At 50.9% G+C, this 132,403-nt stretch overlaps 2 protein-coding genes across 5 annotated transcripts; one reads left to right on the top strand and one right to left on the bottom strand.

Moving 5' to 3' along the window:
• Positions 1–21,908: 21,908 nt before the first annotated feature.
• ATP2C2 (ATPase secretory pathway Ca2+ transporting 2) lies at positions 21,909–83,055 on the top strand. 2 transcript variants are annotated; one of them, XM_045818962.1, is made up of 27 exons: positions 21,910–22,129; positions 38,235–38,345; positions 40,290–40,406; positions 42,904–42,993; positions 44,533–44,568; positions 44,673–44,734; positions 48,249–48,357; positions 56,536–56,685; positions 56,773–56,841; positions 57,181–57,256; positions 58,594–58,660; positions 65,801–65,925; positions 66,072–66,169; positions 67,017–67,118; positions 68,469–68,558; positions 70,652–70,753; positions 72,169–72,325; positions 73,611–73,781; positions 75,109–75,206; positions 75,304–75,354; positions 76,408–76,574; positions 77,785–77,853; positions 77,953–78,069; positions 79,442–79,589; positions 80,903–81,001; positions 81,158–81,299; positions 82,691–83,055. In XM_045818962.1, exons 1-27 carry the CDS (start codon positions 22,031–22,033, stop codon positions 82,807–82,809), a joined length of 2,841 nt encoding a protein of 946 aa, XP_045674918.1. In that variant the 5' UTR covers positions 21,910–22,030; the 3' UTR covers positions 82,810–83,055. The 2 variants fall into 2 exon arrangements, 1 of the variants encoding a protein (XP_045674918.1); XR_006783407.1 differs by lacking the exon at positions 82,691–83,055 and having other exon boundaries at positions 21,909–22,129; positions 80,853–81,001; positions 81,158–81,298.
• Positions 83,056–90,157: 7,102 nt separating this feature from the next.
• MEAK7 (MTOR associated protein, eak-7 homolog) lies at positions 90,158–110,737 on the bottom strand. Of its 3 annotated transcripts, none has more exons than XM_045818992.1 (9): positions 110,623–110,737; positions 106,807–106,840; positions 102,981–103,155; positions 101,068–101,298; positions 100,584–100,728; positions 97,738–98,163; positions 94,094–94,212; positions 92,386–92,565; positions 90,158–91,849 (listed from the first exon to the last, which is right to left on the bottom strand). In XM_045818992.1, the coding sequence occupies exons 3-9, from the start codon at positions 103,128–103,130 to the stop codon at positions 91,736–91,738; spliced, it is 1,365 nt and encodes a 454-aa protein (XP_045674948.1). In that variant the 5' UTR covers positions 103,131–103,155; positions 106,807–106,840; positions 110,623–110,737; the 3' UTR covers positions 90,158–91,735. The 3 variants fall into 3 exon arrangements, with proteins under 3 accessions (XP_045674948.1, XP_045674949.1, XP_045674950.1); XM_045818993.1 differs by lacking the exon at positions 110,623–110,737 and adding an exon at positions 107,730–107,757; XM_045818994.1 differs by lacking the exon at positions 106,807–106,840 and having other exon boundaries at positions 110,623–110,712.
• Between the last annotated feature and the right edge of the window lie 21,666 nt (positions 110,738–132,403).

Here is a 132,403-nt window from a genome sequence, read left to right as displayed (position 1 = left end):
TACATGGTTAACACTTATGTTAACAGCCTGTCCAAACCAGCCTGAAAGAGGTTTTTAATAAGTTTGAATGGAAAGATGAGAGCACTGTATCACTTAATCGGCAGTGCTTTTGCCTTCTGCTTACATACAAAGTTATGCCTGGATTGGGACATGTGCCGCCTGCCCTCTGTCCGAGGCATGGAGAGGAGCGGCCCAGAGCGGGGCCCTGCCTGCAATGCACTCACATTCCAGTGGGGGTTTGAACCAGGGCCTGCGGACTCCAGTGGGCTCTGCCCCTGCAGGGATGGGCCTGGGAGCCCCCTTCCTGGTGGAGCCTCTGCCCTGCCCTGACTGCTTGCCCTCTTGTTGTGTCCCTGCCCCGGGTCCCCAGTGTGCAGACGGGCCACACAGTTGAGCAGGTGGTCTCAGGCAGTGAGGTAAGGGCACAGGGCCCGTCTTGGAAGTGGTTGTGTTCCTAGCTTTGAGCCTAGAGCAGGGCCACAGCCCTTCCTTGGATCTGACTGGTTTGGAAACCAGTAATGGTGCTTCTCACCTGAGCTGTGGTCTCAGCAGGGGTGCAGCAGTCCAGGGAAGGGATGAGAGAGCACTGGGCTTGGAGCTGGGTGTCAGCAATGGCCTTGGTGTCCACCACGACAGAATGGGGAATAGCACCCGCCATGCTTTCCACAGGACCAAGTGAGACGAGAGTGTGAAAACAGCAGACACTCGGGAAAGCCTGCCCAGGCTCTTCCGGGTTGAGAGGCCAGCCTGGGACTGAAGGGGCGTGGGGGCTGTGCATCCACTCTGCGGGTGGTGGTGACAGATCCCAGGTCCATCCTGCTGGACAAATAGGGCTGCATGGAAGGGCAGGGCGAAGGACCGGCCAGGGGCGTCCCTTTGGGGCTGGGCTGATGGAGTTCAAGTCCTGGCTCTGACCCTTGCCAGTGTGTGACCTTGCCCAGGTGATTCAGTGTGCCTCAGTTTCCCCATCTGTAAAAGGGGGTGATGATACTGCCGGGCTGCTATGAAGAATAAAACTGTTAAAGTATGCACAGTTCTCAGAATAGCACCTGGCTCATAGCACAGATTGTACAGCCACTGACTGCCATTGTTCTGGTTGCTGTTATTACCTCCAAGGGTGAAGTGACTGACGGGGAAGACAGGGCCTCGGGCACAGTGAGAACTGGACTGGAGTCTCGCAGTCTCCCCATCTTTTCTGGACAGAGTGACTGCCTCCTTGTGACATGAAACGTGTCTCTGGCAGCTCAGACTCTCTACTCTGCACACCCACTCCCGAACAGGACTGGAAGGAAAACTGTTCTCTGCCCCTCTGCCGCTCTGGGGAAGGCACCCGGATCTGGGCCCCTCGGCTGAGGCCGAGCAAAGGGAGAGGAAGGAAGTGGCAGCTCCCCTATCAGCAGCAGCAATGAGCTGGGGTAGGGATGGGGGTGGTGCCGGGGGCGGAGGTGGGCCAGGAAGATGCACGCATGGGGGTGGGCAGACAGTCCACACCAGAGACCTCATTTCATAAAGGAGGACAGCAGGAGCCCAGAACATGTTGTGACTTACCCAAGGTCACGCACAGCTGGATAGCAAGAGGTGGACGGCTGGTTGTTGCGGGAACTCCTTCTGTTCCGAGCAGTCACCCTGCATTATTTCACTGCTCCTTGAAGCAACTCTGACACCGCAGCCAGGGCCTCCCAAGCACAGGCAGGCGCCCTGTAAGCCCTTTGCAGAAACAAACAGCCCCTCTGAGTTCCGCGAAACCCACGAGGAAGACACGATCAACACCCCCTCACAGACGAGGGGCCCAGAGCACAGGGAAATCAAGTCTCTGGGCCAGGGTCACCCAGCTAGTGCATGGCTGAGTGAAGAGACAGACCTCAGTAACCCAGTTCCAGTGTCCGCAGGAGGTAGGACCTTTTCTTTTTTTAAAATCAAGAAAAAGCGTCTAATTTGTATAGTTCTATGAACACTTAAAGGTATGGTTTGAATTTTTGATGAAATGTTGACTTCTTTGCAGCATTCTTTTATTGGCAGCATTCAGAGTAGAGAGATATCACACCTATGAGTCCCCTGGGAGGCACAACTGCAGGGACCCCTTTGGGAAAGGCTGCAGGAAGGAAAGAACACTTTTGTTTTGGGGGGAGGGGTTGGCCATTAATTGTCAAAGTCAGATTATATCTCATACTAAGGTCATCTGCCTGTTTCTTTTCTTTTTAAAAAATGATTTTTATTTTTTTTAAAGATTTTATTTATTTATTTTTAGAGAGAGGGGAAGGGAGGGAGAAAGAGAGGGAGAAAAGCATCAATGTGTGGTTGCCTCTCACAAGCCCCCTACTGGGGACCTGGCCCATAACCCAGACATGTGTCCTGGCTGGGAATCGAACCAGCAACCCTTTGCTTTGCAGTCTGGCACTCCATCCACTGAACTACACCAACCAGGGTTCTTTTCTTTTTTAAAAATAATTTTTAAAAAACATTTTATTTGAAACAATGGCACATTCACGCGACATGCAAGGAAATGAGCAGGGCGGCCCACCTCCCCTCGGCAACACCTTACATAACTACAGCGCCCTGTCCCAACCAGGAAGCTGGCGCTGGGGCCCTCACAGAGCGTATTCAGTTTCCTCCAGTTCCACAGAAGCAGCCGAGGTGGATGAAGAAGTTAGCCCACGGCCCCCAGCTTGGATAAGTCTGAGGACAGTGTCGCAGCTGGGTAGGGTGGCCGGCGGGGAGAGAGATGCGACCCTCTTGACAAGGCCTCAGAGCAAGGCCTTGGGCAGGGGCACCAGAAAGCCTGGGGACAGTGCACACGCCTGAGGGCTGCTCCAGCCGTGCCTGCTGGGGACAGAGGGCTTCTCCGAGGCCACCAAAAAAGTGACTACACCCTGGGGACCCTTGGCTAAAGCCAGGGGCCTCACCCACGGAAGCAGCTTTTCTGTAAGAATGAACTTAATTACATAGCCTCTCTGTTCCTTGGGTCATGGGCCCCAGTTAAGGCCTTTCCTGGGGCCATTTTCCATCTGAGCTGCCAGGAATAACTAACTGCATGGCCTCAAGTCTTTTTCTAGAACATTCACACACAGGTCAGCCAGGTAGTCTAAAGGTAAAGTAGGTGGGGCTCTTCCAGATGATGAAAGGGCAGGATAAACCTTATCTTATAACCCCAGGGAAAGTCTCCTGCTTCCACCTGGGAGCAGGTGAACAGGCCCCGGGTCGGGAAAGTGAGAGGTGCCCGGCCCCCAAACAGACTTCTCCCGGCAGGCCCCTGTCCGCCTGAAATCCCAGCATTAGAGTGTCATCTGTGGTTGGTAGTGTGGAGGCGTGCTCCACGGAGGATTCCTCTCCCCTGGGGGAGGCTGCTGTCCTCTAAACCACTAGAGGCAAAGGCACCGGTTGTCTGGACGAGAGACACGCAGGTGTGCAGGTTATCACAGGCACCCTGGGGAGTGCCGGGACAAAGCCACACTTGGGCCCTGGGCACCTAGTCAGGGCGAGAAGTCAGAGGGCTTCTCAGGGAGGGGCTGTCTAGCTAAGTTTCTGAGTGTGAGTTCCCTGGTGGCTGCCGTACAAATGACCAGGACCTGGGTGGCTCCACACAACAGGAAATTATTCTCTACAGCTCTGGAGGCCAGAGGTCCAAAATCAACTGTCCGCCGGGACGGTTCCTTCTGGGGGCTCTGAGACAGAATCTGGTCCTTGCCTCTGTCCCGGCGCCTGGCGGCTGCCAGCGGTCCAGGACATTGGTTTGTAGATGCATCACTCCCCTCTCTGCCTCCATCTCCCCACGGGCTTTCTCTCTGTTTCTCCTTTTCTCTATTCCATTTCCCCCCGGCTCTGTTCTTTGATAAGGATACTTGTCACTGGATTTGTGGCCCACCCTAAGTCCAGGATGATCTCATCTCAAGATCCTTCACTTAGATACACTGGCAACGATCCTATTTCCAAATAAGTCCCATTCACAGGTTCTGGGACTCTGAGGGTTAGGACATAGACGTATTTTTTGAGAGACATAATTCAATCCACAGCAGGGAGCCAGTTAGCTCAGTCAGGTGGTGTAAGAAGAGGAAAGGCATCCAGAGAGAGGGAACAGTATGTGCAAAGGCACAGACCAGAAGAGTTCAAGGACCTACATCCAAGCAGTTGAGTATGGCTGGAGAAAGGGGCCACTCTGAGAGTGGGAGGATACGGGGTAGGAAGTTAAGCAGGTACCAGACAACTCACATCTTGAGATTGAACTTGACCCTGAATTTGATATGAAAGCACTGAGGAGTTTACCATGGGTTATTATTATCTGAATCTCCCCACAGCCCTGAGAGGCCAGCATTGTGATCCCACTTACAGATGTAGGCACTGAGGTTGAGAAAGATAAAGTTATTTGCCTGAGAGAAGACCATTAGGAAAACGGCAGTGGCAGGATTTGAACTCAGGCCACTTTGACCCTCTTAGTGGAAAGATGAATGCAGCAGGGTTTTGTGTGTCTGTGGAAGGTAGGGAATGGGCTATCAAGGAAGGAGGAAGGGAACTTTAGTGGAATCTCGCTGGGACCAGGTGCCAGCTCACTGCCCCATTGGAGTAGGGCTCTCTAAAGCTGTGCCTGGTCCTCTGAGACCCACCTCCTCGGCCACAAGTGATTGGTCTGGGAACAGGACACCTGACTCAAGCTAAGCCAATCAGACTTCCCCTACCCCCTCAAGAACACGTTCCTGAGTCTTTCTGATGAGAGAAGATAATGTGGCAGGTGACTAGGAACTTGGCTCAGTCAGGAGTGAGAGCTCCTTGAAGTCCCAGCTCTGACTCTTCTCTCAAATATGTGGGTTTAGGGAACTTCTCGACCCTCAATGCTTCACCTTCCTTCTCTGGAAGTTGGAATGATAAAAATAGCACTTTCCTCCATGGCTACTGTGGAATTGCATGAAATCCTGGTAGTGGACCTTTTGCTAAAGGCCTGGCACACAGCAGGAAAAGGCTGGACAACACTAGTGGGCTCTGCCGGTTGGATGGACAGAGACAATGGACTCAAACGGTATGGCGGTCACCTCCTGCGGTGTATCTGAAGAAAAGGAAGAAGAGGAACAAAGAGCCAGAGAGAGGGAGAGAGAGGCCACTGGGGTTCTTGGCAGCCTTCCAGGACTAATCTTATCTAATTGTAAGAGACTTGGCTGCCCTCCTTATACTGAAGTTCAAGGAAACACCTTCTTAGTCCCCAGTCGCCAGCCACCCCTGACTTGGGCTTAGGCAAACACAAATGAGTTTCTGTTAACTGTAATCCAAACCAAGCCAAAACGCCAACCCTAACACCTAGATTGGGACAGTTAGGCGATCACCTTTGGTCTGGATGCCAGGGTTCCTGCTCCAGGCTTGGTTACCACGTAAAGAGACACTCAGCAGGGCTGAGCCGCAGTGTGGGGCAGCCACCGGAGACCCTAGGCAGCCGTGCTGCCCATGACCGCCCAGAGGCCTCCCGTTCAGGGACACACGTTCGACCTGTCTGCTCCACATTCCATACCCAGTCCTCCTGCTCCCAGACAGGCAGGCTCCTGGCTAGTTCCCCACTCAACCCAAGAACTTACTGAAGGGGCACCTTGAAATGAGCAAGTCCCCTGCCCATTGAGCACTGCCCTGGACAGGCCTGGGCTGCAGAGAGCGGAGTAAGTGGGGGCAATTCTAATGTCATGGGCCGTGTGCCAAGGTGAGTGCTAATGGAAAGATGCCATCATCTGCTTGATAGCAGAAAGAATGAAGGTTCCAATGTTGCAAATTTCTGGTTCAAGTTCACATAGTTACTAGGTGAGAAAGGCAGAGCTTTTCTATCTACACAGAATCACAAGGTTTATTATTAACACTTTCAAATATAAACAAGGCACAGGAAGCGGTATAACCTTTTTGGACTCATTAGCCAGCAACCATTGTTTCATTTATACCCTCAAGTTTTTGCAAGAGGTGAGGCTGGAGTATTTTAGAGTAAATCCCAGACATTGCACACATCACCTGTGATTGCTTCAGAATGCATCTCTAACAGATGAGGACTTATTTTTTAAGGTAATTATCGCAGGACCGCCTGGATGAGAATAACTGTGCTGGAACTGCCGCACTGCGTGTCCTGGGAGGGAGCTGACAGCCCAGTCCTGTTACTCCACGGTGGGCAAGTTCACTGCAGCAACGGTTCCCACGGACCAGCAGCTGCAGGATCACTGTTAACTCACTAGAAATGCAGATTTTCACCCCGGCTGGTGTGCCTCAGTGGACTGAGTGCCAGCTTGCGAACCAGAAGGTCGCTTGTCCAGTTCCCTGTCCAGGCACATGCCTGGGTTGCAGGCCAGGTCCCCCGCTGGCGGCGTGCAGAAGGCAACCGAATGATGTTTCTCTCCCTCTCTTTCTCTTTCCCTTCCCCTCTCTCTAAAAGCGAATAAATAAAATCTTTTAAAAGAAGAAATGCTGATTCTTAGGCCACCCCAACTGTACTGAGCCAGAAACCCTGGGGTTGGGCCCAGCAATCTGTGTTTTAACACACCCTCCTGGGAATTCTGATGCTAGCTGAAGCTTGAGAACCACGACTGTTCTAGAGAAAGACGGTGTAGGAGGAGATTCCATCCTTACACTAAGTCACTTTATTCAGGTTCTGAGGACGGTCTGAGGTGGTATTGCACTGTCTTCTGGCTGGAAGCACTACGTCTGGAGCCTCACAGTCAGTTGGTAGGAACTGGCTCCTTTCCTCACTTCCTAGGTGACCCTGAACCAAGGTCTCCTCACCCATGAAATGTGCAGGTGATAGCGCCTGCCTCCTAAGCTGGCCTTATGGTGGGAACTGGTTAAAGTATACAGAGCACGTCGAATGCTTCCTGGTACACAGCTGGTGTTATGGAAGACCAGCTGTTCTTACCAAAACAGGCATGCAGGACCAAGGTAGTTGGCTTAACCCATATGCCATCGTAGGACACCTGGGATTAAGCTCCCAGGATGTCACCAGGGGCCTGATTCTGATGGGTGGGTCTCCTGACAGAGAGTGGGAAGTTGATTTGGGGGATGCTGGAAAGAGCAGGGAATCCCCTTGGTCTTGACCACCCTGGTCAAGCCCCCAGACCAGGTGGGGAGGCTGCAAGGCAGTGACCTGGTAGGAGATGACGAAGGAGGAGCTTGGGGTCACCCAGGGCTCCCCAGTCCCAGAGCGGCATTTGAGCTGCAAAAGCTGTGTTGTGATGCCCCTGGGAGCCTTGAGAAAGTTCTCGTCCCCTGGGGCTCAGGGGGAGAACAATGGGAATGTCGGGGTGGTGGTGAGGCGTGGGGGGCGCTGGACATTGGAAAGCCAGGAGGCTGGGGCTGGGTTCTGATCTAACACTGCTGTGACACTGGCCTCAGGTTTGCTTGTCTCCAAGGCTCGGAAACTTGAGAACACGAAAAATCTAATAGGGTGATGGAGATCTTGCTTCAGTTGGCTCCGCTCATGTAAGAGAAGCATCATAGGACTTACAGCTCCGAGAGGGCAGAGATGCCGGTCAGAAAGCAGATCGGGAGCAAGCTGGGAAGTGGGATGCCCACCACCCACAGGCAGAGATTGTAGTGGCCATGGCGTGAACGCACCACGAATTCCACTTTTAAAATACACGTGTTTGTCAGCTAGCCCTGCCCCCTGAAAAGCCCTGGAAAAACAGGTCACCTCTGGAGGCCTAACACACAGGCATGGCCTTCAGATGCCATTTCCCTGTTTAAAAAGTTTTTAAAGCAGGGATCCTTGGGAAAATAGCTGATTCCAGGGTTGGAAATGTGCACGGTGAGGCTGGAATGCTTTGTTTTCCCAAATGGCAAGGGCACCGTCCAAGGAGGGGGCCCAGGGTTATATCAGAGGACTCAGAAGCAGCTGGAGAGAACTCCCTTGGCCAAAGGTGTGACCTTGGAGCCTCGGTGAGGATAGCATGTAGTAAGGTGAAACCCACCTATGTCTAAACTCATGAGTTCACGAAAAATGTTTTTTAAAGTAATGGGCCTGTTTCAGAGAATAATAAGGAACCAATTTGTTATCTTAAAACTGGTGAATGGAAGGATCAAGCAGTGACTTCACCTTTCCTGTACTAACTGGAAACAAACTGTAGATGGAGAAAAGCACCTCTGTGTGAAAGTGCTCCGAGTAATAAGTGAAAAGGAAATGACAGAATTAGAACATCGCAGTTTTGCCACCCCAGTGAATCGGGGGCTCTGGACACCGAGCATCAGCAAACTCCAACACCACAGGAAGAGACCTGCAGACACTAGAACCCTTCCTCCGGAAGGACACAGGGGCGGGAAGAGGGGGCCTGAGCCCCACCCAGCCTCCGCCCCGCTGCCAGGAAGTTCCGAGGACAGAGGAACGTGCAGCACTGCACCTGGAGCCTACAATCCGCACAATCCAGGCCTGGGGGGTGGTGCAGGTCAAAGGGCCTGGGCGTCTCAATAGAGAACCTGTAAGGGCGGGAAGAGATGGATGGAGTGATCGGCAACACAATGGCCCCAAACCAACCATGTCCTAATTCCGGGAACCTGTCAAAACGTGACCTGATAGGGAAAAAGGGGCTTTGTAGATCTGACTGAGATAAGGATCTCGAGATATGACTGAGATAAGGATCTCGAGGTGGATTACCCAGGTGGGTCCAATGATATCACAAGGTCTTTATAAGAGGGAGACAGGTGGGTTGAAGGCAGGTGGGTTTTGAAGATAGAGGAAGAGTCACACCCAAGGAATTTAGGTGGCTTCTGAAAGGTGGAAAAGATAAGAGAACGGCTTCTCCCTTAGAGGCTCTGGAGGAAATGCAGTCCTGCCGATACTCCGACTTCAGTGAGACTGGGCCAGACCTCCGACCTCCAGGAGTGTAAGAAAATCAATGTGTGCTGTTTTAAGCCAGGAAATGTGTGATCATCTGTTACAGCAGCCCCAGGAAAATAATACAGATGGGAACCCTGGGAGTTAGAGAAGTTTAAAGGACAAGACCCAACTCGAGTGGTGTATAAGGAGGTGATGAACACAGGAACATACGAGTCAGGAGAATGGGTACGTTTGGAGGGAGGGTGAGTGGCGGAGCTCCAGGGGGAGGGGACTGAGTGTCACTTTTTGTGCCGGCTGGTGGTTCCCATGGGGTTTGCAGCTGATAATAATTTATTAAGCTGTACTTTGTTTTGTGTGGTTGTCTGAGACTGATCTATTTTACATCTAGCAAGGTAAAAATAATAACAATTGCAAGGACAGTTTCGTGGGGTAGAACAGGGCGTCATTCTTCACAGCTGTAGAAGATGGAATATTTTTCTCCTGATTTTGCTGAGGTTTGTTTCACCGGCAGCACAGCACATGGCACCGAGAGAAGAGAAAGACAGGTCTCCAGTGCTCCTAACTTATATAATGCCAAGGGATGGGCAGAGCAGACTTCCAACAAATGGGACATGGATGTGAAAGCATTTTGCATTGTACATAAACCTTGGTGTGTAAGTAGTCAGTGTCCCGGCCCCTGACCTCAGCATTCTCCTCTCCTGCAAAAAAGTTGCTTCCTGAGAACAGCTGGACCCCCTGCTAGGGAACCTTGCTGGTTTTAGGAGCATGCTCAGCCCCCCACGGGGTGGACCGGAAGCAGAAGTGCTGCAGAGCCCATGCCCCAGGACCAGCCGTCGCCCTGGGAGGGATGGAGGTCAGTGGGCCTGTTTCCTCTAAGTCCCCAGCAACACTGAGTCTGGTGCCCATCCTGGTACCAGGTTTGGTGGTCCTTTATGGGTTCCCTCCCTTCCCAGCTTCAGTTTCCAACTCCCGCTGCCAGTGTCTCCTGTAGTCACCATAAAAACCGCTTGCATTCAAATCTTTTTCTCAGGGTTTGCTTCTGGGGGACCCCAAAGCAAGAAGGTGAGAAAAGGGTGATGGGGTGGGAGGCAAGGGTTAATCTCCACACCTGTTGTAGGGAAGCCCTGTGGTCGTTTACCTGGCAGCTTCTGCCACCGTCATCGCCCCACCCCCAGCTCCCCACATAATCTCCGCACATAAAAGGCACCGCTAACTGTTGGATGGATACTCAGGTGGAGGGGACCAGTGTCCCACCTCCTGTTAAGGCAGCTGAGAAGGACAGATTTTCTCCCTCCCTCCCCTAGCTTAGTCCTGGTGAACCTGAAATCCTTCCACTAAATCCCCCCCACCTTTTTTTTTTTTTTGCTTAAAATAACCAGAGGCAGTTTCTGCTGCTGGCAGCTCCGTGATTTCTAACTGATACAGCCAGGGAAAGCTCAGCAGTGACTGAAAGCTAAACACAACACTGAGATTTCTAAAAGCTAAGACAAAAAGTTTAAGACGAAGATAAAAAAAGCTTTCTTTTTATTTTTTAAAATGTATCGTATCCCATCATGCTGGGCGGGCCCTGAAAAATAAATAGAATTATGTGTTTTAATGAAAACAAATGTATGGAACACTTTAAATGAGCAAAATAGAGACCAGGACAATAATAACCTTGGGAAGAGGGGATTCTCAGAGTGAAGGGGTGTGGCTGGGCATTCAGATCAAGGTCACAAGCGGCTGTTGAACGGCAGCTTTAGCCTCACCTCATTTCAACTCACTCCAGTCTGTGCCGACAGCCCCGATGGTGGCCATTCCTTTCCTTCTGCTCTCACTTGTAAGAAATGAGGCTCAGAAAGCAGGGAGATTTGTGGAGGACTCCCGGAAGTCAGTGGTAGAGTGAGAATTGGCCCAGGGTGGATTTTTCCCCAGTCTCCGGCCGCGTTCTCTCCCCTGCCTGACTTGGCCCAAAGACCCTGGAGTGTGGGAGCTCCAGGCTCTGATGAACAGCGCTTGGGTGTGGGGCCCCGAGTGTGGGACCAAAGGCCCCCTCCCCCGGCAGGGCTCAGCAATTTCCACTCCCGCTGGCAGCACCACTGCCAGTCCATCTGACGGCTTTGTTGGGGTTCCAAAAGGGCCCCCGTCCTCCGCCAGAAGCGTCTGCAGGTGTGCGATTGGTGTCCCCAGACCTCTCCCTGACCTGCCTACCCAGTAGCCTTGCTGCATTCTCTCCGGGGCTTTCCCGGGGCTAGGTCATGCTCACATAGCCTTCATGACCACCTGCGAGGTGTGTGTAATGGTTCCTCTTTTAGAGAGATAAGAGAGGCCCAGGCTGAGAGTGAAATGCGTCGTTCAAGGTCCCAAAGAAGCAGAGACGCTGTCAAACTGGAGCCTGGGTGCGGCCCCCAAATAAGGGTGGCCTACGGGACACCTGTGGGCGTTTCCCCCAGAGCCCAGACAACAGCACGCTTGCTCTGCTTTCACAGTAGTCCCCCTTTCAGCCCCAACCAGGGCCTCGGATGTGGCGCAGCTGCCCCACTCTGAGATGATGCGCCCCCAGTCCTCCACCCTGGGGTGCTGCTCAGGTCCAGGGTGTGTCAGCTCCCGGCTCAGTGACACGTGCTCCTTGTGCTCTCCCAGTCCTGCCACAGAGACGTGGGGCCGCACGCCACGTGTTTGCTCCTTCCCCACTGGACCCAGAGTTCTTACAGGACAGGGAACGTGTCTAAGTGCTTTCCCTCTCAACATCTAGCACAGTGCAGGCACACAGTAGGTCCTCAACACTGGATTATTGAATTGGTGAATAATCAAATGAATGGGGTGGAGTCTGTCTTCTGAGGAGGGGCCTGAGAATCCCACTGGTGGTCGCGGCCTCCGAGCCTGGCTGCAGGGGGTGGTCACAACGGGCTGTGTGAATGAACGGGTCCCTCCGCAGAGGCCGTGCAGCACGGTGGGTGGGCGAGCAGGTTCTGGAATCTGACTCCAGGGACCTAGCTGCTGGCTTTCCCTGTTCTCTTGCTGTGTGACTGTGGCCAAGTTACTCAACCACTTGGTGCCCCCAGTCCAGTGCCAGATTGGGTTCCCCAGAAGCAGTCCTTGAGATAAGACTGAAGGGCAGGTGGCTTGTCAAGGACGTCCTTCTAGCAGCAACTGGTAAGGCAGTAAAGGGAACAGGAAAGGCAGGGTGTGGCTTCAGGCCAGGCCCCAGGCGCAGCCTGGCCAGCAGGGAGCCCTGGAGGGTGAGCTTGACCTGGGTTGTCCAGGGACTGGGCTTCTGCCTTGGGCTCAACAGTCACGGTCAAGGGAAGTCCTGGGGGTAAGAACATTCCAGGCATTTTGGTCTCAGGCACTGCCAGGTCTGGCCTCCAAAGATCCACAGGTGCTGGATTTTAGAAGGAAGAGCCCCCAAGGGGATCTGGGAGAAGGATCGCATCATCCAGTACGTTTCCTTTTTTGTGAAACGGGGTGGGGACGCTGACAGCAAATAGGGTATGTTTATGAGGCTTAAGTGAGGGCAGAAATGGGAGCGTAGCGCCTGCCACCAAGCCAGTAGCATTGTGACGAGTATTGTCCCCACCCTCCCGCAGCAACCTATCTCCTCTCCACAGGCTCTCAATAAATGTTTGCTGAGTGAATAACCCTGCGTTCCTACCGGTTGAACTGGGCTCACAGTTACTGCCCAAACTGGTTATCTGAAATCTCTTTGTATCCAGGCTACTTGGTACAAATGATAGCAAGACCCACAGAAGGAGGAAGCTACTGCAGGTGCAGCTGCCGCATCTGTCCTGCCCCCTGCGAGCATCTGTCTTCCCGGAGGGGCAGCTGGGCTCCAAGATGGCCGCTGTCCCTGGTCTCATTTCCCTTCAGTTTTGCTGTGGCCAAGGTACTCGGTTGCCTCTGGCTATGGCTCTCTTGTGTGTTTATCAATTTGGTACCTACTATGTGCCAGGCACTGTTCTAGGTGTTGGGAACAAAGCAGGAGAGATGCAGACACATTCTCTGCTTGCCTTCATGGGGTGACAGTCCAGTGGCGGGGGCATCCTGATGGCACCCTTTCACCGAACCATGATGTCAGTGAATAAAAGCCATGGAGAAAACCACGTCAGGATGGGGGCATGTAAGGTGACAGAAGAACACTTTTTTTTTTTACTTTTTAAATTTTTAATTTTGAAATGATTACAAATGCACAGAAAGCAACAAAGGTTGTACAGAGGAGCCCCATGTACCCCCTCACTCAGGTGCCCCAGTGGTCACGTCTCACATTCCTACGGCGCCTTACCGAAGCCAGGGAAATCGACAGGCCGCCACGCCGTGCGTGGTGTCTGTCCATTCGGTCTCTTGCATAGGTTCACGTGAGCACCACCTCAGCCAAGACACAGAACCGTTCCACCACCACCTGGATGCTCTCACTACCTTCGCAGTCACACGTGTCCCCCACACCATCCCTGTCCCCGGCCACCCCATCTGTTCCCCTCTCTGCCATTCTGTCACGTCAAGGATGCTATACCGTGGAATCACGCGATGTGGGACCTTTGCAGGTTTGCACACAGTCTTCACCAGGTTCTCAAAGTCCGAGCACAGGGCACACTCTCGCTCCTCCCCTCCCTTCTTTACCCCTTGAGATTTTAGAATCTACTTTCAAAAAGGGGCGTTCCCTTACATAACTAGAGTACAGCGGTCAAAATCAGAAATTCACATTAATACAGGGGTGGACAAAAGTAGGTTTACAGCAGCGAGTATGCACAAGAGTTTATTCTTGTGTTATTTATTAATCATTGTATTATTTTCCATATGAACAACTGTAAGCCTGCATTGCCCAGCCCTGTATAATACCGCTATCTAGGGACCTTACTCAGATTCCCCAATTGTGCCACTAATGTCCTTTATAGCAAAAGATAAAGATATTTTTTCTGGGTCCAGGATTTGCACCAGGATCGCAAGTTGCATTTAATTCTTATGACTCTTTAGTCTCTTTTCACCTGGAACATTCGCTGGCCTGCCCTTGATTTTCCTGAGGTTGACATTTTTGAAGTGCGCAAGCCGTTCATTTCCTAGGAGGCCCCGCCGGTGGGCATGGTGCTTCCTCCTGATGAAATGCATTGAGTGCTTTGCCAGGAACACCCCCGAAATGATGTGTTCTCCTCGGTGCATCGTGTCCGGAGCCCCCCCGAGGCCACTCGCAGCACCGCTGGTCGTGGAGCACTGTCCCCTTGGTGGACACGGGGTCTGCGGGGAAAGCAACTGTTTCCCCTTGTAATTGATAAGTGTCTTGTGGGACATACATTAACACTGTGTTCATATCTTCTTTCTCATTGAACTTTCATCTGCTTTGTTAAAAAATGTAACAGAATTTTTTATTAAAGCAAAATTTACTCTCAGAAAAGTACACCGAGTACCAGTTCCACTCGATGAGCTATTACAAAGTGAACACCCGAAGGGCAGCACGAGGATGCGCTAGAGTCAGGGTGCGGGGAAGGCTGCCCTCGGGGGGCGGGCACATGAGTCTAGGCCTGAAAGGACGGAGGGGGGCACAGTTGGGCCCTGTGAGTTGCTGTGGGGAGAACAGTCCGGTGGAGGGACCCGTGAAGTTCAAAGGCCAGGAGGCTGGACCAAGATAAGTTGTTTGACAAACAGCCAGGAGGCGGGGCTGGGGCAGAAGGAGTGGGGCTGACAGATGGGCCTGACAGATGGGACCAGATAGCCCGGTACCCTGTGGGCCAGTGGGGGGAGTCTGGTCTCACTGCTCCGGCTCCCAGAACCCAGGGTGAGATCCCAGGACACGGATGTAGCAGAGGGGACAGTGAGACAGGGAAAATAAAGGGGGCGTTCTCCCAAAAAGCACACCTGTGGGCCCCTGGACCCTGCTCCTTTGGGAGGGTCCCGGGACAGAGTGTAGACTGTGCCGCAGGCTGCTGACTCTGTATCTCTGGCCCAGGGTGCCAAAATAAAGTCCTTCGAACAAAAAGCCGCAGTTAGCAGCCTTCTCTTCGAGGTGAGTGTGGACAGGTGAGTTCATCAGCATCTGCTATGGGAGGCCACACAGGGCTCTGAGCTGCTTCTGTGTTCACTTCCGAAAGGTCTCACAGAGGGTTGACGGCAGGGGGAGCCAGGAGGGTTCGGGGAGACCACCGCCTCTCTGCCTCCTTGTTTGAAGGGATTCCAAGCCCCTTCAGAATTCTCAGCCCCAGGGAAGTGGGGCTATGGTAGGCCTCGCCAAACCCAGGAAAAGAAAGTCTGAGCTGACCTCACCGAGAACTAACCCCCTTAGGCACAGCCGGACATGGGACACTCTGGGCTCTAGCAACTATCGAAGATAATAATTGGGACCTTTGAACTCTAATGATATTAAAAATCGTACATTTAACTTCTGATTAGACTTCCTGGTGTAGCTAAAATACTAACTCATTCATCTTCTGTTCAGCAAATACATATCCAGTGCCTCCTTTAAAATGTATCTCTGTTGAAATCAAATTCACCATTTTGAGCATTTTGAAATGTGCAATTCAGTGGGTTTTAATATATTCACAAGCACCTGCAACCATTCCCCTAGTTCCAGAACACCGCCATCACTCCAAAAAGAAACTCCATACCTCCAAATGCCCCCTCCCCCAGGTCCTGGCAACCACTGGGCTGCTTTCTGTCTTCATAGCTGTGTCTAGTCGGGACATTTCATATGAATGGAATCATACCCAATGTGGCCTTTTGTGTCTAGTTTCCTTAATGAGCACGATGCTGGCAAGGTTCACCCATGTGGTAGCATGAATGGCACTTCACTTTTTATGGCTGAGTAATATTCCACTGTGCAAATGAATGGTGTCCTATTTATCTGTTCACTGCTGATAGACATTTGAGCTGTTTGTCCTCAGCACCCTCCTTTAAACTGGTAAATGTAATGCAGTGCCACGACTTGGTGGAAACTGCAGGGATGGTAGGGATCTCTTTGCAGGACATCTTACTTGGTCCAAGGACCAGGGGGAATCTCTCAAGAGAAGGGATAATTCAGATACAACCTGAAGGGTGAACAGGAGTTATCAGGGAGTGTTTGAGAGAGAGGGCCCAGGGGGAGCAAGGCAGGCAGAGAAGACAGCTCAAGAGAAGGGGAAGGGGAAGGGGAGGGGGAAGGGGAAAGAGCTTGCCCCTGAGGCCTTTGGGAGGCGAAGGGGTTTGGTATGACTTGAGTGAGGAGGTGAGGAGAGAGGCAGGGGCCAGGGCTCGGGGGTTCTGCTGCGGTGTACAAGAGTCTGGGCTTGAACCTGCGGAGAAGGGAGTAGCGGGGGCGGGGGGTGACATGAATAGTCGTGAGTCTTGAAACTATATTGGGACTGAGGGATTTTCCAGGAACTTTCAGGACACTCAGTGCTGAAGGTGGGGCCATTCTAGCCAAGGCCAATGGTTGGTCACCTCCCAGTGACCGCGGGGAGCACAGACTAGAGAGCTGAAATATGGGAAGCCTAGGGCCTCCTTGCTTGGGACTGGAAACCTCTTGACCCTGGGTAACAGGTCTGGGTGCTGCTGAATTTTTCAGTGGAGTAGATTTTGAAAGGGAGTCACATTTCCAGCTATAAGACAGTCTGGAAAAAGGCAAAACGATAGTGAGGGTGAAAGGACTAGTAGTTGCCAGGGGTTCAGCATGATGGCGAGACGAAGCGGGTTTTTAGGGCAGTGAAACTTCTGTGTGACAAGGTAATAGTGGATTCTCGGCATCAGGCATGTGCGAATTCGCATGTAAATTACGGACTTTACACATGCAGCTCTTCTCCTTCAGCCATACCACCACCTTCTAGAAAGTCCCACAAATTCCCCCCACCCAAAGTCATTGCTTCCTCTTCTGGAAACTTCTGGTAACATAGATCCATTTATGTACCAGGTCAAAACAACTGTTCGTAGCTACTTAAAGTGTGGTAAGGAGAAGGATTCCCGGGCCCGGTCTGGCCAACGGGGAAATGTTACCCCTGAGTAAACGGTGATGTCTGCCACGGCTGTAAGTTAAGGAAGTGGTGGCATCTGTGCTAGGGATTTACCTCTTGGGACTTTGCATGCCCCAAGGCACGTTCATTTGGCACCTGGTGTCACCCTCCCCAGGGCTGGGCCCCGTCTCTCCTGGGGGCACTAGGCCTCTCAGCAGCCCAGAAATGCCCTCAGCTGTAGGAAGTGCTCAGCCGGTGACTCCCCATCATGTCACACAGGACTACGGCAGAAGTGACAGACAGTATGACGTGAATAGTGCCTGGAACAGGCTGTGAGTGTGTGTGTGTGTGTGTGTGGTCATCGAGTAGGTGAAGATGTGTGAGCTGTCGCACAGAAATGGGTCTCACTGTGGTGGTGCAAATTTAGCTCTGTCTTGGCTCTTTCCCTTCTCTCTGCTTGGAATGCCGACCCCTCAGATATCCACAAGGGTCACTTCTCATCTCATTCAGGTCTCTGCTCAAATGTCCCCTCTCCTGACTGCTCCAGCTACAGGAGCCCCACCGACTGTCCAGTCCCTATCTCCTTCACCTGTCCTCAGAACATTGCTCACTCTGCTGGTGGCCTGGGGCTGCGGCAATGGTGGCTACACACTGGTTGGCCTAAATCAGTCCTCTCAGCTCTGGAGGCCAAGCATATGCAGTCAGGACATCGGCAGGGCCACGCTCCCTCTGGAGACTCCACGGGAGGATCCTCCCTACCTCTCCCAGCTCCTGGCGGCCTCAGGTGGCCCCTGGCTTGTGGCCTCGTCACTCCAACCTCTGCCTTTGTCTTCACATGGCCTTCCCCTATGTGTCTCTCTCATCCTCTGTCTCTTGTAAGGACACCAGTCATTGGATTTAGGGCCCACCCGTGAATCTAAGATGATCATCTCAAGATCCTTAGCTATATCTTCAAACATTATTTTTCTGAATAAGCTTACATCTCCAGTTTCTGGGGACGGAACATGAGCACGTGTTTGGCAGGGGTGGGGAGCATTACTCAACCCACTGTCTGGCACTGCATTACACATCGACTTGTTCGCAGCCTGTGGCGCCCACTAGGAGATAAGCGACAAGAGTGAAGAACAGAGTCTGTTGTGTTCAGGGGTCTATCTCCATCACCATGCAGCAGGTGCTTAAAAATATTTGCTGAATGAATGCAAGCAGCTTACCCCCCTAAACTGCAATTTTTCATCTATAAAACAATTATATTATTGCACAGTCATTAAAAAACAAACAGAATTGAGGATTTATGTAGAGCCATAACTTCTCACTAAGTTCTAAAATTAAAAATATGTATGTGTGTGAAATATGCCTTTTGTATACTATACCCCCTCTTAAAGAATGCCTTCAAATGCCAGCCTTACAATTTGTGAGTGAGGTTTATTACCAAATCAATTTCAGGTGCCTTGGGATTGCACTGAAGCTCCAGACAGCGTGTATTGCTGGGAGGTAATTTATGGGAAGTGAAATAATACCACTCTCCCATAGAGAGTGACTGGGAGCTGGAGAGCATGAACTCATTGCTCAAGGTGGCCAGAGTGGAGATTCAAGAACTGCTGGATGCTTTTGGCCGAGTCCCACCCTTGCTTCTCGGTGCCAGCGAACATGTCACCATCACTCTGAGCTGCCAACTGCAGAAAGTTTCCCAGCAAACTGCCTTGTCTGCATTGATTCTTTCATCATAGACTCTAGAATTCAGCAGGTTGAAGGCAGGAAAAAAATTCTCAAAGGAAAAAAACCCTTGAAACCAGTTGTAATGACCATAGGTTTCAACCACAGAAAGAGGCTAAGGAAGGATGTTGACAACAAATATGAACAGCAGGGTGTAATTCTAGGGGGAGAGTGGAGAGCACACAGCGAAAAGACTTAAAAAATAATACTATGGGTGGTTGGAGTAAATTACGAAGAATAGAAAAGGAAGCACAAGTTATAAAAACAAAGAAGAAAACCATAAACAAAACTCCTTTACATCTGTAAGAGGAAATCAAAAGAGACGCTGTAAATATTTGCCTCCATTTCTGAAGTGTTTTCAGATCACCCCTGGTAAAACTTTCAATGGGATGCGTATTCTGAACTCAAAGTAAAAGATGACAGTAAATAAATAATGTCAAATATCTCAAAAAGCACGGAAATAAAACGTGAATGAGGATGATAGAATTCAGTCTCATGATCATAACCATACAATGTAGACACAATATATTTCCCTCTTGTAAGCTAATAATCTCAAATTAAATAAAAACACATTTCAAGGATCAGCTGTTTATGAGAGAGACATGTTCAATAAATGTTTTTGTCTACTATGCCAGACACTGGTGGACCCCATGATGAAGAGTTCCTGCTCTCACAGAGCTTACAGTCTGGTGGAAAATGAAAAAAGGCAGCCAAAAATAAGAGCAAGTATAGCTCACACAGATCTAAGACATGGGGATGAAACAGTGGCAATATCAACTCTACAAAGTAGAATTTAAGGAATGTGTTTTAATGAGATGCAGATGTCATTGAACAGCTACAAAAGTTATAACAAACAAGTAAATCATATGCACTAACCAACGAAGAAGCATAATACAAAAAGAAAACATTCAGGCGTACGAAGAAGAAATGGACAGAAAAGCAATTAGACTGGGAAGTGTTAACCTCTTCATTATCTTCCTGTGTCACATCAGGAGACAAAAATAAAGACATAAACAATACAACTGAAAAGAATGAATAGCTACAGAACTAATTTACAAAACAGAGTACAGTTTATCAATACCCTTATGAAGAATATACTGACTTTTCTAATGCCATTGAAATATTTACAAAAAATTGCATACAAACCAGACACAAAGTCTCAATAAATTAAGACAATTTAGTAGACATGGGTTCAGGCTACATTTTCTGATCACAATGCAACAAAAACAAAAATTAAAGAAACTGAAGCCTGAAGGTACCCATCCACCTGCTTCCCGGTCACACAGCTTATCTCCTTAACTGCTTTCTCTGTGGTTTATTCCCTTCTTTTTTCATCCCATCGGGTCCAGGTGTTTCACGACGTTCGCTACACAGAGGCCAGAATACCTTGGGCATTCTCAAACCTGATCCTTGAATTCCAGCCTTGACCTCTCTGAGCTGGAACAGAGGCCATGGTGATCAGATCCAGGAGGCCGGGCTTTCAAGAGAAAGGCATTGACCAACACATCACTCCCTGTGTGTGTTGCACCACCTGAAGAATGACACCCTTGGGAAAGCATGAAGTTCTACACCAACGAGGCATGTTTTCCTTCCCTGGATCAAACGCTATCTTAAAATAACAGAATCCAGTTGGAAAGAACTTGAGATACAGCTGAATCAAATTATCATGACTTCTTTTATATTAATAATGGAATTTCCCAAGGACCTACTAATGTCAGGTGCTGCTAGCTACTCTGCCTATGCAAACATTAGCTCAGACCCGTATGCAACGGGTCAGTGAGGTTGCACCTGCCATCTCCCCTTCGCTCCTGCAGACCTCTCTCCACTCCCCTCTCTTCTTCTCTGAGTTTTGGATCCAGGAGGCTGCATTCATGGCTGCCTTTCAGAGCCATTTCCCTCTCCTAAATTCCCAGCTCCACACAGCAACCTCCTCCAACTAACTGCTTTCTCCTCTCGCTTTCCAGGCCTTGGGTGGTAGCATTTTTTAACTGTGCCTAATCTTGGGAAATTGCACAATCCCTCTGGTTTCTCTATGCCCTGCCCACACCTTTGTAAATAGTCTGTTTATCACACCCTCCCCAAATCACTCAGTTTGAGGATGCCATCTGGTTTCTCCTGGAATCGTGACTAGGTAAGTAACTGTCATCCCCATTTTGTGGATGAGTAAACTGAGGAGGAGAGAGGTGAAGAAAGTTGCCCAAGGTCACATGTCTGAAAGGGACAAGCCTGAGGTTCAAGTGTGAACTGACACACACCAGAGTTTTGTTTTCTCTGTTATTCTTGGGCCTTTGTTGGAATTCGTAGAGCTGGACAGCTTTTGTTTCTGTAAAGAGGCAGGCTAAACAAGAAGGGCCACCAGAATTTCCCCTTAGGTTGAATGGGGCTGAAGTGGCCACTCCTTGCAGTTGAGGTAGGTGGCAAGTATTTGCTGGAAAGGGGCAGCACAGTTTAATGGACAGATACACATGCCATGTCCTATGGTGAGTCCTTAAGTCACCCCACTTTATAGATGAGAAAAGCCACCTTGCCCAAAGCCACCTCCCTACTAGGTGGTGGATATTGTTATGGATCCCACTCCCATGTGAAGCCAAAGCCCTTACCCTTTGCAATACATCCCCTTGGAGGCTGGACGCCATCTACACTACACATCCGCTCACAGACTGTGGGAGGCGTTTGAGCCCAGCAGCTCCCCTGAGGTGGCGATGACACCATGAGTCACATGTGCCAAGCCCTGCTGGTGCCCTGGGCCCTTCCAATGCAACACTCCATTAAGTCTTCCCCATTTTACCATGAAGGCGGCACTGTCATGGTGACCCTTTTACAGATGAGTAGACTAAGGCTCTGACAATTTAGGAAAACTGCTCGAGGTCCCACAATTGGCAACTGCAGAAACCCATCCTGCAGATGAGAATAAAGGGCTCAAAGATCACCCAAGACTACACAGAGCACAAAGGCTGCGGGAGGAGGCCCTCAAACTCCCTTCCCATCCCTGGGTTTCACTCCAGAGGCACTCCCATCCCTCCACCCCTGGTCAGGTCAGGTCTTGGCCTTATTTCATTACAGACCAGGGAGCCGAAGCTCAGAGAGGACAAGGCCGCAGCAGCGGTAGGAGTCCAACTCGGGTCCTGTCCGCAGTGCTCCCAGCAGCTTGAGGTTAACCACTTGGCTCCCCAGAATTTCTTGGGCGCTTGTTCAAGTCCTGCTTTCCGGCCTGCTCCAGACCCAAGGACTTAGGGCAGGGAAGTGCCCGGGAATCTGCATTTTAAACAAACGTTTGCTCGTCCTCCCCACCCTCCATTGCCCCTCCAGGAGATTCTCTTGATCTGGCAAGTTGGGGAAACAGCCCTAGTTCTGAGGCGCCGCTGCAGCTCCCCGGGTCTCCGTGGGTCATTGCTGTCCTGAGAGCCCTCTGCGAACTAGCCGGGCGGGGCAGAACCAGGTGCGCTGAGCTCCGCCTGGTGCGTGGCCCCGCCCCGGGGCGGGGCCTCACCTGCAGCGAGCAGGTAGGCGGCTCCTTGGTAACCTGGACCTGGCCCAGGAGTCTTGGGAGCGCGCAGTGAGGCCGGGCCTCGCCTGGGATCGGGACACTCACGCAGGGGCGGTCGCCGGCGGGATCGGAGGCTGGGCGAGGGGCCTCCGTCCGCTCACCATGGTTGAGACACGCTTCTCCAAGTTCCTGCAGAAACTCGGCTTCTCAGGCGCGGGCCATCAGTACGAGCCGCTGGAGCGGGGCGAGTTGGAAACCTTGGTGAGTCTGGCCCACCGGGCGCAGGAAGTGGGACCTGACCTTCCACCCTACCGCACCCCACCCCAAAATCCCGTCGGTGCGCAGCGGATGGCTCTCCTCCAACCCGCCCTCCTCCCCCGATCCCAGAGAGAGAAGCTGTCTTCATAGCAACTCCAGCTCCCTCGCGTTTCTGCTCTGGGCCAGGCACCCTAGCCACTTAGCCCTCTGCCTCCAGCCCATTTTGTGGATGCAAGATTGAGGGCGAGGCCCTGGCCCGAGTCTCTCAGTTGGTTAGAGCGTCATTCTGATATGCCAGCATGGCAGGTCCGATCTCCAGTCAGGGCATATACCAAAGGAAGCAACTAATGAGTGCACAAACAAGTGAAACAGCAAAATCGATGTCTCTTTCTCTCTCTGAAATCAATGAAAATAAATAGATAAAATAAAAATATATTAAAAGAAACGGAGGGCAAGACATGTTAAATACGGCTCTCAAAGTGTACACAGCTAGAAAACGACCCTAGGCTTCTCCAACTTCGAATTGAAATTCTTGGGTCTCCAACACCTAGGCTGCTATACGAATTTCCAAAGCTACTTGAAATGGGGTGGGGGGAAGTCGTGTAAAAAACAACAGCAACAGAAAACTGTAGGGCGCATGTTTTACCAATAGTAGCAATAATGGTGACAAGCAAGGTGACAGGAGCCAGGCCTCTCCGCTTCCTTCTTCTGTCTCCAGCGTCCTTTTTAAAAACCACTGGGATTTGTATGTTGACTTCGCAACCTCCAGGTGACCCTCTAGGATAAACCAACAGGCGTCTCCGGGAGGGGAGTTTTTAACCAGCTGACAAACTGTGACAAAGCTGTCCCCCCAAAAGCCCTTCCACTTGGAGAAGCCAGTGGTGACTGGGGACCCTACAACTTTCTCCTCAGCTTGTCCGCAGAACTTGCAGCATGACCCGAGAGTGGAGGGCACTGAATTTCTGCAAACGCATCTCTGGGACGTTGCAGTGTCTCTGTTTTCAGCTTAATGAGTCCTTCAAAAATAAAATTCCTCTGCGGGTGCTCGAAAGAATACAGCGCTGCCTTTTGAATGATGAAGGGGAAACACAAAGTTAAATTTACTTTTTAAAAAAAAGCCTCACAAGAGGATATATTTATTGATTTTAGAGACAGAGGAAGGGAGGTGGTGGCGGGGGTGGGGAGGAGAGCAAACAGAAACGGAGAAAAACTGATCGTAAGTGCCCCGACCGGGGATGGAACCTGCAACCTGCTGGTGCATGGGGCGATGTTCCAACCAAGTGAGCCACCCAGCCAGGGCTAAACTTACTTTGTTAACGAAAAAGATCAGCTGGAAAGACTTGATTTCAACTATTTAATTTTCCTCTCAAAGAATGACAATAGTCAAACACTGTGATTGTCAGATTCCTAAATATCTGTGCACTTCATCATGTGAATTCTGGCGCTCGGGCGATAGCCCCCAGGATCGTGTACCTAGCAGTCCTCAAAGCTCGATTTTTCTGAAACGATGTGTGGGTGAAACATGGATCGGGTATAGTTTCATTATTTTACCAAAATCTGTTTCTCCGCTTATATACAGTACAATGTGTTTTGTTAAAAGAGTTTGAAGTTAGTTTGCCAACATGGTTGCCTTTTTAAACTTTTAAAATATTTTACGTATTTTAGTTTTAGACAGAGGGGTAGAGAGGGAGAAAGAGAGGAAGAGAAGCATCAATGTGTGGTTGCCTCTCGCGCGCCCCCTTCTGGGGACCTGGCTTACAACCCAGGCATGTGCTCTGACTGGGAATCACACCTGTGACCCTATAGTTCTCAGGCCAGTGCTCAATCCACTGAGTCACACTAGCCAGGGCTTTTTGTGGTTGTTGTTGTTGCCTTTTCTACATTCTTTTTCTATATATTTTTATTTTCATTTTCTGATTTTTGCATTGAGCTGGGTATTTTTCAAACCCTCCTGATGTGTACTTGGTTACAACCAGATTTTATGAGACGTCCAGGTGCCCCCAGGTATCATCCAGTTGTGCCAGGTATGAAATAACACGAACAGAGATGCTGGGGTGGGTTTGAGCTCTGCACCAAAGTGAAGTTCATTTCCCCAAAGTTTTTAGAGGGGCCCTCAAGGCTGGGGCAGGTCTTGACCTGTCTGTAGGTGTGGAGGAGCAGGGGCTTACCCACCCAGTTGTGGACCTGCGTTCTCACCTGCACCCTAAACAGGTGTGATGATAACTTGGCAGTGTGGCATGATGGGCATACCGATGACCCAGGCAACCAGGCATACTGATGACCGCTGAGGCAGGCTGAGAAACAAAGTGTCCTGTCTCTAAAGGTGGCCTTGTGCAAACCCAGGAAATTGCAATAAAGGTAAATGGGGGGTGTAATGAGGGAGGGAGGCTGGCTGGGTGAGGCGACCTGTTTACTGCCAGCTCAGCGCACAGCCTGAGCCCCTCCCTTGCTCTCACACTTACACCCTCCAGTCTGCACCTTTTGCCTCTGATGAAAATTTGAAAAAGGAGCAAAATCTGCTACAGTGGTTGTTTCCACAGCAGTCCTAACCCTTCTATGGGCACATGCTGTGTGTGGCGTCCTGGGCAATCGCCGAGTCTCCTGAGCACTTTGCTAGTCGCCCCGTTTTCATTGTTGTTATTATCGAGAATCTGCTTGTCTCCTCCTGGGTCTCTTCAGTTCGAGAGCAGTGTTACCGTCTAAGACCCAGGGGTCTGGGTCTCGGGTGTGGTGGAGAACACAGAGCAGAGTGACCGAGCGGGGACAGGTGGCTGAGATGGGGACTAGGGTGGAGCCAGAGGTAGAAGCGCAGGAAGTAAGCATGGTTCTCGTTACTCCAAAGATACCTCATTCTGGCTGCATTTCTGGTGGATTCAAAAGAGAAAAATCCCCCTGAATTGCTGGGGAAAAGGGTTCTCCTTGCTGACCTGATTGTTGGGTTAGGAGAAGGTTGGACCAGAAATTCCTGCTTGCAGGATGACTCTGGGGAAGTTATCTCTGACCCTCAGGGCTCCCGTCTCTTAACCAAGACTGCGAGGCTCCACCCTGCACTATCATCCTTGGGCTGGAGCAGGTGAAGCCTGGGTCTCAGCAGACGTGGGTAATGGAAGGGGGAAGGGTCGGCTTGCAGGCTCGCTCCTGTGGTTGTTTTTGCAGGTCTCTGACCCTGGCTATGTGGTCCTCCCCACAGGGCTGCCTCAAGGATGCTTCCCCAAGGATGGGTGGTCTACCTAGCCTGCTCCCAAGGGGCAGGAGTTACAAGGGTGTATATGGGGAGGCAGGGATGATTGGGGGCTGTCTTCAAGGCTGCCTACCACATAGTAGGAACAAATAGTTTCGTAAACGAGCTCATTCACATAAAAACCAGAACACATCTCACACATAGACTGCTTCAGAGTTACCTATGTTTGCTAGTGTTTTTTATCAGTCTTGAGTTCTAGTCTTTATTTACACTTTTTGATTAGATTTTGATAATGCTTGTGCTGAGAACATGTACAGGTACATGTACAGGTACATGTACAAAATGTACATGTACAGGTACATGTACAAAATGGCATTTCAATATCCCAAGAAATTGTTTGCTGGTTTAGTTTAGAACAAGCAGCCTCCTACTTGAGCACGGCTGCCAGCTGAGCAACCTCTGAAAGGCCGTCTGTGGCTAACTGTAGAACTGGCTGGTTCACTTGGAGATAAGGCAAGCGCTGGGCTTTGAGGAAAGAATATTTCTTCAGTTGCTCTTGATTACCATACTTGGTGCTCATCGGCTGTGGCAATGACTGTGTACAAAGACTGGATTCACGTGAAGTCCTGCCGGCAACGCCATGGTACCTCTCAACGGTTCGTCATTTTAGAGTTGACTCACGGACGCCTCAGCCACATGTTGCGTGACGGCTCCTTCGTTCTTCTCCCTGAGCCACTGAGAAGCTCTCATCCCTTCAGTGTGCCTGAGACTGTTGTCGCCAATGCACCGTGACTGTCCCTCCCTCTGTATGCCCCTCCCCCAAACACCAGCATATCCACCTTGAGCAACAGTCTTACCCTCATTGAATCATGCTCGTATTAGTTTTTTTTTTAATCTCCCACCTTTTGTGAACCAGGAACTACACATAATTTTTTTCCTTCCCTTTCTTTTTCCTTTTCTAAAGTTGTCATAATTGTTTTTCATAAACCACAAGAAAACTTGGTACAATGTGAAACTCCTTCACTCCCCCACGTTGCTCCCACTTTCCTTCTTGGTCTGCGTGTGGAGAGGGGTAGGTACTGTTTGCATCTAATCAGTTGGAAGTAATCAGATTACTGTTTGCACCAGCTCTCCTGGCCCCTATTCTGTGCAGGTCTAGGAAGGTGGTGGTTAAGAGCATTAGAGCCTGTGATCCAGGTTACCTGGGTGCAGCTTCTGGCCCCGCCACTCGCCAGCAGTGAGACCTGGAGCAAATCACTCAGTTTGCCAAGCCTCTGTTTTTCTCTCTGTGCACGTCAGAGATCTGCGGTGGGGTGGGGTAGTGGCAGAAAGCATTTTGGGCAGCACCTGATCGCAGTAATTATCATTCACATCCAACCCTGTATGTTTTTAAAAACATACATGGAGTCATTTCTACCGTATGAACAAGTCAGGAGTGCAGTGTTCTTGCTGTGAAGGCATTTTTACTTAACCCACGCTTATTGATGGGCATCTAGATGGTTTCCTGTCTTAATGATCAGAACGTCGTTTCAATGAACGTCTGTGGGGGCACCATGTTATTCTGAATCCTTACAAACATCCCTACAGAAATCTGGGGCTTAGAGAGCGCAGGACCTTGTCCAGGGTCGTACTGCTCCGCTGTCCCAGGAACTGGGACCCAGGGCTGCCTGAATTCTGTGCTGGAGTTTTCTCCACTCCTACCCGCCAGGTTCTTTTCTTGTATGAAGTTGCTGTCCTCCCCGCTGTAATTAACAAGCGTTCACGGAGACACAGCTGGGGCTGTGTCAGTAGCCTGTCGCTCAGGCCACTTTCACTCTTTAGTTTTGGCATCCGTTGAGGCACCTTGCCTGAGCTGGTGACTTCCTTTGATGATGGTGTTCCAATCCCATCATCCCTCCCTCATTTTCACCTGGTGTTCTGGTGTAAGGAAGAGCTACCCCTTTCTTCTACTGATTTGGTCTTTTACTTACTCATTTTCATATCATTGTGAAGTCATGGATTCCTAGTTTATTAAACACATGGAAATTTGTTCCTGTCTTTGATTTTGATGCTCAGATCGTCCCAGATTTGGCCAGCAGGAGCCCCTTCATGGTGACGTCTGTGAATTCCGGACATTTTTTCATCATTCTTTGAGCCTCTCCCTACTGTCTGGCGTAATAAGAAATCTCAGGCTCATTTGGTACCTGCCCTGGTTCAGCCATCTCTCCCAGGATTCCGGGCTCTTTTTACGGCAAGAATGGCACAGAGAACCATATCTGGTGTGAGGTGTGCTCACGCTATTGGGGTGTTGTGGCTTCTGGGCCCTCTCAGAGGAGGTGCACATGTGCAGGTGGGTGTGTAAAACCCTAGATCCCAGTGCAATAAACTCCACAAAGCCAGTGCCAGTTCTTTCTGTATTTATAACTCCTTTTACCACCAGTGAGAAGGGCAGTTCCCATGTCCCTCAGCATATTTACTTATTGCACAGTCTTCCTGTACTAAACCCGTCTCCTCACCTTGCCAGCCACCTGTTGGCTCGAGGCTGAACCGGCCACCACCTAGCTCGGCCACCTCCATGCTTGGCCCCTGATGGCACTGGCCACCTGTGAACAAGATTCGAACTCTGGATGTCTCATTTTGTTCTGTCCTAGTTCTTGCTGCCTGGGGGCGCACTGCCATCACACACACACACACACACACACACACACACACACATCACAAACAGTACCTAGATGTAATGTCAAGAACGGGGAAACACCTCTGAAACCCATCTCGACCTGAGGCTGGGATTGAAGAAGCACTGCCTGCCTCAGCAGTCCTCGGTATGGGGCTCCTTGTCCCCATTTTACAGAGGAGAAAGCTGAGACTCAGGGCAATCAGGTGACTTGCCGAGGATCACAGAGCCAGTGGCCAGGATAACTAGAATCAGAGCCCCAGTTGGTGAGATGAGGGCCCAGCAATACTCCCTCCTCCACATCTGCTAACTTTAAACGGTGCTGGGCAGGCCTTTGAGTTTGTTTGTGAGGCTCTTGCCCCAGGACCTGAGCCCCTGTTTTCTGTGGTCCACGGCGCCCAGAGCGGCCTCCTCTTGGCTCCTCTGGGCACAGCCTTTGCCCACACTGTGGCCCGCCTGGGGCTCTTCCTCTCTCCACCTTCCTGAGTTGACACCTGTTCATCTGCTCTTTCATTTCCTGAGCATCCCTATTACTAGGAAGCCCCTTCCTCTCCTGCGCCGGCTCTGCCCCCAGGCTTTGTCAACCCTGGTTTTTCCCTCTTTGCATCATCGATTCTTACTGTGGCTTGAGATTCAAAAAGGTACAAAAGGGGGTCCAGTCCGAGTCTCTCATTGTCTGTGTCTTCCAGGCACCGTTTGAGATGTGCCTTATACACAAGCAACTACAGATTCTTCTCCTTTTTGTTTTACATAAGGCTAATGCGTTACAATATTGTGTGCTTTTTTTCCTTCCCAATCTATTGCTAGTGGTATCACCCCTTGGGGGGTAGCAGTGATTGGCAGTGTCTACTAATACTAGAGGAGTGTGTGCCCGTGACCCAGCAGTTCCACTGCCGGGTATGTGCCCAGGAGAGCTGCGGCTGTGTCTGCTCAAAGACTGCTCATAGCAGTGCCGTGTCTAACAGGCCAGACCAGACAGGTCCTAAGTGCCCAACCACATGCAAATCATTAAATAGATTATGGGATACCCACGCTCTGGAACAGGTGAAATACCACACAGCAACAGAAGAGAATGGGTTACAGTTATGGAACCAGGTTTATGGAACAACACAGACAAATCTTGCTAAAATAACATTGAATAAAAGAAGCCAGACATAAGAATACATGAGTATGGTTTCATGTAGATGGAGTTCCAAAATAGGCAGAGCAAACCCATGTTGCTAGAAGTCCAAATGTGGGTCAGCTTTCGCAGGGTGTCAGCCGGGACAGGGCACGAGGGGAACTGCCGGGAGCAGAAGAGATTCAGTGCTGAGGGTCCCGGCCGGCGGGGCTCCTCGGGTGTGCGCATGTGCAGAAAGGCACCCAGGCTGGCGCACACGACTGTATGTAGGTTATACTTCAGTATATGTTTAATGTTTTCCACATAGGAAGGTTATCATAAAAAACTGTCATGATGTTATTTTTAAATATTTTTATGTATTTATTTTTTTAGAGAGAATGGAAGGAAAGGAGAAAGAAAGGGAGAGAAACACGAATGTGTAGTTGTCCCTCATGCACCCCCTACTGGGGACCTGGCCTGCAACCCAGGCATGGGCCCTAGGCTGGGAATCAAACTGGTGCCTCTTTGGTTTGCAGGCCAGCATTCAATCCACTGAGCCACACCAGCCAGGGCCACGATATTATTTTTTTAAAAGATAGGAATTATTTTCATGGCCCTTGACACCTGCTGCACGGTGGAGCCAGGCTCCGTCAGTGGGGCTGCTTGGTGCCTTGTAGCTATCTGTCTGCTCCCCGAAGCCCTGTGTACTGTGTCCAGAAGGCTCAACTTCTGGAGAAGCTGAAGGTATGTGTAGAAGGGTATTTTCCTAGAAAGAGTGAGAGCGATTTGGAGCCCAGGCGGATGCCGTGAAATGCACTGATTTGTCTTTGGGTCCGTCCTGTTCTGGCCTTCGAGGAATTAGACAGCTGCCAGGGAGATGGGCGCCACTGTATGTGATTCCAGTGCCCCGAACCCTCTGGTGTCAGAGGTCTCGTTCCAGGCTGGTTTCTGTTCTAAATGCTCGCCACATTCTTTTTTTCTCTGGACGTGGAATCTAGATCTTTGCTTTTGAAACCAGATCTGTATTCTTGAGTCTGGAGCCCTGTTTTACTTAGCAAGTCGCTCTCTGGAGCCAGCCGCAGGGTAAGCGTTGTTCGCCCTGACCAGGCGAGGGTGTGCGAGCGGGAGGGAGTGCAGATGGCACGGCACCATCTGCCTTCTCCCCTGTGAACCTTCCCCACCAGGCGAGCTTGGTCTGGGCTTGCTTCTAAGTCCTCCTCAGGTGCCGATCTTTTCTGGACTCGGTGCCCAGCTCTTCGATTCTAAACCGAATCTGGATTCCAGGCTCTTCAGTGTCCATTTCTAGAGCAAGCTTTTGCTTGATAGTGTAACCTAAGGTTTTTGATTGAATACTTTGATGAGGATTTTCAATTGATCTTATTTGAATTCAGTGCAGCTTCATCTGCGATTCACTGTGTTTATAGAGTTGCCTTGAGCTGCGTCGGAAGGGAGAAGTCTCAGCCTTCGACCAGCTCATGAGGGCATTTCAGTGGCAGCATAACACTGCATGTTATGGTGGCACCGCAATTCATTCAGTCCGTTCTTTACTAGTGGGCGTGTGGGATGTTTCCAATATTTGGTTGTTAGAGACAATATTGCACTGACTGAAGGGTTACCATCCTGCAGCAAGGGTCTGTGAAAAAGAAACTACTAGAACTGGTCCATTTGCAACTTCGCTGCTGCCAAGTTGCCCTCCGTTGGGACTTGTCCCGACTACCCCCCCACACACCACACCAGACGAGAGACGAGAGGCTCTGTCCCCCACCGCCTCTCCCTAGCACCTCAAGTTACTGACTGCTTGAACCTCACCTATCAGAGACGTGAAGGGTGGTATACTGGAGTCTTTTAAACCTGAGCCTCTGATTTTAAGTGAATTTGATGATCTTTTCATGTTTTAGTTACTCATCATTTCCTTTCTGTGAACTCTGAGCTTCTATCTTTTGCCCACACCCTACAACCATGAGCTGGTCGTCTTTTCCCGGCTGCGTCGGTGAGCGCTCTTTGCTTGGGAAGGGTCTTCTTTGTCAGTGCCATGGATTTCTCCCACCGCATTTGTATCTGCAGGCTGAGCACGCAGGGCTTTTCACAGAAGATGATCCCATCTTTGTGGAGTGAATTTGTCAGTCTTTTCCTCCATGGCATCTGGTTTTGTCTTGAGCTCATAATAAAGTCCGTTCTCACCTCGAGATTTTTTGTTAATAGAGTCCATGGTTTATTCTGGTACTTCTATGGTTTCTTTTTTTCTACTAGTCCTAATTATTCTTTTCAATAAACTTGTTTATATAATTTCTCAATTTAGGGCAGGGACTATGTCTGCTTTCCCAAGGCAGCAGGCATACAGCAGTTTCTCGCACACGGTAAGGAGTGGGTGATGGAGGAGGGAGTGAGTGAGTGAGAGGAGACTGAGCCTGGGCCCGGGCCAGCTGTACTGGCCACAGCACCAGGCAGCTGCTCAGCCACCACCGAGAGAACTGTGTAGCAGGAAGCTCAGTGGGTTAGAGCGTCATCTGGTTACGCCAAGGTTGTGGGTTTGATCCCTGGTCAGGCCACATACCAGAAATCAACCACATGTACAAGAACAAGAAACAACCAGTGGATGCATAAATAAGTGGAACAACCAATCAATGTTTCTCTTTCTCTCTAAAATCAATAAATAACAATTTTAAAAAAGCAGCAGCACATGCTTGTAGCCCGAGGCTTCTAGCTGCAGCCCCTTCAGGCTGTCTGCACAGTGTCCCTGCCACTCGCCGCTCCCTCTAGTCCTGTGTGGCTCCTGACGCAGGCCACTGAGCCCTTCCAGGCAGCTCAGAGCTTGCCTCATCTTCCCTCCCTTCCACAAACATATTCAAGCACCTTCTATTTGCCAAGCACTGTGCTGGTCACTCGGGTGTAAGTGGGGTAAGACCAGCTACTTCCTGCTGAGGATGATGGTCCAGCGCTGGAGGTCCAGCAGGGCAGCAGTGAGCTGGGCAGAGGGGGGACTGGGGGTTTGGGAGCTCAGACAGTGGGGTTCCCTCCCGGGGCTTACGGTGATGGTGTGTGGGTTTCCTTGGGCTGCTGTAACAAATAGCCAGACGGGGCACATAAAACTGTACACACTCTTCCACAGGTCTCAGCGGGCTAAAATCAAGGTGTCAGGGGGAACGGCATTCCTTCTGGACCCTCGAGGGGCAAGTCTGCTTCTTTGCCTTTTTTTTCCAGTTTCTGAAGGCCCCCTGCATCCCTCAGCTTATGGCCCCTTCCTTCGTCTTCAAAGCCAGTATCCATATCCCTCCAGCTTCTACTTCTGTTGATACATGCCTGTCTCTGACCCTCCCTCGCCCTCCTATAAATAAGGACCCTTGTAACACTGGCCCACTAGAACATCTAGAATCATCTCCCCATCACAAAATCAGCAATGAAATCACATATTCAAAGTCCCTTTGCCATGTAAGGACGTGGTTGTCATTTGGGAGCATTAGTCAGGTCCAGCTTACCTCTGACTCCCACCATCCTCGCCCTCTGCTCTGCTTTGAAGACCCAGAAATATTTTCCTGTTTCCTTCCATCTGTACAACACATAAAACACACAAAGAAGTTTTCTCGTGTTTTCTTTGGGCAGTGGCAGAGGTGCTGGCTGGGGAGCCAGCTAGGGCTCTGGCTGCGAGAACCTCCGGGGGCTGTTAGGAATCCTGGTGGCTGGGCCCCACTCCTCCGCTGGCCTGGGGCCAGGCCATGGCAGGTGCATTTTTACAAGGTCCCAGGGGTTCTCCAACTTTGGAGTCCCTGCTGTTATAACCCCCACTTTCAGGAAGGGGGATCCGAGGCAGCCAAGGTGAGATTTTGGACAAACACACTGAAGAAGTAAACATTTGTATCAGTCGTTAAACATGGAAGTAATCACTGTTGTCTAACTCAGTCAGTATTTGAAATGAACCGAATCTCTGAGCCGGATGGAAGGACAGAGAAAGCTCAGCTGTGGCTCAGGGCGGCTGGTCCACCCCCAGCTGCCACCTGCTCCGTCCTCAGCCAGCTCCTCCCTCTGCGGGGCCACATTTGCCCTGTGCAGTTCCCTCCGCAGCCTCTGCTAGGTTAAACATTGGCACTGAGCTGCCTTTACTCGGTGAAAACACTCCAGGACGTCCTTGTTCCACATTATTTCCTTGGGGCTCAGGAAGGCCCCGTTCACCGTCGCCTGCCCTGGGACGCTGGCCTGGGTCTGTCAGCCGGGGGCCAACTGCACTTTGGGGGCTACAAAGCAGGTATGAAAGGGCACATACCGTGCGATTCCATTTGTGTGAAGCCATGAAGAGTAGGGAAAGCCGTGGAGACAGACAGCAGATTGGTGGTTGCCAGGAGCTGGGGGGAGGGAACGGGGAGTAACTGATAACGGGGCGGGGTCTCCTCTGGGGTGACGGAAATGTCTTAGACCTACACAGAGGTGGTGGCTGGGCAGCAGGGTGAATGTGCACAATGTCACTCACTGAACTCTGTAACATGGTTAATTTTATGTTTGTGGATCTCACCTCAACAACAACAAAAAGAACTGTAGAAAAGGAGACACAAAGGAGAAGGGAGGAGAGGGCTCAACACTGAACTGAGCTTGACAGGGAGTGAGAGTCAGGGGTGCCGCTGAGGGCGCCTGGCCTCCGCCCGGATGCGCCTCTCTCATTACCGACGGAACATGCTGTGACTCAAACCAGACAGGCGTCTCCAAACTGTATGCTCTCAAGGGAGAGAGAGGGCCACACCTGAGCATCCTGAGCAGGTCACCCACCTGCCGGTAGGGGACAGAGGCCACGTGCTCAGTTCCAGGTCCAAAAGCTCTGCTTTCTGAGAATAACAGCCTTGCAGTGAGACAGAGTGGGCCCTCACTGGTGGGGTTTTGGGTCCCGGGCCACGTCCCAGAAGCCTGGAACACAGGAGGGACCTGGGAGGCCCCGGGAAGTGGGTCGAGAGGTGGAGGGGAGGGGAGAAATTGAAGACGCGCGTGCAGACCACTTGTTCCTGATTGTGACCGCGACGTGGGAGAGGAGTGAGCATGGCCACCCCCAGTGTGTAGCCCATACGGGGATTCTGGCTGGGGTGGGAAGCCTAAAGCAGTGCTGACACGCTCGTGGGGGGAGATCGGAGACCGAGGAGAAGGTCGGCCACTGGAGCTGGGGTGGGCGGAGGTCCGAGACCTCCAGGTAGTTCAAGGTGGTGGAGAGAGTTCCTATCCGTGACCTGAAAATGGCTTAACTTCTTATTTTATTGAGGTGCAATTCACATAACATGAAATAAATCATTTTAAAGTGAACCACTCAATAACATGTAGGGCATTCACAACGCTGTGCGACCACTGCTTCTGTGGAATCCCCAAGAGAGGGCTCCAGACGTTCTGGTCACCCCAAAGGGGAGCTCACACCCATGAGCAGTCACTCCTCATGCCTCCTCCCCCGGGCACGGGGGCTGGGACTTCAGGGTCTATGCTTGGAGAGGACACAGGTCAGTTCATAACATGGTGTGGATCAGCACTGCGTTCCGGTTGGGGCTGGATGATATTCCGTTGCATGGATAGAGCTCATTTTATTCCTCCACGGTTCGTTGTTGGACATGTGAGCTGCTGAGCATGGTGCTGCTGTGAACGCCCACGAACACGTATTCACTTGAGTCCCCGTTTTCGGTTCTCTTGGTCACACACCTTCGGGGTGCAGGTGCCTTCCCGCTGGGGCCTCAGACTCTGCCCCCAAGGGAGGAGTGCCCTCAGCCAGGCCGCCCCCACCCCAGGCTGCCTGTCCCTGCCCCTCCCTGCCAGCCACACAGACTTTCAGCCCCTTGGCTGGCTCCCGGCATGGGACAGCCCTGTGCCTCCTGGAGCCACGGGCTCCTGAGGCAGGGTGGGAACTCTGACTAGTCTGGACCCCCATGCTGTCAGGGGGGTGGGTTCTTCAGTATTTTTGTTGTTGTGGACCTGGATTTTTTCACTGTGGTAAAATATATATAACATTTACTGTCTTAACGATTTTTAAATGTACGGTCCAGCAGCATTAAGTACATTTACGTTGCTCTGTAACCGTCACCACCATCCGTATCCAGAACTTTTTCATCGTCCCTAACTGAAACTCTGTCCCCATTAAATATTAACTCCCCGCCTCCCCCGGCAGCCACCTCCTACTCTCTGTCTCTGTGAGTTTGCTCCTTCTAGGTAACCTCATCAGGCAGAGTCACACAGCACTTGTCCTTTTCGTGACCGGCTTGTTTCGCTCAAACACTGCCCTTGTCGTAGCGTGTCCCAAATTTCCTTCCTTTTCACGGCTGAATACTGTTCCCATGTATGAAGAGACCACCTTTTAAAAAAAATTTATCTGTTGATGGACCTTATTAAAAAAGTAAAAATACAGAGAAATTATTTGAGGTTAGTGTCAAATGCCAATCAAGGGAGATTTAAAAAAATAGGGTTCACGATTTTCCTTCCTACAGTTATGGCATTTATTAAAAGCACATAGATTCAACTTTCTATGCACCTTTTAGAGCCCCTCGTGGACTCCTTGACTGCTCAAAGAACCTGAGTCCCCAGCAAGACCAGGACACAGAGAGAAGCCATCTCCACCGGGGCTGGGGCCACCACACCCCCTGGGTCCCTCTTGTTCTTTAGGTTGCTGGCTCTTTGTGGAATATTTACTGGATGCACAGAGGGTAGAGCAGGTTGACTAATCTGGTCTGGGAGGATGTCAAGATAGACTCATCCATCTGTTTCAAAAATGGAGTTTCTTACCTTTGGTATACGGACACTTTTGTTCCAGACCATTCCTTGTGGTGGGGCTGTCCTGCGTCCTGTAGGGTGCTTGGAAGCATGTCTGCCCCTCCCCACCAGAAGCCAGTAGCACCCTCACCTCCTGGTTATGATAATCAAATGTCTCCAGATGTTGTCAAAGTTTCCTGGGGGCAAACTTGCTCCCGGCTGAGAACTCCTGCTTGAGAGTATGGTGTGGCAGCCAGGGCAGTGTGCATGGGATTCTTTCAGGGCCACTGGAGGGGCCCATTTCTGGGGGCACACAGGACTCCTCCAATAGACAGCACTGTGTCTCGTGGGCCTGTGAAGTGGGCTTCTCGCTAGGCTGCCCCAAACGAGACCAGGATTCTGTAAAGGAGGGCGTAGCAGGTGGCCTTGAGGTGGGGTCTGCTGAAGCCGTAGGGAGGACTGTTGGGTTTTCTCCTGAGAGCAACTGGAATCTCTCCAGGTGTTTCAAGCATGGTGTGTGTTTGTGTGTGTATGAGAGAGAGCGAGAGAGAGCTGGGGGTGGGAGAGAGGACTGGGTTTACATTTGTCAGGGGCACTTGGGATGCTGTACAAAAAGTGAATCAGGTGTGGTCAAGTCTGGAAAGAAATGGCAAGACCCAGACCAGCCACGGGGCAGGTCCTAAAACCCCAGAACCCCTCCATCTGTGGTGTGAGCAAGAACCGAGCACTTTATCTGGTATGGCAGAACCAGTTCTTGGGAACAAAGGAAGCATTCTGTGTCATGTTGTGAAACATGGTTTCTTAAAGGTAAATCTTGTGTAGTGACTGTAACCGTGACTCAAGGAAAGCTCACAATGGTGGAGGAGCTGGTGAGAGACCTGAGTAATCACTGCTGTGTTTCCTGGTCGGAGGCGTAAGTGAGGAGCACACCCAGGACAGGTGTGGGTAGCAGGGCTTCTCTAAGCCAGGCACGCATTCGGGAGATCCCCTGTGTGTATGTGTGTGTGTGTGTGTGTGTGTGTGTGTGTGTGGTAGGTAGTGGGGGTGGGAGTGTGCTCTGGCAAGAAGAGGAATTTGCCACCCGTGCTCTAGCTGAAAGAAGAGGGAAGAGATTAGCCAATGTCTTTCTCCCCTTCCTCCTTCCCAGAGCCCAGCAACCTGGTGGAAAGAGAAAAGATGATTATCATGTCCTGGGTATAGGGATACTCAGAATAATTTGGCAAAAACACTTCATGTTTTCATGATTCTGAGGTCTCCTGTGTGTTATACCCTCCCATGCCCTCCAGGTATTTCATATGGCTTCTTCCCAAGCCTGCCAGAAACCCAGAGCTCACCTGGGTTCCTCCCTTTCCTTGGGTTATTCCAAACTCATAGAACAGGCTGTGATACCATCAGTCACCATCAGGGGGCACTCTCTACAATATGCTGCATGCTTGATTGAGAATCCCAGAAATTCAAGGTTCAGGGTCCTAAATAAGTAAATTGCTGCCCTGCTCTGTCCACTTTGTAAGTTCCAATTCTGTTAAATAAGGTTACTTTAAAAACAGGTCCATCAGTATTAGCCAACAACTGGAAACAACCCAAATGTCCAGCATCTGCTGGGCATATGTCCCAAGGTGCCCAGTGAATGCTTGTAACCTCGAATAGTACTGAATCCTATATGTACTACATTTTTCTCTGTACATACATACTTTTTCATTTAAAGGATGCACTTTGTGATTTTTTTTGGCATATCTGAATCACCATCATCACTACTCTGGTGCTTTAGGGCCATTGTTAAGCAAAATACAGGTTACTTGAATGCGAGCTCTGTGATGAATGGACATCAGTCAGATCACCAAGGCGACAAAAGGGGCTAAGGCGTGGGGAGTGTGTGTGGCGCCGGTACAGCGGACAAAGGGACGGTTCTCGTCCAAGGAGGGATGGAGCGGGCCGGCGTGAGAGTTCAACACACCACTCAGGACAGCAAGCAATTTAAAACTCATAAATTGCCTATTTCTGGACTTTCGTATTTAATATTTTTGGACCATGGTCGACTGGGCAACTGAAGCCATGGACACACACAACCAGGGGTAAGGGGGGTGCTCTGCTTACTCAATGGAATGCAGTGCAACCGTGAAAGTAGCAAACCATGGCCGCATGACTTGCACCAACAGCGCTGAGTGAGAGGAACCAGTTGTGAGACAGTGTGTATTACATGTGACCACTTGGATAAAGTTCAAACCCCGGCCTAAGTAACCTAGGACAGATTATGGTGGCCATTCCCCTTCCGGTGGTTTGGTGGCATGCAGGAGCTTCCGGGGGCCGGTAATGTCTGTGCTCTTGTTTTGGAGGCTGGTTATGTGGATCAGTTTGAGAGAATTCGATCTATATGTTTAAGCTGTGCCCACTTTCTGTGTGTACATTATACTTTAAAGAGACACATCAGTACCAAATCTCAACTTGCTTGACAGCCGCCCTGCTTTTTTCACAGTTTGATGAACAATGTGAGTTGAAAGCCATCGAAAAGGAGAAGACAGTGGTAGCTCTGCCACCCAAGGAAGCAAGTAAATGCCAGAGAGAGGATTTGGCCGAAGCGTTTCACGTAAGAATTGAATTTGCATTTGATGCCAGTTGTGGGAAAGTTTTTAGTTGAAGCAGAAAGAAAAACTATGTCCTGAGCACTGCTTTAGAATTCTGTGCTATCATACATTTTCATTATCATCGTTTAAACAATGTATCATTCTATGGAAGTTGAACCATTCTGATTTCCCATGTGGAATATTACCAACCTTGATGTCAGCAGTGCTAACTCTCACCAGGCCCTTACCAGAGAACAGGCGGCCCCCAAATACTGGATTCCGTGTTTCTCTTGATCAGAGACACAGAGAAGCCGTAACCCACACAGTTACACAGTAGTACAGCTGGAGGGGAATCCAAAGCTCGAACCCCGAACCACCTCCTATTCACGCCCTTCATCATTTATCATCCATGGAGCTGCCAGTCACAGAAACCAAATTCTCACAAGTTTCTCAAGGGAATTTGAATTCCCGGCCAGTCAAAACAAAACAAAATTTTAAAAAATACACAAAACAGAAAAGAACACCTCTACTCCATGAAGCTTTGCTCTAAGGCTCAAAGATGTTGCATATTTTATGTGTTTAATTTTCTTTACCTAGGAAACTGAGCAAACATACTGTTGCATTTGTGTGTTCACTCATAACTGACCACACTCGGGGAAAGCAAATACAAATTTACTCATAAAAGGACACATGTCTCCTTTCAAGGAAGTTCGGTGTCAGTGTGCATGCCCACTTTTCCTTGAAAAGAACTCAGAAGTCTGTTTAAATTCAAATCCTGCTTGTTAGTACTTGTCAGTACTTGAAGGAAATATTTTTTCCTTGCCTAGACATTTTACCCTGCCTAGAAAATGAGCTTGAATTTCTTTCTCTATTGAAAGGAATCTGGAAATCCATGCAGCTTCCCTGTCACCTCGACCACCTGGTAGGCCTGTCTTACCGACTTCAGAAACAAGGATACCTTTGCAGCAACCAGAACAGCAAAGTTTCCGTCCGTAATTACTGACTCAAATGAGCTATTTTAATGTCATTTTGTATGAAGAGCTTGAGATCATGTCTGGCACAATGTGTGCCTGATACAATAATTTTAGCAAGTATCGTTTCTAGGGACAGGCTTTTTTTTCTGTTGCTTTTTAAATTTTATTTTTAACTGTGGTAAAATGCACAGCACAAAATGTACCATCATAGGATGTACCATCAGAGGCATTAGCAAGTGTACAGTTCAGTAGTGATTAGTCCTACGAGTAGTGAATTCATGCTACAGTACAACCATCTCCAGAACTCTCTTCGTCTTGCAAAACTCTACACCGTTGAACAGCAACTCCTCTCGGCCCCTGGCACCAGCCCCTCCACCTCTATGAATCTGACTACTCTAGATGCTTCAGCTAAGTGAAGTCATGCATTATTTGTCTTTTTGTGATTGGCTTGTTCTCTCATGGATGAGCCCCTGGTCTGCTTCCACCTTTTGGCTACTGACAGCGATGCCACGAGTAATGTCTGCAAGTCTCTCTTCCAGACCCACTTCCGGTTCCTTTGGTACACCCACACCCGGAAGTGGATTACTGGTCCTTGTGTTTCATTATTTTGAGGAAACTCTATACCATTTTTCTGACAGTGGCTATGCTAGTCTATATGCCCAAGGCCTGTTTTTTTATTTTTTCAAGAACATATGCTTCGGTATTTTCGTGCAACAAGTGCACTTGTTGAAATTTAGGCCTGGGGTGGTTTCTTCTGGGTAATTGTAGGGTAAGAGTGCAATCTAACTGAAAAAGAATGGGGCTGTGCCTTTTCTTTCTCTCTCTGCTCCTGTTTGCTTGGGGCCTTTAAACAAGTCCCCTGTTCCTTGTGGACAGCCCGTTTTCCTTGTCCGATAGGCAAGTGGCTGGCCTCCGGAGTGGGGATTCTGTGATTTGGGCTCCTTGGTGTTTACTGGCCCGCCGGTGACCTTGTGCTCGGCCCTCTCCCTCCAGGTGGACTTGGAGAATGGGCTGTCTGAGTTCTCGGTCACGCAGCGCAGGCTGGTCCACGGCTGGAACGAGTTTGTCGCCGATAACACTGAACCCATGTGGAAGAAATACCTGGATCAGGTAGGACCTGAGGCATCATTCCCCACAGGTGTAACTGGGGAGGGTGGGGCAGCCTTTCATTCTGTACATATTGACTGAGGGTGTCCTCGGGCCTGTGCCAGGGTGTAGGGCAGCTTTCCCAAAAGGATAAAAACAGCTCCCCCCACTCAGGCCGCCCTTAGCCAGCAGGGGGGATGGCCAGGAGCACATCACCAACTCCCCAGGCAGCCATGGTCAGGTATTCCCGACCATGTATTTGTTACATTCATAGAAGGCTTTTTACCTGCTAGGTACCGTGCTAAGTAAGTAAATATTAACTTTATCTTCCTCCTAATCCCCATTTTGGGATGAGATGGGTGAATACAAGGAAATTGAAATATTTCTCCAGGCATGTGGGTTGCCAGATTTAGCAAATAGAGAGACACAGAACATCCTGTTAAATGTGAATTTCAGACAGATAAACAAAAAAAACCCCAATCTTTTAGTATACGTAGGTTCCAAATGTCGCGTGGGACCTACTTAGACCACACAAAAAAGGTTTCTTGTTTATTTGAAATTCAAATTGAAGTGGGCGGCCTGTTGTTTGTCTGGCAACTGGAGCCCAGAGTCACACAGCGGTAAGTGGTGACGCTGGGCCCTGAAGCCTGGCCCCCGGCTGCAGGGTCCCCGTGCCCTTGTGAACCTGCTGTTGGTGCAGGTGGGGTGCTGAAGGGAGGGCACATACATCAAATGCCTGGAACCAATGGGAAGATGAAAGAAAAATTTAAAATGCATGTGTCTGCAAGTTCCAGTGTAGAAGTTATCACATCATCCACCAATACCAGTTCAGAAAGCCCCAGGTAGGAGGTAGAATTTCCCAGATACCTGAAGGCATTCATATTGACTTGGTTCCCACCACCCCCACATTCTGCACCCCTTCTCCCATGGCTGCTCCCTGGCTCTCCAGTCTCTTGTGGCCCCTTCCACCCCCATCCCCCATCCAGGCTTCATGAGGCTGCCTTCTATTGGCTCAGCATTTAAAGCTTTCTTGACTGGTTGGTTCAGGGACCAATCACAGTGCTCCTTGGAGCACCCTCAGCCTTCTCTCTCCTCCAGGTCCCACCCTGCTCATTGGTTGGTTCTCAATGCACTGGGGATGTCATCCATTGATGCATGTTGGCAGCAAATCTTCCGGGTGTTCAGGCGGCTCTGGCTAGCCCAGAAACCTCCTGGAACCCCAGTGTTGGAAGGAGGCAGGGGAGGTTCCTGAAAGTGGAGCCCGGGGAAGGAAGCTGTGGGGAACAGTTTCCTCCTCCAGCTGGGCTTCCTTGGGTCTGCCCTGCCTGCCCCTTCCACTAGGACCCACTCCCCCAGTTCCCCAGCCATCCCCCTTCCTGCCTCTGCCTGGTCAGCACCTCACACCAAAGGCTTTCCTCCAGCCTCTAGCCAGGGCCTTTCCAGAAATAAAATCTCTTCACCATCCAGGAGTGGGGAACGTATTTATTCCATCTGCAGGAATCCTTGCAGAATCACCGCCCACCCATCCCCTTGCTGAGTACAGAAAGTCTATCTGCACTCACTTATTCTTTACTTTTGCTGAGCACCTGCCACGTGCCAGGCATGGTGCTTCTCCTGTCTGTCTCCTCCAGTGACGGGGAACTCACCACTTCACAAGGCATCCCTACTTCTCCAGCTCAGAAGACTCACCATTAGGAATTCAGCATCAGCAGGACCAAGACACGTTGCCCTGGAATCATGAGGCAAAGGCCTATTAGCATCAGGACATTGGGGTTCAGATCCCACTTTGCAGCTTTGTGATTTTGAGCAAGTTATTGAACTTCCTTGAGCCCCAGTTTTCCCTATGTAGAACATGGGATGAATAAACAGTGTTCTGAACTGTACAGAAGATGGAGAAAGCTTAGCACACGATAAGTTGCTGACTAAAGGTTGCCCGCGGCTGCCCGGATTGGAGTGTAGCAGTGGGAGCACGGGTTTGGGAGTCAGTCTGGTCTGCATGAGTCCTTGGACATTTAGTTGCTTTCAGAGCCTCGGGTTGCTCACTTAACCAACAGGAATAATAACATATACATGTGCCCAATAAATATTTCTGGTTTTTATTATTACTGTTTCTCCAGCATATCACCAGTTCCCCTGCACAGCAAGTTTTGAACAACCCTCTTGCTGCCTGTCCCCCTGTAGGTGTGGGCTCCGAAGGGGGCCCACACTCCAGGAAGAGTCTGATTATCCCTGGCCAGAGCAGCACTGTGGCACGTGGTGTGCTCTCCCCATTGGTACCATCTCCTGTTTGCTGTGTGGCCCCCAGGAAACCAATGTCAATGAAAAGGCTGTGGGGCACTTCAGGCAGAGGAGAACCATTAGACGGTGATGGTCTTTCTCCCCCAGCCCTTGGGTCGCTAGTTATTGGCTTGGAAGCCTGGCCGTGAGGAACTGCGTCGCACACTCTGCTGCACTGTAAGAAGCCCAGGCTGCTTTGTGCGAGAACCGACAAGAACCCACCCTTCCTGCTTTCCTTTTTCAGTTTAAGAACCCGCTGATCCTGCTGCTTCTGGCCTCTGCCTTGGTGAGCATCCTCACGAAGAAGTATGAGGACGCCGTCAGCATTGCTGTGGTAAGTGTGCCACCCCGGGAGCAGCACCCGGGGCCCAGACCCAGCCACCCAGGGGCTTGCTGGGTGTTTGCTTATTTATTATGCAAGGAAAAAAGAGTTTGGCTATAGAGAAAAAAAGTGGAACATGCAGCAGAAAGAAAGGAAAGCGAATCCACGTCCTTCTCTGCCCCTATATTGAGGTGTCCTGGTTTGTTTGGCCATCGAGCTCTGGTGGATCCCCAGGTGCCTCCTATTCTTTGCTGTTGGGAACACAGTTGCAGTAAATTCCTCTCCCATGTCCGAGATGGAATTGCTCAATCCTGGCTGTGCATGCGGTACAAAGAGTAATTGTTCGGCCCTGGCTGGTGCAGCTCAGTAGATTGAGTGCCAGCCTGGGAACCAAAGGGTCACTGGCCTGACTCCCAGTCAGGGCACATGCCTGGGTTGTGGGCCAGGTCCCCGGTAGGGGGTGTGCAAGAGGCAACCACACACTGATGTTTGTAAATAAAAATAAAAATACAAACAAAAAGAGTAATTGTTTATAGTCCATTACTTAGTGAGAACCGCTGAGCACCTTTCTAAACAACATTTTTTTAAGCCCTGACTATTGTGGCTTAGTGGGTTGGACATCATCCCACAAAGCAAATAAAGGTCCCCGTTTTGATTCCTGGTCAGGGCACATACCTGGGTTGCAGGTCAAGTCTCCCGATGGAGGTGTGCGAGAGGCAACCGATTGGTGTTTTGCACATTGGTGTTTCTCTCCCTCTCTTTCTCCCTCCCTTCCCCTTTCTCTAAAAGTAAATAAATAAAATCTTAAAAAATTTTTCAACCTAAGTGGAAAAAATCTCATAATAAAAAAATCAACCATTTTAAACTGACCGATTCAGTGGCAGTTACACACTCACAGTGTTGTGCAACCACCACCTCCGTTTGGGTCTAAAATACTTCGCCCCGAAAGGAAACCCAGGCCCGTCAAACAGTTGCTCCCCATTTCCCCTCCTTGGCCCCTGGCAGCCACCAGTCTCTTTCTGTCCCTGTGGGTTCACCGATTGTGGATATTTTCTATAAATAGAATCACACAATATGTGACCTTTTATGCGTGGCTTCTCCCGAACACTTTTTGATATGTATCCTCCTGTCTGTCAATCACTCTTTCAAAATACAAAAACGGACTCATTCCACATGGTGAAATTTGCTGCCTCTGTTGAAAAGGCTGAACTTAGATCCACATCTTCTGATGTGGAAGGATGTTTTCAATATGTCAAGTGAAAAGGCAGTTTATAAAAAGAATGTCTGTACCATAGAATCCTGTGTTATGAATGTGTCTAGGCAGAAAAATCTGGGGGGGTACCCCAAAATGTGAACCTCTGGCAGAGGGACTTGGGGTGATTTTCCTGCCCTTTTTTTGGCTTATCCCTTTTCTAAGTTTCTGCACAGTACACTTATTTTGCAAGAAAAAAGGATATTTATTTGGAAAGACAATGACCTCCCCTCACCTCCCAAGGAATCAGCTGCTGGCTGAGCAGCTGGGTGGTGACGCCCCTCCCCTTTGCTCCGTAGGCCGTGCTGATTGTGGTCACTGTCGCCTTCATCCAGGTGTGTATTTGTTTCCTGTGGTCTGGGTTGGGGTGACCCGGGTGTGATGGGAGCTCTGTGGAATGCCCCCCTTTGAACCGAGTGTTTGATGTGCTTCCCGCCAGGAGTACAGGTCGGAGAAATCTCTGGAAGAGCTGACCAAGCTGGTTCCTCCCGAATGTAACTGGTAAGTCAGAGACCACCCCCTCCTGGGACTTCTTGGTTCATCAGAGAAGCCAGTGGGCTGGCGGCAAGTTTGGCAAAATCCATGTCCCTTGTAGTGCGATATAGGAGAACCGTGTCGTACTGGGGCTCTGGCCTGGTCTCTGTCCTGCCAGTGGGTCGCTTGCCTCCTTGGGCATGTCATTCCACCTCTCTGGGCCTCCATTCTGTCATTAGCATCTAATCAGGGCGCCTAGCCTGGGGTTCACAGATGATGGAAATGGCTCTGGGAGGAGGGTGGCCCATGAAACCTGTCATACACTGTGCAAAATGGTGCGCATTTTTCCAGTGGAGTGCATTCAGAAGTTTCACTGGATTCTCAAAGGCTGGGCTCAGATGAGGCCGAGATGCGGGGCTTTGAGAAGCCGAGGCATCAGGACGTTGGCTGAAGGGTGGGACGACCTGAGTGTGAACTCCAGGCATTTGCTCTGCAGCCCACCGACCTCTTTCCTGCCGGAGCATTTCCAGTTTGCAGCATCACACAGCCCTCGCCAAAGATGTTTAAGAAGGAAAAAGACAAGACAAAAAGTTTCTGTCCGTACCTCATGGGCATTTCAGTTTGGCAGTACTGTGCAGTAGAAGTTCCTGGAATGTTCTATAATCTGCACTGTCCAGCACAGCATCACTGGTCACATGTGGTTCCTGAGGATTTCAAATGTAGCCAGGGCAACTGAGGAATTGAGTCCTTCATTTTGTTGAATTTTAATTTAAAAAAGCCACGAGGGACCCTGGCTGGTGTGGCTCAGTGGTTGAGTGCCGGCCTGCGAACCAAGGGATCGCTGGTTCAATTTCCAGGCAAGGCACGTGCCTGGGTTGTGGGCCAGGTCTCCAGTGGGGGGCACACAAGAGGCAACCACACATTGATGTTTCTCTTCCTCTTCCTCCTTTCCCTTGTCTAAAAAATAAGTAAATAAAGTCTTAGGAAATAAAACAGCCACAAGGGGCTAGCAGCTGCCCTGTGGCACAGCTCAGGCTCGGAGCGTCCGCAAGGACTGCCGCCCTCGGTGGGGGAGACAGCAGACAGGGAAGGGGGCGTGCTGTACGCCTGGCTTTTTTTAAATTTAGTTTGTAGTATGCCATCAATCCATGCATTTATTCTTCTTATAAAATGAAATTATTTCAGAGAAGGCCAAAATTTCCCCCCCGTCTCTACTGGGATGGTTGAGGCCATTTCCAGGTCATGTGTCCTTCCCAGATGTGCATTGCTGCTCACAAGTATCACATGACCGGAAGTATTTTGGAAGGACTTAAACACACAGTAACTATTTCCTGAAGGACAATTCTTGGGAAAGAACCTTAGCATATATTTGGGTATATATGGTAGCATTGAGCCACAGGGCTGGCGGATAGAAAGGTCTAGTAATATAGACTCCTGCCTCTCAAGGAATCAGCAGGGGGGCATCTGTGTATCATAAGCAGAAAATAAGGAATAATGACATGGAGACAAAAAGAGGATAATGTGGAGGCACAAGAGAGGGTCATTGGGGGAGTAAAAATGCCTGGGCTTAATAACCGGAGGAGCGAGGCCATCAGAAATCCAGGTGTGTGAGGTGAGACACATGAGCAAAGGGAAGCATAAATGATTGATGTGGTTTGATGATTCAGTCTTAGGTTTAAATATCAAGTCTTGGCCTTTTAGGTGATTGGATACATTATTGATGCCCTCAGAAGTCTTACTTCTAAAAGACATTTTGTTTTCAAAAACAGCGGTGGCAGGCAGCCTGGCAGAGTTGAAAGAGCATGGCAGATACACAGGCTCGCCCTCTGAGTCTCCAAGGGCCGTTTCCCAAATCAGGAGAAACTCCTGCTATGCAGACCTTTCCTATGTTACCTCCGTCCTTTGTGCAGTCATTAAGTATTAATTGAGCACCTACTGTGTGCTGGAAGAAATAAAGCTGTGGTTATATCTGTGAACAAAATTTTGGAATGCAGCAGGTACATTCAAGACAAAAAGACCCCCCAAAACCCAAAGCCACATAAAAATTAAAACAAACAAAACAGAAAAACCCCACAGAGATGCAATAGTGACTGGTGGAGGGGTGGATATAATTTTAAATAACTGATCTGACATATGAGGAAAAGCTGACATTGAAGTCAAGGTGTGAAAAAAAGAAGGAGCTAGCCATGGGAAGAGCTGAGGGAAGAGCCGACATGTATCTGATAGGTGCTCTTGGCCTCAAGGAACAGAAAACTCAGCTGCACAAACCACGAGGAAATTGTGTTGTCTCATGGCAAGGGATCTGTGGGGTGGCAGTGGGGTTAATTAATTCAAGATGGTACCCAGGACCTGGGTCTTTTATTCCTTTAATCTGCCGTTCTCAGCTGGTTGACCATGTTCTCCGGCTCCCCTCATGGTCCCAAGTTGGCTGCCACAGCTCCAGGCATCACAGCCAGACATGAAATGTCAAACAGCAAGAAGAGGTTCTGTAGATGTGTATGTGTTTGTATTTACAGAGTGAGGAAACCTTTTTCATGAGCCCCATCAAATGTCCACTCATGTCTCATTTGGCCAATGTTACAGAACATGCCTGAGCCTAAGCCAATCATGAACAGGGGGGTGGGATCACTCCAATGATCTCAACCAGTCAGGACCCATCCCTAGAGTTGTGGGGGAGAGGGTAGGTACTTGAACAAGAGTGAATTCTGTGATCCAGGAGAAGGGAAATGTACACTCCAGCAGTTAAGGTCACCAAAAATCCTTGAGACTAGAGAGAGCTGGGTGTGTTCAAGGACTAACTGGTGTGATGAGGGAGCGGCAGGGGATGAGGAAGTGGCAGGTCCAGGTAGAGAGGGCCTTAGCAAGGCTTTTGGGTTTGATTCCATGGGCGTCGGAAAGACATGGGAGGACTTGAAGCACGAGGGAGTTCGGATCTGATTCCTGTGTTTGAAGAGCTCTCTGTCTGCTGTGCACAGGATGAATTGAAGGAGGCCGGGGGAGGCAGGAGGCCAGCAGGGAGGCAGCTGCAGCATCTGGGAGGAGGGCGGTGTGTGGTGGGATTCCAGCTGGAACCTGTGCAGAGAAGCACACCCGTTGTCCAGAGGTGGGTGGCCATGAGGAGTGGCTGTGGCCCTGTGGGATGGTGGTCCCAGGCTGCTCCTGGCTCTGACGAGGCTCTGACCAAAGTGGTGTCTCCTCCAAGGGTACAAGCTACTGCTCCACTAAGGAAGCTTTAGAACCACTGACTAAGACCTACGGAAGCTTCTGGAGGCCACGTGGCCCAGCCTTGTTTCCAGGCAGGGTGCACAGGGAAAGCCCCACTTTTCTGAGGACGACCAGGGCCTCCCAGAAACCACATATTTCCTCCCCCAGATTTTTTAGGGTGCATGAATTTAAAAAATAATACCACCACAAAGGCATAAAGGTGTGCCCATAACTGAAAGAGAAAGCGTGTTTCTATAATCTTTGCTCGAATTTATCCAAGTGCATAAAAGCGGGATGCCCACATGGGTGATCTTGCTGTTTACCATCCTCAATGCAGCGTAAGAGAAGGGAAGCTGCAGCATCTGCTCGCGCGAGACCTGGTTCCTGGAGACATCGTGCGTCTCTCGATCGGAGACCGGATCCCGGCGGACATTCGTCTCACTGAGGTGAGAGGTCCCAGCCCGAGGTCGGTGGGATATGCAGGCACTCAGCATATCGGAGGCAGGCCTTCTCTCTCACACACATGCATGCATGCTCACACACACATATGCAACAAACAAGGCAGGGAGGCAGCAAACAAGCTCATTTCAAACACAAGACTCTTTGAATTGTATTTCACAAATTAACTCTTCTCATTTTAAGTATAAGTCTAACTGATTTTGGTTGCGTGGCTTTCTAGTTTGCAGCGGACTGCAGCAGCAGGCTGAACCAGGGTGGGGTTGAGGAATGAGGCAAGCATTCCCTCTAGAACAGCCGCGCTCAGGTCAGAAAGAAGTGGTAACAGATTGCTTAGGGAGGAGAAGGGAACCAGAACCAGCGAAGACGTAAAAAAGTATCACAAGCTTTCACAGTTGCTCAGTTTGGGGACATGGGGAGTGGGGCAAGCTGTGTCCCTGCCCACAGCTTTGTGGGTGCCAGGGTGCCACAGCCTCACAGAACAAGCCCTGAGGCCCTCTGAGGTAGCCCTGGGTTCTCAAGAAAAGGTTAATCAGGTTCAGAGCGATAATCTATTCTATGATTCCCTTCCACCAATGCTTAGGAATTACTCAAAGCTTTCAGCGATGAAGGATTAGGCACAGGTTATCTGCCTGATTTATTTATTTAGTCAGGAATTGTAGGATGAATAGCATGCTGTTGGAAGGGCGGCTGGAGGCCAGGAGGATGGAGAGAGGTGAAGAGGCAGGAGCCAACCCCCGGGGCCCTGTGTTTGCAGCGTCCTGGCCAGTCTTTGAGGTTGAGACAGGGGCCAAATGGCCCCTCAGGCTTTCCCAGCCCTCTGCCCCAACTTTCAGACCAGGGAGGGGGCGCATTCTCTCTCAGGCACATGCTGGTGCCCTGTCCTGCATTGGAATGGATTCCTCACCTTCTACTTGCCCACACCCCCTACCCCCATGCCAGCATTCAGCGTCCAGGTCTGGGACTCTTGGATCCCATTAGAGAAACCACTGTCCCCAGGAAGACTGGGGAAGCCAATCTGACATGGTCCACTTCTCCACCAAGAGAGGACTCTGCCTCCCAATGTGGGGACTCCAGGGTTGCTGGGTCCTGATGCTGGGCAGCCCAGCTGAGAAGGAAGATACCGGCTACAGGTGCTGTGAAGAGACAGTGCTCCTCAGTGGTTAGTGCCCTGGGGCTGGGTGTTAGCCTGGGTTTGAAACTGACACCTATTATTCACAAGCTGTGTGACCTGCAGCAAGGCACTTAACTTCTCTGTGCCTCGGTTTCCTCATCTGTAAAATGAGGTGAGGGTGTTAATACCCAAAAGGTGGATGTAAGGATTAAATGACTTCATAGATGATGCAAGGTGCTCAGAATGGTGCACATGCTGGAAGTCAGAGGGCCCCGGGTTTCAATCCCCACCCAGCACCGCTCAGTGTGTGATTTCTTTTTTCTTTTAGAGAGGGGAAGGGAGGGAGAAAGAGAGGGAAAAAAACATCAGTGTGTGGTTGCCTCTCATGTGCCCCCTACTGGGGACCTGGACCACAACCCAGGCATGTGCCCTGACTGGGAATCGAACTGGCAACCCTTTGGTTTGCAGTCCAGTGCTCAATCCACTGAACGACAGCAGCCGGGGCCAGTGTGTGATTTTGAGGGAGGGATTGGCCTCTCTGAGCCTTGGATTCCCCTTCAGTCAAAGCGGATAAAGCCCATCCTCACCCTGCAGGGCTGTGGTGAGGATGGAACAAGCCCAGACCTGCAGCATGCTCGGCGTAGTGCCTGGCGTGGGGCGGCGTCCCCGAGTGTTAGCTCCCCACTTCTTTGTTGTTGCCGGTTTCTACAGCAGTTCTTCGAAACAAGTTTTTAAACCCCAAATAACTTCTTTACAGCTTGACTGGTTTCCTTCCTGCCCTGCTTATATAATTAAATTGTACCTGGTTGTTGATGCCACAAGGGTTTAATCCATGCCACCAGCTGCGAACACTACAGATTTCCTTTTTGGTATTTTGCAATTCCACTGAACAATCAACAGCTTTGTATATTCACAGTGGAATATTTTTATCAGCTCTTAAGCTCTGAGATCTAGAGAGCTTACGTACATTTTGAAGCCACTTAGGGCCAGGAAATAGGTTCAAGAAAGCTCTTGAAATGGAAAACCCAGACATCAGCCCTTTTGGCCCAGTGCGTGGGGCTCACAGGACAACGCTTCTCTTCCCGCAGTTAGAGCAAAGGCTGAGGCCTCTGTGAGGGGCTGGCCTGGGGCGGCCCGCAGAGCAGGCCGCTGCTCTTTCTTTTGACCTACCATTTCTGAATGAAAAGGGCGTTGAATGGAATCTGTCAGGACTCCAAGTGCTGCCTTGTCTCAGACGTAGGAGCTCCTGCCAGGGTGAGCAGATGGGAAGAGCTTTGGTCTGCGCCTGAGCAGGAAGGAATGGGAGCTCCAGAGCCCTCAGCCCAGAGCTCCTGATCCCTGTCTTGAGGCTGAGCGCCCTCCTTGGTGGCCACTGGTATTGCGTGAGCCTCGGCAAATATTTCCTGGGCACCTGCTATGTGCCAGCATCTGTGCTGAGTGCTGAGGAGACAGTGGAGAAAATAGACCTGATCCCTGTGCTCGTGGGCTTATAGTCCAGCCTGACACACAGACCACATCTACTGTGACAGGTAACTCAATGACTGCTGGGGGAACTTGGGGAAGAAGTACAACAAATTCTGGAGTTCCTGAGCAGGACAGATTTACTTGGCCTGATGCAGTCACAGAGGGCTTCCTGGAGGCAGTACATTTCGAGCTGACCTAGAATGGACACAAATCAGCTATTTTAGGCAAAGGAGGCCCACGCTGCATGCCTAGCTCTGACCTGGAAGACAGACACATTGCTGCTTTCACCTGCCTGTGGTGCATGTCCATGCGGGAGGCCACCATGCACGCAGGAGAGCCATTTCTGTCATTTGAAATCCACTCCCCATCATCATGACGTAGCCCTTCTCATTTCCGAGGCCTTGGCTCACTGCCTTCTCCCTGACCCGTGCCGGGCCTTCCCTGACCTCTCTCCTGAGGGGCCTTCCCCGTGCCTGCCTATCCCAGTGTTCATTCCAATGTCCATTGGCTTCTACGTCTATGGCCAGCCCCTCCCCCACCCCACCTCCTCTGCTGGAGTATAAGCCCCATGAGGGTAGCAGCAAGTCTGTCTGTCCAGTTCGCCGCTGGATCCCAGGCTCATAGCAGGACAGGGATGGACAGACATCCCACCTGCGTCCCAGTGTGTCCACACCCACACCCACCTCCCCCACACGCATTCTCTCCTCTTCCCAACTCCCGTCTCCATTTTCCGCCTCTCCGGCGAGCGGTCTTGAGGGAAGTCTCCTTGTCTCATCTCTCTCTTCCGTTCCTCCTTTTAAGAAAAAGAGACTTTGATTTTCAGAATGGTTTTAGACTTACAGAAAAATTAAGAGAAGATTCCCATATTCTCCCACACTCAGCTCCCTCTATCGTTAATGTCTTATATTAGTATGGTGCATTTCTTATAGTTAATGAGCCAATAATGATGCATTAATATCATCAACAATGATTATTGTTAATCATTAATATGGTTATTTTATTAAACATTGATACTATAGTATTTAATATAATTATGTTATGACATAATATATTTATGACATATATAAATATATGTAAGGCTCATACTTTTTTCCAGACTGCTGCAGTTTTCTCCTAAAGTCCTTCTCTGTCCCGGGGCCTCACCTTCCTTTTGCTCCTCCTATCCCCCTAGGTGCCTGTGGCAGCGTCTCAGACATTCCTTGTGTGGATGACCTTGACAGTTTTGACAAGTGCTGGTCAGGTTATTTGTAGAATGTCCCAAAACTGCGCTTTCTCTGACTTTTTTCCACGATTAGACTGGAGTTCTGGGGTTTGGGGAAGAAGACCATAGAGGTCAAATGTCCTTCTCATCACCCCACGTCAAGGGTGCATGCTGTCACTGCGGCTTGTCACTGCTGATGCTGACCTTGACCACCTGGCTGAGGGGAGTTTCCTCATGTTTTTACCATGTTGCCAATTGCTAGCAGCTCTTTCCATGAAAGGTTCTCACACTCCGGCAACAGGTGCTGTCACTCCAGCCGAGTGTCCGCCCACGTCATCTGTTCAGCACAGCCATCCCAGGAGCCTCTCCTTGGGCTCCGTGTTCACTGGGCCTCTCACCGCCCTGGAGCCTGCAGTGGCTCTCTGCTCTGCATGCATCAAGACCAAACTCCACCAATGACCACTCACAACCTGGCCCGGACCCCATCCCCGTCCCAGACTGCACGTAAGAGAATGGAGAAGGCACCAGGACCCATCTCTGACACATCCTAGCCTTTGGGCCATGGAGCTTCTTAAGCTGTCCGAGCCTCAGTGTTCTCACCTGTAAAGTGGGGATCAGAGCAGTCTTTCCCATGGGACAATTGTGAGTGTTTCGTGAGAGAATGCAAATGCTCAGTGAATGTTAACTATTGTAGGTCATCAGCAGTATTGTTTCTTCTCTGAGTTTCTACTGTGCTCTAATTTAGCGCCATCCTATTTAGCGCTGAATCACCCTCCATTTGCTTTACCTGCAAGGGTCTTTTTCTCCAAAGGTCTTGAAGCACAGTCTGACTTAAAATTCTCTGGGCATGGAACAGGCATCCACTGGCATCTTGCCGAATTGACCAGTTAAGACACTGGGCAAGCCAGTCACATTTTAATTAGTCTTTCTTTAATAGCAAAAACAAAATTAAACTGAGTTTTGTCTGTGGGGTTCTTGGTGTGCTTGCAGGGGTGAGCGCCGGAACAAGAGCGGTCTTGGCGACCTTGCAGCCCTGTGTCTCTCACCCCTTGCTCCAGAAGATATTTTAGGACCTGCAGCCCCCACTTGGGGAGTCACAACACTTATTTACATACTATAGGCTCTGAGAAGTCCCGTGGTAAAGAAAACCAGTTCACTGGATTCAACCCCACATTACCCAAACTTTTTTCACCATGGAACCCTTTCTCCATAGGGCACCAATTAACTTTTTGCAAATGAGGGCCCCACAAAATGCAATTGGAAAATGATTATAACTCCCCACCCATCCATTTTATAAACAGAAAAATTAAAGTTTTCCAAATCATTGTCACAAGGGCAAATATGATTTTTTTTTAAAGAAAAGAACTCTTAAGAAGTCTCTAACCCTACTGGGTCCACTGGGAAACCAGAATGGAGATGTCAGAGGCTCTCGGATGCAGTCAGAGCATTCAGATAGTCTTGTCCAAGTGTGAAACCTGGAATTAAAAAAAAAAACAGCAAATAAATCTGAGGCGGAGTCAAGGCTCATGACTTGCCCAGAGGGTTGAGGTGTCTACTCAGCTTTGACCTGTTAGACGCTTGCCAGTCCTAAGTGGGCTTTCATGAACTGTAATAGGGATCACACATGCGTATTTTAAACGTGTCCTGCACAACAGATGCGGCCATAAACCTTGGTGACCTCTGCCTTCTTCCACACGTCTCGCCCCGGTTGGAGCCAGTTCTCCTCTTGTTCTCTCCTTCCGGCTCTTCCCTTCACGGAACCTTCCTCTGCCTCACTCGGGATATACTCCTCCGGCTGCGGGCTTCCCCTCCCAGTGCAGCCGCCCTACCTTTTCTATATCCGACCTCGTTTGTACACCTCACACACACCCCTGCCTTCCCTGCTCAAGACTCTTCATGGCTCCTCATTACTTACCAAGCAATATCCAAATTTCTTAATCAATGCCAAATGCAGTTGGGCTCCAACCTCACCTTTCACAAGGGCTCTGCTCCAGTTGAGCTGGTCCCCACACGTAGCCAAACTTCTGCCATGATTGAGTCCTATTTTCCATTCGGTGCCCCGTGAGGGGAGGGGCCGCTCTGTCCCCTGAAGTGGCTTCAGCACCCGGGACAGCGCCCGACTCTGCCCTCCCCCAAGAACCTGAACCCCAAAGAGGGCAAACTGGTCCCAGTGCTCAGGACTCCTGGCTTCTGTCCTTTTAGTGTTGGTGGGGTGCTAGGAGAAGTCTTTTCTTGTCTCCCACATCTCTCAGTTGCTTTGATCCAGCGCGTTATTACCATGTTCTCCCACCATCAGTTGTCCAAATTGCCTTCTTTCCCCTCCCTAGAGGGCCTGCCGGATTCACTCACAAACACCAGCTCATACTTCAAGGCCTGTTTCTAGTCCCAGATCCTCCGGGACACACTCCTTCTCTCCCAGCTCATCCTCCCAGCGTCGGCCACCCCGCCCTCCCGTTCCCCGCTCCCAAACCTTCTGCTGCAGATTAGATCGGTTAGAATATCAGACTGTTCTAACTACAGCTCTCACACTCAGTCAAGGGAGGGGTCCGTTCCCAGTGTCACCTTATTTTTATTACAGTTACTTAAATGTAAACAAGCATATTCCATGTACTTCACACTTACGTACAACTGTAGACCTAGCCAAATTTTCAAGTCAAGTACAACTTCTTCAAGTTATTGTCACTTCCCATTAGACAGTGTTTTCCAAAAATGAGATCTCTGCTTGCCATTGGGATGTGGTGCCGGTTTCACTGCCCAGGGTCTCTGGGTGCACAGCCGGTGGTGCTGGGTGCCCCAGTTCTCCCGTTTTCTTTCATTGTGGGCTAGGAGCTGCCCAAGAAGTTGTTTGGCGTTCCCTTCATATTCTGGAGATTCAAAACCACACATGCAAACTGTAGATCAGCCTGTACTTGGGTTTGACTGGTAACAGGTTAAGGTGAGCATGTATATTGGTTTCAACTGGCAGGGAATTGAGTCCTCTCTCATGTAGTGAGAGTCCAGAAGTGGAGTGTCCAGGGCCCATGTGGTGGCTCCCCTGTGCAACGAAGGACCTGGGCGTCTCCCAGCCCCCACTCTGCCTTCCCTGGGTGTGGTCATCCCCTTAACACGGGCAAGATGGCTTCTGGAACTCCAGCCACAATGACAACGGCTAGGCAGGGGGAGCGAAGCTCGGCCACCTTCAAAGATCTCCCCCAGGACTATGGCGGCTTCTCCTTACGTCTTGCTGTCTCATTGTAGCAACTCTGTGAGCTGCAAGGGAGGCTGGTAAATAGGATTGTGTGGTGGGGCCATCACGACTCCCAGTGCCATGGGGGTTGTGTTAGGGAGGAATGGGGAGATGGGCATTACACAGACAAGTGGTGGCCCCTGTCCTCTTAGGGACCAAGATCCCATGGCAGTGAGCATAGTTTTTAAAGATTGTTATTGAATTTTTGAAATTGGAATCATAGACCACTCCCAGGCTCCTAACTGAGAAGCGCTGATCTAACAGTTCTCTTGTGAGTGTGCGGGAAGGTGGCTTGTCTCTCTAGGTTGGTCTTACATGTTCAGATAACAGGGTCCCGAGGACTCGGGCCCACCGAGACCTCTTATGTCCTCCATGGTATCTGGTGCTGTTCTGGGCCCAGGACACTCAGCTCTGCAGCGACACCCACTGGCCTGTGGTCAGCTTGGAAGATGGTTAAGAGTGTAGCTTTTGGAACCAGAGCTTTGGTTCAACCTCTGTTCTGCCACTAAGTAGCTCTGTACCCTTAAGCAAGTTACTCACTGTGCCTCAGTTTCCCCATATGTAAAATGGGAGAAAACAATAGCATCTTTCATGGTGGGGGTGAGGATTTAGAGATGAGATCTGTGACATGCTCCGCACAGGGCTTGGTACATAGTAGGGATTATAGAAACATTAGCACCTTCCTCCTCCTTTTCTGAAGAATGTGTGTGTGTGTATCTATGTCTATGTTTCTGGTGTTAATGTAACCTTAGACTGTCACTCAATAGCATGACTCAGCAATGCTCAAACCACAAAGATTATATGGGCATCCTCCAACATGGGCAGCAGGTAGGATGTTAGGTGAAAGGCACAGGTGCGTTGAAAGGTATAGTCTAAATTATTCATTGCATAATTAGTTTAAAAAATGTTATATTCAAGTTTAAAGTAATGTGAAAGAAGGTACAAGGCTTTCATGGTTTTTGAGAGGGGCCACACATTCAAAGCTTTTCCGATTCTTGAAGCATCCGGTCATGTCCCGATGTTTGTCCCCTGATTTCGGGGTGTTCCTTGTTTGTTGTCTGTTGGCAATTGACATTAAGGTGTTAGATTCTGTCCTGTGCTTTTAAAACCAGTTCACAGGGTGTGAGGGCAGATTCCACTGTCTTTTCCCTTTGCTGCCCTAGGTCACAGACCTCCTGGTAGACGAGTCCAGTTTGACGGGAGAAGCTGAGCCGTGCAGTAAGACAGACACCCCGCTGACCGGCGAGGGGGACCTCACCACCCTGAGAAACATCGTCTTCATGGGGACCCTGGTGCAGTACGGGAAGGGGCAGGTAAGCCCTGGGGCGCGTTGGGGGCCTTGGCTTCCCTTGCCAGCAGGCTTCCGGCCTCAGATCTCACCCTTCCTCTCCTGCACACAGGGGGTCGTGATCGGAACCGGGGAGCGGTCTCAGTTCGGAGAGGTGTTTAAGATGATGCGGGCTGAAGAGGTAAGGGTGACAGGGGACTCTGGCTTCCTTGACAGCTGGGTGTGAGATGATTCCTGGCTAGTGATACCCACCCCGCCCATCCCTTAGGAATGAGTATGCTTTTAAAAATGTGAGTATACTTTTTAAAAGTTCATTTTTATTTTAAGACACTCATTGGGATTTTTGTCAAGACATAACTTACAGGCAATAAGGTACACAGATATTAAGGGTAGAGGTCAATGAATTTTATGTAAGTGTACCCCGTGTAATTGCCACTCAGCTCAAGGCACACACGAGCCAGGCAGAAGATGAGGGACCCTGGCATGTCACCTGACAAAGCCCTTGTTCCCATCCTTGCAGACACCTAAAACTCCTCTGCAAAAAAACATGGACAATCTTGGGAAACAACTGACTCTCTTCTCATTCTGCATAATTGGTGAGTGAAGCAGTGCCTGCGCTTGGACCTGGGGGCTGGGGGGAACCATCACCCCTGTTTCTCATGTACCCTGCCACTCGCTCACCTGGGTGCAGATGGGGGTTTGGAACTGGAGACTCCCTGGCAGTGACAGAGGTCACTGTGTTAGTCCAACTAGGCCAGCTGCTGCAACAAGCAGCCCCTGCAGTGCAATGACATTGTGGTCAAAGTTTACTTCCTGCTCACATCCTAGTCCATGGTCATGTCCTTGGTCCAGAGGCTTTCCTGGATAGCTCAACTCCAAACGCTGACTCAGGGGCCCAGACCCCTGCTGCACTCTTGCTCTCCCTTCCTCTGGGCCCTTGGAGGCTGGTCATCTTCTGTTTAGCCAGTAGCTAGGGAAAGAGACATGGAAGCTTGTGTGGGAAATTATGAAGGCATGGGCCAGGAAGTGGACTCCTCACTTTTGCCCATTTTCAGTTGGTGGGAATGGAGTCACACAGCCTTGCCTATCTGCAAGGGAGACTGGGAAATGTAGTTTAGCAGTGTGCTCAGCCATATTTCTATGCTGCTAAGTAGGCTGTGCTTGGGCTTATGCCTCATGGCCTTTGGCAACACACCAAAGACAGCATGAACACAGTGCCACAGCCCTAAATGCAGGCCTTAGTCCCGATCATCCCAGGGGAGCTGCCCTGGTCCCCTCCCCTGCCCTTCCTGCCGTCTCCATCTCTGGCTTTGAGTCTGTCCTCTGCTCCCAGCCTACAGGACCAGCTAGTGCCTTGCCCGTAGTAGGTCCTCAGTAAACATTTATTGAGTTAATATCTTAATAAAGAACAAACCAAAACCAGGGCCTGGTACTTAGGAAACATGGGGTAAATGACTGATGAAGGAGAAAACGGAAAAGTGAAGGTATTTAATCATGAACGTGGCAAGATAAAACAATTTAGGAAACAGGGGCCCATCTGCCCATCATGGAGGCAGCACTGTCTGCCCATCAGACAGATCCGGGGGCAGGGGTGGGGCGTCCTGGGTGCACATGGCTCAGGGGCACTTCTGGAATAATCTGTGGATATGTACAGCAGCCCAAAACAAGCTGCTTGTTTCTTCTTTACTGGAACTGGCTTGATCCTTTCCTGAAAAAGTAAAGCCATTCTTTTCTGCAGGTGTGGAGGTTAAAAAGGGAACAGTGGTTACAAGCCCTGAGGCTATTCATCATTGCCCCGGGTCTGTATTGCTGTGAACTCTTTAAGGAAAGGGTGTTGAAATGCCATCCTGCCTGTGAGATGTTGGAGACTCTGTGTGTGTGTGTGTGTGTGTGTGTGTGTGTGTACACACATTTTGTTTTGTCTCTTCCCCAGGTGTAATCATACTCACGGGGTGGCTGCAGGGGAAGCACCTTCTCAGCATGTTCACGATCGGGGTCAGGTAAGTGTGCCTCGCTGTCCCTCCCTCGCCAGTGCAGCAAGACAAGGTGGGGAGGCTGGGGAGCAAGAGCAGTGTGGGGAAGATGCACCCCCCTCACCCGAAGCCACAGTCCCCCAACAGCACACCATCTGACAGGCGGGGGAGCCCAGGGAAAGCTTGCAAAAGGAATGGAAGCATATGATTTGGAGTTCCCATTCCTGTCACTTTTTTGCCCTTGAGTTTGGATCTTTCTGGCTAGTAATGTGGACTCCAGAGCCAGCCTGCCTAGAGTTCAGTTCCGGCCTTACCCCCTGCTAGCTCTGAGACCTTAGGCAAGTGTCTACTTTCTGCACCTCAGTCTTCCCCTCTGTAAAATGGGAGGGATGAGACAGCCCCTCCTGGGGTCATGGTGAGGATATGAGAGCAGGTGTGGGTTCCTGCAACAATCTGAAGCACACACAGTGTGTTTGCTGCAGTTATTCCTTTAAAGTACGGTCTAGGTCCTTCTTTTACAGAGGAATCTATAGGAGAGGGTAAGGGACATACATGCCACTGAGGCCACACAGCTGATGGCAGGGCTGGGAATCAGGGCCCTTGACTTTAAGCCCAAGGAACCTGCCTTTCCTCTACATGGTGACTCTAACAAGCGACAGTCACACCCCCAGGTCCCAGTGCACGATGCAGAGGTGGGCAGGGAGCAGGCTCCAAGCAGTGCCTGAAGTTGCCCCAGCTTTTCCACAGCTGCTCACCGAGACAAGGGAGGCAGCATGCCAGGGATGGTCACTAACTGGATATGTCCCCGCGGAAGGGCGGCTGACGATCCCTCGGGGACACAGAAAAGCCAACACATGTCTAGGCTCATGTTAAGCCCCGTAGTTTCCAGACGGTGACCCCCCTCCCCCACCCCCTTACTGGTGTCAGCAAGATGCTTCAGGTGATACGTGGAAAATTATTTTAATGTCTGTGAAGAAAAATATATACAGAGCACATCAAACTCACGATGCAAACAAGCCTCTAGAAGCCCATCAAGCAATGAACGGATTGAAAACACACGGTGGAATGGGATTCAGCCCTGACGCTGCTACAACACGGATGGCCCTAGAAAACGTGATGTTAAGTGAAGGGAACCAGACACAAATGGCCATGTATTATGTAACTTCATTTATAGGAAATGTCCAAAATAGGCAAATCCACAGACAGAACTTAGATTCCTGGTTTCCAGGGGCTGGGGGGAGGGCATGAGGCGTGACTGCTAAGCTACAGGGGCTCTTTCGGAGATGACAAAAATGCTCTAAAATAGATTTTGGTGATGGTCGCACAACTCTGAATATACTAGAAACCACCGAGTTACAAACTCACTTTAAAAGGGGGAATTCACGGTATGGGAATTATATCCCAAAAGGGGCAACAAAAGAAAGCACCGAAGGTTGTTATTACAAGGACCCCTGGGGCCGTTCTGGTTTATATGTGAAGGTCAACTGTTGGCAATCATCCGTGCGGTAACTGTCACCACAGTACATCACAGCGATGCACTCCCAGTGGCCCGGGCCCCCCAGCCTGTGCTGGGGTCTGGAGGTCGCCAGGTGCTGCCTCCCCAGTGCTGGCCGGTGCAGGCAGCAGAAACTCGCTTTCATGCTTCGACGTATGTGTCTCTGGTGCCTGGTCGAGCTTGTCTGTGTGGAATGAAGGGATGCCCCTTACCTGCCGGTTAGCAGTGGGACAGGTTCAAATGCAGGTCTTTGCAGCAGCCAAGGCCTTGGTTTTTGGTCGTGCTGCACTGCGTGCATTGGTACAGGGGCAGGCCGGCAAACTCAGCGCATGCGAAGGTGTGCGTCCTCTTTCAGGACTGTTCTGTGGCTGTGTTTTGAATGAATGGAAATCAAAAAAGTCTTCGGTTTTGGACACTTGCCATTTCTTTAACAAACTAAATCTCATTAGTACCAAATCCTGGGGGCATGAATTTTTTTTAAAACCGAAAGATAAAAGAGAAAAGTTGGTTTAAAGAATGCTAGGTACTCAGAATACAGAAGGCACACAAGTGCGACAAAAATCATAAAAGCAAAGTACAGATGACAGACATTTGAAAATCTCCATCTGAAACTGATTCCAAGCCCAAAAATAAAGTCCACCTTTTCCATTAAAAAAAGTCCTAGGATGAGGCACATCCAAACCACATCAGAATATCTTAAAGAGATAGTTCTCAGTATGAAAAGCTGTGCTAACAGTTCATTGTCTTCAGGTTTTTGCTTTAAATAATCTATAAATAAGTGGATTGCCACCAGGTTTTGGGTGCTTGCTCCCAAACACTTTGGAACCATGAAAAGAAGGCTGTTGTGCTGTCCAGAAGGTCCTGCTGGATTTCAGGCTGTTTTTCCTGGAACTCGCCAGGCTCATCCTTGCATTTCTGCAGCGGCCACGAGAAAGGGCTTGTGAGGCTGCAGGTGACGGAGCCCAAGGTATTCTGAACGTACCAGACTGTGATCTCACGTCAGTTGTGGATTCCCAACTTTATATCCTGAGCAATTAGGTGTGGTGAAGGGTATGAAAAAAAATAGAAACCATCTTCATGGAGCTTTTGATGGCTATTTACCCTTCTGTGTTAGTGTCTGTACTGACCACGTGACCTAATTGTATTGCTTCACTAAATCCCTCTCATGCTCAGCGCACGGCGTTGGAGATTGAGGCATTGGCAGGGTCGTGCACCCTCCGGAGACTCTAGGAGAGAATCTGTTCATTCCCCCTCCCAGCTTCTGGTGTTGCTCGTGGATTCACTCTAGTCTCTGCCTCTGTTGTCACGTGGCCTCTCCCTGAGTGTCTGTCTCTCTTCTTTTAAGGACCCCAGTCATACTGGACTAGGGTGGACACCCTGTTCACTTAGTCACATCTGCAAAGACCCTATTTCCAAATAGGGTCACAGGTCCTGAGGGTTGGCACTTCAATAATAGCTTTGTGAGAGGACACAATTCACCCACAATACTGAGCAGAAGTTGCTGAGGAGAAACTCAACAGAGGAGCAAGTTCAAGGAAGTACAAGCTGGGTGGGTGTGAAGGGCCATCAACATGGATGTTGAAATTGCCAAGAATATGATGCGAATGGAGAGAGCAGTGGGAAATCACTTCTAGAGTCTTCAAGGGGTTGAAGGAGACATAAACAGGGGTCTAGTGATGCTGTGACAAGGAGGAGGAGCACAAGTGGAACTCGTGACCTCAGTTCATTGTTACAAAGCTCCATGGGATCCATTTCACAGATTGGGAAACCGAGGTTAGGGTAACACACTTGCCCATAGTTATAGAATCGGGTTGTGGAAGAGACCAATTTCAAACCCACTACATTCTGAGCCAAAGCCAGGTTCTTGGCAGTGCCCCTTGCTGCCCACCCTTGGTGGGCGTCAGTGGCTGGTTGGTTTGTGTGCCCTACAGGTGTTTGTGGGACATCTGTTGACTATCCGTTGGCATCATCCAGCACTGCTGGAGCTGGATCGTGGAGTTTGCAGGCTGACTGAAAAAGTAAATGTAAACAATTTAAGTGAATGTTAATAAAATAATTATGGCTTATAATCAGTGCTACAAGGGAAACAATGCAGGGTCAGAGATTAACAGAGAGACAGGAGGGGATGCACCCAGAAAAGGTGGCCAGGGAAGGTTTCTCCGAGGAGTTGGAGCTGGAGCGATGAGAAGGAGCCCGCTAAGGCAAGAGCAGGGAGGGCCTTCGGGCAGGGGAAGGGCACGGGCAGAGGCTTGGAGGTGGGAAGGCGCAGGCATGTCTGGGGGACACCAGGAGGCATGACTGGGGTTGGGCTTGGTGAGCAGAATGAGATGGTGGGGTCGGGTAAGGGACAGACCCTGGGGAAGACGATGGGCTCCTTTCTCTCCCGATTCTCATGATTTCATCGGAGTCCTTCTCGACCAGGCCAGGCCATCGCTACCATTCTCTTGGAGCAGAGAGATGAACATCATTGACCTTTCTTAACATAGAGACTGAAGGTGATGGGAGGTGGGAACCCCAGCTTGTTTCAGAGGAGTGGGAGGAGGGGGAGCGGGGAGTGAGCAGCTGGCTGCACTGTGGGGAGGGGAGTTGGCAGCGAGGAAGGACATCCTGGACAAGTGGCTCACTGCAGAGCGGGGGTCTCTGACCTTAGCTTAAGAAACCCAGGGTCCTGGGAGAGCCTGTGCAACACCAGTTACTGGTGGGCAGCTTGTTAGGAGCTGTGTTCCTAACAAGCTCCCAGGGGCTGCTGATGCTGCTGGCTCAGGAAGCGCACTCTGAGCAGTGAGCCTGTCACAGAAAACTGTCCCAGTCAGGGTCCAGCAAGAAGCAGGGCCAGAGAAGAAGGCTGAGCCCCTGAGAAGAGGGCTCAGGCGACTAAGCCTTCTGAGGCGGGATTCCCAAGTGCTCAGGTACCATGATGCTCAAGAGCCTCCCTGAAAAAACGATGTGTCCCATCCCCATTTTAAAAAAGATTTTATTTATTTATCTTTAGAGAGAGGGGCAGGGAGGGAGAAAGAGAGAAGGGAGAGAAACCTCAATGTGTGCTTGCCTCTTGCACACCCCCCACTGGGGACCTAGCCCACAACCCAGGCGTGTGCCCCAACCTGGAATTGACTACCCTTTGGTTTGCAGTCCTGGACTCAATCCACTGAGCCACACCAGCCAGGGCCCACCCCCATTTTTTAAAAAAATTATTTATTTATTTGTTTGGGGTTTTTTTCATTTATTTAAAATTTTTTCCATCATCATTTATTCCCTTATACACTTTTCCATGTCCACCCATTCCCCCACCTCCACAATCACCACAGTTGTCTGTGTCCATGAGTTCTTTCTCACTTTTTTTCTTTTTTGCTCAATCCCTCCCCCCTTGTAGTCCCCCCACCACCCCAGAGCTGTCAGCCTGCTCTCTATGAGTCTGTCTGTATTTTGCTTATTGTTCACTTTGTTCATTAGATTCCACATATGTGTGAAATCATGTGGTGTTTGTGATTTCATGTGTGAAATCACGTGGTGGCCCTGACTGGCTTATTTAGCAAAATGTTCTTCAGGCCCACCCATGCTGTTGCAAAGGTAAAATTTTTTTGTAGCCGAGTAGTATTCCATTGTGCAAATGTCCCATAGCTGTTTTATCCACTCATCTACTGACAGTCCATTGCCCATTTATAACCACAGAAAGTTCCATGAGCCAAATGGCGATTCAGTATTTCCAGGTAAACAACAAAAAAGCCTTCCACGTCCATCCCCGCCCTCCCTCCCAAGGTCACGCCTAATTTCCATCTTAACGTTCCTTTCTGTCTCATGCGTCTCCTTGATCTGTGGGAAACTTGCCACTCAGAGAAAATTGACTGTTCATTTCCCCTGTGATTTTGCAAGGTGGTTTCTAACAGAATTCAAGTCCCTCAGAACGACCAAATTAGAATATAGAACTGGCAAGGTAGCCAGCGAGGAAGAGATTCTCCAAAATAGATGAAATGAGAATCATTCTCCTAAACACTCATCCCAACCCCCTCTGCCTTGAGTGACACTCGGGGCGACCCGAGGTATATTGCTTGTCCTGGCCCACCCTAGTCTTTATTAGTTTGTAGATTCGTTTTGGTTTTAATTATGAAAGCTTCTTGGTACTAAATCACCCTTCCCGTGTCATAGAGGGGGAAAATCCCCTTCTTAGCCTTTGAAAATGTTTACTCAGTTGGTCTTGTCAGCCTCTACCATAAAACCGAGGAAGCCTTCGCAGCCTTCTTGCCATCATCACCATAGAAACCGGCACAGCCCCTGGGCCACATTCAGTCACCTTGGTTTGTGTAACTGAATGCTCTGCCATCTCTGGGTAAAAGGTCACTATCATGTACTGTATTTCTTTGATTCTAAGATGCACATCTTTTTCACATTTTAACTTCTCTGAAGTCGGACTTCTTATAAGTGACGTGATAAAGCCCCATGTTGCTGATTAATTGGCTGTGTCTAGTTCTTTCTTCGTGGTACGCAAGATAATGGTGTCTTTCACAAGCAGCATTGTCTCAGATTGGATGAAGCACATGTGTGTGGCTTTGGTTGAATGGGCCTCCTCAGCTGGGCTCTGATTATTAACCAGCCCGCGTAGAGCGCTTGCCATGTGCGAGGCTGGTGTGGGCCTGGACACCCGCCATGTGTTCGCGGTGTGTCCCCTCACTCAGCAGAAGCTCACTGAAGGCCTGCAGGTCTCTGCTGCAGTGTTGAGTGCAGGGTGAACCCTGGTGGGTGTGGCGCAGTGACGCTCACTGAGCAGCGCTGCACAGAAGCACCCTCCCCCTCGCTCACCTCCGGCCTCCCCCACCAGCCTGAGGTCAGCTGGCCCTTGACCAGCCCTCTGCCCTCGGCCGGGCCTGCTCAGGGATGGGGAATCGGGGAGCAGTCAGCCCCGATTCTGGAGCCAAACTGGGGCAGAAAGAGCCCCTTATTAGCAGCCTATCCCATGCTGACACACTGCCCACAGGAGGGGGGCCCATGTTCTCAATCCCAGTTCAGATTCCCAAAAAAGAGAAGCTTATTGGTTCAGCGAGGATCACGCGTTCTCCTCTAATCCCATCAACCACGGCTACGGGAGAACGGGCTCACACGTACAGAAAGAGTTGGAGGGGTCATAAAGAAGAGAACGGATACCCCAAAACAGATCTGCTGCAATAGGCAAAGGCATAGCCGTGTCACTTTGCCTCCCTCAATTTTAATTTCCTGCCTGGCTTCCTCACCAGAAGTGTCTAAACCATTAGACCAATGAAAAGTGAAATTTAAGGGAGGAGCCTCTGAACCAAAATATTCCACCTTCTACTTATTGCCTGATTCTGGAAATTCCTCTCCTAGGGCCCAGAGACTTTTCTCTTTAATAAATGAGAGCAATTTAAATGCAAAAGCACTTAAAGAGGCAAAACAATTGGCAAACTAATTCATACTCAAGTGTGGATAGCTGGTAGATGAGGTCCCTTCCCAAAATCAGGGGCTTGCAGGGATGGAGCTCAGAACAATGGGTGTTGAAGAAGGAGACAGGTGCATCATGGCATGGGGAACGGAGACAAGAACAGGGACTTTGGGGACACTAGAGACAAGTTTCTCCAGGTAAAGTTGTTGCCAATCCCAGTTGGAATTCACAACATTCTTAAGTGTGTGTGAAAGCTGATCTGTCTGGCTTTTCCATCCAGCCTGGCTGTGGCTGCCATTCCAGAGGGTCTGCCCATCGTCGTCATGGTCACGCTGGTCCTGGGCGTGCTGCGGATGGCCAAGAAGCAGGTCATTGTGAAGAAGTTACCGATCGTGGAGACTTTAGGTGAGGGACTCCAGCTGCCTGAATTCGTATCAATTGCATTGAATGGATGTTTTGGTGCCATGTTAATTCAACCTGGGTATTTCATAAGCCTGAAACTTGCGGTGATGGCTGTGTTTTCCTCCGTATCCTGCTGTTCCCTGTGCCAGGTTGCTGCAACGTCATCTGTTCTGATAAGACGGGGACTCTGACCGCCAATGAAATGACTGTCACCCAACTTGTGACGTCTGATGGGCTCCATGCCGAGGTGGGTGTTGTGTCAACAGGCAAGGTTCAAGACATGCATGTGCCCTGCCAGCCCCTCTTCTTCCTGGGAAAGCACAGGGAGTCTTCCAGACGACAGTAAGGACAGAACTAGCACGGTTACCTTGTGCAAACTGCTCGTTACCAGTAGCTGCATGGAGCATGACTGACTTTGGGTAGTCACCTTTAATTTTTCATTAACGTTAATGATAAGCACATTATAAAAATTAAAAGCTGGAAAACGATCATCCATAACCTCCCGTGTAAACTCACCACGATTAGTCCATTTGTGGCTTTGAGTCTCGCCTGTGCATTGGCTCCCTGAATGTGCAATTTTGTATCTTGCTGCTTTTGTCACAAAATATTCCACACCGAGGGCCAGCAGTGACAGCCCAAGGGCTGTCGCCTGTTTGTGTGAATGAGGCCTTGTTGGCCTGCTGCCACCCCCTTCTGTTCGTATGTTGTCGACGGCTCCGTTCGAGTCACGACAGTGAAGCTGAGTCGTCACAAGAGGTTGCATGGACAAAATACAAAAATGTTTGCCCTCTGACTGTATTAGAAAAAGTTTGCCTGCCTCCGTTCCAAAAGTAAGCACTCTTCTGTGCTGTGATGGTTTTCTTAACCAGAATTGTTCCTGGCTGCAGAATATCCCATTGAGGAAAATTATCCCAGTTTACCAGCGGTTACTCTGATTAATGCACAGCCCTGCCGGGAACGTCTTCATGCCTGAAGCCTTGTTTGTGGCTAGGGTTTTGTCCTTGGGATGGAGCCCCAGAAAAGATACTAGGGGTCAACCTGGGGAGCGTATTTTTGACATTTGATGCCATCCTCTCTGTCCCTTTGCCCTGCAGGTCAGTGGAGTTGGGTACAATGGCCAAGGGACAGTCTGTCTTTTACCGTCAAAGGAAGTCATTAAGGAGTTTTCCAATGTCTCGGTGGGGAAATTAGTGGAGGTGAGTGTCAAACAGCACCGTGGAAGAAATATGCATTTAGAACGGAGCTGATGGGGATTTGCTCTGAAAAGAGGAACGGTTCTTGGACCAAGTGGTTCTTGGTGGGGCCGCCCGCAGGAGTCAGGCTGTCACAGTGGCCCTGGAAACAGATGGAAACATCAGAGGCAAGAGAAGAATTAGAGCCCTCTGTCCGCCTGCCTGCCTGCCGGGAAGGCTTTAGAGCAGCCCTCACAGAGAAGGAGCTCAGTGATGGCTGGATGATAATCACGTGATGTGTGTTGCCTCCTGGTATTGTCAGTACTCATAATTACCAGCCAAACGCATCCTCCCAGAGATGCGCATTAGTCCTCCCACATAGCAGTGACCTCTGAGAAGCCTGAGCCCAGCTGTCTTCCTTTATGACATTTAATGAGCACCTGCCCCTCACAGGCCCCACCTCCAGGGCCACTTAATTATCCCAGCAACACTGTGAGGCCTGTCCTGTTACCTCAATAGTCTGCAGACTAAGAAATGGGCTCAGCCCTGACCAGTGTGGCTTAGTGGGTTGGGTGTTGTATTGCAAAGTGAAAGGTCGCTGGTTCGCTCCCTGGTCATGGCACATGCCTGGGTTGCAGGCCAGGTTCCCGGTCGGGGCATGTATGAGAAGCAACCGGTTGATGTTTTTCTCTCACATCGATGTTTCTCTCTCGTCCTCCCTCCCTTCCTCTCTCTCTAAAAAATAAACAAAACCTTAAAAAAGAGAGAGAGTGGTCCTCCTGCTGGTAGCCAACCAGAAGGCCACTCTTTAAATAAAGAAATAAGGCTCAGAGTGGTGGTGTGAGCGCCCAAGATCACCCAGCCAGCCCAGTAAGGGAGGGAAGCTGGGCCTCCCCCACGCTCTTCGGTGTGTTTTCTTTCCATTACTGTTTTTAATTGAGCTATAACTCAGATACCACAGCATTCACCCTTTTAAAGTATACAGTTCAGTCGTTTTCAGTACATTCACAAAGCTGCGCAGCCATCACCACTGTCTAATCCCAGGGCACTGGGTCACCCCGACAGCAGCCCCACGCCCAGTATTGGTCCCCACCAGGCCGCCTGCCTCCCCACCGCGTTTCCTCAGGACGGCTTGAAGACCAGCAGCACGCAGCAGAGTCAGCGAGACTTACTGCGCTCATGTTGAAGTGCGGGGACCCCACTGTGTCTTGAGGAATAAATCTTGTCTCCCACCCCCACCCCAGCCAAGCTTCAAAGGTGGCTCAAGTCTCAGTGTCTGACTTTGTCCTGTGCCCGAGTGAGCCCAGGACCCCGAGGGTGCGGGCTCCGAAAATTAACTACAGACATTCAGAACCCCCTCCCCCTTCCTTTCAGGCAGGCTGTGTCGCCAACAACGCTGTCATCGGGAAAAACACCGTGATGGGACAGCCCACAGAGGGTGCCTTGATCGCCCTGGCTATGAAGGTGGGAAATATTTTTTTTCCTTTGAATACATTCAGTTGGTTCCAGGGCTCAGCGGTTAGACCCTGAGCTCTGCGACTGGGCGGAAACGCTCCCCACTCTGGGCCCAGTGCCCGGCGCCGAGCGGCTGCTCACGAGGGCTGAAGGGATGGGTGGGGGGGTTGATGGGTGTGCCTCTCTGCTTTGTGCACAGGGGTCAAACGACAGAAGAGGTCCGATCAGATCCCTCTGTCGAGGCAGAAGCCCATCCATGGGTGCTTGTCCTGTGGGAGTGGACCCTCTCACTCTTCCCCGCCGCTCCGCTTCTAGCTGCTGCCTCCTGTGCTATAACCCTTCTTCTCACGGCTGCCTCAGACACTCTCTTCAAGTTCCCTGCCATTTCTGCCTCTGTGGACACCTCTGCCCACCCAGGCACCCCGAGTGGCCATGCTGTCCTGTCTCCATCTGTTCCCCCGTCTCTTTCCCAGCATGAGACCCGGGGCCCCTCATCTCTGCTTCTTGCCCGTGTCACAGCCCGGCACGGGGTGCTCCAGGAGCCTATGCTGGGTGGGCAGATGAGCACAGAGAAAGGTTACCTTTCCCATGCATCCCTGTGAAGGTAAATGAGGTGCTATAAGACATGGCTACACCATATTCTATTCCATATTCCTTTCTGGAAATTCTTTCCAGAACGTTAGTAATACCAAGTAGCACTTACTTTCCCCTTCAAAGCGGAGAGGGCCACCCCACTCAACAACTCCCACTGCATGCAGAGAGGGACAGCTGGCCCGGCTGTCACAGCAGGCAAGAAATCCCCAGGGGCAGTCCCTGCACTGCTCCCCCTGCCAACCCCAGACAGCATAGAGAGGGCAGAGGTTCCAGAACCCTCTCTTCTTTATGTGTTAGGGTTTTACTCCTTCATGGGTCCAAACTATTTGGGGGGCCTGGTTTGGGACTTTTGAATATACCTTTTAAAATAAAATAAACAACAGCTGAAGTATGAGAGGCATGTTGCTGAGCACTGTGTTTATCATCTCGTTCACCCTCAAACCTCTCCTTCACCTCACTCCCTGTGTCAGTTTCCCAGCGTTGCCAAAAGACAGCATCCTGTTGTAAACTGCAGGCCCCAAACAACAGAAATTGATTCTCGCATGGTCTGGAAACTAGAAGTCCAAACTGAAGGGGTTGGCAGGCCACGCTCCCTCTCCTGCTGCTACTGGCAATCCCAGGTGCTGCTCGGTCTGCAGAGCATCCCTCTGAGCTCCGCCCGAGCCTCACGTGGCACTGTCCTCCTCACGTGGCGCCGTCCTCCTTTCGCCGGAACACTGGTCGTACTGGATCAGGCCTGCCCCAAGACCTCTTCTTACTGAGACGACATCTCCAGTGACCCTATCTCCAAATAAGATCCCACTCACAGGTGCTGGGGTGAGGACTTCAGCACATCTTTTGGAGGGACACAGTGCAACCCGTAATACCCTCGTAAGGAGCCTTTTCAGACATTTTTTTCTAATCACTCCTTCCATGCAAGTTCAAAGCCGCAGATAGGTGGTGTATCTATTCATACACTACATGCATATCTATGCTTTACATAGAATAAGTGGATTTTTTGTCCCCCACCCGGACCAATTTTCACCCCTTGTGGGGCAATGAAATGTGCAGGTTCAGACTGGTGTGCAGTTGGGGGAACTGAGGCTCAGGGCTGTCAGCTAATCAGCCCCCAAACTGTTGAAGAGCCAGCAAGTGTCAGGCCTGGCAGGGCCCCCAGGCTATGACAACAGGCCACCCCGCTAACCCAGGGGCCCTTTTTGGGAAATTGCGACATCTTCAAGTCTGAACATTTCTTCTGAAAGAAACCCTGCAGGCTTCTGTTTCTGAGCAGGTTTCAGCTGGAAGCTATTTCGAAGACCATGTGATTCTGTCCCTGAGACAAGAGAAAAGAGAAATTTTTTTTTCTGGTTAGGACATTCGACCGCAAATGGCCTTTCTTTGTGAGCTAACTGCTTGGATTTCTCATCTGCCCAAGATGGTTTGAATAATGAATAATTTAAATGGACTGAGATTTGCATAGAGATTGCTTTAGAATGACTCACTGAAAGTGTCTCATTTTATTATCCTAGATGGACTTAAGTGATATTAAAGATTCATATGTGAGAAAAGAAGAGATCCCATTCAGCTCGGAGCAGAAGTGGATGGCGGTGAGATGCAGCCCCAAGAATGAGGTGAGTTTGCTTCTCTGCCCTTTCCGCCACCCCCTGCCCCCAAATCAAGCAAAATGCAGACATCAGGGAGAAGAGTTTAAAGTCTCTGGCTACTTCCACGAGGCTCCAGATACGTGAGAATACAGTCGATAGCAATTACGTCTTTGACTCTCTTGGGTCTTCTTCTGGGATTGTTGTCTGCATCACTGGTTCTCCCAGTGGGGTTCCTGGACCAGCACATCAGCATCACCTGGGGAGTTGTCAGAAATGTGGGTTCTCAGGTTCCACCCTGGAACTCCTGAAATTCTAGGGGTGGGACCCAGTCACTGTGTTCGCTGGGGACTCCAGTGCATGTTCCATGTGAGACGTGCTGGCCTGTGATGCAGCTGTCGAGTCAGTCCTGCCGGAGCAACTGTATGCTTCCGCAGACATCGACCCCATCGCTAACTCGGGGTCCTTCCTGCGCATCCCCTCGCTAAGTTCTTTACACACCTGAGCTCAGTTAACCGTCACCGTGGGCGACCAGCCCTCATTCCCGAAGGGGGATCCCCCACGAACAGTGTGAACAGAGAGCTCACAGGCGCACACAGGTGCATGTTCCTGGCTGTCCCTGGGTGGGAGGCAGCTGACTGGTCTTTTTTTTTCCTTTTTTTATTTTAAAATTTCCTGTGGCTTTTCAGATTTTCTACAACTGAAAAAAGCTTCTTTAAAAGAAGCTTTATTATTACTTTCCACGTTCTCCTCCAACCTTCCCCATTCTGTCCCATTCGTACTGGGATCTGTCGTGCCGAGTGCAGGCTGAGCTCTCCCATCTCATTCAGAGCGGAAGGCGGCTTGACCAGCTCAGCCAGGCCTTTGCCGTGAGGGGTGGGCATGCACATTCTGGGTGCATAAGCGGAGCCATGGGTTATTTTTGAATGCCTTAGTACCTTCAAATCTCCCCCTGAAGGCAATTCTAATATATCCTCATCAAAAAATGATGGAAATGTGACTTTAAAACTTAAAGCTCCTTATAATTTTTCCCTTCTTTTCCCCCTACCCATCCCCAGCCCGAGGTAACTCCCCTTAAGAATCTGAGATAGAAGATTCTGAAATACAAGTAGATATCTAGCAGTCAATCACATACCTAAAACATAACACTGGCTGAGATATGGCCAATTAATGAAATGTACTGGATACTCTAAGTGACATTAAGAAGGTGACTTTTAATGTAGAGTGGGGTGGTAGGGGTCAAAGATCAGCCCTGTTCTTTTTATGGGCTGTATAGTATTCCAGTGTGCAGCTCTCCTGTGACTTACCTGATTTGCCCTATGTCAGGGACAGCTGACAGTCCACTGTAAAGAACCCTGCTGTGAACATCTCTCTGTGGTTGAGGTGACAGTCACCGAGAGCTGAAGCCTCCAGTGACAGATCTTTTTCCTTTTGTCGTTTTCAAGGAGCAGGAAGACGTTTACTTCATGAAGGGGGCCTTCGAAGAAGTGATCCGCTACTGCACCACCTACAACAACGGGGGCATCCCGCTGCCCCTGACACCCCAACAGAGATCCTTCTGCCAGCAGGAGGAGAAGAAGATGGGGTCGCTTGGCCTGCGGGGTCAGTGCCTGTGGCCCCAGCCCCGAGCTTTAAGTCAGCATGTAACACTGACTTTTCAAGCTCATTAATGCAGGGTCCTTAGTCAATAAGGTGATTGGTCAGAACTGCAGTCACGCAGTGTGCCGATGAAAGTAGAGCAAGTGTGGAGTTTGTAGGGAGCCCCCACCCACCAAACGACACCCATTAGTCCAGATGTGGCTCATGTGTGAGAAGAGGTGGAGCCCTGATCCTGAGTTTTCTGAGACAGGTGCCTGGGACACCCAGAAACAATCAGTTTTCCCAATTGGTCTTTTTGCTCATCGCTTACTGTCAGGAAAACCTAGAGCCCTTTTAAATCAAGGCAGACATTTCATTCCTTGGCCATTTCCAATTTCCTGCACCAGGGCCAATGCCTTTCCTGACAGGCAGAACGTCAAACCAAGTTTCCTACCTCATCATTTGTCAGCCTGTTTTCAAAGAAAGTGTCTAGAAACACTCTGGAACACTTGTGTTCCCTCCGGGGAAAATGAGAAGCATTGGGCTTCAGTTGCCTTGTTTCTCCCCTTCAGGGAGCGCAGATTATACATCGCTGGCAGCTTGCTGACCAGTAAGTGTGGTGACAACACAGCTGCGGGAAAGGGAGGACAGCACCTCAGTACGGGCACATGGCACCTGCCTTAGGCAGGCGCAGCTGGGGGCTGCTGGGCCACAGGCCCCTCTGTTATTGGTAAGGTAACAAAGTAAGGTCACTTCTAGTGCCGCCCCCTCTCGGAGCACTCGCTCCCGGGAGCTGGGCCTGGCTTCTGTGCCACCGAAACAGAGTCAAGGCCAAGACAAACCAGCAGAGCCCTCTCGCCGTGTTCCCCTCCCACACAGTTTCTTAACCTTTGGTAGCAGCTGCCCCAGCCTGCTGGAGGTAGCAAAATGAGAGCAGAGCAAATGAAAGACCAGGACAAATGTCAGAAACGTCCCATCGTAGGCCGTCTTACAGACTGCCTCGTGGCCACTCTTGCTGGGGTGGGGTGAGGGTTGCACACCACCGCTGGCCAGAGGTCTTATTTCCTGCCAGGGAAGTTGTCTCTAGCGTGTCTCTCGCTCTCTCGGGGTGACACTGAGGCCCTGCACATCAGCGACCACTGCAAAGACCTTTGCCTCCCTTGTAGTCGGGAGCTCAGTGCCCACGCCCCTCACAGACAGAGGAGGGACTGCAACATAGTGGGGGCCGGGGTTGCCTGGGGGCAAAATCAGTCCCCGAGCCCCGCCCCCAACCCCTGTTGACACTCCGGTGGGTCTCGTCTCTCTGCAGTGCTGGCCCTGGCTTCTGGGTCCGAGCTGGGGCAGCTGACATTTCTGGGTCTCGTGGGAATCATCGACCCTCCAAGGGCTGGTGTGAAGGAAGCGGTGCAGGTTCTCTCCGAGTCCGGCGTGTCCGTGAAGATGATCACGGGGGATGCCCTGGAGACGGCCTTGGCGATAGGTAACGGGGTGGGGGGGATTGAGGAGGGAAGAACCTGCCATCCTTTACAGTGGGGGTGCCACTTCTGCTAATTCACAGCGATCCCGGTCAGGAGTGGTCACCTTAGCGCCCAGGAAAGATTCTGAGATTTGTGTGCCTGCGTTTCACCTTTAAAGCTGTTGTCTCTAAAATGCTGGCAGATTGTCCAAAAGTGGAGACTTCATGTACTGAGTTAGCCAAAAAGTTCATTTTGCTTCTTCTGTAAAATATTAGATGTTTTTTTCATTTTTACCAATAACTTTATTGATTTGGATATTTTGAGTATGTCGGCTCTCTCCCATGTGGTATGTTGATCATTCTCAATTAATGTCTCGATTTGATCGCTATCAGCTTCAAATGGTCTACCCAACTGTGGAGCATCGTCCAGAGAGAAATGTCCTGCACAAAACTTTGCAAACCACTTTTGACACATTTGATCAGTCACAGCACCTTTTCCACACACTGCACACATCTTCTTTTGCATTAGTTGTATTTTTGCCTTTCTTGAAATAATAAACCATAATATGCCACAAATGTTGCATATTTTCTTCTATCTTCAATACTAAAATGACTACACAAAAATTCACCAATTTTGATAGATTTTTAAATGCACGCTGATAAGACAGCTGTCACAATACAGTCTAACAAAATTCTTTTGAATGAAGTTAAAGACAACTAAGCACTACTAGAGCCATTGTACAGAAAAAAAAATGTTTTGTCCAACCCAATATAATGAGAACCTACTATGTGCCAGGGCTTTTCATCCATGATCTCACTTCATCTTCACAGGCAGCATCGACCCCTGTGTACAGTTCCAGTCTGGTTTCTGCCACCAGCTGTGTGCCCTTGGCAAACCATTGAGCCCCTCTGACCCTCAGGCTCTTCACCAGCAGAGCGCTGGAGATAGCAACCCTGTCCCCACTACTCCCCTTGTTACTGCTGTGAGGGTTGTCACTCCTTGGTTCTGTTGCCTCTCTGGCGTGAGGAAGCCCGGCACTGTGGAGCCAGCCAGAACCCTGTCAGGTTCCAGTATGACCAGCTCTGTGTCCTCGGGGAAGTTACTTCCCTCTCAGCTTCCTGATCTTTGAGGTGCGGGGTCAGGAGGCCCTTGTTTTAGGTTAATTCCATGGATGGAATTAGATCACATCACATAGCAGGCGCTCAGTAAATGGGAGCCATCATGGTCTTGTTCTTGTTATTCTGCACCAAGGCAGGGACTGAGGTCAGGTGGGTGGGGTGAGGCCGGGGAAGGGACCCCAGGCGCAGGCCTCGGAGCGAGCCCTCGGAATGGTTTCTCCCCACCACGCAGGAAGGAACATCGGCCTGTGCAACGGGAAGCTGAGCGCCATGTCCGGAGAGGAGGTGGAAAGCATGGAGCAGAGCAAGCTGGCTAACCATGTCGGGAAGGTGGGGTCCTCCCGGGGGGCCACTGGGAGGTGGTGGAGGGACGTGTGTTCCCAGCTTTGTGTTCATTGACTCCGCTCTCTCACACCTCTGTATCCAGGTGTCTGTCTTCTTTAGGACCAGCCCGAAGCACAAGCTCAAAATCATAAAGGTAAGCTGTGTGCAGGGACAGGTTCTGCCTCACGTGTCCTTCAGGGTGAAGTCCAGGGCAGTGGTGACAGCTCTGTTCCACAGGATGGCCCAGGGCCCACGATGGCAGAAGTCCAGCCATCCTCAAGCCGGGGCTTCCTTCCCTAGGTCCAGGGCAGCTGCCTCAGCGGTGCCCTTTACCCAGCCTCTGGGGAGGGGAGGACTGGGGCCCTTTACCCCACACACCGAAATCAAGGGGCAGGAGCTGGGTGAGGCAAAGGGAAAGTGAAAAGAGGCTGGCCTTCATCAGTTGGGTGCTCTTTGGCATATTCTTGTCAGTTACCTCCAGGCCTCAGTCTCCTTGTCTGTCAAGTGGGGTACCACGAATGGCATCTGCTAATTCACAAGGTTGGCGAGAGGATCGAGGGGAGCCAGGCCTGTGGCACTCTTTGCATAGTGCCCGGCACACAGCAGGTGCCAAATAAAGAGTGGATCTGATTTTCAGATTGTGCATCAAAAGCTGAAAGTACTGGAATGAGTCCTGAAAATGTGCGTGGTTTCTCGCATGTGTACACTTTGAGAATTTAGCCTTTGACTCGTGTTGCTTATTTTATGTTATTCTTGGGGGGGTTTTTTTGTTTGTTTTGTTTTGCACAAACAAAAGTGCAAGTTTTCTTCAAGTTATTCCTTGAAGAAAATGCTGGTCACTACATAGCTCAGGGGACGAGTTGATTATTATTTGTTAACGGTGATGGATAACACGTCTGAGCCTCTGCTACTGCGGGGCACTGTCACATCCGTGGTCTGAGTTTAGGCCTCCCCACAGCCCTGTGAAGGAGGGACTGCTGCTCCCGTTTGGCAGATGGAGAAACTGAGGTTGAGAGGTTCAAATCTTGCCCATTCCCACAGCTACTAGAGTGGAGCTGGGATTCAGACTCCCACCAGGTGCCTCCAGTGCCATTCAGAGAGGGAACTCTGCTGTCAGCCACACGGTGTGGACGGCAGAGCATGGGGGGAAGGACCTAGAAGGAAGGGCCTCAGGCTGCATGCTTCCCCTTGCCTGCTCTTTCCAAAGGCTTTGCAGGAGTCAGGGGCGATCGTGGCCATGACCGGGGATGGGGTGAATGACGCCGTGGCCCTGAAGTCTGCGGACATTGGGATCGCCATGGGGCGAACAGGGACCGACGTCAGCAAAGAGGCTGCCAACATGATCCTGGTGGACGATGACTTCTCAGCCATCATGTAAGTTGCTCTTCAGGTGTTTTTAGTGGCAAACATGTGTGGGTAAACCAGCTGTCCCCTAGCCTGCTGATCTGTAGATACAACGTGTCCCAGTCCCAAAACCACTTACAGCAGAGCCATGGGGGCCACCCTGGGTAGGGGCAGACAGCACCAGGGGAGTGTTACAGGCGCAGCAGAACCCGAGCGTGCGCACTGATAGAATCGCCTGCGTCAGATGTGCCCAAGAGGTGTGCAAGCTGCAGCGCCGCGCACAGGGAATCCTGGGTCCCTAAATGCCAGCAGCGAGAGATGGGAATACTGTGTGGCCATCACAAAACCATTTTGAAGAACATTTTAATGACAGAGAAATGCTCACACTCTAGTGTTAAATGAAAAACACCAAAAAAATGAATGTATTCAGTTTGAGAGAAACAAGTATTTTCAGTTGAGTCTAGTATTGTGTTTGCACTGGTACGTACAGTTCACACACTGAGAAGAAATTGGACAGAAATGCCCAGGTCATTAACATGGAAGTGGTTTATGTAAGTGGTACAATAATTGGGGATGGGGAAAAAGCTTTCCTCAAACCTAATATCAAAAATCTGAACAAATTCTGAAGTTTGGTGTGATTGCTGACTTTACAAAAGGGGTCTTTTCTTTACACATGGATTCACCCTAGGAATTCCTAGAACAGCTCCTCTTGGTAAGAAAGTGTAGTTAATATCTAGCGCTACAGCTTTAGTTCTTTTGCAAAACTTTTTAGTGAAAAAGGGGAGGGTTAGACAGTTCTCTCCTACCGTAGGGACTCAAGGACTTTCACAAGGAGCCTTCTAACAATACAATGATGACGTTTTCAACCTCAGTTCTCTCTCTTCTTACTGTGCCCTGGATCTAATTTTTGGATTTCATTGGTTTGGCTGTGCCTCTTGTCAGTGGTAAATCACAGAGGCGCGTGAGGCACTTCAGGGGTCCTGGGGCTCGGATGACAGATTAATTTAGGCTTCAGACAGAAGGGTGACCCTGGCTGAGGGGCCTGTCTCCGGCAGCTGACGAAGCCTGTTGGGACATCATCATTCTGCACCAGTGTGTTCCTGATAATGCCAGCGAGGGGAAAGAGGAAGGAGGGGTACCAGCACGGTGTCACCCAGAGGTGACACTTCATTTAGCAGCTGCCAGAGTTGGCTTTCCAGCAGGCCTTCTTTGCAAATAAATGCTTTCTCATCTCTTGCAGGAATGCGGTGGAGGAAGGCAAGGGGATTTTTCACAACATCAAAAACTTTGTCCGATTTCAGCTGAGCACGTAAGTCCAGGCCAGCCTCTCCCCATGCCATCAGGGGCTGCGCCTGCATCGGGCAAGCAGCTGTTGACGGGGCCCTGTCCTGCTGCCTTTGCCCTGCAGGAGTATCTCGGCCTTGAGCCTCATCACTCTGTCCACCATGTGCAACCTGCCCAGCCCCCTCAACGCCATGCAGATCCTGTGGATCAACATCATCATGGACGGGCCGCCCGCACAGAGGTGAGGCCCGCACACTGTTTCTGCTAGCTTCCGCTGACTGCACCCCTCTTCTGCACAGGGGCCCCATGCTAGGGGTGGACAAGCACTATCACCGGCCCTAAGGAGCCCCAGAAAAATTACGTGTGGTGCACTTGGGAGAGAGACGGCGAGTGGAATGTTCTGGACACGGGGAAGCACCTAGGCAGGCAGCGTGGGGGGTAATGGAACAGTCTGCCTGGAATGCTCTCCCTGGGCTAGCTGCATGGCCCAGTGCTGTTCATTCATGGCACTGCCTTCGAGAAGTCTTCCCTGATTACTCTAACAGTAGCCTTCTCACTCTTAGTCACCTTACTCTGCTTTATTTTTCCCCAGACAGGAAAATCTGCATTTCCTTGCTTATCTGACTGTACATAGTCCGTCTCCCCTTTAGAACGTCAGCTTCACAGAGGCAAGGTTTTTGTTGTGTTCCCTGCAGGACCCCCAGCTCCTACAGCGGTGCTTGGCATATGGGAGGGGCGCAGCCAATTACTGGCTGAATGAATGAGAAGGGAGAGTTAGGCAGGCCGGCTGATGGGGAAGGGAGAATGGGCTTTGCAGTGAGGAAGGCCGAGGCAAACAGCGCTTCACTGGGACTGAGCGCACAGCAGGTGTTGTTCCCCGGTAGCTGATTTATCGCTACTATCCTTAATTTAATCACCACCAGTGACAGCTGCTGGAGGAGAGAGGGTTGTACCTGGTCGTCCCCTCCCACGCCCAGAGTAAGGGCTCCCTCTCCTACATGCTCGTCCTGAGAACAGGGCCAGGACTTCAGCCATAGCTGCTCAGAGCGGGGCCTCACCCACCCTGCTCCTCCTCAGCAGCCCACACCACCTACCACTGTCTCAAGGCAGCTGTGCCTCCATGGACGGGGAGCTCTAGGGTGGGCAGGGCCTGGCCCCTGTTTCTCCCGGCCGGCTGCGAGAGGCCAGGCCCAACTTTGGGGCTGCTTGTGGTGATGGAAATTGAGCAGAGGAATGACTAGGTGTGGTCCAAGGTCAAGATGTGTCCGGGAGGGGGACAGGTTGTCCAGGTGGAGGTGGACAGGCTGCCTTTGGGGTTCAGGCTATGGGGGGCTCCCTGGAATGAGCCAAGGGGCTGGGTAGTTAGGGATGGGTCAGAAGGGCAGGGTGGGCTTCCAGCAAGGGCGTGGAGGTCCCCATGAGGCCAGGAGCAGCTCTGGCCCACAGGGGACAACAGGGAGGCCTTTGCCACCTCCCCATCCTGGCTGTGCCTTTGATAGTGACTTGAGCACGTCTCTGCTCCAGGTTTCATTTTCTGTGTAACTGCTGCACGCCTTTTCAAAACTGCCTTTCTCAGTGGCTCGTTCCAAAGTTTCCCGTTTTGATCCGAGCAGCTTGGGGGTGGAGCCAGTGGACAAAGACACCCTCCGGCAGCCCCCGAGGAATGTCAAGGACATGATCCTCAGCAGAGCCCTCATCCTGAAGATCCTTCTGTCGGCTTCTGTCATCATCAGCGGGACCCTCTTCATCTTCTGGAAAGAGGTGAGGGGAGTCCTCTCTAGCTCAGCTCCTTCGGTGCCTGGTGTGAGGCTGGTGCAAAGCTGGCATGTGGGAAGTGGGGTGGGCCGTCCGTGCTGTGGGGTGGGGGCCCCAGGAGTTGCCTTTGCAGAGGTGGGATGAAGCAGGAAGGATGTGAGGCCTCAGGGGCAGAGAAAATAATTCAGACTTTTTTCTAAATGGGACACAGGCTCCTACTTCTTCCTGTTGTCACCAGGAAATACTTTGAAATCTACTAAAAGAAACTCCTGTCTTATTCCTGGAGGTGATAGTTGTCAGAATCTTATTAGAGGTCAGCTTTCTGTGGCCTACAAGTTCAGGAAGCCCCCTCCTGAGCCACCCAGTGATCTAGACAAAGACCTTTCGCCCCAATTGCCTGTGTGCAAGAAGGGGGATGGGACACTGGAAGGCCACCCTTCGCCCTAAGAGCGGCTTTGCTTCTTCCCAGACTCTGCCCCTGCCCAGGAAAGCAGCAGAGGCCCTGCCTTTGTCCAGCTGTGTCCTTAGCCTGGTGCAGGGAGAGACACAGACCTTCCTGTTGTAAAGCCAGGTCCTCAGCATGGGTTCCCACGGCGGCACCCACACCCCGGGACCTGGTGACAACTGTGCATTCTCAGGCCCCGCCAGGACCTCCTGAGTTGCCCTGTTTCAGCCGTTCCCCCAGGGGAGGCTGTGGGAACGTCTGGCTCGTAGACGAGCTCAAGCAGGGATGGGGCCCACTGCCTGGGCCAGAGCGATTCCTCGCCACCTCTATCAGGCAGAGGGAGTTCCGGAGCACGCCCAGAACCTTCTCTCCTTTGGCTCCAGCACCCACCCCCCCTTCCATGTCAACCAGAACGGGACCTGAGGCGGGTCCCACCAGCAGGGCCAGAGCCAGGGAGGGGTCAGTGGCTTTGTTCATTCAGCCTCACAGGCCTCACCTGTCCATGGGGTGGGGGTCCTTCTGCCTTCCTTGTAGGAGTGACATTCTGTGATGTGGAAGTGACTGTAGAGGCGTCACCTGCTGGAGGAAGGGACATTCCATTTCCTAGTTCATGGTTTCTCCCCTCCAGCATCAGGGCCCATTAGTAGCCCCTCCCAGGTGCTGACAGAGGGGCCAGGCCCTGGGGGTGGAGCAATCGGGAGACACTTCTGGGTCACGCCAGTTGACTCAAGGCTGATGACGGGAGGTTTTGATCAATTTCCAGTAAAACTAAGTCCTGTGGCCTGGACACGAGTGGCTATCACAGGTGCTCCCTCTCTCCCCAGCCTCTCGGTGTAGGGGCTGCATCCCCTCCTCCCATGCACTTATGTTCCAGATCCCCGAAGACAAGGCGAGCACACCTCGTACCACGACCATGACCTTCACCTGCTTTGTATTCTTTGACCTCTTCAATGCCTTGACCTGTCGCTCTCAGGTGAGACCTGCTGCCCTCGGGGCCCTCTCAGCTTCCTTCCCTGTAGAACTGAACTGTGTTCTCAGTGAGAGACCGTGGTCCCTGCTGGAGTCACCCAGGGGCTCTCGGACACAGGCACCCTTGTCTGAGCGGGGGTCATGTGCCCCTCTCCCGCAGACCAAGTTGATATTCGAGATCGGCTTCCTCCGGAATCACATGTTCCTCTACTCGGTGCTCGGGTCAGTTCTAGGGCAGCTGGCTGTGATTTACGTCCCACCCCTGCAGAAGGTCTTCCAGACGGAGAACCTGGGGGCACTCGGTGAGTAGGAGGGGACGGGATGCCCAGAGACCGTGGTGATCACGCACCTGGGAGAGGGGCTGCTAAGTCCCAACCTGGGGCCATTCCATCCCCAAAGGACCAGACCGGTGCCTACACTGGGTAGGATGGCCACATGATGGGGACATGGATGGCCCAGGGCAGAAGGGGACTTAGCATCTTGGTGCCCACAGGGCAAGGAGGCTCAGAGCACAGACAGCAAATGCAGTGACAGTCTGGGCTTAGCCTGTGACATGCCGTGTGCCCCAGCTGAGTCAGTTGTCCCCGACAAGCAGTGGGGGATTTAAACAGGGACCAGTGTAACTTGGACACCTGCTTACCTGCAGACAGGGCGTCGGCCACCCAGCAGTTCTTGCTTAAAGCAATAGGATTTAGTGACCAGCTCTCTAGGGGCCGAGCCCACGTTCCTGGTCCAGAGCCCCCGGGGCTCTCCTCCATCCCCGACTAGGCTTCCCACAGACCCTCGTTCGTTCTTTGGAAACTGCCCAAGGGGGCTTGACCTCCTTTGCCCGAAGCCGTGATGACAGTTAGTGAGCAGGAGTGGGAGGAGGGTCTGGTCCTGAGGGGGAGGAAGTCGCCTAGAGAGGGACGCTGACCACAGGAACTCAGAGGGAGCAGAGGCCAACACCACTTCCTGCCTCCTCCCTCCCTTCCACCCGAGCTCTCCATCAGCCAGCCCCACCCCAGCAGGCAGGGGAGGCAGCTCCAGGCAGAGCACAGGGGTCTGAGGCAAGACTGGGGAATGTCGGCTCTTTCTCCCTAAAATCTGAAAAGCAGTGTCTAGGTAGGTCTCCTGTGAATACCCTGTGGGCACAGACAAAAGAGCCCCCAAATTTTACTGGGTGTTCCAATCCCTGGGCACTAAGGCAGCTCCCCAGCTCTGAAGGAAATACCGTGCTATGCTTGGACACCACCGGTGTCACACATCATTGACAACAGGAGTCGGGGGTGGGTCCGAACAGTAAGACGACACAGTGGTGCCCTGGGGGAGACTTCGGGGACTAACCCACTAGGACAAGTCAGGGGGGCTGGGGGCCAGAAGCAATGGTTAGAGGGTGCTGACCTTGGTGACATGCCCACTACCCAGCACACCTGCCCCTTGCCCTGAACCACCTGGAACTGCTATTGGTCCTTGTGGAGCTGGCTCAGGGGGATCAGGGGAAGTGGAAGCAGCTGGGGCCCAGCTCCTGACCCCCCTGCCCGTCTCTCCGTCAGTCAGTCCCTGAGAGCAGCCTGACAGAGGTGCAGCCAGCTGCGTGCTGGGCACTGCCCCAATGCAGGGAAGCGCTGGCAGGGTCCTGGGCAGAGCGGGGCTGGTGGCCGGGAGGATGAGCTGTGCTCTCTGACCCTTCCCTCTCCTCCCCTTTCCACAGACTTGTTGCTCTTGACCGGACTGGCCTCCTCCGTGTTCATCTTGTCAGAGCTCCTCAAACTATGTGAGAAGTTCTGCTCCAGAGCCCAGAAAGCCCAGGCTCACTGTGAAGCTGTATAGTGGACCCCTGACCAGTGTAAACTCCCCTAAGTAACCATGTTTTCAGGTATATGTTTATGTCTGAAGAGGGCTGGTTTCAGGACGCCGCAGCACCAGGTCACTCGCCGAGTGCTGCCTGGGGAGCCAGCGGGAAGCTCGGCCCAGACTTGCACATACAGGTTCCCTCCCTCTGGGCTCTGGGGCAGACGGTGAGACCCCTGCACAGAAGGACCTTGCTATTTATTAAATCACAGTGATTTTTATAAACCACGTCTGCCTAGGTACTTGTGCTGCAGCTCAGTGCGGTGCAGCCCCCTCTTGCAGCATGCACGGGCCCCTGGCGGCACGGGAAGGTCGGGGCCGGGCACGGGCCCAGGCATCCGGCTGTTTCTCTGCCTGCTGTTGGCCCTCAGAGGCCTCACCTCCTCCCCCGCCGAACGGGGCTCTGGGTGTTTTTGTGAAATGCTCTGCCAGGGGCCTGATTGTTATTTTGATGGATTTAATTAGTGTTTTTTCTTAAAGTGCCCAGGTTGGAAAGCCACAGTCTTGGGCTCGTGACCACATATGTGGTGAGAAGCAGTCACACCCTGAAAGGCACACATACACAAAGGCCCAGCTCCACTGAGCTACACCAGCCAGGGCTGGGCCCAGCTTTTCAGATGAACAGCAAATAGCCTTTCCCTTAAGAACCAGGGACTGGCATGTTTCCCGCCCATCTGACAACGAGGCTTATGGCCCACTGCCCCAAAGACTGTTCTTCACACGGGTCCGTCCTTCGAGTTGAAGAGCGGCAGGGCAGAGGTCTCTGTCCCAGTCCTCTGTCGGCACCCGGGCAAAAACCAGCACAGAGGGCCAGAAAGGAGCTCACCTTTCAGGAAATGAGGCCACAACTGTAACCACCCAGTTATTAGCCAGGGTTTTCTAGAAAAAACAAACCAATCAGGTGGAGAGAGAGAACTGGCTCACGCCATCGCTGGGGCTGCCAAGTCCGACACCTTCAGGGCAGAGTAACAGGCTGGAGACTCAGAAAGGGTCGAGGCTGCAGCTTGAGTCTGAGGCAGAATTCCTTCCTCCTCGGGGATCTCAGTCTTTCCTCCTACGCCTTCATCTGATTGGGTAAGGCCCACCCACATCATGACTGTAACCTGACTTATTCAAAGTCTACTGATTTAAAGGTGCATTCCATCCATAAAGTATCTCAGAGACATCTAGACTGGTGTTTGACCAAACAACTGGACACTGTGGCGTAGCTCACATTGACACATGAAGTATCATGGCGCCCGGCCACAGTAGCTGTCAGACAGGCTACCCGGGATGGCGTCCCCTGGGCCAGGTCAGCGGAAAGATCAGAGGGAACCCCGGCAGCTCCCAGGCAGAGTCCAGACCCCTCCAGAGTAATATTCACAGCCTGGGGGGGCGGGGGTTGCTATGGCCCTCTACCCCCACCCCGGCCAAGTGACACCAGAGCTGAGTGGGGAGGGACCCTTGTGTGCCGTCCCTGCAAAAGGAAGACTGAGAGGGCTGGTGGCAGGACCCTTCGGGCAGGGGTGGCAGCTGCTGACAGGCGGAGGCCAACTGATTTCTCACACGCAGCAGGTGACGGCTGCGGGACCCCGCCCTGAGCCAGGGACACGCCTGTGCCCTCTGGCTTTCAGGGTCCTTCAGCAAAGCGGTCCAAGAAACAAGCTTCCCCTTGAAAAGATAATACAGAGCCAGAGTCATTTAATATTTTCTATAATGACAAAAATTACTCTTAACCATTACTTACACCATACCAAAAAAATAAAAACCAAAAACCCCCAAAACCCAAGGTAGATTGTAAATGGAAAAGATAAAACAATAAAGCTTTTAGAGGAAAAACTGAAATAGGTAAAATTTTACTAAATAAAATGCAAAATATGAGCCATAAAGTATTGGGTTGGCCAAAAAGTCCATTTAGTTTTTTCCATAAAAACTAGACTCGTTTTTCATTTTCACCAATAACTTTATTGATTTGGATACTTTGAGTATGTTGGCTCTCTCCCGTGTGATGTGACGTTGGCTGTTATCAATGTCCCCATTTGATTGCTACCAACTGCAACTGGCCCACCATGGGGCGTCGTCTTCGCAAACCATTCTTAACACATTCCATCAGTCACGGCGCCTTCTGCACACACTGCACAGATCTTCTCTTTGTGTTTCAGTGGGGTTTTTACCTTTCTTGAAATAATAAAGCACAATATGCTGAAACTGTTGTTTACTTTATCCCATTTTCAATATTAAAATGGCTACACAAAAATTCACCAATTTTGATAAGTTTTTTTAATGCACACTGATATGACAGCTGTCACAATACAATCTAACAAAATTGTTTCAAATGAAGTTAAAGACAACTAAGTGCTACTAGAGCCATCATATGGAAAAAAACAAATGAATTTTTGGCCAGCCCAATATCACAGAGATACCAAACCATACCCAAATGAAAACCTTTTCATCAAGGGTACAGTGGACTGGAGCCCCATTGAACAACTTAGATTGATTTACATATAAAACACTCCACCCATCAAGTGCAGAGGAACATTCACCAAATAAAAATAGTGAGAAGCAGAAATCAGTGAAATGGACAGAAATAGAAGAAAAGAATCAAAAGTGAGTTCTTTGAAAAGATCAGTAGGTATCAGTCTGTGTAAAGGTTTATCAAAGAAATAAAAGAATTACCAATACTAGCAATGAAAGATAGTTTATCATTATAAACCCCCTCAAGATATTCCAACAAGAAGGGAATACTAAATTCAACAAGTTAGAGGAAATAAATTCCTTGAAAACCAAAACTCACCAAAGAGGAGATAATTTGAAAAGTTCTATAACCAGTGAAGACACTGCAGTTGTATTTAAAACTCTTCCCCAAAAAGGAAATCTGGTTTCACCGGTAGATTTTACTAAACATTTAAGATACCTAAATCAGATAAAAACAGTACTACAAACCAACATACCTAAACACAAATGCAAGAATCCTCAATGAAATATTAGCAAATTGGATCCAGCCACATGCAAACAGTACAAGACACCATGCCCAGGAGGGGTAACCCAAGAACAGAAGGCCAGTTCAATATTCAAAAATCAGTGTCATCCACCATATTAACAGTCTAAGAAAGGAAAACCACATGGTCATATTAACTAAAGCAAAAAAGCATTTGATAAAATTCAAACCCCATTCATGATGAAAAACTCTTAGCAAACTAGAAATACAAAAGAACATCCTCAACCTGACAAAGAACATCTACTAAAAGAAAACACACCCTACAGCTCACATCACACTGAATGCTTTCCCCATAAGATTAGAACAAAGCGAAGATGTCCAACATCACCACTCCTGTTCAACATAGTAGTGGTGTTCCAGTGCAATATCGCAAGAAAAGATAAAATAAAAGGCATAAAAGAGAGAATAGAAAGGAGAAAATAAAACCGATCCTATTCACAGATGACAATATTGTCTATATTGAAAATCTCGAGGAACCTAAACAAAAATCTTTGTAGAACAAATAAGTAAGTGTAGTAAAGCCATAAAATACAAGGTTAAAACAAATCACTTGCATTTCTATATACTAGCAATGAGCAGTTGAAAGTTTAGGTTTGAGATTGACAAAAATAAGCATAATTAGGAGGAAATATGAAAACAAAATTAACTTAAAAAATTGGTAAAACATAATCTAGGAAAAATGAAAAGAAAACATGAGACAAAACCCACAAAAGGCCCTGGCTGGTGTGGTTCAGTGGATTGAGCACCAGCCTGCAAGCCAGGGTCACTGGTTTGAATCCCAGTTAGGGCACATACTTGGGTTGTGGGCCACATCCCCATAGGGGGCATAAGAGGCAACCACACATTAATGTTTCTCTCCCTCTTTTTCTCCCCTCCCCTCTGTCTAGAAATAAATAAATGGGAAAAAAACCCACAAAAGATTTCAAATATTTTAGTCAATCTTATATAAATTAATTTGAAGACTTAAATAAAATAGAAATTTAGGAAAGAAATATAAAAATTATCAAAATTGATCCCAGTATTGATTAAAAACAACCCAGATGATAAAACAAATAAATAAGGTCATCAAAAGTTAACCCCGTCCTCACCTACCAAATCAAAATGTACCAGGTGAATTTTACCCACACTTGAAGAATGTCTTTCATTTGCATTTTCTAGAACCCGGAGAAGAGAGAAGTTCTAAATTATTTTTGTAGAGCTAGCAGAATTTTAAAACTAAAGCATGACTTTCACAAAATCTGACCAACACAAAACAGAACTAGAAACCACCAGCCACTTACACACATCGCTGCAACAGTCCCAAGGCGGGCCAGCTGAGCTCGCACACCGGGCAGGTGACAGTGAGAACACACACCTAGCTCAGTGTGTGGGGCCCTATTCCTGGTAATAACCCTAAAAAAGAAAATCGTGGATGCTAAAAACTTTTTATAATATTCAGCATCTACTCCTGAGAGAAAACTTTTAATAACATAAACACAAATGGAAACTTCCTTTACATGAAAATATTTATATATGTGAAATATCTCTACACAGCCAGTGTCAAGCTTAATGATAAAAGATTAGATGCATTTCCATTACAGTCAGAAATAAGGAGGATGTATTATACTTTTAAAGTTCTCAAAAATAGCCCTGGCTGGTGTGGCTCAGTAGTTTGAGTACTAGCCTGCAAACCGAAAGGCTACAGGTTCAATTCCCAGTCAAGGCACATGCCTGGGATGCAGGCCGGGTCCCCAGTTGGGGGTGTGCGAGAGACAACCAACTGAACATCAGTGAAGTTTCTCTCCCTCTTTCTCTCTCCCTTCCCTTCTCTCTAAAAGTAAATATATAACATCTCTTTAAAAAGATTTCTTTTAAACGTTCTCAAAAATATTTGTGGATACTATTAATCAAGAAAAAGGAATAAGAGGTCTAGAAATTGGAAGACTGGGGAAATTATCTTCATTTCCAGGTATGCAATCACATTACCTGCAATCACATGTCACATACCTTAAACTTTCACAACAGTTTATGTCAATTACATCTCAGTAAAGCTGGGAGAAAAGAAATAGAAACCCCGCAAGCTGAAACACAGCAGAAAGACAGCTTTAAAGCAGTTGGGGAAAAATATGTTGACATATCTTTCAAAAAGCAGAACAAAAACAATGGTTCAAAAATGAAAACAAAGATAAAGATTTCAGACCAAAAAAAAAATGATACCACCTGCAAACTCCCAGGGAATTCAGAGGTGATCAAGAATTGTAAACAGCAGCGGTTCTCAGTGTGAGGTCCCGGGACCAAAAGCATCAGCAAGACCTGGGAATTTGATTAGAAATATGAATTCCTGGGTCCCTCCTCCCAGACAGACTGAATCAAACTCCAGGTGTGGAGCCCCGTAGTCTGCATTTGAAGACGTCCTCCAGAGGATCCTGGTGCAGGCTCAGGACTGAGCCACTGGATGAAAGAATTCTGCAAGGCAACTGGATAAAAACATGTAGGGAAATCAAGAGCTTTTCTATGTTCAATCAATCATTTTAGGGCAGGGGAAGGTTCACTTATAGTGCCAGCAATGACAACAAAAATTTACGTAGTTTGGATAGCAAGAATCATAAATTTTTAACCAAAAGCCAGTTCTGCCTACATAATCTATATTTAATGCTATTTCAAAAATGCTACTACCAAACTTTTTAGAAGTAGACAAAATGCTCCCAAAGGTGACAGAAAATAAGCAGGCAAGCATATGAAGGAAAATTCTGAAAAACAGTAGTTATAGGGGAATAGCTCTTACATCTTTTTATCCTAAAATTCCAGTGATTAAAATATGAAACAGCAATCTAAGTTCATTCAGAAATTCAGTTAATGAAGAAGTAGCACTTTAAGTCAGTGGGAAAGAGACATACCATGTAATATAGAAGGTACTGGAATTTGCTTTGGGGTAAGAGAAGTGTATTTTAAAATACATTTTGAATGGTTTGAAGATGTAGGTGTAAAAATAGAAAGCACAGAAGTAAAAGAGGGACTTTTTTATCTCAAAGTCAAGAAAAGCTTCAAGTCTCAGAAGACTTAAAAGGAAATGCTGGCAAATATGATGGCATAAAATGCAAAATTTATGTGAAGAAAAAGAAAGTTGAACAAACTGTAAAAATATTTGCCATACACATCAAATGCTAACTTGCCTCATTCAAAAAAAGCACTCTTGCAAATCAGTTAGAAAGACCCACACTCTGGAAAACTAGATGAAGGATACGAAACAGCTGGCTTCTGAGAAATGAAGCTGTTCCGTCACGCATAAAAGAAACAGAAAATAAAGTTACAGTTTTCATGTTATTAGGTAAACAAAAACTAAATTTAAATTGTGTTGGTGCAAATGTAGCCGACAAGCACTCTAGTATGTTAAAAGTATAAATTGAGCTCAAAAGGTTAACCTGTCAATATCTAAATAGAAATTCACACACCTTCTGATCCAACAGTTCAGCCTCCAAGGGTTTATCCTCCAGACAAACATCACGCCCAGACACACAGGATACTCACTGCAGCCAGTGGGCTGCAACCAAAACGTTCCGTGCACGGGGATGGCTGAACGCTGGAAATGATGGCGCTTCCATATAATGGGACGTTACACAGTGGACGAAAACAGAGGGAAACAGACGGGTGAATACTGAGCCATCTCCCCGCAATAAGAAGGGAGGGATGCACTGGAGCGTAAAACTCAACCAGGCTGAGTGTGCGGAGTTACTCCGGAAGGAGACCGACGTGGCTTTATCAGGAGTGCTTCGCCTCTTGGGAGGGAAATGCTAGGAAGGGGCCAGCGGGGAGGATTTCCCTTTCAAATTATATCCTAATATTTTGACCTTTTTCTTTTAACCATGTACACATATGGTAATTTTTTCCATTAAAAAATATGGTGGGGAAAAATAATAGCCATGTTCGTATCAGGAGCTGCATTTTTGCACCTCTTCCTTCTGGCACCTCTTTGAGTGCTGAGTCTTCATTTATGGAGAGACCGCCGGTCCTTCCAACCAGAACTGTTATTCCTGCTCCATAAAAGAACGTTTGTTAAAACGAGCATCGTGGGTCTCCTGGTCCCAGGCAGGGCCCGGTGCAGCAGGCCAGGGCCCGACCACGTCTGGCGCCCTAGGGGTTTGTGCACCCAGAAAGAACAGCAGGCCCACCGCCAGGGCAGCACCCCCAGGTTCCCGAACACATGGACTGAGCACCCTCCTTCCTCCTGTAAGTGCGCAGTCCTCGGAAACCTGTCTGCATCTGTGATCTGCAGTCTCGTGAGAACAAGGGCGAGGTAGGAAACAGGCACCCAGATAAAACGAAGCCCCTCTGACAGCCACAGGCAGAGGTGGCAGTAAAGGGCACTCGAGGTACAGACACCAATGGATCTTTTATTAGGAGATATTTAACTGTATTTATTTAATTTCTTTAATTCCACAATAAACTGAAGATTTAAGACCCTTCAGATTTATGGTAAGGATATCTGAGGATCCCCAAATCTTGTAACTGCTACCCCAATTAAGAAATCACATAATATCCCCGAGAAGCTTGATAATCTGGCCTCTCTTTTTTTTTTCTTTTAAGAGAGAGAAAAGGGAAACATCAATGTGAGAAAAATTGACTGGATGCCTCTTATATGAGCCCTGACTGGGAATCGAACTGGTGGCCTTCTCGTTCACAGGACAACCCCCAACCAACTGAGCCACACCAACCAGGGCTAAACTGGCTTTTCATAAGGAAAATCAACCATGACTGAATCTGTGTGTGTCACGCTGCTGCCCCTGCACACCCTCCACACACTGTCTGAGTGTGTGCTTTCCTTGTGAAGGCTGCGTTGCAGGACCCTCCTGCTCAGTCAAGGGCACTGCTAAGTGCAAAGGTGATGAGCCTCCTGGTAGAAAATGTAGAGACTTCAAAATGCAGACAGCTCAGTTTGTTATGGCTTGTAATCAGAGCAAACTCTGTAATCAAAGGTCCAAGTGCATAGCAAAAGACAGGAGGATGAGGTATACGTCTGAGGGAGGAACCCCCAGCTCCTTGAAGGAGGGGATTCTCAGTGTGTTTACAGAGTTCTTTCAGGGCTGGGAGGTGGCAGCTCTGCTCGCCAGCCCACCCCGCGGAAGCCCAGCCCACCTAAGTGGTTGCCAGCATTTCAGGACCTCTGGGGTGTGTTCAAAGAGAGCCCAGGCTGTGGAACCGCCAGCCCTCCCCTGTGGGGACAGCACTGCTCAGGGAGCTGATCCTGGCAGGGGCGAGTCTGGAGGCCGGGAACCCAGGCCGTGCTGCAAGCCCCTCACCGCTAATGTATGCGACAGGCCACACAGGGCCTCCAAACATCCCCACACTAGATCAGCAACAGAAACCCAACTTTGCCTCTCCGTCTCATTTTCCCATTTGCTCGTGGCACCGACTCCTTTAAAAACAGCCGAGAAGGCAGATACGGACCTTATCATAAACACCTAGTGAAAACCAGTGCCACTTTTAGCTCCAAAATCTTCGACTATTTCCCCCTATTAACACATTGAAAAACATTGAGATTCCCATTCAAACGCCTCTGTCCTTTACCAGTCAAAACGGAAGTCAAGGCACTGTAACTGGGAAGGCCTGGCGAGAAGCTGAGAGACCCCCAGCGAGGGGAACCTCCTATACACAAGAACTCTATGCCCATCAAATGCTGATTCCATCAGAGGTCCCAAATGTCTCCGTGTCTTTGCATTTCAGTGGTCTAAATTAACAAAGTGTAAGAGCTAAGCTGCTGATTTGACACTCAGGTTACCTGGGAGGTATATCCGCTAATCATCAGGGGAATTTTACTGTCCCCATTGAGCACGTCCAGGACAACCTGGACATGGCCAGTGCAGCTCTGTGTCAAAGCCAGTGCGCACAGGATGGGGACAAGGTGGGCAAGTTGTGTGCTCTCATCCAGGGGGTCGTGCTCCGGGCTCCTCCTCACTCCTGGTCGGGGACTTGTCGGAGCCCATCGCTGTGGCGAGTGTGCCCACTGATCAGCAGCACGACCTGGGCCTCAGGGTTCGAATCGAGAACGCTCTTCTTGCTGGCGGCCTTGGGAGAAAGGGGAGTGGGTGAGTTCAGTGACCAGTGACGTGCAGCACAGAACAGGCAGCGATGCTGTGCTGGTTTCGAGCTTACTAGCGTGGATTGATATCCCACTGGGGCCACAAGGAAACGTGGTGGGGACCCTGGCTCCCTCGCTGACGCTCCCCTACCCTGGCGTGCCATCCTAAGGGGGTGACAAGGTGCAGAAGGCCCAACGATGGCTCACCGCAGAACCACGGAACGAAAAGGCACCCCGATTCTCCACATCTTGCAGATCGGGCCACCCACCCACCCAAGTTCCCACGTTGGGCAGGCCCCACTTCCCCGGCGGTTCATCCTGCTAATCCCCCGCCACCCCCTCCCTCACCCCGGTGACCCCGACAGGACTCTGCTGTGCACCCACTGGCACCTCTCTGGCCAGCTGAGAGTGTCCACGGAAAATGACAGCTGATGGAAACAAACTTGGAATAAACTGTCTCTAGACGCTTCCATCCAGTAAAAGGGGTAAGGCCGAGAAAGTAGAGAAACGGCCCCATGCTCACCGGCTCCGTCTCGGGGGCGTCTCCCACTGCCCACACCTCCATCTTCTCAAACCGGAAGTCCTCCTGGGCTGACAGCTGAGGGCTGTTGTACGTGGTGCACGTGGGCTTGGCCTTGCTGTGTCCTTTCCCAAAGTCAACGTCGATCCACAGCCCGAAGTAATTATGCTGCCCGCCCATGCCCTGCGAAGGGAAGGCCATCAGCACCTCCTCGGCCTGGATATCAGCCTCCAAGCCCACATCAGCCTTAGGTGCCAGTCTGAGAGGAGGGTGGATGAGAAATGATTGTAATTTTCTTCTTTTAACTCTGAAATATATAGATTGGGGTAATTTATATATCCCATTACAAGTTATTAGAATAATCATCGAGGGGTCCAGATTCCCAGCTCACAGCTCTTTCTCATGGGGCTGCGCTGGCTGACAGCAGAGGACAGAGAAGGCACACCATCAGGGCCCGGAGAACGCGGTGACAGAGACCCTGCAGGCAGGGACACTCGTCCCACACAGGCCAGGGCACTGGGCTGAGGGCGTGAGCCCCTCTCTCCGCAGTGTGGCGCAAGGAGAGGAAACAGGGAGCAGACCAGGGGGCGACGCAGGGCTGTTCCGCCACCACCCGCCACACTGCTGGCTCTAAGCTCGTGGCGATGAGGACAGAATTGCTGCTCCTCCTCCCCGATCACTTGTCCGGGTGCCTCCTCGTGTCCCGGATGGCCTGGAACTACTTTTGAACAAGAGACCAAAGCAAGAAAATAGAGTTGATTCTCAGAGCTGCTTCTCTCCCTCAGACTAATTATTGGTGATTCCTGGGGACCTACTGGGTGCTGCTCCTGAGGCCAAAGCCCTTGCCCCTGTAGTCACCAAACTGCCCTTTCTGGGAGGTGTCCAGGGGGGTCCCCAGGCAGCCCCGGGGGAGGCACACAAAAGCCTGGAAAGGAGCACAGGGGGACATTCTCCATCCTGCCGCGGGGGACCGGCCTTCCTGGCCCCTGGCTCTGCAAGTACAGGGCTGGAAGTTCCCACGAGTGTTTTGTTAAGAAGCAGAGAAAAAAAACTGGCTACAGTGCTGGCAAGAGACCCACTTCCCACCACACTTAGCTGGCTTGCAGGTGCTGGGCTGGTGTGTGTGTACATGGGTGCCTGGCGCAGCCCCTTACCTCACCCTGCCCCCTCTCCCACCCCAGCCCCTCTGCCTGCCATTGGCCTTTGCCCTCATCCTCCTCTTCCTGCAGCTCAGCCTCCAGGCTGGAGCACAGAGCAAATAGGAGGTATGGCCACCCCAGCTGGAGCTCCGCACACTGTTTTGTGAGTCACTGTTGACAGCTCCCCATGGGTCCAGGGCGCCTAGCCCTGGGCGTGCCCCTCCCCCTGCTCCTCCCCCAGACAAGTGGCAGGGCAGCAGGGCCTGGTGACAGGTCTGACACTAATGACATGTCCAGCAATGAAGGCCATAGGCCAACCATCTGATCACCAAGAAAACTGGTCAAATCCACCATTTGCACACAAAACACCAAAACACCCCAAGAGAGACTCCGCCCTTCCACAGGAGAAATTCTGTCCTAGTTGGGAAACCCAGGCAGAATGAAGGGAACATGGCATGCCCGCATGACCCAATGCACGCAGTGCCCCTGAGGTGTCGGGAAGTGTCAGCCTGGGCACACCACCAGGATGGACGCCACTAGGCGGGACATCCCGGCCCTTCCCCAGTCCTCACCAGTCCGTTTGGGATGGTCTGCTGCCCCTGATTCAGGTACATGTAGTGGTCGTTGTAGCCCGTGCAAGTGTGCACAGCCATGCGGGGCGAGATGGAGAATAAGAAGCATCTGTCGTCCCCTGAAAATGACCAGAGCACAGACGAGCAGGATCACCAATCTGAGCCGCACAGGGAGAGGCAGGGGGTGCAAACAAGCCGCTGCTCTGAAGGCACAGCGGCGAGGACCGTCACACGGGTCTCCAGATGTGCCCTGAGCTCACACCCACCCGGGGGCTCAGCCATCGCAGACCCGTGGGTGGTTCCCAGGCGGCACAGAAGACAGGGCCCTGGAGGATGAGCTGAGGGCTCGAGGGTGAGAGTGACAACTAAAAATAAAACGACGTCTGCTTGCTGGGGACATTTTTTCGCTCTTGCCAGAGAAGCAGAGATGGGGACTCTGCTCGCTGTCCATCAGAAGAATGCATCCCAGTCAGGAGAGGCAGGTGCCCCCTTAACTGAGGAGCAAGGAGGCTGGCGGTCACTCCAGGATTTTAGAAGCAATGAGCTACCTGGTCCCACCCTGCTGCCCCCAATGCTGGGCGTGGCATCACTCTGCTTTGCAACCCCAAGGCTGTCTTTCAGCCAATGTATACTCGGTCCCAACGCTAAGCAAGGCGATGGGGCCACAAAGCAGAGGCCCCTCAGCTGCCATGGACCCCACTCTAGGCCCTCAGTGGGCCAGCCCTCAGCAGGGAGGCCGCATGAGGGAAGTCTTCCTAGGACGAGGCGTGAGGACCTGTGGAGTCAGTATTACCTGTAAAAACGTCATGCCAATGGTGAGGCTCCGCCTAATGCTCACAGCAGCGATATGTGACACCCCCGCTGGGACACAGCTTACACCCTGCTTTCCCACAACACCGTCTCCCATAATTCCGGGGAGCCAAGGCCCGCTGAAACCAGCACCCTGCCCAGGACCAGGGCTGGACTGCTGAGGCTCTGGGTTCAGTCCCAAGCCAAGGCCTGTCATCTGCACCACAGAGACAGAGCAAAAGTGAAGTGACCCTGAGTCGGTCACTTCAAGTCTCAAACAAAAGGGATTGTTTCCAAGACCTATGGACAAGAACGCTTTCAGAGTCGGGTCTGGTTTTGACCCGACTCTGGTGCAAGGCTGCCCTCTGCTGGAACTCCAGCCCGCATTTCAGAACAGAATGAACTCAAGTTGGGGAACTTGGTAACTGCATGTTTTCCACGGTTCTTCAGGAAGAGGAATTCTGCATGTTAATAAAACATTAGGCCCAGCAGCACTAACCTGGAGTTAATATTAAAGGAGCTGGAAGAAGTGAATGTTTTGTCTGTAAAAGTGATTCTCAGGGTTTTTTTCCTGTTTCTAAAACACAGCCTCCAACCACACAGAGAGAGAGCCGCTGGCTCGTCACTCCCATAAAGCCTGGAAGCGGCACGGCGGGGAGGATGCGCCACTCCCTGGGACGCCGTGACAAGGAACGGTGGGTGTGCAGAGTGGGGCTGCTGCAGGCCCGAGGCCGTGGCCCCAGGAAGGCCTGCTTCCAAGGCTGGCCCTCGGCTGGTGTTGGGGCGCTTGGAATTCAGGAGGGTCCCCGCCACCCCCAGAACTGACCAGAGTGGCTCCCTGGGCCCAACTGTTCGTGCAAACAGAGGGACTGGTGCCGAATGCCTGCTTCCCCTGGGAGTCTGGGGTGTTGGGACGAGCCCGGCAGAGGGTGCTCACGTGACCGGCCCCCAATAACACCCTGGGCGCCGAGTCCCTACTGAGCTTCTCCGCTGGACAGCACTTCACGATGTCATCACAGCTCGTTGCTGGGGGGTCAGCACGTCCTGCATGACTCCCCAGGGAGGGGACTCTGGGAGCGGATGCTGGGAACCCCACAACTTCATCCCACACGCTGTTCCCTGTACTGGTCTCGCTCTGCGTCCTCTCACGGAAATGAGCCGTGGCTGTGAGCACAGCTTTATGCTGCGTCCGTGAGTGCTGCCAGTGAATCACTGACGTGTGGGTGGTCTGGGGGACCTCTGACACAGTGGGAAAGAGCTGGTAACAGCACCTGCATTTATGATCTGGAACATTCTAACACCCAGAGAAAATAAAATCCTAGAAATAGTAGGATCTCCAGAAAGGAGGTACCCAACCTTCCTCTCATGATTCCGTCCACCCCTCCTGGACAAAGGGGCTGCCACCGCTGCTCAACCCTCTCCAGTGATGGCAACCCTGCACCTGGACACGGCTCCCCCGCTGACAGATGCTCTGCCTAGCGGAGGAAAGACAGGAATGATTCCAGAGGTATGCATGCAGCCTGACAGAGGACCACAGGGAGCGCATGGCCCTCAAGTGGTTGGGAAGGCTTCCTGGAGGAGGTGACCCTGGGCTGAGTCCCAACAAGAAGCTGGTTATGCAAACAGGTGGAGGAGGGAGAAAGCAGCACATGCCAAACCCGAGACAAGGGGAGCAGAGCCTGTTCTGGAAACCGCAGGAAGTTCGGTGGGACTCAGCAGAGATGGCAGGGGGACCGGAGCGGGTGGTGACAGGAGAGATAAAAGGTGCACCACCCTGAGGGCTGGGGGATGGTCTGTTAAAGGGTTTCCAGGAGAAGAGCTGGATATGGCAAATGGGTTGAGGGGGCAAGACTAAAAGCAGAGGCCAGTGAGAAGGCAGCTGCACTGCACCGCTGAGGGCGAGGCAGCGAGAGGAGGCGGGAGGGACACAGGCAGAATGGGTGGGAACTGAGGACCACCTGGTTAGGAAGTACAGTCTCCGCCCAAGAGGCCTCCCCCCTCCACCTTCTGACTCTCAGGTCCCTGGCTCCTCCCTTCCACTCACCCAGCCAGGGAGGGTATTAACCCCTGCCCAGAATTCACTGGGCCCATGGGAGTGAGAGCAGGACTGCACTTGGTCTCTCAGAGTCACTAGGAAAAGTCCTTCATGTCACAGCTGCTGGCCCCGAGGAGCTCTACCGAGAACACAGACTCAGGCAGCAGGGCCACACATCGTGGGACAGGCAGTGACTGCAGACCCTAGGAAGGCAGTTTCACCCAAGTCTGCCCAGCACGTGGGCATTTTCCACAATGGTCCTTTAAAAATGTTTACCAGAGCATTTTCCCCGAGGAAGGGGAATAATTCGCTTAGAGCTATTCATTCGCTGCACTGGAGATCCCACAAAAACTCCCCAACTCCAGCAAAACCACAAAGCCAAAAACCATGGCAGAAGCAGCAAAGCAGACACACAGGGGGTCCTAGGGAAGGAAGATGATCCCGTGAGAGAAGACACCCCATCTGAAAGAACCCCACATGAGGCACCCACAGCCCCGCCACTCCCACGGCCGGGACCTGGCACCATCTAATAAACCTAGTATCTGGGGTGAGCACACCTGTCCTGCTTACCCGGCCCCATTGTCAGAATCAGAAAGCAATCCGTGAAGCGCTCACCCACCACAGAGCAGCATCACGTTTCACGTTCCCCCCAAGTCGCCTAGACAAGCCCTTGGAGGAGACGATAAAAGAAATGCACACATTCTTCCTGACACTTGTGCCCCTAGTCCGGGCTCAGAGGCCCCCATGCTGCAGCCATCTGACCGGGACACCTAACACGTGCTGTGTTACCCCTGGGTTTCGGTGGCCGAGCCAGTCTTACCTTGAAACTGAGGCTTGATCGCCCAGGAGCAGGAGGCAAAGCCACCGAACACGTGGCCGTCACAGTCCTCGAGGAGCAGCACGCAGGGCCCCTGGCGGGGGATGCGCCCGCAGAGCTGTGCGAAGCTGTGCCCGTGGAGCTTGGATGAGAACAGCAGGTGCCAGCGGTGCTGCCGCTCCCTGGGCAGGTGGGAGTTGACATAGATGACCGACAGCACGTCCAGGACACTCTCAAACTCCTGGCCCCGGTCCACTTCACGCTGGGGGACCAGAGTGGCCAGATCGAGGGACGACTGCAGGAGGAAGCCTCTGTGGATGACCACACTCAGGAATGTGGGCACCAGGTGGACCCTGTACACCCAGTCCTCGATCACAGCTGGGTCACAGTCACAGTCCAGGTGCTGAGGCCCCAGCAGCTTCTTGCCGTCTAGGGGAGGGGAAAACAGTATTAGCGGGTGATTACGTCTTCTTCTATCTACTCGCCGAAACCTGCACCGTCCAACACGGGAGCCTCGCATGGCCTCTGAGCGTGCGACACACGGCCCGTCTGAACTGAGACATGCAGCAACAAGTGGGAAATGCACACCCAGTTTCAAAAACTTGGTATGGAAAAAAATAATGTAAAAATATCTCAATCTTCTTTGATTGACTGATTGCCAATGTTAAATTATATTTTGGACGTATTATTAGTCAATTTCACTTGTTTCTTCTTATTAATATGGCTACTAGAATACTTAAAATTCCACGTGTGTGTTACTTTGGTGCATGAATCACATCTGCTGGATGGCGTGAGTCTAAACAATTTAACGTCAGCACTCCTGCTGTTTTCCCCTCCCAGCTGCATTGCAGAGGCCCTGGAGAGACAGCCACACCCTTGGCGAGCCCCGGGACTCTCAGCAACAGTTCCAAGCAAAGCCACTGGTCCGGGGCTTTGGCCCCAGCAAAGTCATTTGCAAAGGATGTAGAACGCATTGTCCTCGGCCGAGTCAAGGCAGTGGTCGGTAACTTACCTGGATCCCCTCAAGTTTATCAGGAAGAACAGGTTTCATTAACTACAAATTGTGCTCAGCAGTGTCGAAGCGGCATCTATCATCCCGTTTTCTGTCCCTTACCTACTGAGAGTGAAGGTGATGCACTGGTGACACCAGAAGACAAACTAGGGGCACTTGATATACATTATGTCATTCTTTCCAAGTTCTGAATACCTCACTTAAATGAAGTTTTGAAATATAACCCAAATTGCATTTTTCAAATTTAAATGCAATTTTCAAATTGCATTTAAAAAGTCCAGCTTTATAATAAAACAGTAACACTTGTATAAAACAAGTCTACCTTGCACAAAAATGCCCCAGAGGGTATTTTTAAACCCCAAGTAAATTTACCCCTGGCTGGTGTAGCTCAGTGGATTGAGCTCCAGCCTATGAAGCAAAGGGTCGCCAGTTCAATTCCCAGTCAGGGCACGTGCCTGGGGTTGCAGACCAGGTCCCCAGTAGGGGGTGTACAATAGGCAACCACACATTGATGCTTCTCTGCCTCTCTTTCTCCTTCCCTTCCTCTCTCTCTAAAAATAAATAAAACCTTAAAAAATTTTAAACATATACTGTTTCTCACTCAACAATAACAGAATTCACATTTTTCTCAAGTGTACATAAAACAATCTGAATGTGAGATCATCAAACACGACTCAGTAAATTTAAAAAGACTGCAATTATGTAACATATGTTCTTCAACCACAAAACAATAAACTTATCAACCAGTGACAGAAGGCAATTTGGGACACACACAAACCTGCAGAAATTGAATGACAGACCACCACATGGCAAACAGGCCGAGTAGAAATCATAAGGGAAGCTAGAAAATTCTGAGAATGAGTGAAAACAAAAACACAATATACCGAATCTTACAGGAAGCAATGGGAGCAGTGTTTAGAGGGACATTTATAGTCACAAAAGCCTATGTTAAAAAAGAAGAAATCTCAAATCACTACCCTTACCTTCGAGCTTAAAAAACTAGAAAGATGCCCTGGCTGGTGTGGCTCAGTGGACTGAGTGCCAGCCTGCGAACCAAAAGCTCACTGGTTTGATTCCCAGCCAGGGCACACACCCGGGTGCCAGCCAGGTCCCTAGTGTGGGGGTGTGTGAGAGAGGCAACTGATGGATGTATCTCTCTTTCTAATCCCTTTCCCCTCTCTCTAAAAATAAATAAATAGCCCTGGCTGGCACAGCTCAGTGGATTGAGCTCGGGCTGTGAACCAAAGTGTCCCAGGTTCGATTCCCAGTCAAGGTACATGCCTGGGTTGCAGGCCATGGCCCCCAGCAACTGCACATTGATGTTTCTCTCTCTCTCTCTATCTCCCTCCCTTCCCTCTCTAAAAATAAATAAATAAAATCTTTTAAAAAATAAAAAAACTAGAATGGTGACCAAAATAAACCTAAAGGTAGCAGGAGGAAGGAAACAGAAGGCTTGGGTGAAAGTAAACGAAATAGAGAGTAGACAAACAACAGAGAAACCCACAAAACTAAAGCTGGCTCTTTGAAAATATCGACAAAATACAGGCAAACGCTTAGCTAGACAGACCAAGAAAAAAAGAGGAGACTTAAATGACTAAAGTCAGCAGTACGTGTGGGGACATCACCACTGACCTTGCAGAATAAGGATTATAAGGAAATACTATGAGCAGTCATATGCCAATCAAATTAGACGATCTAAATAGTCTCCCCAAGGAGGAAGACTCACGCTTGCAGATTTCAGAACTTTACCGAAAGGCTACGGTAGTTGGGACAGTGTGGGGCCACTCCATGTGGCCACCCAGGGCTCAGCGCGATCGCGCACACGCAGGGCACTTGCCTGCAAGCTTCATCTCGGAGAACAGCTGAGCAGCCAGGACCCTGGCCCTGGGCGGGGGGCCTGGGGCTTTCTTCTGAGTCCAGCCTCTCAGCTCCTGTCTGTGGGTCAGCACGTGCGCCACAGAGCCAACGAGATCCTCTGTAAACTTGAAGATCACAATTTTACCATTAATGACCTTTCTGCCATGAACGGTGACCTATGTCATATCAAGAAGGGGAAGAGCATTTTAACTCTTGAATGTCAACTACAATGGCTCTCTGTGGGAAAAGATAATGGAACTTAGGTAGTTACTCATTTTTCTAATGACACCAGTGGCTAGTCTGGTTTTGCCAAGGCCTTTGTCCAGGAGTTCTGACCTCAACCAGTTAAGTGATCTAGGGTTCCCCAAAGTTGGACAGCTCTGTGATGCCTCCACCCCACGTCCCCCACCTGAGGACACCGAGACTACTTGGGGTGGCTGCACTGGTCCTCGTGGCCTTTCTACCTTTTGGATTTCTCTTGCTTTCACAGGACCACCTGTGGCAGAAACCATCTTCAGGATCATGAGACTCTTCTCCTTGGAGTTCCCTTTCAGCAGGTGGGACATCGCCACTGTGAACTGCTCCCGGGAGACACTCCCGCTGGGCCCCTTGGCCTGTCCCGTCACGTCAACCCTCCGCATGCCGTCGTACAGTCTGATGACCATCTCTGGGGGGAGAGCTTCCCCAATGTGGCTCTGTGGAGGACAAGCAGGAGAAAAGGCTAGACGGGGTACAAGTTAAACATGGTGACAAGGGGACCAAGGCCAACCACGGCCACGCCAGGACGCTTCCGCCGGCACACGGCCTCCCTAACTCCCCACGTGGACCCTCTCCCCCTCCCAAGGCATCACACCACATCACACACATAACATGACCTGGCTCGAGGCTCATCTTGGCCACCAGGTTCTCCCACAATCTGTTCCCCTATCTCCAAACTCTCCAGTCTCCCCAGGTTGGCCGTGTCATCCCTGCCTGTGGCCAGCACCTGCCCTTCGCTCTGCTTAGACCATCTCCTTCATCCTACACTGACAGCTGCCCTCTGCATGTCTGAATGTAGGAACAGATGGTGCATATGTCTATTTATAGCTAAACTGGTCTCTATACTGCAGACTCCCAAATACATTAAGCCAGCTTTCATTTCTTATCTCAGTTCTTTGTGCTCGATATGCATTTTTAATTAATTTTTATTTAAATTTAAAATCTAGTTCTTATTGTCTTGCCAATTACATCCTGTAAATATTGCTTTCCTTTTGATCAACATCAGACCAGATTTGGTCCAGGGATTAAAAACAAACGGTGAGAGAAAGCAAATCACGAACGTCCATCGTAGGTTACTGGATTCTCCGGTGACAGCTCCGCCTACACCGTTCGTGACACGTCGGTATTCCAAGATTTCATGAAGCTGCTTCCCACCTGACTTCTCAGAAAAAGCATCTCTAGTTCTGTTGGTGTTTTCAAAATTCTACCAGAAAAGCAATCTTAAATTCCTTTTCATAGGAAACTTTATACAGTCACCAAGGTTCTCTGATCAATTTTACCCATATCTATCTCGATGAACACTTACGCACGTTGCCACCAACTCTGCAGTCGAGCTCTTAACCGGCCGGGCTGGGTCCGTCTGCCCCAGGGTGCCAGGGGGCCAGGCCGACAGGGTGGCTCTAGTTGTGCACACACACATATACCACACCGCCGTGACCCACACGACCTCCCTGGCCAGTTCGCTCATCCGTACAGAGTGGGCATGCTGGGGGACCCCCAGGGTCCATCAGCTCCCGTTCCACCTGTTCCAAGAAGAGGAGGCACTAAAGTGCCTTCCCACGATGCCTCCCTCCCACGGCCCAGCATGATGGGCTGGTGCCGTCTCTCTGCCAGTGTCTCGCCTCAGCCTGAGCACTCAGGACAGGCAGTTAAAAGCCCCATGGAACAGGACGAAAAGTTGGGGAAACAGGAAGTTTTAACTCCTTGTCAGGGGAACCTTGACTTTGAAACATTATTCTGTTAGGAGCACCATAGGATTCCTAGGACAGCAATCGCCTACACATCCTTAAGGCAAAGAGACACTTGAACTTCGAGGTTACTGGACCCACGAATCCCGGTCTGTCACCGGAGGGCAGTCAGGAGACAATGGTCAGGGGTGGGGAGCAGGGCCGGCCCTTCGTCCGACCTCAAGTCAGAAGCGTGGTCTGAGGGCAGAGCAGCGTCGCTGTGGCCGGGGCCACAGTGGCCCGCAGAGGTGGAAGGAGCTCCTGTCTGGCTCTCTACAGAAAACCAGCTTTTTAAAGGTTAGTCTTACAGAAATGGAAAGCCGGTTTGGGCCCATGGGCCGTAGTTTACGGACTCTAGACTAAACATTAACCGATGACCACCATGCTCTTGCCTTCAGTGCCTTCAGGGAGAAGGATCTGGGTGAGGTGCTTGAGCTGCTCTTCTCCGACAGAGCCCCGAACACTCTGTCCACCTCGGCCCGCTCCTCTGGGAGAAACTGCGAACCAACATTCGGCTCTGAGCAGCTCCCATTGTTCCCCATCCTTCCTCGTGTCTGCCAGGGCTCTCTGCGGAGGGGAAAGACAGCAAGTTAGACAGAAGAATCAAAATGTCATAATCATGGAAAACAAACATTGCTAATTATACGATCAAGTTAATAAATATTGACTTAGCTGCAAAATGCGGTTAAAACACACCAGAGCTATGTGATGCTGTTTCAACGTGATGGAACTTAATAGCCAAGAAAAACAAGTGTGACAACCTGGTCCTGATTTCTATGATCTCTGAGAACATGTTCATAACTGCCAAACAGTTTAGATTTCTCTATTTTAAAGCACAGTTCCCAAGCTAATATAATTAAAAGGTAGGGGGGAAAAATCAGCATTTTAATCTAAATATTCATTTTTCAAAAAACCTGAGTTGAAAATAATCTGTTGCCTGGATGATCACATACATGTATTTGAATAAAATCAACATCTTTGAAAATATCATGTTCAGCCCTGGCTAGTGTGGCTCAGTGGATTCAGTGCCAGCCTGCAAACCACAAGTTTGCTGGTTCGATTCCCAGTCAGGGCGCATGCCCGGGCTGTAGGCCAGGTCCCCAGTAGGGGGTGTGCAAGAGGCAACCACACACTGACGTTTCTCTCCCTCTCTTTCCCCTCTCTCTAAAAAAATTAAAATCTTTTTTTAAAAAGTACCTTAGAAATAATGCTCAATGTCACTCATAATGAAAGGAAATGTAAATTTTTAAAAATATTTTATTTATTTATTTTTTAGAGAGGGAAGGGAGGGAGATAGAGAGAGAGAGAGAAACATCAATGTGCGGTTGCTGGGGGTTATGGCCTGCAACCCAGGAATGTACCCTGGCTGGGAATCGAACCTGGGACACTTTGGTTCCCAGCCCGTGCTCAATCCACTGAGCTACGCCAGCCAGGGCTAGGAAATGTAAATTTTTTAAAAAAAGAAAATACCATGGGCAAAGGGAACATACCATCTCACAGGTTTTCCTCTGTGATCATGGCTCTGCCTCCTACTAGCTGTGTAGGCATGGACAAGCTAGAGAAAGTCGGTGCCTCCATTTCCGCATTTCTAAAACAGCAATAATCACAGCCCTACCCCAGAGATTGTTGCCTGGATGATTGTTGCCTTGTGATAACTTAACAAGATGAATTATCCAGCCACTGAGCTCAGGAAGGTTTGCGGTGACTAGTACCCAAAGGCAGGTGACCACTGGTGACATCTGATGACCTTTGTTCATTGTCACAGACCTCATTACAGAAAGGGGTCAACCGTTAACAAATCCGTGGGCTCAAAGGAGAAAGCACATTCAAATGAAACAAATCTCTTAAGGGGCAAGTCCTGTGACTCCTTAATTCTCATCCTAAAACTTAACCTGGAAACTGGCATTGGTGAAACTGCTAGAGAGACAAGCACCCCACAAACCTAGTCAACGCCAGGGTCAATAGGCTCCCACGGGACAGTGAGGGAGGGCCAGGCCACCTTCAAGGGCTCAGAGAGTGAACAACAGGCCCATTGAGCCCTAGTTGTGCAAAACTTCAAGGGGAGCCCTGGCTGGTATAGCTCGGTGGATTGAGCGCGGGCTGCAAACCAGGCATCGCAGGTTTGATTCCCAGTCAGGGCACATGCCTAGGTTGCAGGCCATGGGCCCCAGGAACCGCATGTTGATGTTTCTCTCTCTCTTTCTCTCTCCCTTCCCTCTCTAAAAATAAATAAATAAAATCTTTAAAAAAATACTTTATTTCCTTATTAAAAAAAAAAACTTCAAGGGGAAATGGGGTACCGCTGGGATCTTTCCTTTCCTTTTATTGAGGTGAGATTCACCTAACAGGAAATTCACCGTTTTAAAGGACAGAATTCAGTGCATCTAGCGCATTCCTGGTCTTGTGCAAACACCACCTCTACAGAGCTTCAGAACATTTCCTTCACGTCCTAAAGAAACCCCGTAGCCATCACCAGTCACTCCCCAGCCCACTCCCCCTCGCCCCTGGCAGCCACTAGTGTGCCGCCTCTGTGGGATCTGCCTGCGCTGGGCTTCTCATGTAAGTGGAGTCATACACATGTGTTCTTTTGTGACTGGCTCATTTCACTCAGCAGAATGTTTCCAAGGCTCAGCCATGTTACAGCGGGTGTCAGCACTTCGTTCTTGTTCGTGGCTGAGCAATATTCCAGTGTGTGAAGGTACCACATTTGGTTTATCCATTCATCTGTGGGCAGACATTTAAGTTCTTTCTACCTTTTGGGTGTTTGTATACACACGTTGATGGCAGCACTATTCACGTGTACTTGTTTGAGTGTCCGCTTTCACATTTTGAGGGGACAGGCCTTGGAGCGGGACTGCTGGGTCCTATGGTAATCTGATGCTGAACTTTTGAAGAACCACCAAACCATTTTCCATTTTCCATTCCCAGCAGCAAAGCACATGTGTTCCAATTTCACTATACCCTCTCCAGCTTCCTTGTACTTTTTTCATCTTTTTTATCTCTGCCATCCTGGCAGGGGGACCATCTGCCCTGCACAGGAAGGCTCTAGCAGAAGGCTCCCTGGAGACAGACTGTGGCACACTCACAGAGGCTGGCTGGAAACGAGGGCTTATGCATCCTAGTTCAGGGCTATCACTCATGGGCCGTCTGATCTAAATGCTTCCACGCTCAGGTTTCTCATAGGCGAAGAGCCAAGAAGGAAACCTCAGGCCCTGGGCTCAAGGTCCAGCCTGCACGAGGCTCTCCTCATCTCTAGCACACAGTCAGTGGGCAGCACCAGCTGCCTCATGGTCCCCGCCAGGGGTGCAATCCGAACGGCCGTGCCAAGGCAGACCTGTCTGCTACGGTCAATCTGCTAAGAGCCCCAAGAGACAACCTGATCACTTAGGACCGGACTGGGAGATGAGACGGCAGCATGTGGTTTTTAAACACAGCAGAGAGGAGGACAGTGTGCAAAGCGAAGGGCGAAGGAGGGCACTAACAGCACGGATTCTGCAGTTCATGTCCTACATCCCACGCGCAGCATGCGTTACAGAGCATCCCAAGGCCATGGAGAACTCAGAATAAAAAATACGTCCACGCCCAGTGGCTAAAGATGAGTGAGAACCTGTGTGGTCAAAGCTGCACATCCAAGCTGCTGCAGTGAGGTAGCGTGGGGGGCTTGGGACAGTGTGGGAGCTGCCTTCTTGGGAGGGTCGCAGCAGGGAGGGTGCAGTCCGGATTGGCTGCGAGTCAGAGACTGGGTGTCTCAATGATGTTTCACAAAGATGCAGGAAGAACAGAAAGGGGCTAAGATGAGGAAGGACACCACCCTGCTGGTGTTTACCAGGAATGGGGGGGTGGGGTTTCTTTGGGGAGCTTGCTCGGTGGTCTTCTCTTTGTCTACACAGCGTCTATCACTGGCAAACCATGAGGGCATTAGTCAAAAGTGCTTCTAGGTTCATACTCCCCACCACACACGCACTCACACACACTCACACACACTCACACACACCCCGGGGAAATTCAAATCACTCAAAATCTGTGTTAATTTGACAGGTCGGCAAAAAATTTGTCCTATCTTGCTATTCTGCTGAAACCCTGAAAAGGGTAGACGGATGAAAATGCACCCTAGTGAATTCATTCCATTCTCAGATGGAGTTTTCATACCAACGGTCATACTTTTTCACTTGCTCTAAAGCACCTAAAGGTTGTGACGTGAGAAGGCCCACGACTTACCTAGATGCTGGAAGAGATGAAATCTTCCCAGCACCTGGGAGGGAAAGGGTTTTGAGACGTTAGCACAGCGTCACATCAAAGCCGAACTCTCGAGGCCGCACCCACCCCAGGCGGGCTCCCGAGGTCAAGGCTGTGTGTAGTCCCCCTGGGGCATCAGGCGCCTTTCCCTCTGGGCAGTTCCTTTCTGCCCCTTGTCTGGCTCAGCGGGCTGGCCCTCCCTGGCCCCCTTGCACGCCTCACCATCAAACCCGGCCTTCGGGTTCCAAGACCACCCAGCACTTGTGATTTTCCTAGAACTGACTGTTGCCTTCACAGAAACGAAGACACACCCATCCTTGCGCATTCTGCTTGCTCCCCATCCCCCACCCCAGCACTCTGGTTCATGCCTAACTGGTTGGCCAGAATTTGAAAGTCACAAAAGAGACTGCCCCACAGCCACCTGCCCAGCCCCTACACCAACCTGGCGTGCACGCAGGCATGGGGAAGTGCCTGTCCAATCGCTGTGTCATTCCTTGCTGGTCTCTCAGGCAGACCAACCCATTTTCCCACTACCCTGTGGGTTCCCGTGGGTAAATCCCAGGCGGCTGCTCTGACCCAGGTCCTGAGAAAGCCTGAGCACCCCACGTTCAGCTCCTATGGGATTTGCTGTCATGGGCCCACAGTACTCAGGGGCTCTTTGGATAAATGCCTCCCCCTCTACCACTCACAGTGGGATGGCTCCAGGATGCCTCACCTCTGTAGCCCACAGCCCACCAGGCCTAGGCCATGGCAGGGACTCAGCACATACAAGGCAGCGATTCACCCCAACCCAAAGAACACAAGCCCAGAAGCCGCCAGCGAGAGCCTACAGCAAGGACGAGATCTCAAAACACCACCACCTCCGACTTCTCCTTAAAAAACACGAAGACATCTAAACATCTCACCTCAGATTCCCAGGATCCTGAGAAAGCTTCCTCTCTGCTCGAAACCAATGATATGCTCTCCTAGGGGGATACCAGCCTTGTTAAGGGGTTTTTCACCCTCTGCCTTACTGACTGGGGCTAAAAGGCTGCCAACATCTCAATGCCGTTGCTCAGAAGTCTCCACATGTTCCATGACTGTGGGATCCCTGCACCCAGGGGTTGTGCCACTCAGGGGCACCTCCCGCAGGACACTTCCTGATATCAGCACACGCATCTATTCCTTCAATAAACAGCCCGGCATCTCCTGGGCCTGGCCCATCAGAGAGAGCAGGTGACACAGAGAAGTTTCAGGCAGGCCTGGACCTGCAGGAGTGCCCTGTTTCACAGGGAAAGACAAACAAGTGCTGCAGGGATCGGTGTGGTTCGGGTGAGAACACGGGAGTCAAGACATGTTCCTGTTGGGTCTCCGGGCACCCACTGGGGGTTCACCTGGGAAGTGGGGTCGGTGAGTAAATGTGTGGGGTGAACACCAAGGTCAGTGAGGCGGGGTCTGGTGTGGGGAAAGTACCAGAAGGGGCTGCAGAGCAAGGGGGCTCTCATCAGCCCCTCTTCCAGCCCACCCCACCTCCTCTGTCCCACTGGAAATAGGTTCCTTCACTGTTGTCTGAAAACAAATCAGTATGGAGCAGCCTGGCCAGGCTTCCCAGTGCCCAGACGCTGAGAGGAGGAGCAAGCTGGGCGAGCAGCCAAGTTGGGCGGAAACGCACAGAAGAGGTGCGGACCATCACGTGGGGATAGGCACTGGGCAGGGCCAGGAGGAGATACCAGGAAAGGCCCAGGGCTACCCCAGTTTTTCTAGTAGGAAGGAGAAGGGTGTGCAGTAGCCTCAAGTAGGAGCTTCAAGCCTAAGGGAAGAGGGGCAGCCTCTAACAACAGGCCCCTACCTCTGCCCCACCTTTCTTAGTCTGCAGGGCGTTGGGGAAGGGATGCATCTCAAAACAGCTCTAAGGACAACCCCACTTCCTTTTAAAGAGGCTCTGCAAGGCCAGATGAAGTTTCAGCAATGGTACAAAGTTCCCCGGTTCATCCATCCCAGCCTTGACTGCTTTAACCATGCCAGAAATCTCTTTCATCGATTTTGCAAAGGACACGAAGGCCTGCTGTGCATCTCATTGCTCCCCAAATGCAATTTCCTAAGCTTACTTTCATTCCCTAGCAATGGCTTTCTCCTAGGCCTGCGCCGGGCACACCTCACAATGCAGGACAGACTTTTTCCTGGCAAACTGAGCATACAACCACCTTCTGCTGGCCTGAGTCTTCTGTAGGTTACTTATATCAAGTTCTCTTTCAGGAGGACACACCTGTATGTTACTTTAAGACTGCTCACACCAGCAGGTCTCAACTGGAGGCAGTTTTGTCCTCCAGGGGACATTTGGCAATGATTTTTGGTTGTTGCAACTGCGGAAGGGGTTGCTGCTAGCCTCCAGTGGGTAGAAACTAGGGGTGCTGCTAAATATCCTACAGTGCACAGGAGGATCCCCCACCACAAAAAATTACCTGGCCCAAAAGGTCAGTAGGGCAGAGGGTGAGAAACCCTGGCTTCCAGGGAGGTGGGGCCTCAGGGCAGAGGAGGGGAGCCTACACTAAACTGCACCGAATCAGATCCACAACACTCGCCTCTCAGCACAGGGGCCCTGGAGTCACGGTATAAGCAAAGAGGGGCAAATCTGAGTTCAGGTTCTCACTCTTCCTGGTTTTATGACTGGGGGCAAGTCACCAAGCCCTTTCAAACTTTAGTAAAATGGAGGAAGTGCCACTAACCCTATAATGAGGTGAGAGGATTTAATGAGGTAATAACACAGGATACTTGATTCTGCTTTCTGGAGCCAGGGACAGAAACAGATGAAGGAAAGGTGGAGTTTCTGCCTTGGAATAAGAGAAACAGCCCAGCTTGGAAGGAGCAAACTCCCTCAGTGCTGGGCAGGGGGTGGGGGGTGGGGTGCCAGGAGCCCTTTTCTGCTGAACGGACATGATGGGGTATTCAGTCAACCCTTCTCCGAGCCTCTCCAACCGGCTCCTGTTTGGGGGTGCTCTCCACCCTGGCTGGTCAACCTCCAACTCCCAACCTCCAAGGGGCCACTGTCCTGAAAGTGGTGACTGGCCCTCAGGACCCCCTTTCTAGGAAGAGTTCAACTACCTCACCTGGATAGACACATTCCGAGCCCGGCAGCCCTTCTGCAAAAGGGCAGCTTGAGCCTGAGCCAGCCTTCAGGTAGCAGTGTCCCCGCTGGTGAAAAGGTGACCTGGCCTGCCCGAGGCTGGCTTCCTGCCTCCGGAGAGCCCCACTGACTCCTCTGCAGGGGTGCGAGCCTAGAGTGCTCCCTCGTCCTCTGTCATCTAGCACTGCATTTAGTGATCAGACTCAACTAAACCTGGGGAAAAGCTGGTCGGTGTGATCAGAATACAAGAAGGAAGGTCCCTCCTCCCCCTAACCCCGTCCCGCCCCACCCCCACACACATTCCACCATAACCCCCCTGACTCCTCCTCCTGCAGAAGCTCCCGTCCCTCCCACGTCTTTACCAGTTTTATTGCTCTCCCTTCCCCCTTCCGGACAGCTGACTTCGATCCTGGGGATACACCTGCGGGCCCCTCTTATCTCCAGCACACGAAAGGCTGGAGGTGCAGGGTGATTTTTGACCTGAATGACCACAAGGAAAGACCCTCCATTCTTCGAAGTTGTCCCGCCCTCGCCCCCAACCTTCCTTCATCTAGGGGCGGGAGGCATGGGTAGCCAGGGAGGTTCAGGGCCCTGGACTCCGGGCACCTTTGCTCCAGGACCAGGGCCAGTGCCCCTGAACCCTACATCCGCTTTCAAGCCACCTCTGCCTCCCGTCGTCACCGAACTGGACTCACCTTCCCAACTTCACCGACTGGATTCGCTTTCCGCTTTCCGGTTGGGCAATCCAAGGATTTTCCCCTGAAGCGGCCAGCCCCGTTGCCAGGGGACAGCTCTGACCGGCGTCTATCTGCCGCAATCGCAGAAGTGGAGGCTGAGGGGGCGGAGTCCTGTGCAGGAGTCAGCCAATAGCAACTCACCCCATAGAGGGTGAGTAGGCCTTGGCGGGTAAGGGCGGGGCCAGGGACTGGGCGGGGCCGGAGGTGTAGGTGGGACCAGCAGTCAGTGCTGCATTCTGGCAGCTGCAAGCAGGAAGCTGCGGTTGGGAAGGAAAAGAATAATGCTGGGACAGCTGGAGTAGGAACTGGGGAAGGGACTGGAAACCGAGTCTGGAAAAGTGAGAAGCTGGTGATTCTGAAGAAAAGTCAGGGAGGCCGGCCTGGGGAGGAATCGGGTGTTTGGCCAGGAGTGCAGAACAGGAGCTGGGCTGTGGCTGGGAAGAGGTGTGCCAGAGGATCAGGTGTAGATGGGAAACCGGCTGCACGCTGGGTCTGAAGATAACCCGATAAGGGAAGTGGGCCCAAATGGAGGCATAGCAGAGAAAAAAGAAGCTGGTTACCCAGCTGCGGGACCCTCCACTACTTAGGCTCCCGTGGATTAAGACCCAGGAAGCTCTCCTCTGACGCTCCTCACTCCTCACCACTCTTCAGCCAGGAACGCCCTCCCAACCTGAAGAGAGTACAACCTCCTCACTAGGGCTTGGGTTCCTCTCCTCCCTTGACCTCTGTTCCGCAGCACACCCCTTACCTCCCCCTGATAACCAAGTCCTTCCTGCATTCTTTCCTACCAGTCCTCTCTAGTAGCCTTTAAATGTGCGCTAGTCTCTCCAGTCTTGCTAAATAAACTTCTCTTGACCTCCATGCCCTTCTCCAGCTAATAGCCATCCCACCTTTGCTCCAAAATGTCTCGACTGTTGTCCTCATTTCTTCACCTTCCACTCAGTCCCCAAACCACTGAAACCTGGCCCAAGGGGCTCTGTCGCTAATCCAAAGGGTACTTTGTCCTGACATGCAGTGATTCCCAGTTGTCATTCCTGCCTCACTATTAAAGCTTTCCTTGCTGGGCCTCTAGATCTCGCACCTCCTGGCTTCCTTCCTCTTCTCTCCTCGTAATTTTCACGTCTTTCCTGGCTTCTGCTCTACTGGATTTCCTCTTGCTGCTTCCTGTGGCCACCTCCTCTTCTTATCCCACACACCCTCCCTAAGATAACATCCTTCCTCCTGGCTTCAGTTCTCACCCCTCTGCTGTGCTGGCCCCCACATGTAGGCCCAGCTGGCATTGTAGCCTGCCCTCTGACAGGTATGTCTGGGTGTGTATCAGACATCTACACACGGCTGAACAACAAATTCAGCCCAGCTGAACCCAAAGGCAGCCTCTTCCCTTCAAAACCTGCTTCACCTGTTTCCCTTCTTCCTTAGCGTAGGTCACCACCACCTTCCATGCCTGAGTCAGAGAGCTGGAACCATCCTGGATGTCTCCTCCTCACTCTCTCCCCACGTTCCATTACTTAATAATTTTTTTTACACCCAAGATTTGTCCTGCATCCACCCACTTCTCTCTATAGGTCCAGGCTAGACCTAAAGGAACAGCCTCCTTCCTGATTTCTTTGCCTCCTCCAACCCATCCCGCACACTAAACACACAAAGACTCGTGCTCCCCATAGACTGGGAGAGGATCCCAGTGTACTCTGGGCCATTCACCAAGCCAAGACAAGCCGTGCACAGACAAGACCAGCTGCAAACTTCAAAGGAACAGTATTTCTCAAGGGCACCCCGCTGAAGCTGTAGTGTTATAACAGACCCCTTTTTAAAATAATGGCTGTTTTCCTCAAAAAGAGCTTTGAGCTCTAAAATGATAGATTAGCAGAAACTTTGCTGTTTGAAATTCCCAGGAAAAATGAAACTAGCAGCGCCCTCATGGAGTACGTAAATCACTTTGTCAGAAAGGAGCCCAAATTTCCAGCCCAGGCACAGAGCACAACATCATGAACACGACACCCCACAGCTATCTCCACTTGGTGGTTCCTAAGGGAGCGGGAGCTGGGTCTGCTTTGCATCCTGGACCCAATGTGGCCCTTCACATATGGTCCTGCTTTGCACAAGGCCTGTCAAAACACTGCTTCATGCCACCTCACTCTTCCACAAATCCTATAGCTGAACTGCCCAGGGTTCCTGGTGCAATAAGTTAACACCTGATCTGTCAGACTGTGGGGTTGATCCTGATGGTCTCAGGCTGGTGGTGAGACAGGATAGTCAGAAGCTAGGAACATTCCTTGTCAAGTGGAACAGGGAAACAGACAGATGGCTGAACCAAATGGCCGAGCAATTTACAGCCACGTGCAGATGGTCACCTCCCTAGAGATAACATCTAGGCCTCAGTTATATTTCAGCTCCAGGCCCAGAAAAGCAGCAAAACCAGGTTGGTAATGCCAGAACCAACTGCAATGACTGAAGACCCCCTGCCCTGTCACTGGCCAATCAGTGGAAACCATGACCTGAAAGAACACACCTGGAAAACTGACGAAACTCTCCCCTGAGACCTCCCCTAAGATTCCCACCTGCAAGACAGAGATAAAAACCTCAAGACACAGGACTGGACTCATGCACTCTCCCTCTGGGAGCAGCCTGCACCATTTCCTCTCCCTTTCTCTTCCCCCACTTCTTCCCCCACAGGCACGGGTCTCCTAAACTCTAGGCAGTGGGCGGTGGCAGCTTGACCCAGGCTGATCCCCTGAGCCTGTCCCCAAGAACCCTCTTCTCTGACTGCCCAGTGAGCTGGGGCAGCCCAGCCCGGGCTCTCCTGTTGCTTCCTCCATGCTAAGCCCTTCTGTGTTTCACTGTCTCCAGCTGTAATAAATGTGCCCTCATAGCCACCTGGACTTGTGTTGTGAAATCTCTCGTATACGAAATCAAGAACCCACACACTCCAGCTGACCCTGGGCAGCCCCACTAAGGGCCAGGCCCCTGTCCGGTCACAGAGAGGCTGGGACAACGATAAGGTCCAAGAGGGTGAGAGCAGGCAGTCACTCCAACTTGCAAAAATGTATGGAGCGCCCACTCCATGCCAGGTGCTGGCGACACAGCCCCTGACAGTGGGTAACAACAGAGCCCCTGCTCTCATCACTACCCTGCCCTGGGATGAGTTGGCAAATGATGACGCAATTAAAGGGAGAAGATGATTACAGGTAGGGGGGTTGCACACTTGGGGGGTGAAGCTGTGGATGAGAAGTTTGGGGAAGATAAGGGAAAACAATGAAGACAGTGAGAGGCTGAGGGTGACAGGCTATCGCAGGAAAACAGGTGGGATATGAAGAAATAAAGAGGGACTTCCCAACTCAAGAACTCAGAGACCATCTGAACACTTCCTTTCCTGCGTCAAGGCCAAGGACCTACTGCCTTTCCAGACTTTCTACCCACCTTCAGCCCCATCCTGCCTGCCAATCGGAGGCTTCCTGGCTATTTTCCACGTTGGAAAAAAGAGAAGAGAGTCCCTTCCCTCCTGGCCCTGCCTCAGGCCTGTGCCAGCTGAAGACAGCTCTCAAGGCACGATCCGTCCTGGAAAGAGGGACAATGGTCTGTGCACTGAGGACATCGGCCAAGGAGAAGCAGCACCAGGAGAGCGACGTGTCCTAGAGCCCAGCTGACCCTCCCTCCAGTGACCCGGGTAAGTAACCCCAGGTCTTCCCCTCAGCTCCTTCAAATGAGGTGTCTGTCACCTGCAGCCAAGGTGGTAGTGTACTTGAGTACTCCTCATGCACACAAACCTTGGGTACACTTTAAGTAATGCCCGATTTTACCGTAGGCTGAAGCCAACCTGGGACAAGCAGGGAGGCGCAGTCATCCCAGGTGCAGGCCCGGGACAGGGGTGGGGCAGGGAGAGTGTCCTGGCTTTACAAGTTAAAACACAACAAAACCAAGTAAAAATCGATCTGCTTTGTATCACCAAGAACCAGCAATTCTAAGCAACATCAGTGATGTAATTCTCTTCCCTGAATAAGCCATTTACAGCAGCCCTGCCCTGATGTTGACAGCATATGGTCCAGGACTGCCAGTGGATGCCCAAAACCACAGACAGTACCAACATTATACATATGGCTCTTTCTATACATACATATATGCCTATGATACAGTTTAACTTACAAATTAGGCACAGTAAGAGATTAACAATGGCAGCTACTAATAAAATGGAAGAATTACAGGGTCTACTGTAATCAAAGTCGTGCGAATGCGACACTCTTCAGGAAAATCAAGGCTGCCTGGACACGAGCACTATGACCCTGCAAGAGTCAAGCAACCTGACACCCAGAAGCTACGAGGTGGGTAACGGGCAGGGAGCGGGACAGCGTGACGGCCGTGGGCCAAGGGAGATTCACGTCCAGGGCAGGACCGAGCACGCAGGCACGAGATTCCACCCCGCTACCGGGAACAGCGAGCGATTGAAAACACATTTTTTCTGGAATTTGCCATTTCATATTTTCAGAGTGGGGTTGACCACAGGTAGCTGAAACCTCAGCAAGTGTCACCGTGGGTGAGGGGGGACAACTGCACTGGTGTCAGCCCTCAGCCCAGAGCCAGCAGACTTCTATGTGGAAAGCCGCAGAGTAAATGCTGTAGATCGTTCAGGCCACCCGGTCTCTGTGGCCACAGCCCCACTGTCAACGCACGGAATAGCCACAGACAATGAACAGCCGGACACACCTGTGCTCCGCTCCGACTTTATAAGCATTTTGAATGTCACGTAATTTTCACATGTTATAAATGATTATTCTTTTTTTTATTTTCCCCCAACCATTTAAAATGGAAAGCTCATTCTGAGCTCACTGGCTACACAAAACCAGGCTACCAATCGTATTTGACGAGTGAGCCATGGTTTGCTGACTTCTGTTCTTAACAGTTACTGCTCTGTTTCCATAATATTTATATAAACTTCAAATCTTTCCATTTTCATTACATATCTTTTAAAAACTAGGTGTATTTGGAGAACCCCTAGGTCTAGACCTGGCCCCTGAAACAAGAGCACTCATCGTAAGAGTAAGTATGAAATATCCAGAATTTTCTGAGCTCACTTAGCGTGCAGCATGGGTTTCCAGCTCCTCTCGCGTGTCTGCCCCACATTACTAGAATAGATTGGAAATAAATCTCAGAAGCACCGAGACTGTAAAGACTAAGAAACAGACCTCAGGCTACTTCAATGCCATCATTAAAGTCCCGTGTGGAGTTTTTATGGTTAAAAATTGTCAACTCCGGAGCAATCTAAGAGCCTTTAGAATGAATCCCAAAGACACGAAGGCTCCAGTTTCTGGAATGCGCTATGGAATGAAACCTGTATGAACCTCTGTCCAACAGAGCCTTACGTTTAAGGCTTTTCCTACTTGCGTAGTCATTGCTTCGTGGAAGAAATGTGGAAAGCAAAGTGAATACAACATGGTCATACACACTCGTATGTGATTGACTAAATAAGTAAGTGTGGAAGAAGAGGCACATCTCCCCTTCAGAAGAGCCCCATTAATTGTATGGACCCTCCGAGTGCAACTCCTCACTCTTCAGGTTTGGCTGCACACAGTGACCGCCTTCCGAAGCGGACGGGATGGAGATGGGAGAGGGTATTACCCAGACAGTGGAGAAACCTGACCAGTGCTACCTCAGACAGGTGATCACGGTCAACTCCAGCAGTAATAAATGACGCTGGTCATTTGGATGCTTGATATGATGAAATGGAAATGGCACTTTACCTCTGGGGTCTTCCAAAAACCCACAGCCCTATTCTAACCATGAGAAAAACATCAGTCAAATCCCAATTGAGGGACATCCTGCAAAATTTCTGATGGCGCACCTCAAAACTGTCAAGGTCATCAAAACGAGGAAATTCCAGCTAACTGTCACAGCCAAGGGAAGCCTGCGGAGACGCGGACGACTGAACACAAAGTGGGATCCTGGATGGGATCCTGGCGCAGACAGAGGGTAACAGGTAACAAGGGAATGTGAATACATTATGGACTTGAGTTAATAATAACGTGGAACTAAGGCTTCATGAATTGTATAACATTATCATAATGATGTAAGCCATTCATGCTACGGGACACTGGGTGTGGGGTTTATGGGAACTGCATACTGTCTTCAACGTTTTTCTGTAAATCTAAAGCTTTTCTGAAAATAAAGTTTATATAAACAAACGTGCTCTTCCAGTGACTATTGGCAAAAATAGGCTGGCACGTGTCCTGCTGAACGTGCCTCTGCCAAGGATGTCGATTTTAACAAAATGATTGACAGATTTGCAGCTAAGGCTCTACACAGAAACCTTAATATTATTTATATTACATTATATATTATATTATTTATATTATATTATATTATATTATATTACTAGTGAGCAATGTTTCAGGGATCTCAGACCATTCACACACGCAGTGTTTCACTAGAAGGATTTAGGGACTCAGCACACAGTTGCATCAGTATTACCGTGAGAGTGTAGAATCGACAAGGAAAAAAGATACTGGTGGCGTCTGGGGAAATCCATACCCAGGCTTCCCCTGCTCCCCTCCCCATGAAGGATCACACAGCACACCCCCTATCCCGCCAATGAAAAATGCATTACCGTGTGCAGTATTTCTGCCCAGAAAAGCCCACTAGAGACCCAGCACCCAGGGTTCTTGTTAGGGGCTGGTCACATAGGCGGCCTCGGCCTGGCGGGTGTCCAAATTCCAGACTCCCAGCAGGAGAGCAAGCGCTGAGGATAAGCCGCACTGTTTGTGCAGACAGTGTAGGTGCAGGGAACCGCCCTTCTCGGGCAGGGAATGCGGGGCGCAGTTCAAGGGCCAAGTTCCCCCGTGTCAGCCACAGGCCAAACTCATCCAAAGGCCTTTCTGAAGATCGTAGTTTCAAACTTGCTACGTTAGCTCTTCCACACAAATATATAGGTGTTAGTTTTTCCTCCCTTTCTTCAAAAAAAATACATGAGTGTAATTATAAATGATTAATCCATTATCTTCTCCCTTTTTATACTGTCATATCTTAATTTCATAAGATTTCTGTTGGAACGATTAAATATTAAAAATGCAATAAAAGAACATTTATACTCTCTGCATTTTTCCTGATCATTATGATTATTCATTTTATTTCATGGTGATTTCTGAAAATAATTTTATTAAATAAAGGAGGAGGACATTACAAATGACCCACTTCACGTGTCAGATGCACCAGGCACATCTCAGCCTATGGGCAGCATGTGACTTAAGACTAACCTCCCCTTAGGGGTGAATGTGGGGAGAGGGACTGTTCGACAGGCCCTGAGGGGCACCACTCCGTGCCCATAGCAGAAACAGTTTATGATCCCGGCAGCTCCTTGGCTTGGAAAGTATTCTTGATTTCTTTGTCATTGAGGGAGATTTGTACTATTTGAAATTCTGCGTGTGAAGTGAGACTGTCACCGTCAGATATCCATCTGTTATGCTCATTCAACCAGGCACTGGGGACCGGCGCCCTCTGCAGCTGCCCCTATTTTGATGTCAGCTTTGAGGGTCGATTCCTCCTTAGTGCCCAGGGGTCCTGACCAGGCTGGCCCTGCTGTCCATGGTGGTCTCTGCCAGTGACACCCTGCCAGGTCTCCCAAGTCCAAGTCTGACACCCCACAGAAGGGCCAATCCTCCAGCCAGGCACCTCCAGCTGGGCATCTGCCATCTCTTGCCCCACACACTCCATGCGCCCCAAATGCCCTCATTGGAACCATCCAGGAAACCCCACAGTTTGAGCTGTATGGACCAGCTTCTGGGTAAGGCCCCTAGGAGGTCCCTGCTGAGCAGGAAACTCCAGCAACCCCTTCTGTGCTGGACCCTGCCGCACGCACCCTCAGACTGATCCTGGTTCTCCCGGCTGCAGAACAGCAGTCGCTGGGTCTTCTGGCTCTGTTGGCTCCAGCACACTCTGCACAGGCTGCCACAGGAAAGTGACCGCAGGGACAGCTGGCAGGGCCACAGAACATGCTGTCCGCCAGGCACTTGCTAGATTCATTACATGATTGATTCGATACATGGACACCCGCAACAAGTAGGTAAGTTTATCATCAACCCCATTCCCCATTTTACAGTTGAGGAAACTGAGGGCTGGAGGGTTAACGTTGGCCTGGTTGCAGCCAGGCAGCTACAACACACTGAGCTGGGGCTCATCCTGAGGCCCGAGCACCAGAGGGCCTCTCTGACTGTTGATGAGGACACCCTTGGCTTGGGGAGCCCTCTCCCAAGCTGAGCACCTCTGCTCCCACACCACAGCTCATCATAGACCCAGAAACACACAGCTCATTGGTTCTATCAAGTTGTCCTCCAGGGCAAGCACCCTTGATCACCTGGTCCCATTCATTTTTCAGCTTTCTCTTGGGACCTTCCCCACGCACCATCTTCTCTGGCCCCGCCAAGCCATCCTTTCACAGCTGTGTGCCTTTGCACATGCAGTTCCCACAGCCCAGCATGCCCCCCACTATGTGAGCTCCCCTGAGCTCACATCTCTCCAGAAAGGGTTAACACTTTTCGGAAGGCAGGTGTAAAAGGTTCAAGGTCGTTGAGATGAGGGGGTGTTTGGAGAAAGACTTGTTGGACGGCTGAGTCCATTTCCCCAGGAGTAATGGGGAGCCTGCCTCTCGCCCCAGGGTTGTGGGGATGGGGACAATGATGGCACGTCTTTGGGAGCTCCAGCCAACATCCACGTCACACAAGCCCTACCTGAGGTGTGGGGGCAAAAGAATGGGGTCTGCTCCTGGCAGCGACTGCACAGCTGCCACCCAGCAGCTGTTCAGAGATGCAGGGTCTGTGGCAGGACACGGTGAAGGGGCTTCTCCCTAGTACCCAGAAGTGACAAGCTGCAGGGGCGTCAGCCAGCCAGCTCCAACTGGCAGCTGTCACCCGGAGACCAGGCAATGCCCAGGCAGGGGAGTAGCTGTGGGCAAGGAGGACTCCCGAGGATGCACCAAAGTGGCCACAAGCTCAAAGTCAGCTTGAAACTGAGCCAGGCTCAGATGGCCTGGAGACAGCTTGCCACCTGTGGAGGCCAAATAACAGCCCCCCAGACGTCCACGTCCTGAGTCCCAGAACTTGTGACTATGTCACCTTACATGGCAAAGGGACTTCACAGGTGTGGTTAAGGATTTGAGATGAGTGGGGATCATCCTGGATTACCTGAGCGAGCCTGATGTCATCTCAGTTCCTCATAAGAGAGAGGCAGGAGGGCCAGAGGCAGAGGAGGATAAAGAAGTGGGATGCAGGAAGTGGGGGGAGGAGAGAAAGGGAGGGGCTTGAAGGTGGAGGCAGGACTCCTAGAATCTGGAAAAGGCAAGGGAAGAGATTCCACTCTAGAATATCCAGAAGGAGGCAGCCCTGCCAACACCTTGGTTCTAGGCCTCTGAGCTCTGGAACTGTAAGAGAATAAATTAATGTCTGAAGCCACAAGACTTGGGGTAGTTTGTTACGACAGCAATGGAAACCCATAAGCTACCATGCACCAAGTAAAACTTCCTGCCCACCACCACCGCTCCTCCCCGCTCCGCCATGAGCCAGGATGGGCCACGGGACAAACAGAGATCCAGGAGACCCAGTTAGATTTCAGACAAACACCGAGCAATGTTTTAGTATGAACACCCCCAACTATTACACAGGGCATACTTGTACTAGAAAAATTATTTGTTGTTCATCTGAAATACAGATTTAATCTGGCAACCCTAGCCAAGAACAGCAGCTATGGGGAAGAAGGAAGCAAGCAGGAGCAAAAACCGTACTCCGCGTGCTGTCCACAGAAGGCTCCGGAGGGGAGCGGAGGGCACTTCATGTTAAGTCAAGGTCCCAGCTTCGTCAGCTGGAACTGGACATTTCTAATTAATGAATTGAGACATCCCCTCTCTTGACCCAATTTCCTAAGAAGAGACACTAAAAATCATGGGAAAGTTCTGGGCTTTTCATTCAGGGACAAGAAGGTGGCTGTCTCTCCTCCTCCCTCCCCAATCTGGTTCCAGGGGCTACAAGAAATAAAGCTGATGTCATGGTCACACCCCCTCCCTGCCAGGCTGTCTTGGACCAGTGACAGTGGGATGGGTCGGCTCAGTCTGTAGCCCAAGGTAGAAGTGCAGATAAATGTCGGCTGTGATGAGGAGTCCTGTATGTGCTTTACACCATCCCCCAAAGTGGATAGGAGCCAGGGCAGGGAACAAGCCTTTTCTGTTTCCCAAGCCCAGAGTTTGTGACCCTGCCTTTTTGATCCATGGGGACTTGTCACAGCTAATGTAGCTGAATGCCCACAAGGTGGCGCTCGTGATCACCGCAAAATGCTGTGCTAGGGTCGTGGTTTTTAAAACTATTACAAATTTTAGAATAGTTCTAGATTTACAGGATTGTTGAGAACATGATATAGAGGGTTCCTGCGTAGCTCACACCATGTTTCTCTTCTAACGTCCTACATTCATGTGGCGTATTTGTCACCATTGATAAACCAATACTGATCCCACCTTACGTTTACTCGTCACGTCCCCTTAGACATCTCTGGGTGGTGACGGTTTCCCAGACCTTGCTCGTTTTTGATGACCTTGACGGCCTGAGGAATGCTGGTGAGGTGTTTTGTAAGAAGCCCCTCTGTTGGAACTTGTGTGATGTTTTTCTCTTGATTAGACTGAGGTTGTGGTTTTGGCGGATGAAGACCCCAGAGGTAACGCGCCTTCCTCCCGGCACCCTGTGTGCGGCAAGTGCCGTCACCCTGACTGATGACCGTGAGTTTTGACCTTGATCACCGGGCTGAGGTGCTGTCTGTCCGGTTTCTCCGCTGTCCAGCCACTCTTTCTCCTTCCCTTTTCCACACTGCTCTTTGAATCGAGTTTTTAAAAGTTTGTTCCCTTTTTTTTTTTTTAACCATGCCTGTTCCACCCCTCCCGATGGGTTAGGACAGAGTAAAGAATGGTGAGTTCTAGTCACAGGGTGTGAGAACAAAGAAGTGGGGACTTGCAGCCCAGCAGTTTTCGAAGTTTGGAGCATAAGACAATTACTTGGGGGTCCAGCCTCTGCCTGTCTCTCCAATTATCCAAGTACAACTCCACCAGTGCCACGAAAGGGGTGCTGGGAAAGAGAGCCAGGGAGAGGACAGCCAGAGGAGGACAGCACCAGAGGGGCGAAGGGAGGACTCCAGCCTGCCCCATCCGCAGCACCGGGGTGCAGTGCCCCTGGCACAGGCATTGCATTGGGTCAGTGGCTGGTTCGCAGACTGTTCGAAGAGTGGCTGAGTGATCGGTTGGTGGCTCTTCCCTCTGTCCCTGCCGGCAAACCTGTAGTCTTGTGGGGGGGTCCCACCAAGTTAAGTCCCCATCCAGGGTGGCCCCTGCAGCTCCCCATGCCCTGGGCCTAACTGTCTCTCTCCCCGTAAACATGGCGGTTCTGCTCTGGGAACCTTCCGATTCCCCAGCTCAGAGTCTTCACAGCGCCCCTCTACTCCACCTGAAAAAGTGTCCCCACTTTCTCCTCCCCATCACCCTTCAGGCCTCAGAGGCCTTCTGCTCCCTCCCCTCCCCTCCCCTCCCCACCCCGGCTGCTCAGATGACCACTGCAGGCAGAGAGGGGGAAGTCCTTTGAAGACAGGGCAGGGTCCAAGGACAGTGTGGGGAACCTAACCTGGTGGGAGGCCAGGAAGCCCCCAAGGATGAGCCCTGAGATTCAGGAGGGGTGGGGGTGGAGGGTTTTGCCCCACCCCACCCCTCCCCCATGGGACTTAAATTTGGCAGTTGGTTCCTGTGACTGCCGCCCCTCAATGAGCCAGGGCACAGCCTCTCTCAGGGCCCTGTGTGAGCACCTGCACTGTGGTGAGAGTCACATCCTGGTTCTGCAGTCGAGTCGCTGTGAGGTCAGCCCACCGTTTCTCACCAAGATAAAGCTCCGTTCCTGCTTTCGTGGTACACAGGTCCTTCTTCTTCTTCTAAAACCATAAAAGGTGTCCAAATCTCAGTGTTCAGCCCACGGTGCACACGCCCAGGAGGAAGCGCCTTTTCAGCTTAGCTGAGCCAGACCTTGCAGGGCCGCTGCGGCTCACCTGCAGCAGACCAGACACCCGCTCGCCAAGGGATTGCCTTATATGGTGAAAAGCAGCCAGCCTCTGCGAAACAGGCCCACAGAGGAAGTCCTCAGTTTCTAAATCGGCTTTGCAAGGATCTCTGCAGAAGGTCTGGCCACCAAGCCAGCAGCCAGCTTGCCACCTTTCAGGAAAGGACAGTGCAGCTACCACCACCAGGATGAGGTGCCAAAGACACATGGGGCACCTCGTCCTCCTTCCTGCCCGGCAGCTAAACCGAGAAGAGGTGCGGGGCACGTGCTGCTCGGGGAAAACCGGCGGACAGGGGCAGTAGGTATTGTAACAGGAGAGGAACCAGATGAAGCTGCCGTTGGAGGTTCACACACAGCGATACTGGTTCACGCTGATTACCAGTGAGGGCCCCAGGCACAGCAGCTCACTGAACACCACACTGGCTAGAACAAGCCATTATCAGTTCCACTTTACAGATAAAGATAGTGCAGGGTCAGAGAGGCCGTAAGTTATCTGAGGTAAGTAACTTATCTGCCAAATGATCAGAACCTGCTTCCAGGAGTCCACCTCTGAGAAAGCTGCGCTGGAGGGAAGAAGCGAAGGCCACAGCTGCGCCTCCGCAGCAGCCGCCGCCGGCCACACGAAGCTGCCAATCACTTGGACCGGCCCAAAGTGAGATGTGCACACCTGAGCTCAGAGACTTGGTTCTATTTTTTTTTGTTAAAAAAATTATTTTGAGTTGTAACATATCTCAAAAATGTTAAACATCATTTTTAGACAATTATACATTCAGGAGAAGTGGCAAAGATGGCACACGGAGGCCCCGGGTACCTGCACACAGCTTTGCCCTGTGGCGACATCTTACATGGTCATCACACAGCGACAAGTTCAAACGGCCCAAGGGAGGGTGTGATAAAAAGGAAACTCCTTTCCGCCCCGGTTCCCAGTCCCGGTCCCCAGAGGCAGCCACCGCCACAAGCTTCTTGTGGCTTTTCCCAGAGAGTTCACACCTCGTCTTGTTCCTTCATGTAATAACATACTATGGAGCTCACACAAATCTCTGTTTTCATAATGTGCCACTGTCTGAGAGTGGTCACAGAGCTGGTCCCCAACGGACGAGCGTTTAGGTCATTTCCCACCTTTCGCTTCAGTGGGCAGCGCTGTGGCCAGTATCTCGCACGTACACCTTCATGCCCACGGCTGAGTGCTGGGGTTCCCAGGTCTGCGGATTGCACAGGCTGTGTAAAACGTCCGGGGGCTGAAACAAGGCTGCCGGCCTATTTTATCAACTAAGGTCAATTTTTAAAAAGTTAATACATCTATTACTGCCTCTGGTTCAAAAAGTAAAACCATTTTAGCCTCTAAGTCTTTAGAAAGAGGTTTTTTAAAAGGCAGCAAACAAGGCATGGTTTTGTAGACGGCGGGCCTTTCTCAGCGACTACAGACCCGTGAGGACTTCATCGCCACCCGGCTTCCAGCAGGATTCTTCAAGGGAAGGAGGGAGCCGGGATCACACACGTGCACGCACCCTGCCAGCTCTGGTCACTCACCCACCCCCCACCCCCCACCCCCCACCCCCACCCCCGGGGCATTGTTTTGTAAAGAGGGGCTCCACCAGGTCCCCCCCATTCTGTTTTTAATGGTGGGCCCTGTTGTCCCAGGTGTTTCCAATGTAGAGCGAGCCTTCCATTTTCCTTAGGTAGGGCCACTGAGTTGCTCAGAGAAGGTAATTACAAGCAGGTGCCTAATGAGATTAACGAGGCAACTGGGCAGCTGTTTCATTTTCAAAGAAATCCATTAGCAGGGGCTCACAGTCTCTTAGCTCTAAGAAGTGCCAATGGCTCTGGGATTCGATCGCTCCGGTGGTCCCGTGATCCAGGTGTCCAGCTGTTAAAATGGCTGGAAAGCAGGACGGCGCCTGCCTGCGGTCTGGCCCTGGCCCACCTTCCCAAGGTGCCTGGTCTTTCATCTCTTATGCGTATTCGCAGATGGGCCCCGCAGATGGCTCCTAATCCATGCCACAGATGCTTTCCTCTGCGGGCGACAGTCTCACCACCTGGGAGCCAGCACCTGCATTTTCACCCAGGGACTGGAAGGCACATGAAAGCTTGAGAAGCACTGGCCTTAAGCAGAGCTCTGCTGAGACCCGGGGCGGGGCGGCGGGGGGGGTGATCAGAGAGCTGGCAGTGGATCTGACTGTGCCGCATTTGTGTATAGGACATGAAGACGCTTGGTCTCTCTAGGCCTCAAGTTTCCCCACCTGTGAAATGGGGGTAAGAATGAAAGCTGTCTCCCAGGAGTTGTTCTGATGTTTAAATGAACCTAAGTCTTGCTATAACAGGCCAAAGATAGGGTCTGTAAAAACATGGATGCTTTTCTCCCAGCCCCAATAAGAAAAGGCCTCAAACTCCCCCAGGGGCCGCTGTCTTCCCAGCCTGCCAACCCCAGAGACCCAAATCCAGTGGTCTTGAGTCTGTCCCGGGGAGGTGGGTGAACTCGGAGGCCCCGCTCTGACCCAGAGAGTCTGGGTCTACAGGTCAGGAACCCCAGGTGACGCCGCACACGTGGTCCGAGGCGCCCTTACAGACGCGGCCCTGAGGTCTCCCTGCTCAGAGGACAGCAGCATCACTTGGGAGCCTGCTGGGGATGCAGGACCTCAGGCCCCCCCAGACGGTGGACTCGGGATGCGCAGTTTAACAAGACCCCCGAGACCAGGCATTGCTCTAGGGCGTCCCCCAACCTACGGCTCACTCAGGGCAAAGCGCAGGGGTGCAGTGAGCGAGCGCAGCGCCTCCAGCCCTCTGCCTGCCCCGCCCCTTCTTTGGCAGACAGGCGTTAGCGACCCTTCTCCAGGGTTGAAGCTGGATTTTTCTGGAATAGGTCTTATATTATGTCCCGCCGCTGCTGTAACAAAGCACCACAGACTGGGCGCCCGAAAACAACAGAAATTCACTCCCATGGTCCCAGAGGCCAGCGTCTAACGCAGAAGAGGTGGCAGGGCTGGTTCCCTCTCGGGCTCTGAGGGACAGCCCATTCCAGGCGTCTCTCCCAGCTTTCTGGTGGGTGCCGGTGGCCCTCTGTGTTGGAACCCGTATGTGCATCGCACCCATCTGTCCTCTGTCGTGCACGGCCTCCCCTGGGTGAGCCTGGATTAGGGCCCCCTGACCCAGGATGAGCTCATCTTGAGCTCCCTAATTACATCTGCAAAGACCCTACTTCCAAATAAGTTCACATGCATGGGCGCCAGGACTGAGGCCTGGGGCAAGGTCTGCTCTGGGGCTCACTGCTTGGAGGACTGAGTCACTGCTCCCTGAGGGGTTTTGTGTTTGGTAAGTCTTCTCTCTCATCTGCGGGGAAGGAAGGCTGTGTCCTCCTTTAAGAGATCTCAGTCCCCTGGGAGCTGGCGGGGGGGGAGGGGGCTGCCTTCATCCCTGGGACAGGCGCTGACACCCTCAGGTGCAGCAGCACCCATGGCTGCTCACCCTCACGGGGAAACTGAGGGCCAGAGAGCGGCAGCCAGGTGCCAATGGACCCAGCACCTGCCCACCGCCCCCCAGGGTGGGGACGTGGCTCTGAGACATGGCCCCACCGCCCAGCCGGCCAATTTCATGGAATAAACTGGGGCACTAACACCCAGGAGAGGCCACCAGGAATGGTGTGGCCCCAGATAAAAGGCTGTTCATCTGGCAGTGCTTTTTAAAACCTGGAACAGTGGCCCTGGCTGGCGTGGCTGTGAGGGCTGAACGCCGGCCTGTTCGATTCCCAGTCAGGGCACATGCTGGTGTTATGGGCCAGGTCCCTAGTTGGGGGCTTGCAAATGGCAACCGATCAATGTTTCTCTCCCTCTCTTTCTCCCTCTCTTCCCCTGTCTCTAATAAATAAACAAAATCTTTAAAAAACAGAAACATGGAGCACTGGATACTAAAGGATCTTGGCTTGGTCAGAGGCTCTGAATGCATGCAAGGGTCCCAAAGTCTCAGTGCCCTGGTGCTGGAGGTTGCCCGAGCCAGGACATGTGCAGGGGCACACCCGCACTGACAGGCTGTCCGCTGGATCCAGCAGGAAGCTGAGGGGAAAGATCAAATTGCCCGTCGCTCTTGGTGCAGACCAGCCCCTCTCAGCTGGGTGGCACATTGGATCCCGTGGGAAACCAATACCCTGGTTGCTGCCAGAACAACTGAGGCAGAAGCTCTGGGAGGCGGAGCTCAGGCATCTGGGGTTCCAGGGCACGGCAGCATTGGGAACCATGGATGTGTAACCGAAAGCTGTCGCCCTGCTGTCTGGAGCCGTGTGGGAGGACATGGGGCCTTGTAGCTCCTGGGACAGCTTGAAGAAACTGCAGAGGCGGTAACCCATGTGGCAGCTTGTTTGAAACTGAACTTCTGCCTCCATCCCATGGGGAGCCCCACTGCCCTCATCCTGGGACCCCTCCCCACCTTCTACCCATAGCTCCAGCAACACACTTGTCTCTAGAACCCGCCCTCTTCGGGGCTCCCCTGTGCTCTCGGGTTTGTGGTAGCCATGCAGAGGCGCTGCTCCGCTCTCCCTCCGAGGGAGACCCTGGCAGCATTTCTGCTCCCAGCCGCGGGCAGAGCAGGCCTTTCTGACCACTTCGGGGCTTCTCCAAAGGGTTCCTCTGGGTTTCCCCATCGGCCTGGCCGAGACTTCCTCTTTGCCACCCTGTAGGCTGAGGCACTTCTCAGTCAACCCTCCTTCCTTTCGCTTCTCGTTTTCTCGGGTATCAGACCCGCAGCGTGGGCAGAAGGTGCCCCCCAGCTCCATCACACGGCCTCACGCCCTGTAGGTCTCTTGCACATCTAGTTCCAGCCAGCATCTGTTTCCCGTGGAACCTGAACTGGCACAGGGTTCAACTTGGCTTCTCGCTCAGGACTCATCAGGCGGGTGTATCTCCACAGACAGGAACAAGATTCAAGAAACACGGGTGTCCACAACACGACAAGCGTCCCCTGTGCTCCTCAGATCTCTCCCCAGCCTCCCACCGCAAGCAGCCGTTGGCCCAGTCCCTCTGTCCTTACTGCCTTTGCTCCCTCCTCTCTCCCACCGCCCCTCCCCCGGAAGACCTGTTCTCTCCCTGCATCTCTGCACTGTGCCCTTTCCCACATGAATGTAACCCACTTCCTGAGCCGAACTACTCAGATCTGAGAGCAGGCCAATCACTCAGTCCCACCCTTGGAAGGGTAGAGAAGGGCACACATGCTGTTTTGTTAATATTTCTCCCTGTCCCATGGACACAACTTAATGATTACAAGGCCTTTCCTTAGTAACTCACTTCTGCGTTACTATAAAGCCTCCCTTATGTGAATATAAAAATGCAAGTCCAGGGAATTGCTGACCATTTGCCCAGGAAACTAAGGAAGGTGCCCCTTGACCAGTGGGTGGTCCCCTGACCACACTTGCAGCATCTGGGCCTTAGAGGTGCCCATTCCAGGATTAGCCCTGGTCCCCATCACCGCCTCTCCTAAGCCTGACCTTGAAAATGAGACAACAGCAGGTGGGCAGCACCCTCCTCCTCCCCCCACCTCACACCCCGGCCTACAGCCTTGTGAGCAGAGAAGCATCTCAACCCTTGGAAGAGGGTTCTGCTCCCTCCTGCTCTCCCCATCTCCCTCCTCACCTCCCGCAGCCATGCCAGCCCCATGGCCCTGCTCCCACCTTTCGTTCAGCAGCACGACCAAGCTGAGAGCCTAAGCAGATTCCGTGCTAATCCCTCTGAGAAAGCACAGTCCAGCCTCCCCCAGCCCAGCCAGTCAAAGACCAAGGCCTTCCTGAACCTCCAGCCCGAGGAAGTCAGGGGACGCCCCAGAGTGGGCATAAGCGGCCCGAGTTTCAGGGCATTTGTGGTGAAGGGCACAGACCTTGGAGAACCACTGGAATATCGCTTTCTTTGCCAGGACCAAGAGCTCCTAATGTTCTTTCAATACAACAGCCAGCCCCACTGTAAAGATGACAATTCCAGCCCCAAGAGGTGGAACACAGGAGAGACAGCGGCTGTGCTGTTAACAACTCCCAGGGCTTTCGGGGGCGGGGGGCGGCATGCACCCAGCTCAGAGAAACACGATTGCTTCTCTGTTGTTTCATCCCCCTGTGTGAATCTTAGATAATTGATTATAAAGAAGACACTCTTAGGTCCAGCCATTGCTTTTAGGCCAGGATTTTTTTTGAATGTTTAGAAATCTTGTGAGGGAGGATGACACCTGATTTCACACATGTAAGAACTGGTGCTCAGAAAGAGCTGGTAACTTGTGCAAAATCATGCAGCAGATGAGGGCAGGGCCAAGGCCGGAGCTTGGGTCTCCTACTTCTAAGCAGAGCAGGTGGCTTGTCTGGCTGCCTAGGAACCAATTAAAAGAATTTTCCAACCAAGGTCTGTTCTTTGGGCCAATAGGTTTGTTGTTATTTTAAAATACAGTAATACCAAGCACACAAAGTGCTTTTACTCTGTGTCGGGTACAATCTGAGCCCTGCACCAGCATTGATTCATTTCATCATATCCACAGTTCTATGAGGCAGCTTCACACATCATCAGGGTATTACATCCGAGGGAACTGAGACACAGAGAGGTAAGCTGAAGTTGAAGTCACACAGGGGTGTATGAACTGGGATTCACATTGGGCATTTGCTTTTGGAATCGATGTACTTAATCGCTCATCCTCTGCTACAGAGAAAAGAAAGGAAATACAAAAAAAGGAGAAGCAGGTTTGGCTCATGAACAGGATCAAAACTCACTGAAAGCATCAGAAAGCTGGTGCTCCCCTCCAGCTGGAGACAGCAGAGCCTCCAGGAAAGAGGGAAAGAGGGCAAGGAGCCAAGCTCTGCAGATCCACTAGTTATGTGACCTGGGCTAGGTCTCTCACTGGCCTCAGTTTGCCCATCTATAAAATGGGGATGGTAAGACCTGCCTCATAACTTGGGTGTTAAATGAGCAAAGCTCTTAGAATAGTGCCTGGTTCTTCCTAAGTACTCACAAAGGTTAACCTTGGATATTTCTGTTTTCTGCCCCATTTGATACTCCCACCAGACCACCACCACCGCCTCACCTTGAAGTGAATTTGCAAGGAATAATGCAAGCCCTGGGTCAGAGCCTCCCAGGCTGACTTAATGACATCTGTGTGCGGTGCACAGGGCTTTTGATTTACGACTATGACTTTTCAAAAAGTCATAAAGGAGCCACAGCTGTGTCTGTGGGTAATTTCTCTCATTTCAACACCAAAGCTGCCCTGACTATGAACTCCCTCAAAGAAAAAACTTGTGTCAGCCTCTCCATATGCTGACACAGTGAATTTTAAGTTTTAAGAGCTGGGGATTGAAGGGACCTATGGAGAGCCTGTTTCATTTAATAATCACTAGTTCATTCATTCATTCATTCATTCAAAAAATGTTTCTTGGAGCACCTACTATATGCCTGGCACTGTGCTAAGCACTGGCAAACAGAGGGCATAGTTACTGACACCTGAACATTCTAAATGACTACATACCACCAAACCATGTATCACTTAATTGCAAGTGCTGTGAAGGAAATACAACAGGGCCAGGAGAAAATATAGGAAACAAGGAAGGGACCTAGCCAGGGAGGCCGGGGGCTTCCCCAAGCAAGTGGGCGTTAAACCTGAGAGAAGGGAAGGAGGATGGATGGTAGAGAAGTCAGTCTAGGATGCAGGAAGTCTGGGGGAGGAGAGAGAGGGTGGGATCTGGGGAATAGGAAGGAAGCGAGTGTTAGCTGAGCGAGCAGGTCAGGGTAAGTGGCCACAGACATGAACAAGACTGTATAATGAGAGGCCTGGTAGGACAAACGTTCTCGGAGCGATGGGAAGTCATCAGAAGTTTCCCACAGGACATGGAATGCTAAGATTTGAATTTCAGAGACCTCACCCTGGCTGCCGTGTGGATAACCAATGGGGAGAGCAGAAACCTCGTGAAGGATGCAGGGGCTTGGACTACAGTGCTTGGAATGGAAGTGAGTGCTTCTATAAAATCAGCAGGACCTGCTGATGAGCTGGACGTAAGGGTCAGGGGGTACAGTCCAGGATGCCTCCTGAGTTTCTGGTATGTGCATCTGGGAATGTGGAGGAGTCTTTTGCTGGGGACAGTAGACAGCCAGTTGCTGTCTGCTGCAAACCTTTTGCTATTTCCCCAACAGTCATCAGATGAGATGTAGCCAAAGCCACATAAAGTAGCATTTTCATAGCCTCTGCACTTTGTTTAAACCATCACAGTGCAGACAGTTGTTTTAGCATGGGGGTAGTGACTCAGGACCGGGTCAGGACTGTATTACAGAGGCCTAGAGGTCTTTTTATTTGGAAAATAGGACTCCAACTTGGACTTCTGACACTTCCAGCTGAACCACTGTGTCTTAAGCTCCCAACATCAGAAGGAAAGCCTTTTTCTTTTCCCATAGCCTCTTTCCTGATCAGCAGAGTTGTTATAAGAGACAAGAATGTGCATTATCTTTCTGAATGTTTGCAATGACCCTATGTGAAAGGTACTATTTTGTAAGTTCCACTTTACAGTCACAAAACCAAGGCTCAGAGATGATAACTCTCTGGCCAAGTCCGCCCATCTAGTAAGCTGCAGATCTGGGATTCAAGGACTTGCTGGTTATTCTCCAGATCTACTCTCTGCCCTGTGGTCCAGGTGGCTGATCTCCATGAGCTTGCCCCTCAGGCTCCCTTGGATTTAGCCAATGGGAAGCACAGCAGGAGAGGAGAGGCTGGGAGGAGAGAGAAGACAGGGTATTTGAGCTCTGTCCACACTGGGCTTGCTTTGGCAGTGGCCTCATTCTTTGACCAAGACCACGGCTGCTGTTTGTCAACCTCTCTGATGCTGCAGCGCTGGCAGATTCGCCCCTGCTCCCCACTCAGCCTACGGGTGGCAGTGGCCCCCTGCTGCAGCTTGTGGGAGTGTCTCAATCCTGTTTCGGTTCGATCCACTGCCCAAGCCTCTGTGAATAGACCCTTCATGACTTTTGTTTAGAGGAACCGTTCGGGTGCACTGCCCTTTCCTGCTGACCCTGCCTAAGGCAAACAGCTTAACCTAGACTCAACACTGCTCATGATCCCCCGTACCCTGAGTTGGCCGAAAGCCTCCTTACTCCCCTCACCCACACACTCCAGATTCTACTTTAAAACTTCACTGCAGCTCTTCCTTGGTGCCGCCTGTGGAGGGGGTGGCCATCTCCTACTCAGCATCGTGGCCACCCTCACACCCTTCATGAAACCCAAGATTGTCAAAAAGAGGACCAAGCATTTCACCCAGCATCAGTCAGACCAGCCCGTCAAAATTAAGTGTGACTGGCAGAACCCCAGCAGCAGAGACAAGAGAGTGTGCAGAAGATTCAAGAGCCGGCTCTTGATGCCCAGCACTGGTTGGGGCACAACGAGAAAACCAAGCACATGCTGCCTGGTGGTTTTCGGGAGCCGCTGGTCCACGCGCCGAGGAGCCGGAAGTGCTGCTGCTGAGCAACAGACCGTCCTGCGCTGAGACAGCTCACAGCATCTCCCCGCACGCCTGCAAGGCCACCCAGGGAAGAGCAGCCCCGCTTCCGAGTCACTAGTCCCCGTGCCAGGCTGCACAGCGAAGAAAATGAAGAGACAGCTTGTGTGCACACTGTGTTCGTGTTAATGAAACCATAAAAGTCTGTCCAGAAAAGAAGAAACCCTTCACTGTATGCTATCACTGTATC

The sequence above is a fragment of the Phyllostomus hastatus genome, unplaced genomic scaffold, assembly GCF_019186645.2.
Source record: "Phyllostomus hastatus isolate PE091 unplaced genomic scaffold, TTU_PhHast_1.1 phas_scaffold_345, whole genome shotgun sequence".
Lineage (NCBI taxonomy): Eukaryota > Metazoa > Chordata > Mammalia > Chiroptera > Phyllostomidae > Phyllostomus > Phyllostomus hastatus.
Note: the sequence above shows the minus strand (reverse complement) of the source record. Positions and strands in the feature narration are given on the sequence as shown.

What these genes read in the sequence shown, in the direction of transcription:
- ATP2C2 (XM_045818962.1), top strand. Translation starts at nt 22,031, where the DNA reads ATGGTTGAGACACGCTTCTCCAAGTTCCTGCAGAAACTCGGCTTCTCA. An exon ending in GTTCCTCCCGAATGTAACTG is followed by an intron (nt 44,735 to 48,248) that starts GTAAGTCAGAGA and finishes TCCTCAATGCAG; the next exon opens with CGTAAGAGAAGGGAAGCTGC. An exon ending in GATGCAGCCCCAAGAATGAG is followed by an intron (nt 70,754 to 72,168) that starts GTGAGTTTGCTT and finishes GTCGTTTTCAAG; the next exon opens with GAGCAGGAAGACGTTTACTT.
- MEAK7 (XM_045818992.1), bottom strand. Translation starts at nt 103,130, where the DNA reads ATGGGGAACAATGGGAGCTGCTCAGAGCCGAATGTTGGTTCGCAGTTT. An exon ending in CTCCGAGATGAAGCTTGCAG is followed by an intron (nt 98,164 to 100,583) that starts GCAAGTGCCCTG and finishes CCCCTCCCCTAG; the next exon opens with ACGGCAAGAAGCTGCTGGGG. An exon ending in GATCAAGCCTCAGTTTCAAG is followed by an intron (nt 94,213 to 97,737) that starts GTAAGACTGGCT and finishes GGTCATTTTCAG; the next exon opens with GGGACGACAGATGCTTCTTA.